Source organism: Oreochromis aureus, linkage group 7, assembly GCF_013358895.1.
Source record: "Oreochromis aureus strain Israel breed Guangdong linkage group 7, ZZ_aureus, whole genome shotgun sequence".
NCBI lineage: Eukaryota > Metazoa > Chordata > Actinopteri > Cichliformes > Cichlidae > Oreochromis > Oreochromis aureus.
In genome coordinates, this window is record NC_052948.1 from 38,661,420 (window position 1) to 38,805,284 (window position 143,865).

General features: G+C 40.3%; 7 protein-coding genes across 9 annotated transcripts in view; 4 read left to right on the forward strand and 3 right to left on the reverse strand.

Moving 5' to 3' along the window:
• Window positions 1-1,019: 1,019 nt before the first annotated feature.
• On the forward strand, window positions 1,020-91,526 carry LOC116324958 (bromodomain-containing protein 4). 3 transcript variants are annotated; one of them, XM_031745753.2, is made up of 17 exons: window positions 1,020-1,122; window positions 11,794-11,845; window positions 24,454-24,534; window positions 31,460-31,581; window positions 41,984-42,098; window positions 42,909-42,930; window positions 43,792-43,917; window positions 44,829-45,659; window positions 52,237-52,322; window positions 80,328-80,546; window positions 80,670-81,032; window positions 83,009-83,107; window positions 83,218-83,319; window positions 83,506-84,967; window positions 85,967-86,145; window positions 86,926-86,964; window positions 88,768-91,526. In XM_031745753.2, the coding sequence occupies exons 1-17, from the start codon at window positions 1,079-1,081 to the stop codon at window positions 88,900-88,902; spliced, it is 4,077 nt and encodes a 1,358-aa protein (XP_031601613.1). In that variant the 5' UTR covers window positions 1,020-1,078; the 3' UTR covers window positions 88,903-91,526. The 3 variants fall into 3 exon arrangements, with proteins under 3 accessions (XP_031601613.1, XP_031601615.1, XP_031601616.1); XM_031745755.2 differs by having other exon boundaries at window positions 86,926-86,952; XM_031745756.2 differs by lacking the exon at window positions 86,926-86,964 and having other exon boundaries at window positions 1,023-1,122.
• Window positions 91,527-93,314: 1,788 nt separating this feature from the next.
• On the forward strand, window positions 93,315-101,392 carry LOC116324975 (thymic stromal cotransporter homolog). The gene is made up of 7 exons (XM_031745774.2): window positions 93,315-93,881; window positions 94,830-95,000; window positions 95,491-95,709; window positions 96,156-96,327; window positions 98,209-98,292; window positions 100,061-100,217; window positions 100,298-101,392. Exons 1-7 carry the CDS (start codon window positions 93,411-93,413, stop codon window positions 100,344-100,346), a joined length of 1,323 nt encoding a protein of 440 aa, XP_031601634.1. The 5' UTR covers window positions 93,315-93,410; the 3' UTR covers window positions 100,347-101,392.
• Window positions 101,393-106,617: 5,225 nt separating this feature from the next.
• On the reverse strand, window positions 106,618-121,625 carry snx30 (sorting nexin family member 30). The gene is made up of 9 exons (XM_031745761.2): window positions 121,245-121,625; window positions 118,065-118,280; window positions 116,368-116,478; window positions 116,093-116,251; window positions 115,526-115,715; window positions 113,922-114,121; window positions 111,955-112,044; window positions 111,487-111,639; window positions 106,618-110,421 (listed from the first exon to the last, which is right to left on the reverse strand). Exons 1-9 carry the CDS (start codon window positions 121,377-121,379, stop codon window positions 110,344-110,346), a joined length of 1,332 nt encoding a protein of 443 aa, XP_031601621.1. The 5' UTR covers window positions 121,380-121,625; the 3' UTR covers window positions 106,618-110,343.
• A 747-nt stretch (window positions 121,626-122,372) lies between these two features.
• Window positions 122,373-125,636, forward strand: LOC116324979 (SOSS complex subunit C). The gene is made up of 4 exons (XM_031745779.2): window positions 122,373-122,707; window positions 123,151-123,247; window positions 124,293-124,380; window positions 125,203-125,636. Exons 1-4 carry the CDS (start codon window positions 122,683-122,685, stop codon window positions 125,299-125,301), a joined length of 309 nt encoding a protein of 102 aa, XP_031601639.1. The 5' UTR covers window positions 122,373-122,682; the 3' UTR covers window positions 125,302-125,636.
• Window positions 125,637-125,718: 82 nt separating this feature from the next.
• Window positions 125,719-129,307, reverse strand: LOC116324978. The gene is made up of 6 exons (XM_031745778.2): window positions 128,996-129,307; window positions 127,788-128,097; window positions 126,963-127,401; window positions 126,701-126,880; window positions 126,396-126,587; window positions 125,719-126,314 (listed from the first exon to the last, which is right to left on the reverse strand). Exons 2-6 carry the CDS (start codon window positions 128,088-128,090, stop codon window positions 126,007-126,009), a joined length of 1,422 nt encoding a protein of 473 aa, XP_031601638.1. The 5' UTR covers window positions 128,091-128,097; window positions 128,996-129,307; the 3' UTR covers window positions 125,719-126,006.
• Window positions 129,308-129,756: 449 nt separating this feature from the next.
• Window positions 129,757-141,497, forward strand: LOC116324969 (sorting nexin-18-like). Its single transcript, XM_031745768.2, has 4 exons — window positions 129,757-131,341; window positions 131,667-131,960; window positions 132,239-132,621; window positions 137,758-141,497. The coding sequence occupies exons 1-4, from the start codon at window positions 130,620-130,622 to the stop codon at window positions 137,982-137,984; spliced, it is 1,626 nt and encodes a 541-aa protein (XP_031601628.1). The 5' UTR covers window positions 129,757-130,619; the 3' UTR covers window positions 137,985-141,497.
• LOC116324953 (chondroitin sulfate proteoglycan 4-like) overlaps window positions 138,054-143,865 on the reverse strand; it is a 23,332-nt gene continuing 17,520 nt past the window's right edge. Inside the window, exon 22 of the mRNA XM_039615396.1 lies at window positions 138,054-143,738. Within this exon, the coding sequence (XP_039471330.1) occupies window positions 142,605-143,738 (1,134 nt within the window). The 3' untranslated portion in view covers window positions 138,054-142,604. The remainder of the gene's footprint in view (window positions 143,739-143,865) is intronic.

Below are 143,865 nucleotides of genomic sequence, written 5' to 3' on the forward strand. Positions count from 1 at the left end.
CATTTCTTGAACATGACAATGTGTTCACTGTCCACAGTCACCAAACCTCCATCAAACAGAGCACCGTGAATGTGATGGAACAGGAGATTCACATAATGGATGTACAAATCTGCTGCAACTGTGTGATGCTGTCACATTAATATGGACCAAAATCTCTGACGAATGGTTCCATCACCCTGTTAAATCAACGGCAGGAAGAATTAAGCCAGGTCTGAAAGCAAACCAGTACTAGCTAAGTGTAACTAATGAAATGGCCAGTCAGTGTAAGACAGTGTGTTCCCAGGCTCTCACTCTAAACTCCATATGATCCTAAAAAAAACAGCTGTCGTGTTTGAATCAGTGATATAACACAGCTCAGTCCTGTCACTCCTATCCCTTCAGATATCTTCCATTTCTGAAATTTTTTTTCACATTGACCAAACAGTGTCTTTTACTATCCTACCTGTCTCTTTAAAGAAAACCCTCGTCATCCTCAGAGGGGAAAGGTTGTTTGCAAGAGGTAGTTAGTGAAAACAGGTTGGCCACTCCTTTCATTATCCTTTAACTCCCTAAAGCCATTGTTTCTCTCTCTTTCTCTCTGCTGCCTCTTTGCCACCCTCTCTTCCCTATCCCTGGCTATATCTCTATACAACAGTCCTTGCTTTCTTTCATCACTCCCTCCTATAACATATCTTTTGACTCAATTCTCTTTCTCGCTCTTTCTGTCTATATGTCCTTCTCGCTCTCTCACTCACACACATACACGCACATGCTTGCACCCGTTGCCTCCTGCTAGCAGAGCGGGGTGATGCAGGAGCGGCGGCAGCAGCTGCTCTGACACATCCTGGCGTATAAAGAACACACACCGAAAAGGCAGAAGGAAAGAAGGAGGAGGAAGAGGAGGAGGAGGAGGAGAGGAGAGGAGGAGGAGGTGGAGAAGATACAGAGGCAAAGAGGGAGGAGGACGAGGAGGTGAGGAGGAAGAGAGAGGAGGAGGAGGACATAACTCTGTCAAAAGGACACTAGAGGACAGGAGTAGGAGAAGAGGACGAGGAAGGAGAGAGAGGAAAAGGGAGCGCAAGAAGCGGGTGTTGCAGCCATGTCAGACACACCTTTGCAGCGGAACGGCACAGCAAATGCCCCGTAAGTAAACCACGTTCATCTTTATGTTTCTATCTCCCTCCATCACTCCTCTCCTTCCCCGCATCCCTCCTCTGCTCTTCCCTCCATCTGACAGCCGGGGTTGTCATGGGAACGGGGGCTCCGTCATGGTGAGGCTGCTGCTCAGTCATGACTGGAGAGGAGACACGCGGCACACCGTGTACACTCCTCCCTCTCTTCATCTCACTCTGCCTCTCTTTTCTTCACTTGCCCTCGCACTCCCACCGCAGATATCTCACCTCAAAGCACATCAGCCATTTAATGCTGAGCTCTGTTTTCCTCTCTGTGTTGCTGTCTTTTCTTTGTGTCTTCAGCCTGTCTTTGTAGAAAATCAGCTTTGCACTCCTTTTTGCTCATTTTCCTCCATCCCCTTCTGGTCTGTGGTGCATGATATATATATATATAGAGAGAGAGAGTGTGTGTGTGTGTGTGTGTGTGTGTGTGTGTGTGTGTGTGTGTGTGTGTGTGTGTGTGTGTGTGTGTGTGTGTGTGTGTGTGTGTGTCTGTGTGTGTAGTGTGTTAAGTTGTAGCATTGTCAATGTGGAGGCTGCAGGCTCGGTCCAGCTTTTCTGTGTCAGCGCAGTCCGCCATGCTGCAGACCCCTTCTTCCTGTGTGTAATTTTTGTGTCTATGTGTGCGTGTGTACATTTGTATAGCTTTTTTGTTTGTTCTTTTACTCATGAGAAATAAATCAGTGCAAAGGCAGAAAGAAAATGAAATTTTAAAAAGCCACTTGGGGAAATTTAATTGTCAGTTATTTTATAGACACAGCATGAAAGTCAGCCTGAAATGAAGCAAGTAGTCATGAAACCACACAGCCAAGAAAAACTAGGAAATATGTGTTGAGAATTGTGTTTGGGATTAAAAACAATCTCTGTTGCACAATGCTTTACTCGTTCTGAGAAAGATCATTTAGATGATTCTTACATATTTAAAGATAAAGAGTCTTTTGTAATGAAGAATGCTGTTCCAAACAAAACCCTTTATATCAGGAAATGACCTTACATGAGTTGAGAAGACAGCTACAGTTTTGTAATGTGTTTGTAAAGCGAGCCTGTTGCTTTAAGAGAAAATAATATCATGGGTGGTTTGCAGTGTGTTTGCAGATTTGGTGTTGGTGCATTAGCACTGTCTCCAAATTTATATTACAATTTGGGTAATAAAAATTAGGAGGAAAGACAGTAGTTTGCAGTCATGAAATCATAAATATAGTCAGCAAACTGTCCAGATTCTTGACTGGAACATCGGACAAAGACAGACAGTCTAAAGTTTTTAAAACAGGACTAATATTTGGTATCCATATCCACAAAACAGATACTTATTTAATTAAAATTAAACTCCCTACCAATACAGGAGAACATGTGATTATATACCTAAGTTAGTTCACACAATAATCTACCAAATTTAATATACTTATGCTGTAGCTGCGGCCTTTCAAACCAATTTCCCCGGGCATAGAGTCTCAAAGCCTGGCATAGATGGGCATAGCTTCCAGGTAAAGGAAAACCGATGTGTAATTGTGTAAAAGTTTATGAGAGAATTGCCCTCAGCTCCCTTAGTCTGTGACCTCAAATACTTTCCTACTAAATGTAACATTTTGTAAATCATGGTCCCCATTTCATTTAGAAAGGGGAATAAGGTAGGTGCTCTAGGGTGGACCTGCTTTGTGATTGATACGTCAGTACCAAATGACAATCTACAGACCTAAAAATGAAGCAAACACTCAAGTGCTAAAAGCCAAGCACACGTCATTTAAACAGCAATTTAACTAAAGATGGTATATTTTTTTATAATTCATTCACTCTGTGCTGCTTTGACTTCCTCACTATTAATTTTGCTTAGTGTGTGGCGCAGATGTCTCGGTATTGTATGAATCATGGCATTAAAACATATTAACTTGCATCTTTTTCTTCCTTACAACACTGCTGAACCTTCCCCTTGAACTATGATAAGCTTAAGATGCTCATCATACTTAAAATGTAAAAAAAAAAAAAAGAAAAACCTGTGATATAATGGATGGTCAGTTGATATTAAATTACAATATATCAGTGTGGTTAGCGGTCAGTCTGTGGCCTCACATGTAATGTGATCTCAAATGTGGTTTTGTTTCTGTTAATAATGATAGATGTTAGAAGATGTGAGTTCATCAGTTCATCAGATTGCCTTTTCAATATCCATTTTGGGGTCTTTTTTTCTGGCTATGATGTGTCCTTGTGCAGGGTTTGTTTTGTATGTTGAAAAAAACCCTCCAGAACTATCAGAAAAGCAAATGAGTGAACAGTGATTTGGTTTGAGTGGCATCCAACTTGACTTACTGCAGCTAACTACAGGCTTAGAGCCTCAATCTGCAATCGTCAGACACTTTGACTGACAGGTTCCAGTGTCTTTTTTTCCTTTCCTCCTTCATAGCCACACCCATGATCAGGAAAGGCCAGGAAGGTGCAGCAAGGCTTTAAGCAGACATGCTTTGCTGGTGCATCAATAGTTAATGTTATAATTGGAAAAATGAGGCAGTGCTATTGTGATTCAGCCAGTTTATCACACCCTATCTGTGCTTTCCTCTGTGCTGTGGGCTCAGTTTAATCACCATGTACCCTGTGCTCTCCCTGGGTTGTCCACTGATTCAGCAGAAAGACGAGGTAGTAGTTGTGGTCATGTACATTGCAGACGCCACAGTGGCAGATGGCCCACTCTCTGCTGCTTTTTATTGCATATACTGGCAAGTCTTAAAGGGAAGGTGTATAAATATGGATGGGATAAACTGATTTCAATTTAATGGAAGTACATCAAGATAAAGAAACACTAATATTTTAACAGTCACTTGTCCTACTGTTCAGGGTTTTGATTTCCACTTAAAATGCATTGGAATCATGTTTATATTTGGACAGTTTATTGATGCAGACTGTAAAATGAAATTAAACAATCAGATCATTAGAAATAATCAGCAGATGAGATATTAATGAGTTTCTGCCAAAAGGTCTGTGTGAATGATTTAAAGATGAGTTATATATATCAAAAAAAAATGAAACAGTAGCTTCACAAGTGAAATAAAAGGTGAAAGGAAAACATTTTTAGAGCCCAGTTGAGCCCACTCTACTGAATCTGCTCTCCTCAGAGTCTCAAATGTCTTGTTGATGTGCAGGGATAAAAGCAACTCTAGTGGTCTGACTTTATCCTTTGACACTATTGATCAGCATGTGTTAATCATGAGGCTGAGGCACTGGGTGGGTATATCTGGTGCAGTCATCATTAGTCCCCCTCTCACACTGTAGCTCTGGAGAGCTACTTTCTGTGACCTGTTTTATTTCTCTTGTAACTGCTTCTTTACATCAGATTGTTAAATGCTTTTATTTAATGGTTCATTTTATGACATTGTCCTTTACATCACTTTTAAACCTAGAATTAAACCTAAACTAAAGTTTTTAATTCTAAAAATATTGTCTGGCCTGCGTAAAGTCCTGGATGAGATTGGCTAACTGCGATTCTTGTTTCTGCCCCAGCCACCTTGGTCCCTCAGATCATTTGAAATCTGGGTTCGGTCTCTCCCTACATTAAAACAGCTGTTAGAATAGAGAAACTGTCACTTGGATTTGCAGGTCAGAACTCTGGTTGGATCCTGTTTTTATCAGTTGAGAAACATCAAGAAATTGCTCCTATTATATCAAAATCTGAGATTTTTATTCACGCTTTTATTTCTTCTCGACATGATTGTTGTAACAGAATCTTGACCCGAATCAATAAAACCTCCATGGATCATCTGCAGATTGTACAAAACTCTGCTGCAAGGCTCTTGACTAGATCCTCCAAGTGCTCCCACATCACACTTCTGTTGATCTCTCTGTGCTGGCTCACTATTCAATTCAGAATTGAATATAAAGTTCTGGTTTTCCTCCCTTCAGGGTTCTGCATGGTGAATCACCTACCTACAGTATATAATGACCTTTTACAACCACACGCCCTCAGCAGGACTCTCGGGTTTTATGATCAGAGCCTGTTATCTATCCCAAAATCCAGACTAAAACCTCAGTTGTGCCCCTTCGATCTATAATTTGCCATCAAATCTATGATCTGTGAGCCACCAAACCCTCATCTTTTAAATTATCATTTGTGTTGCATTTTACTTTGTTTATGTCTGGTTTCAAGTGGTTTCAGTACCTTGTCTGTAGAGGCACTATATAAATAAATTTACGTCTTAACTTAATATATACAGTAATATATTTTGACTATATTGCACCAAATGTGTACTTTACTTGCCCTTAAAAATGTAAACGATCCAGCCTTTTTCCTTCCAGTGCATCAAAAATCACCTAAAGCCAGAACACAAAACAGTTGTTTTTACAATTAACATGCTTTCGTTTTACTCACAGATTTGCTCTTAAAAATAAAAAGTGCCCGAGGATGAGACGTGCAGATTACAGCTAGACATTCGGAAAAAGAAGGAGCCAAAAGAACATGCTGAGGTTGTGAGTTTCTCAAGGCCAAGACCTCTGGCTTCCCATCTGCATCTCAACTATATAGCAGCTTTTATGGATCCATGCAGTGCCTAATATAGTATGCACTGACATCCATGTGCACTCCCCTCTCTCAATGTAAATTGTCAGTAAATTCAGATAGAAATAAGAAGTTTGCTTCATTATAATCTCACTTTGCAGTTGACTAGAAACGTTTTAGATTATCTGATATATACACTATTCAGCTTTGAACTCAGTGTGATCGAGGTGAGTTATTCTAATATGCCTGTGGGTAATACACAAGGTTATGCTTCCTTAAACAGTGTATAGGTACCCTGATCTGCAATAGCATGGCTACTAAACTGCTTTGGTTTTATGTTTTGTGTGGTTTTTTGACATACTTGAAATAAAATCTTATTCTAAGTGTGGAAAGTAGCTGTTAACAGTTAACGGTAACGGTAAAGAAAAGCTGAAGAAGCTGACTCACATGAGACTGTGGCAGACTAAATACAGACAGCTGGTTGTTGAGATGAGCAAGTAGTAAAGTAAATATGTGTGATGAAATACTGAAAGCCAGTGTCTTACGAAAGTGCATGCTTCAGAGGCTTTTCTACCCTAAACTGCCCTTCATGAATGCTGATCATTACATTTAAAAAGGACTTTATAACTGAAACTGCAGAATTTTAAAATGAATGAGGAAAAGGTGAAATGGAGTTTGAAAAAAAAACCCATAAATTTGTGCATTTTAAATGCAGACAGGCAGACAGACTGTGTGACACACAAACCGTGCTTGGCTTCTCTAAGTGATGTATAAAATATGAATGAGATCAAGGTCTGGCAATACCGTAGCTAGAAATATGTCTGTTTGGGTTGCTTTTACTCCCTCCACATCCTCTTTCTCTTCCAATCTCTCAAACTCACATACAATAACTAATAGTTTATAGTCTGTAGCTGATTTGTGCCTTTAGTTATTTGGGGGGAAACTGAAGTGTGGGAGTACTGAGCTCAGGAGAGGCAGGCAAAAGTCCCATTAGCATTGCACACACAGATGCAATTTTCTGTCTTACTTTCCTTGTCCATATTTGCTCATTCCCTTTTCCACCTACTCTTACTTTGCATGTTGTTACATTTGTGCACGTGTGTGTGTATCTGTGTGTGTGTGGGTCTCACTGCTTCTGGTTCCACATCTGGAGGCCATTACGTCTGGGCTGGAATTGGGGGGGTAGGCGGGGCTGGGCTAGCTGTGCAGTGAGGTCATCGCGTCCTCGTTGCGATGCAGAAGAACAATGATGCTGTTGTCTCCGTCAACGACAAACCAGCGTGTCTGACGCCAGAACGAATGGGCTGGAGGAGGAGGGAAGGTGGACAAGGAGAGAGTTAAAAGTACAGTAGGGGAAAAACAAGAAAAGAAAGAAAAGTACGATGTATTATTAGTAAGGAAGAATGATTTGTAATGTCAGTGCCAGCAGCCAATATGAGGTAACTGGTTAAACTAAAGCGCTCAGACATGCCAGACTTGAGCTCTGACTACAGTCATAAATCATTTATTTTCAAGATCCCAAATAGTTCAAGGTTATATGGGATATGATTTATGTTAAGGATGTGGCAATGCGTTCTAATGAAGATGACTTTCAAGGTGTAGCAGAATGATATATTAAGGATTTGGCCCAAAAGAATATGTGACCAAAAGAGTTATACAAAAGTTAATCATGAAGTAGCATCAAGTACAGGACAAATCTGATTTAAAAACAATTTTACTGCATAAAAGAGCCACTTTCCAACAATGTATTTGCTTCATAGTTGTCCTCTGAGACATTCAGTGAGGTGATTTTTGTCTTTTTTTGTTCATTCTTACCGGATGATGTACATAAAGATGATTAAACATTACTTACTATGAATATTTCAGTAAGACTGAATAAGTAAAACCTGAAGCATAAACTAAATACTAAAACATTTTATCATTTTATCACTGTGACAAAAGACATGCAAAGCTAAATGAATGCGTCAGCGGTCCTGAATCCCACTAGCCTACAGTATCTGCACCAGAGTTGACTGTGTGCTCTTTTTATGCAATAACACTATAATAACACATTCACCATTTCTGGTTGATTTTCCCAGAGTATCTTCAGTGTGTAAATATTAAAACTATACACACTCACTCAAGGGACAGCTGCAATTTTTTTTTCATCCACATTCTTGTCTTTGAGTAATGCAGTGGCTGTTGTGTCCTTGTGTGTCTGAATGCAAGCTTGTGTGTGTGCGTGCGTGTGTGTGTTACATGCTTCTGTATTCCCTAAAGAGTTATCCCGGACTGCTGCTGCTGTTTCTCCTTATAAGGATGTCTGCTTGTGGAAGGAGGGATGAAGAAAAAAGGAGAAAGAAGAGAAAGGGCACATTTGATGGAGAAGAAAGAGAAAGTGAACAAGTGAACAGATGGAAGGAAGGACAGGTGGGATACGAGGAGGAATGAGAGCACTGGGGGGAAAAGTGATAAAGGTAGGGAGGATAAGATGAAGAGAGGGTATTAAAGGAATCGGAAGGAAGCAAAGAAGCTGAAAAAATGGAAGAAAAAATGAGTAAGAAGAAAAAAGAGAAAGAGAGCAGGAATGCAGCAAAGGAAAGAAAGAATGAGCAGAAAAGGTAAGACAGGAAGATTAAAAAGGTCTCAGAGGTGTGAAAAGAAGAATATGTGAAACTCAGGTGAACCTAGTGAGTTGAGGATGAGGAGAAGCGAGAACTGGGCCACAGGTAACAGTGACCCATTTTTAAAAAAAATCTCTGCCTTATCTGTATGTGTGTGTCTTTCAATGATGTGTTTTTGCAGTTTATCTTAACAAAGATGTTCCACTGATGTTCATCTCCACACCCAGCCCATGGAGTGACACAATTATCTCCCTTTTTTTATCCTTTTTTTTCGCCCTTCGTCTGATCCTCTAATGTAGGCAGCTTCTGTTGATGTTGCTTTGATTTGCACTAAAATAAATGGATCACCAGAGAGGCCAGAAAATGGAACCTGCCAAGTCAGCTTCTTCGATGATAGCGGGATAATCATGTGTAGTCTAAAATTTAGAACTGTGCAGGTTTGGGCTTTTTTATTTCTCTTCTAAAACTCACGTCATACAACATGTGTTTTCACGTAACCATCACATCAGAGCCCAGCGATAGCAACAGCAATAGCTGTTGGGTGACTTGTAATTTCAAAGAATTGCATCAATTTGCCATTCCCTGTGAACAGTTTGACGCTGAATCACCACTTTTTAAAAATCTATTTTCGCAACATGGTGGAAAAATTGTTTTGAAATGAAAGATGTCATCACCTGGACCTCTTCCTGGACTTCCTAGCAAAGTTGAGCTTCTCTGCCAGAACTTATTTATTATCAATATGTCGGTTAGAACAAAAGAAAACATTTTAATCTGCTGAGCTAAAAAGCTGCTGCATTAGCAACATTTAGGTTGAAGGTTTGACCTCCTGAGACTCTGTGTCCTCATGGAGACATTACATGTTGTCTTTTCAGCACCTTTTGCTTCAGTCTTCTCAATACTGTTTTATACTTTATAGAGCCTGAATGATATATTATCTTTATGACTAATACAGATATTTGGTGATTTGGTGGCTTTTTATATATAAATATTGCCAATATTTTTTTCTCTCAGACCCATGAAGGGCAAGATTACTCAACAATTCTTATGTGTAGTTATTCATTGACTCCTTTAGGCTCTACTTGACTCTGCTCAGAGAGCTGACTGTTCCTTTTGTGATGTTCCAAACACATGTGTTGCCAGCGGGGAAGTTGTGCGCTTTTGTAGACAAACTTTGAGATTTTAACACTCATAACATTGTTGAATGATGTTTCTCCCATCTCTTGTTTACTATTTTCATTTTCATTTATCGGCCATTATAAATACCAGTACTGATAGATTGGCAAATGGCTAATATCAGCTGAAAATATCAGTCATCATTGGTATGTCAGGCAGACTATAATATTTTGCATCTCCATATGAGAGCATACTTTTTTTAAAAGAGAGACATTAAACTAATTTCTAACAAAGTAACGACTTCCTGTTCAAAGAGGAAGTTTAGATCATTTACTAACCAGGTCAAACTAATCACAAATAGATAGTACAAAGTAAAAATGGATCCCAAACGATAGCTTGAGTGACAGGAGGTTAAATTGCTTACACTGAAATGTTGAAAGACACAAATACACATTAATTTTACTTTTTCAGTACAATAATAAGATCAATATTTCCATAGCACATGGAAACAATGTCTGCTCTGGCCATCGCTGGACAGTTTATGCTGTTGAACTGTGCACCCAGGGGATCAAAATATCCGCTGGGTGCTGTCCGTAAAGGGTGACAACTAGATCACTTTTATCTCCTACTCCACTATTACAAGATAACACTATTTCAAGTAAAGTCACGAAAATTTTACTTCTGTTTCTCTTTTCAAGAAAGAAAATACTTCAGAACAAAATACAAAAATAAATGAAGACAAAAAAGTATAAAAAGATTAGTTTTCAGCTGCTTTCAAAGAGAATAACACATCCACAGATGTCCTCTTTAATTTTCAGCCTTGTATGCTAAGCAGGTTCTGATCACATGACACCAGGGACCTGTTGGCAATGTATGGATGTATAAATTCACTGATGTATGCATTAGTTTATCCATGCAGAGGTCTAAAAGTCAAAACCAGAATCTTTAAATGGACTCTGATGTGGACTCTTCACTGCAACTGAATTAGTAACAGTGAGTGAGTACATACATGGCTTAGTCAGTGTTCTTCAGCAAATGTTCCGAGGAAGCTTTGTTAGGACAAACGAACAATGAATTACAATAATTCAGAAGTGATGAAACAAAGGCATGATTAAAAAATTCCAATTCGGATCTTGACACTCAACTTGGAACTCAACTTGACCATATTTCTCAAGTGATAACAGCAAGAAAAAAACTGAGGTTTTAAACATGTATAACAGACATATCAGAACCAATATAGGCCCTAATAAAGAACCTTGTGGCACACCATAAGTTAAGAGAAGTAGAAGAGAACCTGAGCTTAGAAGTGGACAAAGAAAAGGACTGAGGATATGAGTAAGGATTGTTACTTGTCAGTGGTTTAACACACAGTTTTCTGTGCTCAGAGTTTAGACGTAACCAGAGCATCCTGCAAGTGTTCCAAGGAAGCTTTGACTCAAGTTGTGAGTCAAAGGAAATGAAAAACCACCATAACTAAACTGATTAGCTTCTATGGCACCATTGTGCAGATGTTTTTGATAGAATTAGATTGGTCAAAGAGTCAAAAGTAATAAGTAAAATAATTTACAGGCAATCTGAAATAAAAGGCTAGGTTTTAATGCTTTAATTCCCCTAAAAAAACAGTGGTGATTTCCTTATCTGTATGTTTATCTCCTGCTCCTATGAAGTGATCAGTGATTATGGCAGGAGGTATCACTTTGTTGACTGATCTCAGTAATAAGACGGCTTACATCCAAGTCACCTTTAGGATAAGGAGAAAGGAAAACTGCTGAAAAAAGGGGAAAAAATAGTCCTATAGTTTTCTTTTTTTTTCTTGTCTTGTCTATTCTTGAGCACCTTCGGGGAGTTCATCTTTCAAATTTGACAAATTACTCTTTTCCTTCTGTTTTCCTTACTTCTGCAATTTTGATTCTGCTCTGTTTTTCTCTCTCCCTCGTTCCTTTTTCTCCCCCCTTTTTTTCTCACACAGCTCGACCTCCATACTGCTAGTTCTCTCTCCCTTTCCTTCACCGTCCCTCTCTTAGCTACTCCTCCCAGCTGTTTAATCACACATGGCTCATGCCTAAAGAAGAGAGGGAGGGAGAGAGGGAGGGAGGGGACAAATGGGAGGAGAGACAGAGCGCGCAAAGAAAGAGTGGGTGATAGACAGAGAGCGAGAGACAGCAAATGCAAGCAGTGGGCTGCGTGTGAGGGCACATGGCCGTTGAGTGAGACATCTTTGCTTCCTCTAAGCGCAAGCTCCTTCTCCCGTTGTCTCCTCTCTCTGGTTGGATTATTGCTGAGGAAAGACTTCGTCTGGATACTCCTCCTCCTCTCCCTGTCTCCCTCTCTCTCCTCTACTTTCCTCCTCTCTTCCTACCGCTCACTGAGGGACTGCAGCTCTTCTTCTTCCCAGATCTCACCTCTTGTACTCCTCTCACCCCCCTTTCCCCTGCTTCCCCCTCAGGATGTCGTGTGAGGAGGCTCAACTCCACAAAGAGAGGCTGCAGGCCTTGGCGGTAAGTCACTCTGTTTAAACAGTTTTTTTTTCTTTGCTCGGCTCCTCTCTCTCTCTATGTGTCTTTGACCTTCTGTCTGTCTGTCTGTGAGGTCTGCGGTGGCCGTCAGAAATAATGTTTCACCTCAACCTTATCGCTTTCTTTCATTCACAGTATAAAATTTCACATGGCTGTCTCACACCTCCGGCTTCCAGAAAAGTTTTCCAGTCCTTTCTGCTCTTATAGCCTGCCATACCCCCTAAGTGTATCATTGCCAATTACTTTTTAGTGTCACTGAAATACATACACGGGGCAAGAAATGGTATCCACTTTTATGTCTCTCATTGCTTCCAGCCAAAGTGTACTGAACTTTGACTTATAAAGTTGAATGACATAAAACCAAAGACGGAAAGTCACAGTGATCCAAGGATGAAACCCAAACATGGACTAGAGGTTATCTTATCTAATGTTCAGGCAAATTAATGTCATAAGAGTCAAACTTAAAAGAAGTTGGCTTCATGATCAAACTGAATCTGTACATGTCTGTGTAGATAATCGTTTGCCCACATATTCTGATATGTAGTCATTGCTGTTTCCTTATAGTGAAGTTTTAATGAAGAAAAACTAAATTGGGCACTGCTAGTGATCTTTTCTGATAGAAATCTTGCATCAAGGAGATACATATGAAAATGCTTAACATGTTGGAAGCCCTGCTACATGACATCACAGCCTCCTACACCCGTTTTAATCAAATAAAACAAAGTGATTTTTGTTGCACTAGTTGTAATGTGCAGTATTCCCCTACTAGCTCTCTGTCTTACAACACTGCTTTGTTTGTCTTGTGGTTCCTGTCAGCTGTCATTGACATCCATATCTCCACAACTTGGAGGAGAATCAGCTTTTTAGTCTGGTTTTGAGGTATACTAGCTTCCCAGTTTAGAAGGAGCTCAGCTGTTTCGATAGTTGCCGTTGTGTTTTACCATCAGAAAGGCATCTGTGGAAGTGTTTGGCTCGGGGCTGATGGGACTTTAGAGCAACAGTTACACCGAGGCTCACTGCCTGGGACTAAATTTGGCGCCAGCTAGGAACCACAGCATACCACGCACTCTTAAGACGCTCAGAGGCACAGGAACACACACAAGCATTTATACACACAAGTGTATGTGCGGTGGTTGGGGTGGGGGCACAGCAGCAGCAGCAGATGGAGAAACTATTTTGGCCATGTTTAAACATGGCAGCCATACCAGGCAGCATGCATTTACACCAATGCAGGACTTTTAGAAAGAGAGTGGAAAGTTCTCACAGCTCAAACAAGCAGAAGCAAAGGACTCTGTTTCTTGCATAATCCTTGAACATTTAAAGCTAAAGTGCTGAAAAATCAGTTAATAAATCGCAAAAATGAGTTTTGGTTTTGTGAATGAGGCCATGAAAAACTGCAGAATATTCTGACTGTCGCTGATAATGTAGTTTAACAGGTAGCATTGGAGATCCCACTGTAAATGCCAAGAACTTTGACATATAGTAATGGGCAGCCACTGAAAACAATTAAACCACTTGGGCTACTTTGTCTCATCTAAATGAACATTTGTCTTGTTTCAGCTAAGTGTGTATACACTATATCAAAGACAATAATAGTGCTAATAGCTTTCAGTCCCAACCAGCCACTTAAATAGAGAAGGGTTACTATTACACTAATAGTACTAAGCGCTCTGTAAGCCGAAGACTAAGCCAAGCACCAGAGGTTAAGAGTAAATACAGAAGCTGGACAAAGTTTCCCAGAAGATCTCCTAGGGATAGCGAAGAATTTTACAAAAACCTCTTCTGACTCATTTGAGTGCAAGTGTTTAGTCATGTGGTAGCAGTTTTAGCAAGCATTGTTTGTCTTCAGCAAAGATGTAGAGAGGTGATTTCTGTCTGACTGGCTCTCTAGATAAGCATGAATAAACCCCTGTAGAGCGGTATGTCATGCACACATATACACACACTCGTCGTCTGTGGTCTGCAGCTGACATGCTAATGATTTCATCAATAATTGATACTCATTGTCATCACCATCAGCGTCTGTCCTCATCAATACTTTAGCAGATCTTAAGACAAACGGAAGGCTTCCTCAGAAAATCGGAACAGTCTTTTCTGTGTATGAGCCGTTCACAATGTCATTTTCATTGCTTTATCACATGGTACTGACTTCAAGTTTGAGGCCACTACCATCCATTTAAACTGCATAAAAAATTCACAATCAGGTAGCAGACATCTGTCATTAAAGAATTCATTTACTGTAGAGATTCATTAATAACGCATGGCGCTAATGGATGTGAAAGACGTCTGAATTCATTAGACGATTTACGTCTTCTTTTAGGTATTCTAGGAACACTTTGGTCTTCTTGGCATGTAAACAGTCAGTTTATTTCCTGTTTAGACACAGAATTAATGACACTTAACACCAGCAACTGTTGTCTATTATGTGCTGACATCAAAATTAGTGACTTCTAAAGAGAAAATAAACACTGCTTGGTTTGTTCTTGAGATAATAATATTACTTTGAGCATTAATTGATCAGTAAAACAAAGCTACAGCAAAATTACCAGCATTTAATCTAACAGTTAATTAGCTAAGTGGCTCATTTGTCCATCCCACATGCGAACAAAGATTCCCACAGTCTGATAGTGATTAGGGTCTGTCAGCTGCCAGTGGCAAGTGGTTTCCATGGCTACTAATTGGTTAGATTAGGAAACAGTTGTGATGTCATGTTGTTAAATCCAGGCCTCGGTGTATTATTACTATGTAATTATAGCAGTCAGATGGAGCTCAGCCTGGTCAGGGTTCCCCAAAAAGCTGATGTGAGCGTGCGTGCATGTGTGTTTGTGTGTCTTGGTAAACTCATGTGCTTTTACCAAAGGCTTGCATGTGGTTTCCAGATCAGCCAGTGAATGCCTGGTGCTTCATCATTCTAATTAACTGTTGCCCATGTGGCGTACAAGCCACAAGTATGGAATGGCAAAGCATATGTAAAAGTCTATGAGTCTTTGCCTGCGCTCATTCACGGACTTCTCTGTAGTGTCTGTGATATGTTTACATAGATGACCTCAGCCCTTTGGACTCTTAGCTGCCCCCCCTTCCAAAGCACACACACAAACTCAAATGCACACAAGCCCACAAATCGTCCGGGGCCAAGTCAGAGGGGAATTAAGAAGTGGTACACGAGGATTGAGATGATGGGGATGTGTGTTTTTGGGAAAGAGAGCAAACAAAGCATTGACATCAGCTTGAACCAGAAGCAACACAGAGATTGCTAGAGGACAAGCATTTTGGATTTTTCATTTAAAAAGATAACCTTTAGATCTCTTGTTGCGTCTTTAGTATGGTTCACAGCACTGCAAGTCTAATGTTCCATTATGATCTATAATACTTTGTGGGTTCAACCAGAAATTGATCTTGTCTGCTAAAGTGGCTGATTTTCTCTTAGTTATCTCTAAAAGAGAAAAGTATGCCTGGGGTGAAGTTGAAGGGGATGCTATAGCTAGAGCTTGGCATTAAGATTTGTGACTGTGGCTTGCAGTGGAGGGCTGGGGTAATGGGTTGAGTTAAGTGGGGGGGCTGGGCGGCCTGCAGGCATTTGTTGTTTCAGTTTGTGCATTTCACTTACCTCCAAACTGGCATGTTTTTTTCTATTTAACTTTAGGCTTAGCTCACATTTGTGACTTTCCTTTGTCTTCTTTTTTCACAATATTTATGCAAACTATTATTACATTAGTGGAAACTGTTTGTCCCTGTGTCAATAATTTGCTAACACCAAAAGACATTTCTTAGTAAACCACACATGTCCCTTCAGTGGTGTTCACAGGCTTAAGTACCATTTTAGTGGCATATCTTTAGTTTTGCTGACATGGAAGAGACAAAAATGGTCAAACTAATTAATAATATATCATATAATTTAAGTCTGTTTCCCACATAAAATTGCCCAATATTTTCCCTGAATTTATTTCAAAGGTCTCCAATGAGCCAGCTGGATCCTGGAGAACTGATAGGTGGCTAGAGTAGGTCTGGATTGTAGACTTTGGTAACTTATGGGAGTGGGGGGTGTTCCTGGGGGAAATTCATATTGGAAAGGAAGAGGGGGCGTGGTTTGTTGAGCGGCAGGAGGTCTGGGGCACGGCAGGCGTTACATGCCATCTAAAATTAGCAGCAGCTGCCTTGGACCAACAGGACATTTTGGTATGTCTCTATCTATGTGTGTGTGTGTGTGTTTCAATGAGCGGGGTTGGAGTTCACAGAGACTTGAGACATGAGAGGCTGGAATTCAGCTGCAGTGAGCTCTGCTGGGTTTGAAATAATCCACATTGCATTTGGGCTTAGTAGAATAGTAAACAATCTAGAGTGACAGGGCAGAGAAATACTGCAGAAGTATGGAGGACCATAGATGTCAAAATCACAGCTGTATCACACCTACAGGAGCTCCTCGGCCATGGAAATCCATGCCATGAAGTCCCCAACAGAGTTTTTGTGTTGATATTAATACCAAAGAAGGACAAGAACTCCTTATGTGTGGTAGGGGAGTATGGGTGACTTTTATGCACCTCAGCGCTTAGCAACCTCAGCGTTTAGCAACCTTAGTAACATCACATGGTTTTCACTTTACAATAATCCAACTCACAGTCGATGACGGAGGGAAGAAATTTCACAAACTTCTTGTAATTGTGGCATCCTATTAGAGTAGCATGCTCCAATTTAGTGAGCTCCATAGAAGGGAGCTCACTTTGCCATTCATTTTTAATTTTTATAAATGCATTAATTTTTAATGTTTTTCTTTTGTTTTTTTACTCTGTACTATTGTATTTTGTAGTGTATTATATGCTACTGTGAATATTTCCCTGTTAATTTTTTCCAAATGTATTTATTTCATCATTTTCTTTTTGCATTTCTCAGTTAATTAAAACACAAATGTCAATATATGTCAAAATCAAAAAATAAATAACTTTCACTTTTAATAATATTTTATGGATTTATTTGGTTCGTTCATCAGTTAATGTGCCACTTTCGGTCCTCCAAATAAAGAACAGTCAGACTGACACGCAGCAAAAGTCATTTTAGCAAGTATACCTAACGACAGCCTCATAGGTCTCAAAATACATGCATTGTGGTTTACTATAAGCAGCAGCATTGCTTGATACTCATGTAAAAGCTATCTGGAGAAATTAAAAAAAACTCAAACTCTGCTGTGTTTATATATTTACATCATGTGATTTTAAAGGTAGGGATACTTGGATCACCTCAGAGGTGGACATGATGAATAAAGTCAACACCTGCTGCCATCGCATGACAACAGCATGCAGGATGTTTAAGCAATGTGCTAAATTAGCATTTTTTGGCACAAGCACTAGCTAAGGCCTTACCACGTGAGCATTATGTTAACTCTAGGCATAATAACAAATTAGAAATGTCTGAATTAGTTATTCAATTCATATAGCCACCAGCTTGATAAGTGAAAGGGATACTTTCAAGCTTTAGACTTTCAATTATTTTCTGCAACGCTTGCTAACCCTGACCCACAACGGCGCTTACTTAAAATAGTTTTTGATTAACTGTGACTGATTTTGTTTCTTAACTAATCAATAAATTGTTTCAATGCTAAATTTATGCAAGCACACTTTAGGTTTTAGCTGATGGCTTATAGAACTGTGCAGAGATCTTTTTAGCCAGCATCAGTGCAGAATCAAACCCATGACATTTGAACCACAGGTCCATTTCAGTCTCTGTTCTCTAAGCTGTCAGGTATGACTGTGTGCAGAATGGAAGATGATCTTCACAGTGAGATTTCTGTGCTGGGTGTGTTGGCATGTACAGAATGTGACCCATCTGATCTGTAGCCCACTTCAGTTCACTAAGTCAACATCAGCAGAACTTTAATACTTGGAGTTACATCACTGTTTAATCACATTATAATTATACCCTCCTGACCTAATCATCGATGTGTGAGATGTGCATCGCTAGTGTAGAATGTTGTTTATAAACCAAGCAATTTGCTTTCAAGCCCACGCCTGTCTTGGGAATTGTTAATCAAGCTGTCCAAGAGAACAGATAAGTAAATTGGGTCAACATACAGTGCAGTGTTTTTGTTTTGCATTATAGTTTGTCATGCTACATGGCAGAGATGTGGAAAAAAATTACTCTCAAATACTAATCAATACCAAAAATTGCTATCAGAAAAAAAAGTGTCATCCCAAGTTGACACACAACTTCACACAGCAGCTACAGGGAGCCACACAGCCCCTCCCCTCACTAGCAGCTGAACAGTGATTGACCTTCACAACATTGAAATACCCTCTATGAGAAATTTAGAGAGGTCACTGAAGCTCCTAATTTACCAGCATAGATGTATTAAACAGTTCTAAAGAATGTTAACCTGGCCAGTGTACCTAGTCTTACAATCAGCAATCAACCACATTCATTTTTTGTTAAGTTATCATGTCATATTTAATTTTATATTGATTTTGTGTGTCCTTCTCCCCACTGAAATCCAGACTTCTATCTGTTATTGATGACACACAAAACCTTTTAATTAATTCAATGTATTCCACCTTTTATTTAAACATTGGACTCAGAGTGAAAATGGTAAATGGTAAATAGCCTGTATTTGTATAGCGCTTTACTAGTCCCTAAGGACCCCAAAGCGCTTTACACATTCAGTCATCCACCCATTCACGCACACATTCACACACTGGTGATGGCAAGCTACATTGTAGCCACAGCTGCCCTGGGGCGCACTGACAGAGGAAAACAGTGTGCTGCATGTAGTAATTGAAAAATTTGGGCTTTGTGGAGAAAAGACAGAAAATGTAGGTCCACCTCTATAGTCACATGTTAATAGTGAAGGTTATTCCCCTTAATGAAGTAGCCTGGAAATGAGTCTGTCCCACATCACTTCTAGTTCCTATAGGCCAGCGGTCTCCAACCTTTTTTGTGCCACGCACTGATTTAATGTCAGACAATAGTTTCACGGACCGGCCTTTAAGGTGTCGCAGATAAATACAACAAAATAAAATGATACAACCAAGACAAAAACTGTGGTACTTTGTAAATATAATAATAAATGTGAATTCACTGTGTAATTGTGTAACTTTGTTAGCAATGTCCTCCTGAAATGCGCCAACAACATTGAGAGTAATCCTCTCTGCCCCTTAATGCTCACTGGTCACTATGGTAACGCATAAACATTTCTTTCAAAATAAGACACGCAACTACAACATGGGAAAAGACCCAGGGAAACAAAGTTAATGATAAAAACCCTGAAAACCATAAATTTCACACCCAAGCCTCAACTCTCACTGCTCGGTACCAAACAACTCACGGAGCGGTACCGGTCCGTGGCCCGGGTGTTGGGGACCGCTGCTATAGGCTCCTGCCCCACCCCTGAATCAGTTAAGACAAAATATGTGCGTTTTAAATGTGCCATTCATGCTCCCAGTGCTGACTGCTATTGCCCACACACAGACTCTACTTAGGTACCGGTAGTAAAGTCTATGAGTACACGAATATACATTTAAAATCTAGTAAGTTAAATCCTGGTGTGATTTCTTTGCAGTTCATCTGTGTGTTTGTTCGGGTAAGGATTGTGTAATTTGTCAATTACTCCCTGTCTACCATAGGAAACTCCTATCGAACATTAAGTTCGGTAGGATGTTGACTTCTATGCCTATTAAGTTTTTTTTTTTCTGGTATCAACTGAAGAGGAAAAAAAGAGTAAGAGTTCACTGAGCTGAGCTTAAATTTACAGGAAATGTAACCAGACAACTGACGTTTGACTTCCTCTTCACTGCCAAAATTTTATCCCTTTAGGATGAAAATTCGATCGAGAGCAGTTGGTTGTCTTGTGAGGTTAAACACACCAGCAAATCTCTGACAAATTAGAGTAAACTGTACACTGGAGATTAATCATTTAAGTTATTGAACACAAATGTCTTCACCCTTTAGACTGTGACAAAAATGATACACTCTGCATACAAGCTGCTCTGTAGGCCAAATAGGGCCAAACACTGTGAGTCAGAGTGTGGGAAGTCATGAGTGTGTCACCAAGAATGTCAACATATTTTTCTGAAGAGGAGGATGTGACCTCTCGGAGAGAGTACAGTGAACAGAGCGGGGCTCGGGGTCATTATTCCTGCCAGTTCAACTCCACAAGGCAAAAAAACTTATTTCACTTTTATTAAGCCCTCATATTCTATTGAAGACATTCATACAGACTTATCTATTCAAAATTACTAAAAGTTATTCCACCAAATTTGGTAATTCGAGTGCCATTTTTAACATTACACAAAAGCAATTACTTCATTGTCAAGAAAACTCTGCAGGTCTCTCAAAAATGTTCACTTTGGACTATTTAGCAACCAACCACTATTTTAAAGTATTATATTCAGTAGCCAGTTCTACAGTTTACATGACAGCAGAGCTTTTCTGTGGAAAGGGATGCCCTATAGATTTTATTTCTGGGATATGATGATGAAAACCAAATGGCACCCAAACCATCTTTGATCTGGCGATGTCAACCATCATCTGTGCTTATGCATTCCTATATAGTCAATGATTGTCAGACGTACAAAGCACACACACTGGCTGAGTGCTGTTTATTTAGAGAGTACATTAGTGTGGGCTTTTCTCTGTCTACGTATTCAAGCCCGTGAGTCTATTTGCTTTTGTGTCTTTCATGTGGGCGTGTATTTGCGTGCGTGCGTGTTTTGCCCATTCCCTGACCACATGTCCTCGACAGTCCCTGACATCTGGTGACCATACCTCCGCTTACGCTCTCTGACTGTACTTCGCCAACCATGGGAACCATGCCGCTGTGTAGGCTGCTCCTGTATGTGTGTGTCTGTGTGTGCGACAGAGGGAGAGAAATGACTTCAGATTTGGTGTAAATATTTTCACAGCCTGTGTGCAGTTTAATAATATGTTCTGATAGTTTGCTATAGTCATATAGCAGTTTTGCACCTTTCTTTTCAAAGGGTTTCTTGTTTTCCTTTGTTTCTAAAAAGAGCAGGTCCAAATGCAGCTTTTATGTGCTCCTTCTTGGGTCCATTTGGTAATTTCCTGGCACCAAATGAATATGTTCGCACCACAGTTGGAAAAGCGGCACACCTGAGGTTGTGGGTTTGCTGAATAGACAGTGCAGGGTAATTTTGGTGCACACTTTGGCACAAAATTGCATTTGCTCCTGCTCAAACTACCTCTTATCCTATCACAAACACAGACGCCGGGTTTTAATAGCTTTAGTTGGCAGGCACATACACAGAGAGATCCAGACTCACTCAAGTGTGGTCTATTTTCCATTTCTTAGACATTATTTTCATCTGCTAAATATTACCAAGGAAAATTTGTTATATAATACCATCGAGTTCAGTTAAATGTTGCTATAAATGTTGTGTTTGATAAGTGAGCATCCTTCAGATGCGCTCTCCTCCCCAAAACAATCCCACACGTCATTAGTTCAAGCTGTTATTATGGCCTCTAATTATGTTTTATAGCATAAATTAACCCGTGAATAATTGCATTTAAAATTTGCACCAGTATGAGCATGCTCAGATCGAGCAACCCAGTAATTTAAGAAAATTGAGCTACCTGTCATTTTGCAAAATTACATATTGTTGCACAAAGTATGAACTTTTCCTAATTCTAACCAGTTTGGTTGAATACACCAAAAAGCAAATGAAAATAAAAAGTCAAAGGCTTGTGTGCTTATAACTAGAGCAGACTTCTTCTTCTTTTTGACACACACTGAAAACATTCCTCGATAACATCTCAAAAACAGATGTCTGATAAATTATGTAGAAGACTTGGTGATACCCCTTCAAGGATCAAGGTGGTTTGTGTGCTTTAGTCTACCCATGAGTGTAGCTATGTTGTCAGAGGCAAGTGGCACCTGGTAGGGTCTCACAAGGCAAGGGACTTCTAGGGAAAAATGGATACAAGGGTCAAATCTCTTAGCTGACTCAGGTGGCCAGGTCTTCATTCATGGGGCTCAGCTCAAATGAGACACATATGATTGGATGGGATAGGCCACTAAAGGGACTTTGGTTTTTGTTAAAGTGCTTATACGGCCTAGAGGCTAATCTTGCTGTTGGGGAATGTTTTCTGGCTGTCATTTGCACTGACAGAGTCCATAAGACATGATCTTCTTTGAGTCTCTGGTGGTGGACTTTAAGGTGGCCCTCTAGGGAACAGCATGCCTGGTCACAGTGGAGTTTTGTTACTAGATTTCTGTGCTGATTACAGTAACAAACACCATGTTCGAGTGTAAAGGCGTTCATAAGTACACCTGGCAGCATGCTGGAGGTCTATGATCGATGATTAGAAATTTTATCAGATCTGCAAAAAGACCAGTCAGCTGTCAGCTGGTCAATACCTGGTGGTGAGTTGGATCAGGTGGCAGGGAGGCCTCTGCGCTTAAACGTTATGTTTAGGCAGCCCTCAGTAACACATTGTGCACAACAAGGAGACGCAGGTAGAATCTGCCAGAAACAGTTTTATATTATTCCCTGGCATGATTTACCAGAACAATTTCATTTGAGTACTTCTGTTTGGAAAATTTGTGTTTGTGCCCAAAGTATTTGTTTGTGTGCCCTGTACAGGAAAAATAAAGCCCGGGATCTCATTTCCACCCACGTTAGAAACTCTTATGCAGAGAAAATGCTGGAGAGGTGCTGATTTTGATGCAGCACAGTCAAAGGGTCTTTAAAGTAACAGAATTTTAAGTTTTTACATGCTGAAACATCAGAAGCAACAGCAACCACATCCCCCAACCTTTTCATTTACCTATTTTGTTTCTATATTGACTCTTTTATTTCTATTTTCACCTGTTTCCTGATAACATTTATTGAATTCTCCTCTGCTCTATTTTTATTCCATTGTGTTCAGCTCCGTATTCCCTTCTCCTCTTTATTCTATTCTGCATCAGTCTTCACTTACTTTGTCTGAGAAATGGTCCAAGGTTCATTCATATTTGGGGGGTTTCCCCTTATGGCTATATTTAGTCAACAGGAAACGTCCCAGAAATCCTCAGTCTACTCCCACAGAGTAGTGAGTGGGAGAGATGAAGCCACATACACATCCACATTGTCTCATGCTCGTCATCCCCAAGCAGGCTTATACTGGGACCTGCTTTGTTTGTACATTTCCATGCATTCATGTGCATGCTTTAATCGTTCTAGTTTTTGGTGTGTATTTTCTTTGTTTTCAGCTTAAAACCTTCCACTCACCATGCATCCACCTCCTCTCCCACCCATTATTTATCCTTTATCTCAACATAAAGGAATGTTCTTCCCACCCCAAGTTCAATGACAGTGCCACGTGGCGTCATCAAGGCCAAATCTCTCCTCTTTATATAGCTTGTGAGCACTAACTCCTCTCAAACCTCAATAAGCTTTCACCTCCAACCTCTCTAATACTTTCCTTCCTTCCTGTGTATGCCCCCTGGACCATATTTCTACCCAGGTCTTCTTAACCAGACATTTAATTGCACATATGTACAGTATGCGGACAGCACACAGTGCAGTGGAATTTTTTTTCAGAAAAAACAATTATTATGAATAAAATCTGGCTTTATTGGAGCATCCGTGACAGTACTCGACCAGTAAACTCTACCACACCTTATCATTATTAAATTGAGATTGACAGTGTATCACATTTCAGTCTCTGCACACGTCTAAACTGAATTTGTTTGAACGTTAATCTCTCCATTAAACTTGTCCCAAAGGGATCTTTGTCTTGCAGATTGCAATGCACCATTAAAATCTAAACACATTTAATCAATAAAACAATTGTATTCTTATGCCCAGGCGCTGCTGAAAGCTGTCTCTGAAGGCATTATGTTTTCCAGTTGTTGATCCATTTATCCCTCAGATCTCACATCTCTTTTGGAAACTTGGCACGAACATTGCCTCGAAGTCCAAGATATGTTTGTTTGAATTTTGTGGCCAAAAGGTCCAAATTTCACAAAAGATGTTTTAGAACATAAGTCAAAAATTCAGACACCATCCATCCATCCATCTTCCTGATCGCTTATCCAATTCAGGGTCATGAGGGGGATGGAGTCTATCTCATTGTTTTAGGGTTTAAGGACAGGTTGCCAGTCTATCACAGGACTAACACATAGAGGCAGACAAAATTTATAGATTTTTGTAAAATGTATAAAAGGACAGGATCAGAAATGAGTATATCAGAGGGACAGCTCAGGTTGAGCAATTTGGAGACAAAGTTAGAGAGGAGAGTCAGAGATGGTTTGGACATGTGGCGAGGAGGGAGAGTGGATATACTGGACAAAGGATGTTGAATGTGGAGTTGCCGGGCAGGAGTAAAAGAGGAAGACAACAGAGAAGCTGTAGTGAATGAGGACAAGCAGAGGGTTGGTGTCTATAGGAAGAGGTTAGAGATAGGAGATGGAGGAAAATGATCTACTGTGGGAACCCTTAAAGAAAGCAGCTGAAAGAGGAAGAGGAAGTTAAGCATCAGCTCTACTGTGACATCATTACTTTCATTTTTTTCAGGCAATATTAAATGCTACAAACTCAAGACTCAACTTTACAACAGTAACACACAGGCTCTTTGATTTTTAACTCTTACATTTCTTTGTCTCCCAGGAGAAACGGAAGCGGCAAACTGAAATTGAAGACAAAAGAAGCCAGCTTGATGACCTGCTGCTGCAGCTGCAACATGTCAAGGTATGTCGTATTTTTATGATACATATGTTGGGTAAGTGCATGATAAGTGTTATTTACAGTTCAAGCAAGAATTAAATTCCCTGCTGTTCTTATACTAGATCAATAAAACATCATCGCCTGTCTATGTGCACAAGGAAATATAATCCTGGACATGCTCAGTAGCTGTTTATCCATCTTCGCATTCTAAACATAATTCAGTTATAACACTTATAGTACCACTGTAAGGGCTAAGTTTGAAAATTATAAATTTATTAACATTTTTCAAGATTTTTAAAGACAACGGACAGAGAAATACCAACATTCACTCAGTTGAACTTGGATGTTTGACAAAAGTCCTGGATTGTGATGTATTTACAGACTTTTCTGCTTACTCGTGTTACACAGAGCTATTCATTACTTGAATGCACTCTCTGTCTACAGCTGAGCTAAAACGGCATGAGCTTCTGCATGTGAGAGATACATTTTTGACTGAGGTACTGGTTGATTAAAATTAGGTCAGCGTATAGATGAAGGGAAGGTGGAGAGTGCAGATTAGGGTTAGTAGATCACAGGGGAATGACGTGAGTCATGATGCTTTTATGAGTTATTGCTCTATCCTCTTTCTTCATCTAGATATAACCTCGACCCTTGAGAGATAGATCGACTTTGACAGCTTCCTTAACTGTTTTGTCTCCTTTAAGCAAGCTGCTTTTCCGCATGCAAGTGTGTTTAATTACTCATGAGCATGTGTGAGTGTGTTTGTCAGTTTTTGGCTGAGATGTTAGTGATTCCATCTCAGTATCTCCTGGTGTGCAGGCCTATTAGAACAAGAGTTTCCTTTGGCTAAGCAGGCCCTGGCCTGGCTGTTTTCTTCTTTCCAGAAAAACACTCAAATCCAAACACACAAATATATCCCCTCATAGTTAATGCCAGCCACTACCGGTAAGCCAAGATTTTTGTTTCAAGTAAACACAGATTTGATGTCCAAATAAAACGTAGGGCAGGGGATGCAAGCTGCTGACAGATTATGAGTTTATAAAATGAGCAGCTTCCAGGCATCTGTAATTTATGTGGACTTCTTCTTTCAACCACTACAGAATTAGTTATTTGGCCTTGTACACAAAATTCAGCCAACCAAACCTCTGTCAGGTGGAGACACAACAGACTGAGGCATCCCATAATTTTCGAGCTGTGACACACGATGTGAAGCTGTTTAAACTATATGTCACTGGACTTTTATTGTAAGTGTCGTCACTGTGTTTATAAAATGTGTGCATGAGCAACACAAGTCAAATATGGTGCTGCTCTGGTGATGTATAATTGGTTTAACTTCAAAAGACAATATTAGGAAAATCCCACAGCCGTAGCTGCTGCAGAGTTGCAGGGTGGTTAAGAGAATAGCTGTGGGTACTCATTAAACTACATAAATATCTATGGGAACCAGTTTTAATATTTGCAATAAAAATGCATTCCATTCGCTAACTAGAGTCATTAAACACTCTTGGCATGAATGAATCCTTTATCAAATAAGTCTGATTCCACATACCAGTGTTTTCCACTATTTAACACCCACTTATGGGAACATGGGCAAAACAAAAACATTGATTCAAGACATGTGCACTTTCATTAAAGCGTGCAGTGCAGTTCAGCCACTTATTGGGGTTTACACTAACTCATATATTTGGTTTTGAGGCCTCTCAAGAGTCCAGTTTTCCAGTTAGGGCTCATCTGCAAAGAGTGTGTATCTTTCTAAGCATATGCATATTTTATACGTAACATTTTTTAGCGTGTGTGTTTGCTTTGAAAGTGCTGATGAATCAGTGCTTCTTTCTAATGTCTGTTTTCTTATTGGACGCGATCTGGGTTATTCTTCACTGAAAGTAATAATCATAACAAATTACACATGACACAAACTGCTGACATTTCAGACTACTGCAATGACTGCCATTTAGACTAATAGCCACTGTTGTTTTATCAGTGCTGCACCGATGTGCTTCAGTGCTACACTTACCAACTTTTCAGTGGTACTTCAGCTAAGTTTCAATTAGCCTTCTTGCAAATGACAAAACTTAACTTTGAAAACATCCATGTTGATGCCACCGACTGGTTTCTGCACTGCTGCTTTGAAGCCTCAGATTTTGGCATCCATTCTTGGTTTTGTGAACTCTGAGAATTAAGGAAATGAATCCGTGTTCAGCAGCAGTGAAAGCTTGGTTTACATTTCTAACAGTCAAACTTAATCACCGATGGAGTTGGACTCCACCAAAGTGCCTTTTGTCCCCAGTTCTGTTTGTAATTTGTATGGACAGAATTTCTAGGCACAGCTAAGTGTTGAAGGGTGTTCTCAGGTGGTCTCGGGAGTTCGACTCTGCTTTTTGCTGATGATGTGATTTTGTTGGCTTTATCAAGCAATAACCTCCAGCTTACATTGGAGTAGTTTGCAGTCAACAGCTACTTGGATTAAAGTTGGTACCTCCAAGTCTGAAGTTCTTAGCCAAGAAAAGGTAAAGTGCCCACTCAAGTTTACATCCAAAGTGGCGGCATTTAAGTGACTTAAACGTGTTCACAGGTGAAGGGACAGTCTAGTGGGACACTGACAGTGCAACTGATGTGGCATCTGCAGTGATGTAGACACTAATACAATAAGCATAACTTCAAGTCAATGGTTTGATTGCGCATTTTACCTTACAAGTCTTATGGATGAACTCACATTTGGAGCCAGCCTTAAATGGCTGTGATAAGTTTGGATTAATTCAAAAGTCATCACAACTCAACTATCCTTCTTATGCTCCCTAGAGATAAATGAAAAACCAAGAGAGGTCAGAATGGATCTTAATCTGAATATGTTTGCTCTATCTGCAAAATCAAGCCGCCACTGATCTCTAATGATCTGTGTACTTTTCTTTCATATAACACCACTAGGCTTGAACTCCAGATGTAATCAGCATCTGGTCACACAGTTCCATTTAATGGCCATTACCTCTAAGTGCCACGCTGCCAGGCAGCATGAAGCAGGCTTTGTTGAGCAATCTCTGGAGACCCAGTGGCTTGGGAGAGGAAACGGGAACTAGAGCCCAGAGATTTGATAAGGACCTCCTGGCTGCATGGTTCAAGCCTCTCAATGGAGGTGGTGATATGAGTCTGGAACTTTGTAAACATCGTCATGACTTCAGAGCAAAGTTTAACCTTGGCCATGAATTCTCTTTTTGAAGCGGTGTCTCCAACTGGGCGTTACATATTTTGATAAATTGGTTATTTCACTTTCTGATGACAAGCACAGACATTCATAACAGCCTGAAACCTTCCCTTTAATAGCCGAGTTCAGAGTGGTTGTGTGTCAGAGCTCAACAGGAAATGGAAAGTCTGTTAAACAGCATGAGAGAGAAGCAAAGAGCCGTCTGGTTCTCAGGGGAAAACAAGTTATTCACCAATGCTTTTTGATAGCCGAAATGCTAAAGAAAGCTGTTATATACAGTATATATTATGGTATTGATAAAACTCCACAGTGTTGGTAAGAGGTCAGGCACAAGCATGCTCCTCTGAATAAGTGATAGTTTCTAAATCATATAGAGAATACCGCTGTGATCTCGTGGAATGTGGAATTTGCTTAATGAACTTGAAACTAGCTGTTTACTTTAGAAGTTCACTGATGTTTGTGATGGAAAACTGCAGTGCAAGAAAATCAAACATGGATGGGAAAATTTAGCACAACATAGTTTTTAAATTGTTCAGTTTAACTGATAACCAGGTTGTGCAACTGCCTTTCAAAATATTTCTGTCATACACTCACCAGACACAGTGGAACTTGCTAGCACCTCATGAACCACTTTTTTTCCTTCAGAACTCTTTATTGCATACATTTAACAAGGTGCTGGAAACACTGAGATTGAGATCTGGTGACTGTGGAGGCTATTTGAGTACAGTGAACTCATTGTCATGTTCAAGAAACCTGTTTTAGATGATTTGAGCTAAAAGGATGGATGAAGTCAGCAGCAACACTCAGGTATGCTATGGTGTTTAAAAGATGCTCAGTTGGTACTAAAGTTAAATTTAGTTTAATTCAATTGTTTTATATAGCGCCAAATAACAACAAAGGCTGATTCGAGCCGCTTAAAGCCAAAAGTGTTCTAATAAAAATACCTCCACACTGCCACACAGCAGCCTTAATTGTTGATACAAGGCAGGATGGATCCATGGTTTCATGACCCCACCACCTGAATGTTGCAGCCAAGATCATGAGACCAGGCAACATTTTTCCAATCATCTGTTGTTCAATTTTAGTGAGCCAGTGAAATTGTAGCCTGTTCTGATCTTAAAGATGGTGCACACGGTGCAGTCTTCTGCTGTCCATCCCCTTCAAAATTCTGCATGTTGTGCTTTCAGAGATGCTCTGCATATGCAATTTGGCCATTATCATTTGACATTTGCCATCGACGAGGCATCTTAACGCAGAGAAGAGGGGGCTTTTTTTCTTTATTGGACCATGTTCTATAAACCCCGAGATCTTTGTGTGAGAAAATCCCAGCAGATCAGCAGTTTCTGGAATACTCAGGCCAGCCTGTATGGCTCCAACAAACATGTCACTTTCAAAGTCACTTAAATCACCTTTTTCCCCATTCTGATGCTCAGTTTGAAACTCTGCAGGTCATAGTGACCATGATTACACATGCTTACATGCACTGACTTGCCACCATGTGAGTTTCTAAATATTTAATTAGGACTTAATCAGTGTATATGTGAGATCAGCTCGATTTAGTGGCTGTGCAGCATTCAACTACTTGTACACAAGTAGTGTGTGTGTTTGTGTGTGTGTGTGTGTGTGTGTGTGTGTGTGTGTGTGTGTGTGTGTGTGTGTGTGTGTGTGTGTGTGTGTGTGTGTGTGTGTGTGTGCGTGCGCACGGTGGGGGGAGTCACACGGGTAATTTTCAGCTCTATGACCTCCAGCCAAGCAACAGTTTGACAGTAAACAGCTAAAAGGTGAATCAGAGTGTTCCCGCTCCACTCTGTTGTGGTAACAAAGCAAAGCTCCAGACAGAAACGGAGACATTAATGGCGTAAACAGAGCTCTGGCATTATCTATAAAACATTAAAGAAATCCAGAGCCGCCTGTGTGATGAGAAGATTGGCACCCTGGTTGATTTTCTGTGTTTAATACTGCAAGAGTCAGACAAACAAACCTGGTGTTTAATGTAGGGTCTAATCTATATTGTTTATCCATGAAACGTAAACACAGGGCTAAAGGGACCACATGCAGTATATGGAATTTTTGTGTGCCCAGATATGTCTCTGGGACAAATCTGGAGACAGAAATGCCATCGAGACGCAATAAAATACCATAAAACACAGAACAATGTTGTTGGTTTTGTTATTATAAGGCATAGCGAAACAAGAATTGTTTCTTTAGCTTAATAGTATCTTACAAATCATTTAAACAGAAACAGCGAGACAGCAGAAAATCTGCTTCATATTTTATCCCTGTTTAGTCTAATTGGAGAAATGTTTGTGCACCAAAATACCATCTGTCTCTTCACACAGCAGTAAAATGATCAAAGGATAAATTTTCACTAAACTGCTTCTTTAGTAAAACTTAATAGAAAAGCATCATCCTCACAGTGAATGTACTTAAATTTCTTTCCTTTTTTGGAATTCGAGAAAAAATAAATTTGTTATAGTTCACAGAAAAAAACACTCTTAGTTGAAGAAAACAACCTTGTCTATGCATGATGATATTTAGCCAACAAAGCGCTTTTATAACGCATGTTCCTAACAAAATAACTTTGTTTACATCACGGAGAATGGTTGCTGTATCTCTCTTGGGCTTGTGGGATTCGCCTTTAACAAAGAGTAGTTTCCTACGAGTAGCAGCTGAGTTCAGAGTTTCTGTGTTACATAAAAACTCCTACATGTTTGGTTATTTGTTCTAGCTGTGCTCGGCAGTGATTAGAGGAATCTAGCCCCCGTAACGGTGCTCCAGTGGCAGTTAACAGCATGTTTCACAAAAATACACTATCGCAAAGATGCTGATGTAGTGTTTGATGTAGTCTGCTGATCTCCACAATCTGAACAGGTCAACAACCTTTTCTGCTCTAAACATTCTCATTTGGTCATTTGAGAAGACTCTAAGCACCATTAGACCAACTGTATCCAGATAGTAAAGTAAAGTAGGAGTGTACCATAAAGGCATTATCAGTTAACAGGCTTCTAATGTGGCTGCCATTTATTAGAGCTAACAGTTACTCACTGGATTGATTTGACAGACAAATAATCACAACCATTTTGTCAATTATTAATTGATTCATTGCCACTTTGTAGCTTTTTTCTAGCATTAATTACTGATCTCACTGGAGTTTAACTGGTCAAATAAAGCACTCTGGCATGCTTTATTACATTTTATTTCTTACATTTCTTTCTTGTTAGTTCTAGAGTCTAGTGAAAAAAATGCATCTCTGCTTCTAGTTTTTAAACCTTTGCATCTCTATTTCCCACCAACCTTAGTTTATATGCTAAGCCAACCAGCTGTGGAGTCATGGCATCGTGATCTTCTGATCAAACAGGAAAATAGGTTAATCTATTCCAAAAGCAGTGGTTGAACTTGTGTGAACTTATGACACAACAACTGAGATTGATTGTTACATATTGGCAGCCTGTCTGTTCTTATAAATTAGATGGGGATTATCTGCAAACCTTAAGTCTGAGAGTTATTGCACCCTGGTGGGTCATTGCTGGGTCTCCTTCCACCAGTGGTCACCCAGAGGTTGAGAGTATCATATGCTCAGCCCTGTGGACAGCCACTTGCAATTAGTTGCAGACAGCAAAACAAAATTCAATACAATTACCAGTCAAACACTGATTTGTTTCTAGTCACAAGAAGTTTGCCATTCTATCTGTACTCTAGAGTGACTGAGCCATTGCATGAACTGAAACCAGCATGTCTTTGTGTCCTCAGTCCAAAGCTATGCGTGAGCGGTGGCTCCTCCAGGGCATGGGAGTGGAAGAAGAGGAGGCACGGCGGAAACAGCTGGAACAAGATGAAGAGCAAGGAAAGAGGCTGGAAGACATGATACACAGGTACAACACATGCAGTAATGAGGCTTGGGTTTAGTTTGCACTTAGTGGACATTTTGGCAGTGCTGCTGATTATCTTCTGTTGTGGTTAGAGTACAGTGCAGGACATAATACATTTGAAGTGTGATTAAACAAAAGGCAGAGCTGATATTAAACAGATGTAAGCAGCAGATTAGATTAATAATAACAAAAGTTGTCACATCCGTTTTTTAATACTAAGCTTCTGTTTTTCTTGTTGGCACTCTGCAGCCTTGGCCAATTTGACATATTTCCAAGAATATAAGTTTTATTATCCCTTTTGCTTCTAGTCTTATATGTAGTCATCAAATAAGGGCTATTTTTTACATCTAATTCACAGAGAACACACTAGACATGCAAAAAAAAAAAAAACAGCTGCATATTCAGGGACAGAGGAGGAAGAGAGTGAGATACATTTAAAGAATCAAAATAGAGTGATGTAACTCTTTTTGTGCTTCCTGTCTCTGTGACTCCGGGAGGAGCTTCCTGATTCCCATCAAGTATTGCTGTGAGATAGTCACTTATTCCCCAGTGAAGTTGGGGGCATGAGATCATGAAAAAAGTGCCAGCCAGTTCTTGCTATTGTGATTCTGGGTGTGAGATTGGGGTTGGGCTGCAGCTTGTCTCTCCTGAGACAGACAGAAAACAGCAGAAAGCAGAGGCTTTGTCTGATTTCTAGTACTGCTTAACAGTATTGATGTAGAAGCTAGTGTGCAATGACATGAAACTGCACAAAATAAATGAGTGAGGTCTTTTCATTCTGGATACAAAATAAAAATGTAAAAAAATATGTCCACATGAGATGGCCTTAACATAATGTTGATATCCCCATATTTGGCAGGACCTGAAAACATTAGCCTAATTATAATAATGTATGCATGCTCAATGGTACAGAAGTCTTAGTGGGAGGAAAATATGGTTTTCTCCTCTTTTATTAGGGAAGAGAAACAGGAAGAAGCATGAAGCAGTGGAAACTGTTAATGTTGTATTTGGGGGGGGAAAGAAGAGGAAAAAAATATTCACCAAATATTCTGCCAACAAAAACTAGCATGGATTCATAAAGAGTAAAGCTTAGCAGCATAGCAGGATAATGGCCTGTAAAAACAAATCAGTTAAAATGCAGTGGAGAGTCGTTGTCTCGTAGCTCGTGTATATGAGTGAGTGAGATCAGAGCACGCTCTGAAAATCAGGCTTGAGCAAAGGCTCTGGGTGAATTTGGCATCAGTGAGTGAGGCACACTCCACCACCTCATTTATCAAATCTCTGTATGAAAGAGACTCTGTTAGCTACCGTAGGTTATCAGTGCTGCCAAAATAACATCAACATGAAGCGTTGTCACGAACTCCAGGATAACATTTGCTCTTCTATAAACAGAACAGCCGTGAATGGTCACAGAGACAGCTTTGTAGGCCACAGTACAGTTGTGATTGTGAAGCTGCCTCACGTGAATCACTTCATTCAGCTGCAGCTGAATAGAGTTGCTGTCTGATTTATTTTTTTTAATATTGTAGTTGTGGTTTTAATTAGTTACAAAAGCAATTAAACTGTAAAGATTATTGTCTGCAGTCTGGTTTCACTCTCCTACAGTCCAGCCTGTTGAGCTAAATCAACTCCAGCTTTATTTATCTCTGCAACATGAAAACGAAGTGTTGCACAGCAATCACAAGTGACAGTCAAACTCTCTAGACAACTGTGTGGCATTGGAGATTTTTTGAATTCTGCATTCTCAAATCCTAAAAATACACACTGAGTTAGAACAACCGCAGTTTGCTCCAATAACAGCAACAGTGGGCCAGAAAGTCCTGAAGGCCATACTTTTCTTGATTCCCAGAAAGTTTTGGAGTAAATGTAGAAGTTGATCAATGCCTTGTTGTCTTGCATACTAATCCTTTGTTTCACAAGGTAGACAGAGAGAGAGAGACAGACAGACAGACAGACAGACAGACAGACAGACAGACAGACAGACAGACAGACAGACAGACAGACGTGAATCAGGGTCTCAGATGGCTGCTGAAAACTGCTTTAAGAGGAGCTCAGCTGTTTGGCATTAAAGTCTCAAGGCTTTCAGAAAACAAGCTTTTCCAGTGGGTAAAATAAAGCCACAGTGCTTGTGTGTGGGTGTTTGAGGAGTGTCTTTATAGTCACACAAATCCTAAACCTGAAACCCGGTAATGAAAACATTGTACACAAATAAACATGAAAAAATAAATGTACGGCCACCTGAATGAGAGGCAGATGATGCATCAGAGGAAATTACTTCATAAGTATAATCGAATGGAACTCCCACACAGTCGTGCTTACTACTGAAATATTTATTAAATTATAACGTTTCAGTCTGCCAGGCCTAGATTAGGTAGAGTGATACCATATTAGCATTCTCTTTTATACACACACGCACACACACACACACACACACACACGCAGGAGCTAATCAATTATCACATTATCCAATCAGAAAAGCAGATGACTCAGTGATTCAATAAACACTTTAGCAGTAAAGGAGACGGCGTATACAATTAAACATCAACGGTAACTTTTGTGGCAGTCACACTAATAACACAAGCTTCAGTGGACACTTTAAAGACCGAACGAGACAAAGACACAGCAGTTGCTCTTTTAGAGATGCTTGTCTTTCATGCAGCGGAGAACACGTAAAGAAAAAAGAAATATAGAAAGAAGAGGAACAGCTGCTTGCTGAGCATTAAATGCAATACAATAAGTGTTATTGGGTAGTCCAAAAGAACAGACAAACCTAATGTAAACACGTCACTAAATAAGAATTTGGTTAACATTAGGAAAGTATCAGCACTGACTGGGGGGGCAGTGGTATCTTTGTGCAGGCCATTTCATCCACATACAGTACTTGGACAGCATAGACAGGAGGAAGGAGAAGGAGAAGACGTTAACTTTGCAGAGCCCGGAGAACACACAGACACAAGGAGACAGAATGAGAGAGAGTGGAGGCAGCAGTGGTAGTTTTACAGATATCCCTATCATTACATGGACAGGCTAAGTAAACACAGAGAGGAATACAGCACTGTGACCTGAGCTGTACCCACACTGTGCTGCTTTTGGATCATTGCTTGTTTCATGTTGCACAGACAGCATTGTGCGGATGTCGCTGTCACTGTTGGGGAAAAGTGTGGTTTTGTTTTTTGTATACAGCTTGTCCTCCTACATATTAAACATGGAGAAATATGGTTTTATCTTTTTTAGAAATCAGAAAATAGGTTCACTAAAGGAATGCAGGTTTTGAATTCAAAGGTAGGCCAGCGCAGTCTTTATTTAAACATGTAGAGCGCGTACGTGTGCACAATCTCACATTTCTATTTGTGCACTCGCTAGGACCATTTTCCCTAATTTTCCCGGTGAATCTGCAGTGACCTCCACTGCTCAGCGGATCAATAATGTTTCATCTTACCTTGACTAACTATCAATAGATTACCAGACCAGAAAATCTGCAAGTGCAAAAGAGGCAAATGGGGACACGTGAGGTCCAGCAGGCAGTCTGGCTATAGCAAAATATACTTATTGCAACAAGCCCAGTGAAATGCCCTGTGTTGTGTTACATAACGCTCCAAGAATATTTGTCTTTTGCCTCACAGTGGCAGTATGAGAGCAGTTTTTAACTGTGTTTCAGTTCAGATCATTCCACTGCAGTTTCAGCTTGTAGAGTTCACCATATCACACATTTTCCTCAGCTGTAAAACCAGACGAGACAGAAACCATTTTAGCTTGAGCTAAATGTGACTGCTGTGAAAACAAAGTCTTTCCTCACCAAAACTAAATTAAAGGCCAAAATTAGTCCCTCGGTGTTACATATTTGAGACAAGACCGCAAGGTAGAATCAGCTAGAATAGAATAGTTAGTAAATGCCTTAAATTTTGTGGGTGGGACACCAAAAAGCAAAGATTGAATTGTGTTTATTGTGTGCTACATTGATTTTCTCTTCCACGGATGTTACATTGCAGGTTTCAACTTAAATACTTTATAAGTTAAATTTGAGCTAAAACAGTTAACTCCCATTTGATATGGGAGAAATTATTTTAGTTTGGTAGACAAGCAACAATACTTTATACCCTCTGCTTCTCAGGTGTAGTGATTTTTTTGTAGCTGGACTATCAGCATCTATAAAACAATTCATTAAAGGTCCACATTTAACTCACTAAAAAGCATCGCAAGAAGTCATAGACTTTATTAAAACTGTCTAAGTTCCTTAAAATCATCGACCTTTTTACTGTTATTTAATACATATACATCTAAAATATAGTGTCTTCAAAGTTATAAACAAACCCCTTTCAATTTGCGTCAAGCTGGGAGAGACAATGTATTTTGTGTTAAATCTACATCATAGGTACATTGTAATTTATGCCTAAATTATGCTTCTGCTGTGAATCTGAGTTTGCGGTGTAGCCCGCTTAAGTAACCATTGTCATTGCCAGGTCTGCATTTCCAACACATAAGTATAAATCCACTGTAAAAAGCCTGCACTTTACACGTCAATTTGCGCTCCTGTCCGTTTCACTTCCTGTCAGCTGTCAGTTTTCCTTCCTTTGCACTCTCATTAGTTAAATTCGTCTAACCTATGATCATTTATCCAATCAGCCTCCCCAGTTTATACGCCCTGATGTTTCAGTCTGTCAGTTGGCAGATCATCTGTTTTCCAGCAGCTTCTAGTGTCTCCATTGTTCACAGTACAGTAGATCTCACCATGTGTTCATGCTTCCTGCATGTATGAAATTAAAGATTTTGATTATTTTCCCTCATATTATTGTGGCTCATATGCTTTGCATTTATGTCCATATGTCTTTCCTTTTCTTGCTCTCTGTAGCACAATCTGTGACTTTAAGCAAGTGGGCAGATTAAGACTTCTGCAGCATAATGCATCTTTAACTTTGTGTGTGAGTTTTAGCACGGGACAGTTAATCATTCAAGCAGAAAGGATCAAAGAGCTGCATGAGTTACAGCTGCCCTGTGTGGGTGTGTGAATGCAGGCTATAAAGTGATCATAACCAAAGAGTAAAAATAAGAGATTACAGAGCTGGAAATGGGTCGTGTGCAGCTTGCATCTTCGCCAAGTGATTTGATTCAACAGAACAACACTCACGAGGGAAACATGACAAAGTCAGGGTCTGAATATAGATTTCTGGGCCTGTGTGTGCATGGCACAACTTTAAAGAGTGATTTCACTCTTTGACTACATAATGTGTAGGAGTAATGGTTTTGTGAGTTAGCAAATTTGAAATGGAAAGCAGGCATTTCTTTTGGAGTAGGGAGAAGAAGACGAGAGTCTTCCATCCAACTAACGTATTTATGTGGCTAACTTATGTGTTGTGCTAAATGTTTTTGTTTGTTTGCATTTGAATTTCAAGGCTAGTGATACTAATTGGTGCTGAGTCAGTTTACCAGCCTGCACACTTAGGATGCACACAAATACAGAATTAAAAGAACACTGACAAACAATTATATCTCATTAAAACCTTAGAGCACACTATAAACCAGTTATTATAGGCAGCACAGTGGCTCAGTGGTTAACACCATTTCATCACATCAAGAAGGGCCTCCATTTGAACCAAGAAACCAAGTTAGGAGCTTTCTGTGTGGAGTTTGCAAGTTCTCTGGTTTCTCCTACCCCTGAAAACCATGCTGTTTTAACCCTGCGTATGTGCAGCCTACCCTCCTGTATTTATACCTTCAACCTCCTCGCTGCTCTAAATATTGAAAAGCTATAAACTGAAGTACAGCTTCACTTATAAATACACGATGTGGTTGGAGCTTCTTCCTCTCTCGTCCTCTCAGTGTGTCATTGCTTTGTCTGTTCCTGTATCTCTGACAGCCTGCGTGCACATGAATGCATGCTCTCACACACGCACACACTGAAACAGATGTCGGCTCTTCCTCCTCTTGTGTGATGTGGAAAGCAGTTGCTGCTGCCCACCCAGGCGTATCCATGGCAACTGGACTGTGGTTGGCTGACAAGGCGGGGACAGTGACATCACTGGTCTCATTCAAGGAGTGCCACAGAGATAATAATACTGCTGACTTCTTTTGTAGAAGAAGTGTAGCAGGAGAGTTAAAGTCATGAGCCTGGTTCTCTGTCTTTCCCACCTTAAAACAACTAGCCTTCCAGCTATAAGCACTTCATTTTACTTTTTTAATTTTGTTTTTCTGATTTTCACAAGTCTAAATTTATTTGATGGATATTATTAATACTAATATGTTAAATATCATGGTGTTTTACTAATAATTAACAAGTAACGGACTTCATATAGAGTCTGGGATTAGGTACAACAGCTGCAGTTCTTCCTCACTGAAAAACTACCAACCAGTTTAACAATCCTCAAACCCCAAACTAAAGTTTACAGAGTTGTATTGTTGGCATGTTAAAAGTTTCCCCACTAGAGGGTGCCAGACACCCACATCACTAATGCCAGTGTCACCCTGTCTTTACTTTTTTGCCCGCATTGCTAGAGATCATGCATTTGCAAAGAATAGACTAGTTGTGTAAAGGGTGTTTGCACAAATGTCCTGACATTGATTTGAACCAAAGATTTCACATTTGGTGTCACCTCTTCATAAGATTTGTGGCCATTGACATTCCGTCCAGTCCTTTTGTAATTTGGCAAACCTCATCCTCCCTTGCTTTCTTGCCTTTAAAATGGCGACTTGACAGCCACCCTTCCATTGAGACCATTTCTAATGAGGCCTCAGTGAACAGTAGATGATTTAGCTGAAGGTCTGGATGCATCTCTTGGGTCCTGTATCAAGATTTTGATATATTTTCTTCCTATTTCTTAAGGAAATTACTTTCAGATGCAACTCATCTAATGTAGATTTTTAGCCCTGTCATTTCTTCATCTGTCCTCCTCTTTTCCAGTTTCCTCAGGTTTTTTTAAGCACACATTGCACATCATCCTAAATAACGTATATATATATATATATATATATATATGCTTTCCGCTAATGGCTCTTTTTGGGAATCACCTTGTTAATACAGAAAATACTATTTTCTATCTGTCGAACTGTGTTATCTTTGCCATTTTCCATAGATTCAACATAAAAAAGTGAATAAATTATGGTTGTTTTTTTGTTTTGTTTTGTTTTTTACAAACAAAGTGCCTAAGGATATAATTTAAAAGTGAATAAAGCAAGAACTTTGAAAGACCTTCAGAAAGCCTGAAGAACTATTGCTCAAGACCAGTTTAAAGATTTTTAAGAAAGCCTGATTTCTTGGAAATAAAATATAAAGAAATGAGACTTTTGCACTATACCGTACACTACCTGACATTGTTAAATGTAGCAGGATGAGAAAACTGTGTCCAATCTCCTGGCAAAAATCTTGCTTCTCTTCCATTTTGCCAAGACCTCTTGCAGCTCAGAGGAAGCTGAAGTAAAATCCTTTTCCCACTAGAAAGGAAATGAGCTCTGGGGGGGGCTGGAAAGAGCAGTCACATGAGTGCCAATAGCTTGTAGAGACATCTCCTGTGGTTAGATAATATGTACTGTAGGTAAAAGCAAAAGATTTGGGAATCTTGAATTTCCTGTGTACCATTGTACAGTTTATGTGTGAGTGATCTAAACACCACAGTACTCTGTTAGACTCTAGGGAATTGCACTGAAGACTTTTAGTACTAACAGGAGGGAAAAGTGGGAAGGCAAATGCTAAAAGTAAAGATGGCTGTTCGACGCATCTTTTAAACCAATATTTTATCTTCAATTTACAGCAGTGTTTTTTCTTGGGTATTTTGACTTCCAGATGCCAGTTTAGTTGTGACGTTTGACAGGATAACATCTGGAAGTTTGATAATCTGACACCTATGTGGGAGTGCATGGTAATGAGTCACAATTATTCAGTGTATTTGAGCAAACAATGAACAGTGCGACTTCATCACAAATCACAGTAAGTTCAGTTTATTTAGTAGCCATATTTATACAAGCAGCTCTGGCCTCTTGACTGCTAATTAGACGTGCCACTAATTACATTTCTCCAGTTTGTACAATTTTCAGTTCCATCAGGTGTCAGCAATATAAAAACAGTTTGACAGATGTTAAAGTAAATTGCTTTACTTCAATTCAGTCATTCTGAAAAATATAAAAGTTTGATTAAAAATGTTTTAGTAGGTTAGAATTGCAGAAAAAAAACGTGTGAATATAATCAGGGACACTGTAACAATTTACAATAAGGTAGTTGTTTCTTTGCATTCATATAAGTAACATATTAGCTCCTTATTAAGCAAGCATTAATGCCTTATTCTGCATCATGACTTATACCTCTAGTCATGAGAAAGATCTTACTTTGAACGGGGAACAGATTCTGTATTAGAAATACCTCATTTAGAGTTATTTGGAGTTAGCTTTGTTACATAAGAAAAGATCATATTTAGTTAGTGCTACTAAGACTAATGTTGTGGTACTAACAGACTGTAAAGTTGTTACCTGTTTATAAAGCCGTTTTCTGTTTGGAAATAGGAGTCATTCAGAAAAAAGTTGGTTTAAAGAAGTGGCTTGCAGTGACTTTTACGGAAACATAATCCCACATACCAGATTTTAAAAATCAAATCTAATTGCTTTAAAGGGATGGTGGCCCTGTTGCACCAAAGCCCAGTGTAAGAAAAAATGTTATTATTTTGAACTGTGAGTCATGCTAAGCAACTCAAATGGACGCTAAGAAAAAAAATATGGAGTTAGAAAAAAGCTCAAAGGTCACTTATAATAATGAACTTTTGTTGGCCTTTTTCTATTTTTTCCACATTGTGACCTTGTAATATCACACATTGTTCTTTCATAAACAGATAAACCTGATTGTATGACATATTCACATGATCATTTTTAGACATTCATGCTAAGATTAGTGTGCCTCTTAAAAAAATAATAATTACACATTGTGGTGCAGTCCTTGCCTCTAAGTTCAGTGTTGAGTAATTGTTTCTCCTACCATCAAGGCTAGAGTTAAAGATAGAGGTTCGCTATATTTATAAATAACTGACTGCGGTCATTTCTTCCAAAAATGAAGATGGGAGAAAATGCTCACAAGTTATTTAAAACTTAATAAGCTAAATAAATCAAAAAAAAGCACCAAATGTTCCACTTCATCGTGAGTCAGATATGCTGTATTATGATCATCGGTACACACTGATAAGATGCTGGGGCTTTACTGAATAGAGAGTGGTTTTACAACAGCTGCCTTGTATTTTGCCATATTTGTTACCTGTTATTTTGGCATGCCCAGACCCCTGAACTGTATTATTTCAAACAACACTGACTCACCGCAAAATGTGGTAATTAACGGCACAGTTACATAAGGCTAATTATTTTGCTAAGAAACTAGTCTTCACAGGAAAGCAACATTTCACATAGAAGTACTAAAAAACAGATTTTTGCAATCTGCATATTTACCATATCAATAAAAAAGGTTTATGAGCTCATATGAATGAAGTGTCTTTGAGCCTCACAGTAAGTCTTTGTACTGCCGCAGTGCTCTTCAGTTAGCTGAAGGTGAACCTGAGTAGAAACGCTGACAGACAGTGATGTATAGACTGTGTTTTTCCTTTTTTTTTTAAAAAAAAAAATTCTTTCAGGTTTTCAAGTGACTATTGAGAATACGATGAAAGATTTTCATAGCAAATCCTCCAAAATATCTAATCAGATATATGTGGTCTACTCATTCTAACAATCAGTGCACTTGTTTCTGTAAACTCCTTCAGATAAGATAAAAGTGTTCATGGTCGAAGGTGCAAACGAGACGACTGACCTCTACTAATTCTTGACTACTCCGGGAGAATTGTTGCTAGCATTGTTATGAGCCCTAATGTGTCTTTTACATGATGTCACACACATTGACTCACAAATTCCTGATGTCCCAGAGGATTGTATCCTGAAGTAAGGAAGCTTGGTCCTCCTCCCTTACTGCTTCCTAGTATTGTTGTTACATCCATCTCTTAAATGTCCATGCTAGCATTATGTGTGTACTTCCATGTGAACATTTTAGGTGCAATTTAAAGGATGGTAGTAATGACTTAACAGTCCTTAACAGCCATTTCTTTAAAAGAAGGCATAATTAACTGAATGCATTTGCAGTGATGTTCTTAAGCCCTCTGAATAGCAAAAGCAGAAACATGTTGTTATCATAGCAACAGAGAGAAATGGTTCATAAACCTGCTGAAGGAGGATGTGGAGTTTTTCCTGTCGTACAAAGCTTTTAACCAGATGATAGCATGTTTTTCTTTGCAAGTTCTTTAAAACCTACCTTATCTACCTGGTTGTTTCTTGTGTTAAGCATCTGGATGATATGCTGATGAAAATTGTGAACCTGACAATGAGCCACAGTTAACTTTTCCAACATCTTAATGGTTTTGGATTTGTTTCTTGTGTTTTTGTGCGTTTATAGGCTCGAGTCTGAAATCGGTGCACTCGAAAGTGAAGAGTCTCAGATTTCAGCCAAGGAGCAAGTTCTTCGAGAACGCCTGAAGGAGACAGAGCGCTCGATAGAAGACCTGCAGAAGGTATAAAAACATGAAGTGCTTCAGGCATTGTTGAATCAATACAGACTTACTATACCCCAGCCCTGCTCGGGTTGTGCAAGTCTTCTTTTAGTAGTTCAACAGCTCATTTTAATTTACCAGCTGTGCTTTAGGTCATGGTAAATGGTATTCTGAATAAACTAACAAGTAAACAAATTGCATTAAAAGTGCTCAAAAAAGATGGTCGTGCAATGTGCGATCAAAAAGTTTTTTGACTCTGATGATAAACAAGAAATGTGAATGATCCCTTTTGCAATTCTGCATCGCTTCCAGTACTACTGCTATTTGACCACTGCAACATGCCCATCTTCAGTTTCACATTGATTCTCAAAAATGCACTGTAATCAAACATTAGCTTTTGTTTCAAGCTGATCTGGTTTTCATGTTGACAATAGTCAGTTATAATTAGAGCTGCAGCTATGACCCAAGCACCTAACACCAGTCTTCAGTGGAGGAGTCCATAGTTTCTGAGACTGAAAGTGGCACACTGGGTTATGAGTCCTTTTTTTCCCACACTCATAGGGTTGTGCACTGTAGATTTATCCCCCAGGGTCAGTTTCTCAGTGGAAACTTCTATTTCCTGCACATTTTTAGGCCACATCAATGCAGTCCTCGCTCAGTAGTCATTCTATTTACCACATTTAGCTCCTTAGAGTTTGTTCTCATCCCCAAACTTGTTGGACTCAAGTAGCACTGAAAGTAGTAAACACAAAAATACAGAATTGACTGCTGGTGCACACTTTCCCCCAAAAAACAAAGTTCAAACTTTTTTTTGTCTTTTCTCTCTTTCAGAGTCTGATGTCCCAGGATGAAGGTATGGGCAATGACACCCATGCGAACCTACAAACATAGACATGTTAACTGAAACTGCACAGAGTGAGGTGTGTGTGTGATGTGTGCGTTTGCGTGTGTGGATAATAGTCTCGCTGAGGCAGGAGAGATGCAAGCCAGAGCTCGCTCCTGAACCCCCAAACACACACTAGCAGAAACTACATAGACACTGGCATGAAAAAGCACTCAAAGAGCGTGCGGCTCAGCGAGACTATTGAAGCTCTCACACACACACACACACACACACACACACACACACACACACACACACACACACAAGGCCATGACTCTGCAGCCTGCAGTCGCTGGCTTTATCCTCATCCCATTCACCAGCAAGCCCTGTAAGCCCCAAAAGCTTTGTTCCTGCTGTCACACACACACATAGACACACAAGAATACACACAAAGCAGTAACATATACACAAATAAAGACACACATACACACTTCTGCTGCATAAGCAACGAACCTCAGGGGTACTAGAGTTGCTGCGGACACAGAAACAGAGCTGAGGAGAGTTAGATGGTGTGTGTATGGGTGGGTGGATGTGTTGAATAGAGGCGGGCAGGGTCACACATGGGTGTGGTTAGTTACCCTGTTGTGAGGCCGGACTGTTTGTGTGTTTTTTGTATCAGGGTGGACTCCACATCATTGAGGTGTGTGTATGCGTGAATACCCGGTGTGTGTTTGTGAGTATTGGCATGTAGCTAATGTGTGTGTGTGTGTGTGTGTGTGTGTGTGTGTGTGTGTGTGTGTGTGTGTGTGTGTGTGTGTGTGTGTGTGTGTGACTCACAGCCTCACAGCTTCATCTCATTGTCATTTCCCCTCCTGTGCTCCTGCTCACTAGATGCCACTGGCTGCATGTCTGCTCCTCTCTCGGACTGCATGGACCCCGATCCCAACCACCTCGCCCTGGCCACACAGCACCAGACTGGCCCACCTGCCCTGGGTGAGAACGCCAGACCAAGACCTGGTAAGACTAAGGGAGGAGAGGAGGGTATGGGAGGGGGAGGGGGAGGGGGGTGGAGAAGAGAAGAGAGAGTGAGGGAGGGAGGAAGGGAGGACAGGACAGTTCTGGGCCTCAGCCAAGTTGGATTATAACCTGCATAAACTCACATGGAGTCTGAAGAGGCACCGATACGTTTTCTTTAAACTAATCAAATCTCATAAACTTTTTTAAGTTAACTTAACCACATGTATGGAAGCACATGGGCTTCGGTGCTTTTCATGATTGTTTGTATTAGAAAACATGAAAATTTAATTATAATAATGTAATGGATTATGTATTAGTAGGTGCTAACACAAAGTCAGCTTTGTATCGGTTGTGGAAGCCACATTATTCTTTACACAGGGAAGATACTGAGAGCATAGGGAAACTATTAACATAGCTTTTTACTTATTACCTTTTTAAAAAAAAAAAAAAAAAGTAGGGGGAAACATAAGTTGCACTACTTTGCTTCACAATGCTAGTGATTTCGAGGTAAGGAAAGATCCACAAAATAAAAGCTCAGCTTCAACTGTGGGAAATGTGTAGTATAAAAAGTATTAAGCTTCAATTTATATATCTGTAGAATGCCAAACCATTTGCTCAGGCTTTGATCGAGATATTTTTCATCTTTTATAGTTTGATTAATTTTTGAGAATAAAATAAAATCGTGGTTATGTGTTTTTTACTAATTGCACATTTAGCAGTAAACAGAAAACACTATGTCCTTGTCCTCACGCCTCACTTCATCCACTTTTTTCCCTCCCATCACCCCCCCTTCCCTTTCCTTACTCCAATCCCAAACCCCTCCACTGGTCCCCCACCCCTTCACTCTTCCTTCCTTGTTCCCCACTCCCTTTTTGCATCAAATCTTCCCTTCTCCCTTCCCTCCTTAACAGCCATGTTTGCCATGGAGATCAACGTGCAGCACGACCCACGGACTGGTGAGCAGCGCATCCTCTCGGCCAACCGTGTGAACCCGTTGGATGCAGCTTCACGTGGGGTCAAAGTCTACGACGATGGCAGAAAAGTGGTCTATGAGGTCACTTCCTCTGGGGGCGTGTCCACCACCACTGTAGAGAATGGCTGGAGCTCTGAACAGGTTGACCAGCTGATCCAGAGAGCTGCCAGACCTGTAGTACGAGGTGGGGATGGCGGGAGGAGTCAGGTGACAGTGACTCCAGCTGCCCCACAGACATATGTTTCTCCAGCAGATGTTGATGATCTGTCCCCCCCCTCCTGTGCCCCGCCATCCATCCCTTCTAGCCCACCAGCCCAGGTTACCCTCCAGAGGGAAACCCGTCTGGGCATGATGCCCCCCTCCTCTCCTGCCGTCATGACCCAACCAACATCCTCAGGCCAGCCGGGCACTGAGCTCACTTCCCCGCCCCAGGCCAGCGTGGAGCACCCAGTCACCATGGTGTTCCTCGGCTACCAGGACGTTGAAGACATGAGCGAGAGCAGACAACTGTTGGGATTCGATGGCGCTGTGAAGGCTGAGGTTGTTCTCATCGATGAAGATGATGAGAAATCACTGAGAGAGAAAACAGTCACCGACATCTCCGTCATCGACGGCACAGCAGCAGACCTCGTGTCGGGCCGACCAGTCACGTCTGAAGCTGTCAGCACCGAACTGTCTTCTGATGGCCGTGAGCCTGACAGTACCTCCTCGCCCCCTGCAAATCCAGAAGCCAACACGGTCCCCCCACCCGGCCTCACCCCTGCTACAGGTACAGACAAGAGGAAACGCTGCCAGTGCTGCATCCTCATGTGACTGAATCTTCTCCCTTCTTCCACCCTTTTATTATTACCCTCTTCTCCTCTGTCTTTGGATGATTACTAACAGAAGCCCTGCCTTCCTCCTCCTCCACCTCTGGACTCTGATCAGCTGGCACACACATACACGCATACACGCTCTTGTCTGACTGTTGACTTTTTACTCAGTTGCATTACCACCTCTACATCTCTTCTCTTTCATTATCCTCTCTGTCAACACGGAGGCTCTTTCTTTCCATCTGCCGTCTCCTCAGACAACTCAGAATATTTCGGAAATTCATGCAGGAAGCAAGCTGCTGTATTGCTGCTATAGTTGTGGTGAAATCAGACAGAGAGATGGACAAAATTGATACCGGTTGAAAAACAGCTTAAAGAGGGTCATACAAAGCCAATCTCCGTGGTCAGTAAGACTTTATGGACAATCAGCTCACATTGCTATGCTCTCTAACCAAACAGTATGTCTGGCTCTAAGGACAATCAAACAGCTCATCGCCTTTATTAAGCCATTTCTTAAAATATTAAAAAAGACAAACACAGCCTCAGTTATATTTTTTTTACTTCTTTATTCACTCACAACCCTCCTGCTGTTGTTTTAACACATAAGACACATAAACAACCACACACGCGACATACAAACTCAAACAACCAACTCCTTTCCTTGCGCAGTCTCTCACTGATGAGGATGGAGAGGTGGGTACTCGTTGCCTTGGTTTCTTTATGTGCCTCTTTCATTCTACCACATTGATAGTCCTAACAGAGATTAGAAGTAATTAGATATTAATTTCTTTTTTAATTAGCTACCTAATATTTTTTTTTTCTTTTTTGAAACTTAAAGGACTCTGAATTGTTGGGACAATGTTTTCCTCCAATGGGAAACCGAGTCTTTGATGCTGTAGTTAATTTCTCTCTCTTTCTCTCATCCATCTGTCTCCATCTTTCTCTCTCTCTCGCTCGTTCTCTGGTATTTCCTCCATTGACTTCAGCTATTCCACTGCTGAGGTAATTTCCTCTGATTCTGGCACTTCCTAACTCAACAGCCAATGAGAAGCTGTGGAACACCTTTTGGCAGCCATTAGGATCCGCACAGTCAATTTTCCAGTGTGTCAAAACACTACAGAGCACAGGAAGCTAAGGGCAGCTTAACAAACACTCTGGCAGTGAGGGAACATGTATTTATACCTATAGAAACAACCACTAACAGCCTGGGCACAAACATGTGAATAATGAATATTAACGAGCACTACCACTACTAAATTACAACTATAATAGCTGTGCTCAAATGAGCTTTTAGACAGTGATCATGTGCAAAATGGACATTTTTTTGTCCATTAAATTCACTTCATTGTGCAGAACTCCACCAGAGATCCATTATACTCTTTCGAGTGCAAAGAGACTGAAAACACTGCCAGCTGTTGCTATAGTCGTCACCCAGGCCCTCGTTTACAAGGGTGCTACAAATCATCAAGGCCTGGTTGTCATTATAACATAGTATATGTTACACTGCATTGGCTTGTTTTCAGAAAAATCTCTCAAAAGCAGCAATTGTGCTCATTCAGTTGAATGATAATGGATGCTCTGGAAAGACTTTACTTCATTTCAAGTGTCTTTCATGTTGGGTAGAACAGGGAGGATGGTGGTGCTCAATATAGATCTTTTGAAAAGATTTTTGGAGAGTTAATGATTACACTTTGCCATTGTACCCTGCAGGGAGACAAATGAATGAGGTCACCGAAGCTATAGGGACCAGATAAGAGGCACGTGATTGAAGGAAATGACTGCGCTTTTTCGGCCATGTTGGAAGGCTCTTATGACCCAGATAATTAGATTTAGGGGTGATTTGTGGCTCAGGTGTGCCCCTTGATACATCATGAATATAACTAAATCTAAAACACTGAACAGAACCTAAACTATTTAACTAAAGGGAATAAATTGGACACAGGATGCTCAAGAATCATTTTTTTAAGTGCACTATTTTTCTTTCTTCTTTTATTTTTTTGCTTTACTGATCCTGATTCTACTAAAGAACATAATGTTTTTTTCACACTGTGTACCAACTCTGATTATCACAAATAAGAAAAAAAAAATAGTATTTAACAAAAACTAGCATATTTCCATAATTGCTTATTTTCTTATGTGGCTCTGTGCACAGCCATACATCCTTTTAATAAACATGCTTCAGTGTGATTGGCCACTGCTGGTGTCAGTCAGTCCAGCTGGCTGTATGATTGGCTCGTCTCGTTTCCAGTGTAGATACAGAATGTAAATATGCTCTATATTCTATTTAGTGATGATTTTATTTTCCACATCTATATAGAGATCTAGAGATAATTATAGTTATTATGGTACTAGGCATTGTTAGAATGTCCTGTGATACCATATGACTGTATGAGTGCACACACGAGAGCTTTGTATAATTTTATTCTCTCACTTCACTGCTGTGTGTATTATTAACACCACCCATTTTATGACCACCACAAGCTTTTTTTGCCAAAAATAAAATAGCCAGATGTGCTACACATAATTCTTTTATTTATCTTCACTGAACAAGTATGAAGGCTGGAGACATTTGCCTGTTCAGATTTACTGAAACATGAACAATTACCTATAGCTATTTGTTTTCGAATAGTGAGGACACTATGCAGAGAAGGGTTTTCTGGAAAGTATAATGTCAGTTTCACTAAAGTGTGAAGGCGATAGAAAGTAAAGCAGAGCAAAGAAAAGAAAGAAACACCTATAAATGAAAATACAAATCCCAAAATAGCAAGACGGATCTTGATATCAGAACCTGACTGATCCAGTTTGCTTGTTTGGGAGTGTGCCTGTGTTTTTGATGTAATGCAAAGAGGTATACAGTATATGAACAACAAATTTGTTGAGTTTACCAGCCCCACTGCCACGCCTGCAGTACTCCTCTGACTCTGTAGGGGTCTCTGTTTTCCTGTCCACCTGCCCTCACGATTGTATGCACTGTTAAAACAAAAAGGAGCCATTTTCTATTGTTCACACTTCTCTCTCTCTCTCTCTCTCTTTCTCCTTTCTCTGGTTATGACTTCACACTGTACTCCAGTCTTCACTCTCACTCTCTCGCTCTCTCTTTTCTGATGTCTGTATCTTCTCTCTATCTTTGGTCAATAAAGCTGAGTTTCTCCAGTGCCCCCCTGCTGTCTCTCGCTTGTTGTTCTTTCCATCTATCACTAACATTCACTTTTTTACTGGCTGCTGACAATGAGAGCACAAGCTGTCCTTACTGCACCCAGCTGTTATAATACCCACTGCCACTAACAAGCACGCACATTGTGTTTTCAATGGTCACCAAAGACACTCTGGACTTCTACAAAGACACTTTACAGACCAGTATATATATCTCAGTTGTGATGGGTTTTTAATAGCATCCCTTTAAACTGTACTGAATATAAATGCATTTAAAATGCAGTTGGTCAGTGTGAAGGAGAGGAAGGTGTATGGTTGTCTACAATGTATACATAACATTTTAAAAACAGTTTCAATAAGTTACAAATTAGAGTCACTGTGTTGATGCACATTATCATTACTGAGAGGGCCCCCAGAATAATTACATAGTATTAGTTACAAATATTTTATACACAACTATTACAAAATACAACAAAATCTTGAAAATTGGCATTAACTGAATGCACAAAATGCATCATTTACAACATTTTTTTTAATGTGAAGTGGTTTAAATTTTGAAGTGGCCTAACTGAGACACTGTAACATGGTGTCAGTCTGTTCCTACAAAAGATATCAGCATATTAATATAAGATGCTGTGCAAGTTTTTTATGGACTTCTTTTACAGTATGACTTATCACTGTTTATGAAAATCTGCTCTAGTAGTGCTGCAACAGTCCTACTGGGAGAGATACTGGGAGTATGTGTTATCTAATAAAATGATATGATTCAAAAGAAAAGGCTGATAAGACAAGTGTTAAGAAAGCATTCAGATTCCGTGAGTAAAAGTACTAATTTTACACTGTAAAAATACTACATTACAGGTAAAACTATAAATGGGACAGTGTATTTATAGTTTCAAGAGAAAGAAAAACACTGGTATATATTTAGCATCTCAGTTCTACAACAGTCGGTGTAGGTTGGAGCTAATTATTATTCATTTCATTTACTAGTGCTCTTAATATGTGCTTTCAAGTCACACTAATCAATCTTTTTTTTAATTGAAAAGAAATAACACTACTGACAAACATCCATCATCAGGTACAATACTTGATTTGGGGTAGTTCAGTCTATAGCAAAACATGATATTTTGCAAGCTGAGCACAGCTACATTCCACCATTGGGCACAACCTCAGGAAGGTAAGTATTTGAGAAGGTAGATAAGAAGGAATGTAGGAAGGAGGGCAGAATGACTGACAGGCGAATTTACTTTTAGGAAAGTAGAAAGAAACAGGGGGCAGGCAGTTACAAGGAAGTACAAGTACACTAAACAGTACACTAATAAACAGAATCACTTGTCCACTCATCTGATTTTATTGACAACTCACAACTTCACAGCAGTGAAAAAAGACTGAGGTAAAGAAAAAGAACCTGTCACACTATGAATTTTGCACTACAGAAACATGGACAAATAGTGCTCATAAAGCACACTCTTCTGTAGGACTAACAGTACATTAGCAAACATTAAACCCCTAAAAATGAGTTTTAGAGATTCCTTTTACACAGCAGTTGTGCTGTATCATCTTTCCTAATAGTTTGTGTTTATATTGGTTTGCAAATCTTTTCCATAAGATATAATTCAGGGTGATAAATGATTCTGTTAGGGAAGTCGTGACAACCAGTATCTGGAAATAGCAATCAGGTTGCATACACACTCTCAGTACACAGGATGGGTGTGTATTGTGTGATAATCAACAGTAATTGACTTATCTTTAGCCAATGGCAGCCTAGTGCCTTTAACAGAAACCAGGACTGCTGATAATTATTGCACACACAGGCATACTCACACACAACAGGATAATAATACATGTGCCAAGAGCTACTCCACTATACGAGCATGCATCATTGAGATGAAGGAGATTTGGCCAGCTTCAAGCCCCCTTATTCACCTGCACAGAAGATCCTCTTATATCACCTGAACAGAAGTTCAGTAACGCTAAAGCACAAGAAAGAGAGTAATGATGGAAATTAAAAAGGTGGAACTAAGAGTGCACATGGCATAAAATCATTAAAAAAAACAGCAAAAATGGAAACAAATTCAAAAGAGAAATCATACGACAGATGCGACTAATGTACAACGTAGTCATCCTGAGTTTTAACAGAGTGCCAAGTCTTATTTCCTTTTATACTACAAGGTTTATTACAGGTGTACCACTACTGGTGCTGATGCTACTAATTCTGCTACTGCTACCACTGCATGCCACCTTTACTAACACCACTTTCATTAATTTCACAGCTGTCCTTGCTATTGGTGAGTCTTGTTCTTTTTAGTTTTTCTTTGCCAGAATGTAGTTGTGGGATGCAAAGTGATATCAGATTAATAAGCAAAAGCACTCACTGAAGTGTAAGGTAGTTTCATGGTGTAGCAGAGTTTAGTATTGAATACTTTCATCTATAATGCTTTAGAAATGACATTATATTTTACAAATATTAACAGTAATATGTGCAAAAGCTAAACTATCTAAAAAGCAGCATTAATAGAATGTTAATCAATCAACTTGTAATCAAACCTTAAAATACTCTAAAGTTAAGTCTTTTATTTTAGAACAACAGTAAAATTGCTGCTGCTAAATGCTAACTACTGTAGCTTTAGCAGTGGCAAAATTAACATAGTTGTGACAGGCATAGTAGTAGCAGGAGTTTAGCCAGTACTATCAATGACTGTCCTGTAGAAGCCCAGTAGAAGTAGTTTCAGAATGAATCTATTTTGACAGATCCATGCTAATATTTTTTCTCCTACAGCAGTGTTGCTTCTTCATTTGCAGTGAGCATGGGTGCAAGATATGAAATCAGATGTAGTCCCAATGAGGTAGAGGGTCAATAAATGGGCAAAGAACCTGATCAAGGGAAACTACAGCCACAGCGTGTGATGAAGCATAAAGATTTACTGTCAGCGTAATGCTAGTGCAGATTAGAGAATTTTTAAAAATTAACAACAGACCACAAAGGCATATGCAGAGGCATATGAATTCGCCCCATACATATTCCCAAAGGAATAGGTTAGATGCTTTATCTAAAAACTTTAACAGTATCAGTATAGATCTGCATGTAGAATAATAGGCTAAAAGAGGGTTATTTATTTACTGCACAAGAAATATAAAGATGGTATTCAGTAAGTGAAACGCTCATAGTTTATACAGACTGATATGTTCTCAATAAGTCAAACCTGGGATCAATCCTGTGTTTTGTGTTTGGAAGTGTCATTAGTTTTGGTTTCTAAGCATGTAATAATTGTGTTCATTTTGATCTGATTATAGATCCACAATGCAGGTCTTCCAGAGGTGAAAATTAATCTAAAATTTGGTACCAATAACTTCCTGTTTGTTTGTTTGTTTGTTTTCCAGTCTACAATCAGACACCTGGAGTTACTTTGACAACAGCAAACGGATGCCAATCTCCAACTGCAAACACAAATCTTCACACTGCTATGGTGAGTAACATGCATACAGGAGTCAAGCAAGTTTAATTTAAAAGGTCATATTACATCTAGAAAAAGTGCAAGTGTTACCTCACAGTATTATTCACATAATGTGTTCAAACATTAGTCAGAAACCTTGGTTTGATATATAAAGAGGAAAGAGGACTACCCCAGATAGTTCTCTGCCATGAAGCCGTTTATGATGTGGTTCTAGAGGGGACTACTTGTCCACTTTTGTTGAAGGGTCAGGAATATAAGCTTCCAAGTAAGAATTTTCATAATGTACTTCGGATTATTCTCTCAACTGAGAATGCTCCTAAACCAGTATTATAATCTCTCACTGGAAAATGCCTCATTGGAAATAATTAAAAATAAATTAGTTTAAATGACTCACATCCAGGCTTTAATATTGCTATATTCAGAGTAACGGTGAAATATTAGTATGCATATAAACATAGTCACTGATGTTAGACATATTCTCAATACCAGTACCAGACATAATACTTCTTATGCAGTTTGGTAACTTTCAAGCATATGGGTCTATATTAAAACGACCCAGTACAGTTGGTATTGTGCATAACTGATATAGGATTTGTAACATTTTTCAGTACATAAGCAGTACTCAGATCATCAATTTCAAGTTAAAGTGGCAATATTTAACTTTTGTTGGACTGTTAGAATGAATCTTTGGGAAAAAGAAGATTTTGGAAATTCCTGCAAAAATATTAAACGTGCGCTTGTAACAAACTAGTTTAAAGAAAGCAGAATAGAGTGAAATAGTATATGACAATAAAATAAAACATGATAAAATAAAGTGACCCGGTACGGTTAAGAAAAATAAGGAAAAATAAACAATAAGGAGCTCAATTAAGTAGAAAACATAAATCTCCAAAAGTTGATTCTGTTCATCTGGACGTAGCGTTTTCAGTGGGAGAAACGTTTCGTCACTCATCCAAGTGACTTCTTCAGTCTCACCTGACTGCAGGTTTCCCCAATCTTATAAACAGTGTAAAGCGCTTTGGGGTCCACAGGGACTAAGTAAAGCGCTATACAAATACAGGTCATTTACCAACATAGTGTACGCTGTTCAGTCCCAGGAGGATTGCCAGGATTTATACATCGGGGAAACCAAACAACCTCTGGCGAAGCGGATAGCACAACACAGAAGAGCTACCTCGTCAACTGAGACTGAAGAAGTCACTTGGATGAGTGACGAAACGTTTCTCCCACTGAAAACCCTACGTCCAGATGAACAGAATCAACTTTTGGAGATTTACTTACCTGGATGATTGAGAATGCATCAAGATGTAGAAAACATAAAGTTAAAAAAGAAAGACCTTCGCTAAGTGGAAGTCTATAATAGAATGCATCGTAAAAGGCTAAATGTAATGTCGTTATGTGAAAAAGAAGGCTTTCACAAAGCTTTCTAAAGTAAGTGCACCCGATGATTGGAGAATTAACTTTACCACCAATAACTTGAAGTAATTCTAAATGAGCTAAAACAGGTTAAAATCTGGACCATGACTGGCCCATTCCATTCTTTTCTTTTTCAGCCATTCTCCTGTAGATTGGCTGCTGTGCTTGGGATCATTGTCCTGTTGGATAAACCAATGCAGACATGCTTTATTTGTGGAACAGACAGCTTCACGTTACTCTAGTCAATTTCAGTCAACTCATGGTCTGCAAGGTGCCCTCGTCCTATGGCTGCAAAACAAGCCCAAATCATCACCCATGCACTACCGTGTTTGACAGTTGATCTGAGGTGTTTGTGTTGCACTTGTCATGCAACTGCACTTGTCCCTAACCATCGTGAACCCTCACGTTAACTTTTATCGAGTACAAAAAAGCTAGCACTCATCCTCCAGCCTCACTGTGTTTATATTATACTAACCATAGCTGTGTAGCTAGCCACCAGTGTTGGGAAGGTTACTTTTAAAATGTATTCCACTACAGATTACAGAATACATGCCCCAAAATGTATTTTGTAACGTGTTACGTTACTCAATAAGAGTAACGTATTCTGAATACTATGGATTACTTAATATATTATCAAGTGTTTTACAACTACATGAATGTACTATTGCTGTGTGATTTATTACTATTACTGAAGGATACTCGCCATACCAACATCAACTAGATTTTTAAATCTTAATATAAAATGAGTAACAGAAGGGTGGACATTAGGTAAGGCTGCACTTTTTGCAGCGATCTCGTATAGAAAACTATTATAAAACAGGTCCGCGGCTCCGAACCGTAGTAAAGGGACCTCTGGCTAATACGTCGGGTTCCCTGTCGGGCTCGTAGCCGAAAACTAGCTTTACTTTGTTGTCTGGGTCAACTTTGCTAGTGAGAGACAGAGAGAGGCGTTGAAAGGCTGCTCCAATGGAACTTATTATTTTGGAGAAAAACATAACCACAGAGTACAGTCGAGTCTTAAAAGCTTACTTACAACTGGGCTACACTACTCATGAGGCTACATTTTTTAGGGCTATGCCTGTAACACTCTGCCTATTGCCTTCATATTAAATAATTTTTTGAACAATAATTTTAAAAAATATTTCGTCACGTCATTATGCGGGCCGCAAGTAGAGGTGACATGGGCCGCGAGATTGAGACACAGGCATTAGAGCCTCTTAATGTGTGTTTTGTTTGGGTTTCCACCAGCGTGGAATTACCAAAAATAGAGAGGGGACAGCCTAACATATGAAACAGGAAAAGAGCACCATGTAATCCATTTATTTCAACAAAGTAACTGTATTCTGAATACCACCTTTTTAAACGGTAACTGTAACGGAATACAGTACTTATATTTTGTATTTTAAATACGTAACGCCGGTACATGTATTCCGTTACTCCCCAACACTGCTAGCCACCATGTAGCACATCATTATACCTGCTTGCCCAACTGCTGTTTAGTTTTCTGTCTTCATTTGGAAGTGATAGCAGAGCTGTATGTTTCAATTTTTCTGAAATCCCTCAGTCAGATTGTTACATTGTTACACCTGTGTAAAGCAGCTGTACTGATCATTTTATTAAAGATGAAAGAATTTAGACAATTTATAACTCTCAGTGATGCTGCAGTGTTCATTTGACTTTGGGACCACAAGCGGAGTTTGGACCTGGAAACGGCTAATGACGTCAGACTTAAAGATGGGATAACCCTCTTAAGTCCTAGCGTTAAGGGTGCACTTACTTTCTCACAGGACTACAATCATTCAAATGGCTCTGCATTAAATTACACCAAAGGTTAAAATGAGTAAAAATGTAAATTAAATTTAAAAAATATGAATAAAATATAACTAAAATTATGAAATAAAAACCAGTAAAAACTTTAGCTCAGTAGATGACATGGCATAAAACTAGACTAGACCATTCACTGGTATAAATATAACTAGACTATTCTAGAATGTAAGTATTTCAGTAAATATTCTAACTTCAGAATCCTTTAGAGTTCTAGAGCAGTGGTTCTCAAACTGTGTTACGTGTACCACTAGTGGTACTTGGGCTCTCTCTGGTGGTACGCGGGAAATTTCCATTTTTTTAAGATTAAATAATATACCATTGTGGAGGTATGCAAAGGCTCTTCTGGGAGCCGGAGTCAACCAGAAAACGTCTCCCTGAGCGTGAGTCCTCTATGAAGAGCAGCCCTTGCTTATCGCCAACAGTTGCAGCCGCTACAGAGACCTGGCGGGCTCATTTCCCTGGGCCTTAAAACTGCAAATGCATCATTGAGATGAAGGAGATTTGGCCAGCTTCAAGCCAGGAGAATGTGATCCACTTCTTCTGTGAGTGAGCGGTAATCTTTCACGGCCAGCAGCGGGGAGTTGGAGAGACCAGCTCGCACCGGCATCTGTCGGAAGAAGACGTAAGTGAAGAGGAATCCACTGTCATCCATTCCTAGCAAGGGCAGCGTGCTCTCCATGAGCTCGAGAGCGGTACCATCACACGACCCAAGAGAGAGGAGTTTCTTGACCCACTCTGCATCGGAGAGGGAGTAGCACTGCAACAGCAGCAGCGCCTTGAGAGCGGTGTATTTCCCTCGGGTGGGGGGATCCAGGAGAAGGGTCATCACACGGCAGGTGGACAGCGGACCAACAAGGCCACCACATGATGGTATTTCGTGTCGTTGGCTGAAACGCTACGAAGAGCAAACTGAGCTTCGATGTGCACGAATCAAGAAGGAGGCTTGTGAAGCCAAAAATCCGGCAGCTTAACCGCCAAAGCAAAAATTAAAACATACAGCTCTGCTATCACTTCTGACATAAATGAAGACAGAAAACAAAACAGCAGTGGTGTTTGTAGGGTTACTGAAGTTGGGCTATCTGGTATATAATGATGTGCTGCGTGGTGGCTGGCTACACAGCTATGGTTAGCATCATATAAACATAGTGAAGCTGGAGGATGAACGCTAACGTTTTTCCACTCCATAAAGGTTAACGTGAGGGTTCCTGATGGTTAGGGACAAATTGCATGTAATTGCATGGCAGGATGCTGTAAACGGACCAAACTTCAGTCAGGAGAACAACTGAGATAACCCAGCCACAATACGAGGTTAATCATTCATAAACTGCTGCATGCGGGACGTAATTACATCTTAAGGCTTTAAAAACCGAGCTTTAAAACGTGCTGCCGATGAATAGTGGTAATAAAAACCCAGAGAGGCCGACAGTGATCACTGACTTTTTTTCAGGGGCTTGTTCAGATTAAATAGAACAAGATACAAAGCATTAAAACATGTTAAAAACACAACATCCTTAATAAAGGCAGAGTAGTTTGGACCGGGAGGCAAGGTTCATCAGGTCATCACTTAAAGATTGGATATCCCACCTGCTGTAAATGTTTTAATGCAGTACAGGTGTTATTTTTATCATTATGTCACATCCTGTTTATGACAGTTAAAATAAATAACATTCATATAAGAAATAAAATTGTCTCGTGTAAACTGTATGTGGTTTTAAATAGGCCTATACTACTGTACTTTAATGTTGGTCATAAGGGTGGTACTTCAAGACCCATATATTTTATGAGGTGGTACTCATTGTGAAAAGTTTGAGAACCACTGTTCTACACTGTTCCAAGTTGTTGTTCCTCAGAAAATGCCACACGAGCACATTTGAGAGGGAGGTGTTTGGAGGGTTATCAGAGCAGGAGGTGTAGGGGCTGAGAGGTGGGGTACAGAGACAGGGGAGAGAGTGGGGCCTGGCCGGGCTGCAGTCAGATTGTTTTGCGGCTGAATAAATGAATGAATGAAAGGCAGCACGGTGGTAACCTGATCCGCGCGGGTCGGCCTCATTGTGCTTGGCTGGAGCTCGCGCTGGCTGGTCGCTCTCCGATTGTCTCTGGAACGGGACAGAAAACACTCCCAGGACCTCGCGAGCCCTACATTATTCAGCGCGCGTGCCTAAAAAAAAAAAAAAAAAAAAAAAAGGTAGAGCTAGGGAGAGTGAGAGAGAGAAAAGGGGCACGCGGAGAAGGGGGGAGAGAAAAAAAGAGGAGGAGACCGCTAGTTGGAAAAGCTGGCGCGTAAAAGGAGCTCAGTCCCATCTCAGTCAGAAGCCAATGTTACCGTTATTACCGCCCCTGGGAGCACGTGAACAACCGTTAGACTACTTCTCTTGTTCGTTTGTTTTATTTAACGTCCCACCGGCGGTTGGTGCCGCAGTTTGAACTGAGGTGAACACTGAAGAAGAAGAAAACGTAGGAAGAAAAGAAGAAGTAGCGGTTAGTCCGTTTCCTCCGCCGGTAAAAACCAAAAACTAATCCCGGTTATTATCCGCTAATTGGCCGGTCTTAAGGAGCTCCGGAAATCAGCGATTTGCTGCACATCAATCTCCACTCAGGTAGATTAAATTATAACATAAGTAGTTCCTAAAACATAGCGGAAATGTGTCTGAGCATAAGTTTATGCTGGGAACTCATTCAGTGAAAGTAAAACGGTTGCTTTGGGTGAATGGCGTGTGTGTCAGCTTGGGGGGTCCTCTGGGGTTTGTTAGCATGCTGAAGGTGTTGTCAGCTGTGCATGTGTGTATGTATGTGCTTCTGGTTAATAGAAATAGAGCCTGTAATTACACTGATTATCTTTAGAGTGGGAGGACACAGGATACTGCACTCTCCTCTACTGAGAGAAAAAGAGAGGGACAAGCAAAGGAGGTCAGTGGACCAGACTGCTTGCTGCAGTAGTCTGTACAGCATGTCTATCTCTCTTTCTCTTTGTGCACCTCCTCCTCCTCCTCTGCATCACTTTAACCTAGATATAGGAATGACCTTAACCTGGTTTCCATCCCCCATCCAGCATACTGAATGACTGGGCAAAACCAGAGGGACGTTTTATTAATGCTGCTTTCAGTATTTGTTTTTTTTTTTCTATGTTCCATTATTGTAGCTTCTCTTTTCTTGTATCTTAATGGCTCATTTTTCAAGGACTTCTTCAGTTAGGTCACCTTGACCCTGAGCTGGAGGAGCAGCTAAGAAAATTGATGGATGTGCAGTTAAATAAAGGTCCTGCTATTGTGAAAAACATCTTGGTCAATTTGCAGTATACACAGTTTCTGCCACGCCCCTGCCCAAACAAAAAAACATAGGGGTTGCATTTTTGAAGACTAAGTATGTTATGTTAACATTTTATTGTAAAAGTGAGGTAGTTACAGACTAATAGGGGATTATAGTAATAAGGGAAGCTAGAGAAAGAGCTGCCAAATGAAGCCAGACTTCATTTGTTTGCTGGAGATTTTTTTTTCATTCTTTTCTTTGCTCATAGCTGTTGCCAAGCAACTTGAAATTCTTTACTTTGAAAATCTTCTTGCTCACTGGTGAATAGACATTGCTAAGCTGGATTTCTTATTTTTGTTATCAAATCAATCAATGACTTGACTTGATCCTGGAAATGTTCAATTATCGCCATGCCGTTTTCTGTTTTCAATAGAAGCATATATTTCTGCTGTTGCAGCTGAAAGTAAATAAACAACTTAACTTGACCCTGTTTTCTCATCACTTTCAGTTTTGCTGATTGATTTTGATCTCATTGATTGATTTTACTTCATGGTAGAGTTTCCTTGAGTACAGCTTGCTGGTACAATGCCAAAGGCACGATGGAGGCTTTGAACATTCTTCCCGTCTTCTTGTAAAGAGATTTCTTTCCCCCCATTTGACAGCATGTATTTACTTTTCACTTGGTTTACGCAGCAGTTTCAGTAATACAGGCAAACACAGCCAACTGGGAAGAGGAAGTAAAGAGGCCAAGACATCACCAAAGCAGTATGATCATGGAATTTTAACCCAACCAGGAGGGAAATCTTTGGGGTTGATGCACAGACACATTGGTTTTTTAAAGTCCTGTTATGAAGCTGTTGTCATCTTGGATAATACTCCTTTCTGACTTTAATGGCTATAATTTATTAAATTAACTTTTTTTAATGTTTTGTACAATATGGCCTGAAAGTAGCAAATGATGAGCACATAAAGTCACCAGGAACTATTACATTAGGAAAAACTGGCAAAAAATTGCGGTGTGTGCAAAACTTTTGCAACTGTATGCAATCAACTTGCAATCTTGCTGCCTTTGAAATGGTTGCTTCAAAGACAAGGACCAGGTCTATCAAGCCAGAATCTCATAGATTTGAAACTGAAATTTAGAAATTCCTCCACAAATATAGATGTAGTTGGTGCAGGTTGATGATTTAACTCCAGAAGGACAGAGATGCACTGTAACTTTGTTTTTATTTAGGAATATAACCAGAATATGACCACTGGCAAACAGCTGAGTTGAGTCCAGTCCCCTGATGCAAAGAAATGAGTTGCGGAGGAGTTGGGTTTAGTCTGTCAGTACAGACTGACCGAGGTTGAGTGCAGTATTTGCAGCAAATATTTGCAAACCTTTGCCAAACTGTCTGAGAGTGATTGCAGTCAGTCTGAGTCAGATCTCGATTGTTTGGATACAGGTTGCCTCCCACCAGTCAACTTGTGCAAGTGCCTTCCAATAAAAATTGTTCCCCAGAGGTTGAGGATGTTGCACACTCAAACTTAGGCAACCAGTTGGTTAATTCAGCTACATATATTCACTCTCTGACAACAAGTTTAATGAAATCATCAGGCAACCAGTAATTATTCCTAGTAGTGAGGATGTTGCCACCCTATTTTTACGCTAGCATTGCCAAACTTAAAGTGATTACTGAGGTAACAGAGTTTTCCCATACTTCTGCACAACTGGAAGTCTTTTTGGATCCAGAGGCACTTTTATTATAGTATTTAGACCAGGGGTGGGCAATCTCAGTCCACGAGGGCCGGTGTCCCTGCAGGTTTTAGATGTGTCCTCGAACCAACACAGCTGATTTAAATGGCTAAATTAGCTCCTCAACATGTCCTGAAGTTCTCCAGAGGCCTGGTAACGAACTAATCATGTGATTCAGGTGTGTTGACCCAAGGTGAGATCTAAAACCTGCAGGGACACTGGCCCTCGTGGACTGAGATTGCCCACCCCTGATTTAGAGGCTTATTTTTTGGGAGGGTTGGGGGATTTTTGATGATGATATATTTTTTCAAAGTTTACCTGGCATGTCCCACTTCAAAATCTAAAAGAAATGCACACCTTCACATCTCCTGCAGTTGCTCTCTGGTCTAAGAGTCAGGCCCATCCCATAGCCAGAGAACCACTGCTTTATAGTAGTATAGTCATAAATAAATGTAATAATCAAAAACCATAACTGATTTAAATTTGACCACTTTGCATAACAAAATATTCTCTTTGTGAAGCATAAAATTGCACCCAGCACACCTGTATAAAATATAATGATGTCATAAATGACATCACAAGGTCACTTTACTTTCCAAAAAGCTGGGTCTCCTGATGGCCTATAACTCTCACATAGAGTGACAAACCATCCCTTTTGCTGCAGAACTGCATCTTTGTAAAATAGACAAATAGCTCAATCAAGCCCATTGTGAGATTTTGGCCCTTGTCTATTGAGTAAAGTTCAAAGTTTAGAGGTAAACAGGGTTATGGTAGAGATTCAAGTCTGTTTTATCACCCAGACTCCATTTAGAATAGCTGTTCATGCGTGTTGACTATTTTGTTGGGTCATCATTTGAAATCGCTAGCTGGTTCTGGAACACACAGCAAACTGCCAATTCAGGCAGACTGTTTGCCAATACCTCTGTTAGGCCCAGTGACAGAAAAAATCACAGCCAGCTCTCCAATTCGATTCTATAGTTGATGACAGGATGTATCTACCACATACTGAATGTCCCATTGAGACAGTCAGTGGCTATTAAAAAAGCACATTTTCCATCCACACCCCTCTCAGCACTATGGATAGTGCAAGGACATTGACAGGAACAACAAAGTTATCAGTGATGTCTACCTCAAATCTCCCCTACTTCCAGGAAAGACACACACACGCACACAATCACAGGTTACGTAACAGCTGTGTGTTTGATAATGCTGAGGCTTGCTGAGCCAAGAGTACACAGGAGGTGGAAATAGAAATGGGGTCCTGCAGGAGGGATGGGATGAGAGAGGCCAACAGGTTGACAGAGGATAATAGATATGGAGAGGGATAAAGGATGGAGAGGTTTGTGATGGTGTTAGTTGGAACACTGGATGGAAAACGAGTGAAGAAAACACGAGAAAGGAGGTGGAGGATGCTGTTAAGAAGCCTGTCTAACCTCAAAGTTCTCGAAGTGTTGTTGACATTAACTGGCCAATGGTCTTTTACCGTCTGATTTGTTGATGGGCCTTCAGTAGCTGTTTCCGAAGATGAAGTCCAAATAATACAGTGAGTAGTGCTCAACGGATACAACACATTGTGGCAATACAGTAGACTGTGACCTCTTTGTACACAAATATTGAGTGTATTATCAGCTGACAATGACTGGATGACATGAATAGGAAAGACAACATGTGGCTTGGGTGTTTGTGATGGAAAGCATGTCATGTGAAAGCTCCTCAGGCCAGTTAATGGACTGAGCCTTGAAAATTATTTTTATTTTCCCAGCATATAAACAAAGCCTCTTCATTTCTGTGCATGTCTGAAGTAGTTGGAATTCTAAGTAGTTCTTTGGGGTGTGAATAACATTCTGTTGCTATTTTTGTTTAGCTCATAGGACTTGATGACAGCTAAAAGTGACTAAGGGACACAGTGGTGTCTTTGTGATTCTGTTTTGTTTTTAAAAAAAAAAAATCTTTTCACCAAGTAATGCACAATAAGTCACCTTGACACTGTATGAAGAGAGCAGATTTGAAGAGCTGAAAGGCCAAGGTGCTTTTGTCAGTTTGGATGTAGGTTTTCAAAGTAGAATGGTCATTTTTTATTTAAAGTGTATGCAAATGAAATCAATTGCAGGTGCTGTCAAGAGTTTCCACAGCTTTGATTATATATACAGTGAAATTTAGCAACACATAGCAAAGTAATGCAACAGAGCATATGGGTGATACCAACCCTTAAAAACCCACCCGCTTTTTCTAAAACTGTGGGCATAGGTCCCAAAAATATTTGGATTCACCAAATCTATAAAGAACTATTTGAAAAAAACAAAAGAACTGCCCTTTGGGGAAGGTGATTGAGAATAGTCCTTCCACCTACTCTAAAGAGTCTGGTAACTTATTTGAAAGAAATCTATGCATTTTTCTGTTATTTCATACCATTTCACAAACAATACTTAATTATGCATCAATGACTGCAACCCAAATTATGCCTCAGTCACATGAGAGTAAAAATAGGATGGCAACTAGAAAAAAATCAGTGGTTACCCTGGGATGATATTTAATTTAGTGAGCATTTGCAAGTAGCTGGAAGTAGTTGTCATGTGGAAGTAGTGGTCCCCCAGAGGTTGAACATACAACACCTCTGACAGCACTCCCTGTCAGACATATTAACATGGGGTTGTAAATAATTGCAGTCTAATTTATAAGCACAGTCACAGGTTGGCAACGCATTGCAATCAATCTCAGTCAGAATGTGTATTGAAGAGCGCAACTTGTCTGCGACACGTCTCTTTTAAGTAGGGAACTTGACTCAGTTGTTTGCTAACTGGTTGTCTACTGGTTATATTACTATACAAAAGCCAGGCTGCTGAGTGCCAATGTTTTTTTGCAGTCAAATCGCCACACCGAAGCAACTACTTCACTTTAAGTGAAAGCAATTAATGTGAATTTAATTGGAAGGATTAAGGGGATTTTTTAAAAAATCCTTTATGAAGGACAAAAAATTCTGATTTGGACTTTTCAAAATGTGGAAATAGTGTTTCTTTAGTTGGATAAACAGTCAATTAAACTGCTGTTATAAACAGTTTAATTTAACTATTAACTGTTGTTTGCATCATTTTAATTGTCTAGATCCAGGTAATACACTAATGTATCCAGTAGTGAATAAAAAAAAGTTTGAATCCAGCTTCTAAAACAGTCCAAAAGGTCATTTTTTTGCCACATTCCAGCTTGGAAAAAATGTCATCCAGTGTATTGCTATTTGTGCTCGAGGGAGGAAGAGAGCTAGAGGGATGCAGGAAATACAACAATACAATCCAGCTATGTAATGGCTGCCAGTACACAAACTCCAGTACCCGCTATTGTCCACAACATCCACCAAGTATTGTTGTACTGAGCAATAGAAGCCATTCATTTAACACAAAGCAAGATCAAGCCACCTGCTATCACAAATGCTGTTTACAACAACACACAAACATAGACAATGAAAGTGCATTACAAAAATGCAGAGGACGCAGCACAAGAGAACTGCTCTTAGACATAACACTTTTATAATGACATGGTCAGGAAACAGAGAGCTGAATTGCCTGTAGATGGAATAGTTTGGCTCAAAACTGAAGCAGAAGAATAATCAGTGTTGCATGGAAGTCAGGAGGGATGTTGACCACTATTGCCAGGGCTACATGTTAGTACAAAAAAGCTTATCATACTTCAGCTTTAGACTGGAGTATCAGAATCCCATGTAGGCTTTAAATTTTACAGGCTGTGTGTTGTGAAGTTGAGCCAGAAAGGTAGAAGCTGATGTCCAGCCATCTGGTTACTAACAACAAGAACGCCTTATTTTTCCTTTGGGTTCAGCCAGGCAGAGTTGCAATCAGTTGCACAGGATTCGCAGTTGCTGATGCTGTAATTTTTACAATTTCTCTCTGAGATCTGTGAAATAGTTTCAGGGATGTTTGTGCGTAATGACTGATTCTGTTGTACAGTCCTGGGGGGGGAGTTTCCTGTAAAGGTTACCCAAGGTTATGGTATTTGGAAGCAAAACTCGGGTCACTTACGGTTAACATTTCATTGATGCGCATTTCAGGAATGTACTGGGAGTGAGCCAGCTGAGACATTTTTGCAGTGTTACAGCAAACAGCCACAATATTAGCACCAGCTGTCCACTCAAGATCGGACTTGTCAGGAAATGGACACTCGATCTCTGGTGATGTTCCGTGGTGTCTGACACCTGGATCCTCTAGGTCCTTGTTCTTGACTTCCTGCAGATGCTTGATTACACTGGGACATGGGGAGTTTGGAGGTCAGCTGTGTCTTTCAGCCCTCGTGCATTTTTATGTCACTTTTGCACATCATTAATTTTCTGTTCTCTCCTATCACTCATCACTCAGTTTCTTTCTATACTTCATAACAGCTTTAAAACAAAGCTGCCATTTGTCAAACCACCAGGTCTTCTCCACACACACACGTGGTACACATGTACCAAACAGAAATCATTTATATTGTGTTTGCTGCATAATATTAATAATAATAATACACTTTAGATATATAGCAATTTTAAAATCTGTCTTTACAAAGTGCTTCAGTGGAACAACAAAATAAAACAAACTATTGAGACCAACTAAAGGAAGTTTACAGGAATTGAAAAGTTTAAATGTAATTTAGTAAATGTAATAAAATTAATTTAATTTAATAAATCTTAAGCAAAAATGGAAACACTTATCCATAAAAGTCTGTTTTGAGATGCAGATGACTCCACCCACCTGATTTCCTTGGCCAGACCATTTTAGGGACTCAGGGCACTGACTGTAAACGCTCTCCCTCCTCTAGTTTTCAGCCGCGGTGCTGGAATGTTTAAAAAAAAAAAAAACTTTTCTTGAGGACCTAAAGGTACATACTGGTGCATAATCTCTAATATAAATATCCTTATTTGAATCATGTTAAAATCTAAATGAGTGCTGCTACATCTTGACGTATTCTCTTCCCAGTGCTTTGAATTTACATTTTTCCTTTAAAAAACTAAAATTAACATGGATGGAAAAACCAGCATTCAGATAAATGGATAACGCAGTGACTGTCAGGCACAGACATGTTTGCTGTCACTTGCTGTTTTCGTCCTTTGCGAATCCTCCTTCCTTCTAAATACTTGAGGCTAATGAGGTAGCTTCCGGAAATAGACTGGTGATTAACACACTGCTCCTTCCCAGTGTGAGGCAGAGCAGAAGTAGTTAATGCTATAAGCTAACAGCAGGAAACCGTTCACTCTCTTAGGGCGACAGTGTTAAAATGCTCTGTCTCATGGTTAGGAACAAGCCTGCATGTGCTACTCTGGCTGGGCAGCTATGGATATGTGACATATAAATAAAGAGATGGGAATGCTTTATCTAAATTGATCAACTCACACAGAGGAAGCGTGCACTGATGATGGATAATGAGGTTAGACTCAAATCTTGATAAATTTCCCTTGATCTAGTGTCGTTACATAATTTATTGTAGCTTTATAGTTTTAGTATTGACACCAACTTTGTTTGGAGGCTCTTACTGTTGACTGGGTGGTCACTTAATCATCAAATGTTCATTTTGTCTGTTTTTAAGACAGCTTTAGAGATGCCGTCATGAAGCCAACTAAAAACCTAGCTTTGTAATTTGTGTTTTGGTTGGTGTATCAAACAGTCTTTGTGTGTGTGTGGTGCTGTAAGTCTTCTTTTACTCTTTGACCCAAACAATGCTAAATTTGAACTGATGTGTTGATCTAATCTTTAGCCTCCATTGATGTCAAACATGTGACACTCATAGCTGTGCTAATTTGATTAGTTGCGGACTGATTGACTGTAGTCTTGCATTAAAAACTGGCAACAAAAGCAATGGCACGCATCTGTAATTTATATCTTGATGGGAAACAAATTTTAATTCAGCAACCGATCCAGCAATTTGTGGTTGAACTGCTAAAAGCCACTTTGCATTTATTGTACACCACTTCCTAATGGCTTCTTTTGACTCTGCATAAAATCCACAAAAAAATTGGCATGCTAGCTTCTCTGACCACATATCTTAATTTTATTGCAAACCTTTGCCCATTTGCCTGTTAGCTTCGCTGTGTGGTCTCTGCACCGAGGATACTGTGGGACAAAATAGTAAGGTGGGCTAAATCATGCTGGGAAAGGATTAGAATTATATGCTTGGTGGCTTTTTCTTCACACACACATGCACACAATCACATCCTTGAAACAATCAATCTCAGCCATCCATGTGTCTCCTGCTCCAGTGAAGGTTTGCTCCTTCGTGTCTGTTCTTACTTTATATTTCCCATCATCTAGGTTTTTATTCTCATGATCTGATACTATACAGTCTATATGTGTCTGCCCACTGTATCTTGGAGGTTACTTATTCTATAAAAAATAGTTTGCCATTGTCCAACTAATTTTTGTGTTCACTTTGTGGATGTGTGCAATGTGATGAAACAAAGAGAATGATAATTGAGAGTACGCACTGCGGCCTGCTGGATTAACAGCAGGGGAGAGCTGGACTGTTACATAACCAGTGGAGGAGGAGGCTATCCGTGAACGATACACAGTAGTGGAGCTCAGCAGTAAACTAAGTTCCACAGTAAACTCTGAAAATAAGCAGCTAAAAAATATTCCTATTACATGCATATATATATGGTTACATATTACATGGGTCTGACTGTTAAACACAGATAAATACATACGATCACACACTGGGTATATCATCCTAATGTCATATATATATTAACCCTAGTTTAAGATGTCTGGTCCATTTCAGTGATTGGTTACTGATCAAATCAACCTATTACACCTAATTTCATGTCTGTGTCTCGGTTCCTGCTGGTAGAAATTAGTGCCTACATTAATTTAATCTGCAATTTGTGTCATATGATTAATGACTTTGCATATAGTAGATAAACAGTATGCTGATCTAATTATTGTAATTATCCCCACTTAAGGTTTTTTGGGTGATGCTGTGGTAATGCTTGATTTAACTTTTATGGACATATTCTGTTTTTAAAGTTGGTCCTTGGCTATTTTATTAAAAAAAATGAAAAGCTGTGGTTAAAATATTTTTGTCACAGGTGTTTCATTTTGGTGGAACACCAAATCTGCATGGCTGGGCACCAGCTCATTATTCCTAATTGTTTCAGGCAGACATTTTCCCAAATTTTAAATCTCTCCTGGGAATCCTATGATAGGTTTTGTTGACAGTGTTGCTGTTTAGGGTAATCAGCATGACTTGACTTTACAAAAGGGGGTTTTGAAAAGTACATATTCTACCCCAGCAACTGACTCACTGTACCTCTACTGTCACATAATACATACTGTGCATATTGCACCAGTTCACTGGGCAAGTAGCCCAGTACTGTTTGTTTTGCTTTCACAGTATGAAATATTATTAAACACACAGAGATCTATATTAAAGCAATGGAGTCATGGTCTTTAAAAGACATACTGTTAGTAATATTGGGACAGCTGCATAGTGTTACTGTGTTCAGACTGCTTTTTCTTCCAGTTACCTCTGTGCTTGTGCTGTGAGTGTTAATCTGGCTGTCTGTCCTATGCTTGGAGAGCCTGTGTAAACGACTGGTCACACTCTCTGACTACAGACCTTTCTGCTTAAGAGCCCTCATCGGTGAGCATGAAAGTGTGTGTGTGTCTGTGTGTGTGTCTGTGTAGCATTAGTATTCAGCCTGGAAAATCTCACTGAATCTCCTGTCAGGCCCTTTGTTGTTGCTCCATGAAGGGGTCTCGGGGGTTCTGGGTTTGAGTGTGAGTTGTGTCAAGAGAGGTATTTAAAGGAATACGAGTGATACGACTCCAGACATGCATTGCATTTCTGTGGACCACTCAAGCTTTGAAAAGGGACCTTAACATGATTTCTGTCTGGTTGTTGTTTCAGGCTCTCTGGCAGTGGGTAGGTGAATATTATTTTGCAGTGCTGCAATAAGCTGTCATTCTGTGTGTATGTCCGTGGCTTATGTCTGTAGCTTAGTAGAGCTAAATAATAGACAGACTTGTTATGTTAGTCCTAATAGAACAGGATGGGCGCTGCTTTATTTCTGCTGTGCTGCTTGGCTGTGAATGGTTTAATGTGGGGGTTGCATGGACTGCAAATGAAAGCTGTTACATCCATCAGTCAGTATCCACAGTAACCCCCACCCACTGGCCCCACAGGCCAGTAGATCAAAGTTTTACTAAGCCTTTTATTTATAATATATATTGGTAGACTTATATTTTCTATTAATAGCGTAAATAAATAAATGATGAGTTTTAAGAAAGACATAATTTTTTTACTGACCAACAGAAATTGAAAGTAACTCCAAAAACCTTCCAGTCCTCCAGGAGTCTTTGGGAAAACAGCTTTCTGACATAACCTCTGTAAACACATTTGTGTCACCCTATTTAGGCCAGATTGAATAAAACATATCATAAATTTTGGTCATGCTGTGTTTCATAGTGCAGGATTATCCAGGCTTTGCTCACTGGCTTGTGACTGACAAGTTGAGAATTTTCACAGTCAGACCTGCGTCTCTCTCATCACAATTTGTTTCAAAACATCAAGCAACAGCGAAATCACTGATCTTAAGGTTTTTGGGAGCGAATGAATGACTGGCAGCCTGGATGCTGTCAGGCGGTCAGCCTGCAGTTGACTTAAGGATTGGAACAAACTGACATGATGTTTCAGGCAGCTGGTGCCTGTCGGTGTGCATATTCTCCTTGTGCCTGCCTCTGTTCTCTCCAGGTACTCTGGTTCCTCCCAGTTGGGTTAATTGGTGATTCTAAATAAGTTGTAGTTGTGAATGTGTGCGTGAGTAGTCGTCTGTCTTTATGTGTTATATCTGTGACAGCTGGGATAGGCTCCAGCCCCACCGCAACCTGAATTGGATAAGTGGAGGAAAATGGATGGATGTATAGATGGAATGAATGACAAACTAAGCAGGCAGCTTATTTGCATTCTGACTGCTTTTATTTTAACTTGTTCTTTATTCTGTAGCTTTGTCGCTGTGTTAAAACAAACCAGCGCTTTTCTTCACATTTAAGCTTCCTGAGCAGGTGGCTGTCACAGTGTTGGCTCTTTGCTGCTTGTTCTGTGTTTGTCAGAGAGCAGAGGCAGTAGCTAGATGACAGCCCCATCTTTAATGCTGTCAACCTTTTTGAGAAAAAACAGAGGCTGCTTGAGCTTAGTCTTCATTTGTGTTTTTAGTGCCACAAAGACCAGTAGTTTATGGAAGAAAAGAAAGAAGAAAACAAAGTAGTTATTTAAGAGGGTTTGCTTCAGCCAGTTTATTTCACAGGTGAAACAGCAACTGAACAATCCACTTGTCCAACAAAAGTGTGTTACTTGGACATATTATCATGTTTTAATCATTTATTTATTTCAGCAACTGGACAAAAACAATTGGATAATCAGCTTGTTGTCTTTCGAGTTATTTAAATTGACCCAACTGACCACAGCATCGCTAGTAGTCTGCATTTGTGTGTCTGTTTTTGTGCAGGTGGTTTGTATTTTTGGATGTATTTCCTGTGTTGAGTGCCATTTCCATGGATACAATTTACCACAGCTTCCTGGTTTCCTGTTGAGATGACCCTGTGAGCAGTGATAGGCTTATATCCAATCAGTTGTTTCCTTTAGTTTGCAGGATCTTTTTGTTTGACTTTTAGAAGATTGATGTGTTCACCGCCCATCTTTTATGTTGTTGGTGTGGTCTTCATTTAGCAGGACTGTTTTGAGATTGAAGGATGGCAACATTTCACTGGAGGCTCTAGCTTTACTCAGTATTAGCCAGGACCCCTCTGACAGGGGCTACTTTTGATAGGATGTTGTAGCCTGGAGAATTTGCTTTGACAGACATTCTATCAATTAGACTGCACAACAGATGACTGACACATTTCTCCTCAACCAGATGTTATGAAGCCTGTCTTTTTTTGGAAATAGATAATATTTCCTAAATCTTCATGAAAATAGTTTTTAGGTCATTTAGAAAATAGATTGGTTCATTTTCATGGTTTAACCCTCTTTAAACTTCCTATAAATGTGTAAAAGCAATACTTTTACAAATTCCAAAGGAGAATGGAACATTTTAATTTCCAGCCATGTCTTTATTTGTCTCAGGAGGAGACACAAATCTTTTTAGGGTTGCATCGAGAAGGGCATCTGGCAATCTGTCAATTCACACATGCAGTGCTACCCGCTGTGGTGACCACTTATGAATAAGGGAGCAGCAGAAAGTAGCTCTGTCCTTATTTGTTATATAAAACAGAATTGGTAACAATACTAAGGAGTTTTAATCTGATGTTCATTTTAGCTGGGATAATGCAGAAAATACAAACTTACTGTTTGCAGATCTAAATGAATTATAACTATACATTGAATGCAAATTTGTTGTTATTAAGAGTTAAACTATCCATAGAGAAACACAACTGTTCTTGCTCCTGGCTGCAAATATGCTTTAGTTGGGCATTTTAACATGGCAGTCTATGAGGACTGACTCACTTTTGGAGCCACTGGCATAACTGCAATTTGAAGCTTGACTTCATTTTACAGTCCCAGAGGTTGCTGCTTGCCTGCAGGCTTTGTGGTCTCTCGTGACCTGTAAAAAAATACGTCACTCATTGAGAACTTCCCTCAAGGAATCCAGATTTCGCAGCAGTTGGGCTCCCATGTTGAACTTTGTCAAATTAACCCTTCGCATATTAGGAACCGTTTTGGGGGTTTGTTGTTTTGGGGGTACAATATGTGAAAGAGTTACTTGTAACTTTATGCAGAAGTATTATGGTGGGGATAGAGCTGTGTCTTTCTGCCATGCTGTAACAGTTAAATGTGTCATTCGCTGTGTTTTTAATCAATCATGATCAACTTCCATGACATAAGATTGCTCCGGGCATCAGTAGTGTTGACCCAGTTGCATGGATTCACACATAGACATACACACATGACTAAACAATCACAGACTGAGTCTTCCTCAGTCTGTGACTCTCTTTGTTTTCTCATCTTTCACAGTTCCTCTAATACATCCAGTACTAAGTTTCAGAAATTAGCTTCTCCCTAAATTACTAGCACTAGCATACAGAAATGACCATCACAAGTTTCTTTGTTCATTACACCCCGCCCTGAAATTTATCTCCCCGGTGCATATGTGATAATTGGGTTAGTGTCCCACTTTTCTGTGACCAGTTTCCCTTCATCATATGGCCCAGAGTTATTTTGAGCCTGGGAACTCACTGACGGCTTCTGATTTGTCAGTTCAAACAGGGGCACTTAAAAGGGGCAGGAGTGGCACAGCTCACATTTAATTTAAGATTTAAGTCGTTTTTCATTGTGGTCAGGACTGAATTCACAGTGAGGCTATCTCCTGTCACGCTCAAGTACAACTTTTTCTGGGCTTTCTTTACCTTAGATTAGAATAACCTCTCTTACCTCTGTTTTCCACATATTCATACTGATTTCTTTCAGTTTTAATAAGATCTGAAAAAACATACTCGTTAATACTAAAATTAAAAGGTGTGAAAGATGACATTTCACTCCTGATAGTCAAAGAAAACAAGATTAGTGAGTGTGCTTTATGCCTCTTCAGGTGTATCGCATCTGGCTGCGCTTCTTTTCAGTACAGTATCGCAAGTTACCAGTAAAAAGGAGGAATATAGTTAAACAAATTTATTTATCCCAAAGGTTGGGAAATTAGTATTAGAAGCACACAAAGTTTTAAATAAACCTATAACAAAAACAAAAAAGCTTACATAGGGTGGAATAGCTGATTAAAATAAATACAATATATAGGGATAAAACTGCTTATTGAATTAAAAATTAACCAATGTAGAGCACAATTAGATAGAAAATAAAATGTTTACAATTTCCACAAATATTCATATAAATGTCATGTAATTAAGACATTTCTAAGCAAAATAAAATTCGATATTATTGTATGACGTAGGAAAGATTTCCTGTGTCTATCCATGTGGCGGTGGAGCCGAAAAAGGGAATCTTCTTATCTTCAGTTACTGGTATTTAGTTGATTGTAGCACCATCCTCCTTTGTTTTAGGAGCCACTAACACAATCAGAGTAATTGTAAACTGCAAAAACTTTTGTAAACTGGACAAAAGTCTTTCCACTTCAGCTGCGTCCTTATGTAGTGTTTGTGAGCAGAGAAAGTGAACCATGACCAAGATCAGCTCTAATTTCTAGGAGCCTGATCCTATGACCCAGCAAACACACAGAGTCGACACGCAAACAGCATTAGAGTGACGCTTGAATACAAAGACTGATTCATATAATTAGATAGTTAATGCTGGTATTTGCCATTTGTGCCTGTGTTTTATCTTTAACAAGGGGGACAAGCCCATCAAACAACATGAACACTAACTTGCAGGTTTAGATTTCTCCAGTGAAAGCACTAATAGTAAAATACTTTGAGGCGACATGGTTAAATTAATTTTATTAAAAGTTGAGTACAGACAGTGAATCAGTCAAACCTTAATATGAGCCTGAGTCAACAGTCCTATGCTATGATGACAGAAGAAAATATCATTACTCTCTTATCAGCCCCTCCTATTTTCTTCAGTCATCATCTCCTCATCATTGCCTGCTTCTCGCTGTCGGCTCCATTCCGACAAGAGTTATAGGTTAACGGGAAAGTAGGCAAGCAGCATGCACTGGGGAAAGAGAGAGTTTGTGCAGGAAGGGAGGAGGCACAGGATGGATGTTTTGTTGCCTGTGCTTATATGAGGGCTTGCACAGAAGGGGTCTTTGTGCATCAGCATGTGCATGCGGGGAAAGACATACACATGCACACAGTTAGCCCATGACATCACAGCTTACCGTTGCAGCCCGGCAGGAATGTGATTGAGAAAGGAGAAGCTTTGTGGAGGAGAGGAAAAGAGATGGGAGGGGAGGAAAAGGAGGAGAAGAAGAGGAGGAAAAGGCTTGGCTAGGGAAAAGTCCGGCACTCCCACTATCGGGAACGAGACGGGCCAGGGCTTGACAGAGCTAAATAGGAAAGCGGATAAAGCTTAAGGAAAGAAGATCTACGGATGTTATACAGTGCAGCTTTTAAACATTACACCATGGAAGTACAGATATCTCTGAAATAGATTAATCCAGTTGTACTTGAAGACACCATTAGGTGAGTAGTAACTAGTAATTTTTGTTTGACAAATTCATTTTTATGACATTTCTTTACAATAAGTTATTTAGTTCATTAGATTGTAGTTTTATTTGGGAGAGACATGGTAAAATATTCTGTTCACGTTTTCTTAGTTTTCCTCAAACATGTTCAAATATATTTGAAATAAAGAAAAATCCTGTGAATTGTCAGCTAGAGCAGGCAGCTGTGAACTTGAATATTGTAACAGAGAAGAAGGGAAAGTGATAGAAGAGGGAGAGAAATCCAATCCAAGGCACACACCCTGACAGATTTTTGTAAGTTATGTATGCCAAAGTTGAAATTTGTGTGTCCAGATGTTTGAACGTCATGTTAAACTGCGCACTTTGGGCTGTTTAACCCCAGCTGTGTATCCCCCTCACTCAGTCCACCTGGCTGGCTGCTGTCATTGCCAACCTATTACTCATCGTGGATTAGTTAAACCACTGATTTATGCCATGAAATTTGAAATTGTCTAGCGTGAATAGTGATTAAACAATGAAGATGTGGTGAATAGCACTGTTTGGCCTGGGTCCCCAATCCAGGGTGTTTGGGTATGAGAACACAGGGCTAAACCAGCACCAGGCTCTGGTTACCACTCAGGATCATATTCAGTCAGGAAACAGATACGACAACACTGGCTGTACTGGGTTACAGCGAAGTGTAGTGTGAGTGTTTGTGTGACTGCATCATCATACTTTCACTTCATGTTTGCCATGTGTTTGGGCGGATTTGCGTGCTCTAGCCAAAGACCATGACGTGATATCATAGTTATGGAAAATGCGTGTGTGTGTGTACAGCCTATAAGTCATGAAGTATGTGTCCATGTAGTATTTGGGTAAATTCTCATCTTATTGAGTGTGTTCCCGACTACCACCACCCAACATCTCCAGCATGCAGCTTAGTATGCAGAGTATGTGTGTATTTGTGATTTTTGGGTATCACAGCCAGAGCCTAAGCATTTCCAGATGTGATAGCTGGAGACAGGCAGAGAAGGAGACAGCATTGAGACAGAACATGCGACTCTAGCTAATATGGAGTCATAATTGTATTCCACTGAATTCCCACCCAATATAAAATCATAACACACCCAATTTAATTCAATACGTTATAGTAAGATGGGTGCAGGACTATTTAGACTGCTAATATCATGTTTTACACTCATGTTACTCTTACAGCCAAAACAATGCTATTTATCCTTCATGTATATTTGACTGCTTTTGGGAACGTAACAGCTATTTGGCACATGTCTGAAGTTTTCAAACATTCAAGCACATTATGAGCTGTGTCTTTTTTCCATAGACAGATGGTTTCTTTTCACACTCAGAAACAGATGCATGCAGACAGCTTGCTCCTTTAGCCAGACAGGGAAGGTGTACAGTGTCCCTCATCACAGGTATTAGAGCCCGAGCCTTGAGGACAGCCAGCTATGCCTGGAATGTCAGTTCACCTCTATTGGAGTCAGGAACACACAAACACATACACACATGCACACCTGCTATACAAATACACACACTTGAAAGAACGCACTCTTGCATGCATGCACCGATGCACAGCTACAGTCACATACACACTCCTTTTGTGTGTGTGCAGCAGAATAGCACTGCATATGAAACATTCCTGTACTGTAGTACTGTTTTCCCGGGGCAGTAACAGGATATCCTTCCCTCGGTACTGTCCTGCCTGCTGGACACGGACTCCTACACACACATTCCTGCACATAAAACACACACACACACATATAAATGTGTGTAATATTTGCAGCAGGTCAAATAAGTAGACAGAGGAGCTTATCTGGGCATGAGTGTGTGTAAAAAGAAGGGACATCTGGTCCTCACATGATCCTGAATATAATTAACTGGGTGAAAAATCTTTTGACTTGTTGAAGGCAGAGTATGAATGTATGAGAGATGAGAGATGGAGAAAGGGAAAAAAGAGCCTTGAATTCCTTTTGCTGAAATGATCAAGTAGTAGCAGAGGCATTATAAGTAGAAGACTCGGCACTCTGAGAATCATTAATTCAAATCTATTCCACAACAGCAAAAATGGTGGTAGAAAAATAACTTCCAGGGTTACAAAAAAGGTCTTTAACTAATTTGGGAGGAAAGTCAAACAACTTTTTGTGTAGTTTTTATTAGATTTGAGTTATGATTTGTTCAATTTTTATGAAATTAAAATTAAATGAGGTAAAGCTTCAAAATAGTTGCCCAAATACATGCCTTGAGGCATTTCATCATGTCTGTGAAATTTAGAGACTTGCCTGTAGTAAAAGTAATAAGACAGCCTGCGATTAGTTTTATGATAGTTTAACCAATCACTGTACAGAGAAAGTAATTATAAAATTGGTCTTAGTCAAAACTAAAGCGCTTTTTTGAAGTGGTGTTTTTGTTAGCTGTCCAAATGTCTCTAGAGACTGTATCAGTCTCGCTCACTGTATCAGTACATTTCTTTTGTCTGCAGGATTGAGTAAATATTTTTTGAGTCCATGAATTCTTTTGCATAACTTTTTATTTCCCTGATCTCCCTCCTTGAGAATTTGATTCTGTAAATAATTAACTTTAAAGCCCAGCTGCTGAATTGCAACACAAGGCGGAGGCTCATTCCTTATCGTTGATATGAGCAAGAGTTAAGAGTTGCACACATTTCTCATTAGCAGACATAGTGCTGAAGATATTGGGTGTTGTGAGGTTGTTGTTAAGTACTGTGCTGTGTGGGTTGCATACATACACCTTCACAAATACACGAGGAAATGCTTTTTTTCTGGCAGGCAGCAGGAAGTCAGAGTGGGAAGAAAAGTTATTATACTTTTGGATAATTATTCTTTATATTTGACTCTACAAATCTTCGAAATTAGATACTTACTTGGGATGGCATGACCTTGGCCTCAGTGACATGTGAAGAAGTCCTTTTTGTATCATGATATAGCCTTCATTGCAAACCTTAAATAAATATCTCTAAATTTCCCGGAGAAACCCACCCGAGGGATTAACAAAGTTTTATCTAATCTAATCTAATCTAAAATTCTAAACATGACTCAGAGTGATGCTGAAAAACATAGTTCATGCAATAAAGTCTTCTAGGCTGGACTCATTAATATCAGGCTGTTCTAAAAGTTGCCTAAAAAGACCCCAGTTAATCCCAAACTCCATTGTGAGCACTAGAGACAAGAAAGAGTCCCATATTAGCTACTCTTTTAAAAGTAGAATTGGAAGCGGAGCCTTCAAGTATCAGGCCCCTCTTCTGTGGAATCAGCTCCCAGTTTGGATTTGAGAAATAGGCACTCTCTACTGTTAAGAGCTTGCTCTCCTGGATCACGTGACTCTGGAGAATCCCCTAGTTATGCTGCACTGAGCATTTCTTCTTCACTCACCTCGTTTCACTCCCCACATGTTTCCATACCACTGCAGCATGTCATTAATGTTGGTCTCCTCTCTCCCTTAGCCTGTGTAATTTCCTGTCCCCATATGCTCTCTTTTTCTTTTCTGTTTCCTCTAACCACACCATCGGTCACAGTGGATGGCTGCCCCTGTCTGGACCTGGTTCTGCTGGAGCTTTCTTCCTGTTAAAAGGGAGTTTTTCCTTCCCACAGTTGCAAATTGCTTGCTCACAGGGGGTCACTTGAGTGTTGGGCTTTTTCCCAGAATACTGTAGGTTCTTACAATATAAAGCGCTGTGAGTTGACTGTTGTTGTGAAATGGCTCGAATTGTATTTTTGAATTATTTTTTACTTCATTTTGACTTTTTGTTTTTAATTTAGTTCAGTTTCATTTTCATTCCCAAGTTGGTTGGTTTGTTTGTTGCAGTTTAGTTTGTTTTTGAAAATGTTTAGTTTCAGTTTTGTTTTTGTTGGTTTCAGCCTTTTGGTTTCAGCCTTTTAAATTATTATTGTATAAAAGGCGTAACAGATGGGCAGGATTTAGGAAAACCATTACAAGAATTACTATAAAAACACAGAACCTTTTCAAAGCAGTTGACTTACTGTCTTGTAGACATCCATAGTCTCAATAAACATGTCCATCAAAGCTTCATCAGGGGCGCTGTGATAATAGATTTTTACCAAACTAACAAACACTAAAGCTAAGGGGATTTTCTATATATTTTTCTTTAATTTTCCAATTTTTGTTTTTGTTTTGTCTTGTATTTTATCAAAAGTCAAGTTTTTTCATATACAGTTTTAATTTTTAGTTTAGTTTTAATTAAATGTAAAAACTTTGGTTGGAAGATGTTAATATATTGCCAAACCTGTTCTTGATTGCCATATCACAACAAGTTATTAGCAGATTTCTGTTAACATTTGTAAAGACAGTAATTTCCCAGAGGATAAATGTTAATAAACTCCATGCTCTCCTCCCTTTTCCTCTAACACCAGCATGAGGCTGACATTTGTGGTTTCTGGTAAAATCCCCCAACTATTGGATGGCTTGTTATAAATTCTGTAAGCTGCTCTTTGAGCCTCATTTTCTCATAAAAATATTATTCATTTTAATGCCTTAAAACCTACAAAACAAAGTAAATCTCCGTTAATTTTAGGTGTCTTGTGTACTAATTAGCCAACATTAGCATGTTAAACCCAGTCACTGAAATCCTGATTGAACTGGTATTTTAAGCATGCTGATGTTAGTAATTAGGACAAAACAACACTGTCCCTGAGGACTCAAAAATCCATTAGACAGTGTTTTTGTTTTTTGAGGTCTATTGTTGTTTTACATTAGATTTTACACAGGCTTACATCTAATAGACTTAATCTGGACATTTGGTTTTGTACCATTAGAGGATGTGTTAATAGATAGATAAAGAGAGAGAGTAATAAAGCAAAAAGGTTACCAAGATGCCCTCAGACAACATTTTTATTAAAAGGGAAGTGGAAGAGACCACTAAAGAAAAGATGAGTAGGGAGGTGAAGGGAATGTTCCTTCACAACGCTTTTTAAATAGAGCTGGTCAAATCCTCCAAGAGACCTCACTGACCACTGTTTCAACATTTGAGCAATCCCAGAGAGCAGAGAGGAAGGAAAAAGCTCAAAAGGGGCAGTGAAGAGGAAGTGTAGATCAAGAAACTGAAAGGGAGCAAAAAGAGGGAGTGGTACGTGAGGAAAAGAAAGTGATCCAGGCTTAATTTTCATGTTGACAATAAATCCAGCTGAATTATGCCACTGATTGTCCAAAACCACGTCCTGTGGATAGTTAAAGAAGGAATGTTCCCAAATGGTACAATATGACAGTCTGGTCTGAGGCCTGAGGTGGAAGTGAAGAAAAAGCTGCTCACCTTATGCCAGAGCTGTGTCAAATGATTACTATTTATTTGTTGTTTATGATTTATTAAAAATGAAAAATATCCTCCTCATAAAATCCCAGTGCTCAGGATGACCTCATGAACTGTTTGATATGTATGACAAAATGTTGGAAACACCCAAATTTTCAGATTTGTAATCCTGGTGACATATTTTCTACTAGTACTTCTACTCGTATGTGAAGTTGACAGCTACTTTTCTCTCTAGTAACCTGTTGGTTAATGGTTAATTTATCAGCAGACTAGTTTGCTAAAGTTATCCTCATTAAATCCCCTCACACAGACTGAAATATTAAAAAAAGAGGGGTCAACAACTCCTCATTAAGCTCCTGTTAGAGGTACGCACATGCTTAAGGATGAATTATAATGGCTACAAGGCAGTAAAGAAGGAAACCAACATTTTTAGACAGTAATGTCCAGGAAAAGAGAAGGTCAATAAAGGCTGAACTGTGTAAATTTAGCCTCTTATTAATGGTTTATCTGGAATGTGAAGGATGATTCATTAAACCAGGTTGAGGATCTGATCTGTGCATACTAATGCTTCAATCAATATGGGCCTTACAAGACTCTCAGCTACTGCCTGTATCATTCTTCCTTGAATGACTACAAGTGATATGTAAGTTTAAAAAGTGTATTTATAGAATGAAATGTAATATAATATTTAAAAAAAGCTCTTATGATTGATGGAACATCACCATTTTGCCTTATCTGGTGATATGTACTTCATAATGTTGTGACATACTTTCAAATCATGGTATAATAAGTATGACGTAACCCTGTTAGCTGACCTGAGGTCACCTGTGTATTTTTATAATGGTGTGCAGTACATATTAAATTCCATTAGATGATATGTAGCAGTTGTCTATCAGTCAGACAATTAGTTGGAGCTGGTCCGACCAGCACCACATTAGGAAAATCTTTTGGGTTTGGACGACATTCATTCCTCTCAAAATAGCTACTGACAACATGGCCCTGAGCCTGGCGCTTAATCTGAAACACTTAAGTGCAGCTCATCCTAGAAAAGACTAGTGAATGTGTGTAAAGGTGCATCTCCAGCCTGAAATGTCTTCAAAGCTGACATAGCAAACAGAACGCCTGAGTGCTTTGACTGTTGTAGCAGTCTTCTGTCATACAGAGCAACTGTGTGTAGTTTGTCGCCCCTTAGTGGTGGGAACCAGTCAGAACACAGTGTTCTGCTGCAATGCAGACCAAAAAAGTTCATGAGTGAATTAATGTGTCTGAATGATAGTGGTTAGAAGCGGCTGACCTTTCAAAATAATATGTAAAGTTATTAAATGTCCACATTGTCTTTATTAAACCGACTATCAGTCAGCTTCAGCCGGCAGAGCTTCTGAAACACCAATGTTTCTTTGTTGACAGAAATCATGGCAAGCAGAGGATGTCAGTGACTCAGTCCCGAGAGAGCGAACCCTGAAAACTGTCAGTTTCCAGGAGTCAGTCAGCGTTATCACTGACAGGCCTGCAGCCATGGAACTGGAGAGCCAGCAGATCCAGCACGACTGTCTCAGCAGTCCCAGTAACAGAGCCCACAGTCCAGTTGGAATGAAAGTAGAGACTCCTGACAGTGAGGTAGTGCAGGTATGCAGATCAAAACAAGAGTTAACTAAAAGGTTTTAACTTCTTGTTTTATTATTTGAAATTGGCGGCACATTCTGTCACAGTATTTTTCAGTAATTTGAAATATGACTGTTGTTTCCACAGGAGATCTGCTACCTGGACCAGGTGTTAGATGCAGCCTCAGAAACACCCACAAATGGGAACTCCTCTCTGTCACTTCACACCAAATCCATCAGCATAGATGGAACTTCTCCTTCTGTGTGTGTGTCACCCTCCTCCCCTGTCAATCACCACGCGATCGTTGTGGAGGGACAAAAACAAACCACGTTTCTCCACCAGGACGAGTCTGCCGTTAAAACCAACGGGCACGTGCAGGGAGACGAGTCTGGGGGCAGCAGGGCAAAGTTTGAGCTGCGAGCATTTCAGGAAGAGAAACGCCCGGCAAAGCTGTTCACCCCTGGAGAGGAGCAGCAGGTCAGGGTGACGAGGAGACGTCCCTCAGAGGAGGTAAAAGGCTGCTGGATAATGTATCAGACTGTAACAAATACACTATTCAGAAACACAGCCACAGGAGACCACAGTTTGCTTTATCAAATCAAGTCTTATGAAATAAAAATGATGTAAAACAAGCAAAAATGAGTTACTTGGGGTAGGTTTACCCCATTCACTAGCATGCTTTTGTTCATAATGATAAATAATCATTCTAACACGAAAAACAATAAAATGAATGAAAGGATTAGTACTTAATGCAAAACATGTGCTTGGTTTCAGTTGCTCTATTTTAATACCAGAGGCCTACTCTTAGAGACCAGTGTTCCTTCATTATTACTATACAAAATATAAAACACCTGGAAACATTTTTTTTATTATTATATTTTTGCTAAAATGTACAACCTACATAAGTAGAAAGGTCATGACTGAGATTACTGTAATGTTACTGCCACATAAGACTTCATATTGAATTGTGAAATACAGGCTTGAAGGAAGGAATTTTGAAATTGAAAGTGTGTGGCAACTGTCAGTGACTCATGATGTGACATCAAAGCCCAAAAAGACATATGTGGTAACATATATAGGAAACAATGGTAATCCCCTGAAATTCTTTCAACAGAAGGGACTCAAAATGCTGTTTTTGATCCTAATTGTAATATTAAAGCGTCATACTAAGACTAGGGTCCAAAATTTAACCTCCCAGAGGCCTCAGGAGAAGCCTGAAAACTGCGGTACCCTCCCACAATAGTTACACTCACTCATACACTAAAAGATTTGGCAAAGACTGGGGATTTTGCAAGGTTACTATTTGCAAGGAGTACAACTTAATTCCTTGAGAAATTGTTCCCGTCATGCTGCAGATTTCCAAGGAAGAAAAACTGCTGAGTAATGGAACAGATGCAGAGAGAACTTTAGTGGTTTGTTCTGAAAAAAAGACAGCTCTGACTGACATTTATGAGCCCCTTACACTGAATGATCGAAACACAACTTTAGTAAAACTGCTGTGTTTTTAGTCAAAGGAGTTTGCAAAGAAAAGCGTCTGGACTTCTTTAAGTTGCTTGAAGACGTTTCACCTCTCATCCGAGAAGCTTCTTCAGTTCTAAGGTCAAATGGCCGAGAGTCCCAGATTTAAACCCAGTGGGAGTATCCCCAATGAGGACAAAGGACCCCTGGTGATCCTCTAATCACATGCGCCAAGGTGTGAAAGCGGGTGTGGGACCTAATCAGCCAGGGTTTCGGGTGAGCCCATTGTGAAACCTGGCCCCACCTTGTCATGTGAATTCCTGAGGTCAGATGGCCCAGGATGTGAGTGGGTGTTAAGGCGTCTGGGGAGGGAACTCAAAACTGGATTATAGATGGCAGACAGTTGGTGTCGTAAACCACCGCCTCTGTTCAAAGATGGTCGCTCACAGTGGACATAGAGTTCCCTCCCCAGACGCCTTAACGCCCACTCACATCCTGGGCCATCTGACCTCAGGAATTCACATGACAAGGTGGGGCCAGGTTTCACAATGGGCTCACCCGAAACCCTGGCTGATTAGGTCCCACACCCGCTTTCACACCTTGGCGCATGTGATTAGAGGATCACCAGGGGGTCCTTTGTCCCTCATTGGGGGGATACTCCCACTGGGTTTAAATCTGGGACTCTCGGCCATTTGACCTTAGAACTGAAGAAGCTTCTCGGATGAGAGGTGAAACGTCTTCAAGCAACTTAAAGAAGTCCAGACGCTTTTCTTTGCAAACTCCTTTGACTACGATGACCTGGATGACTGAGAACCTTCACAGACATATTGCTGTGTTTTTACCGCAACGCTCTTGTGTGACACTGACGTCGCTTGAAAAGCTGTTAGCATTACTTGTAAGATGGCATCAACCAGTATACAATACACAATAAAAGCTTTCTTTGTTTCCTTGTTGGTGCATTAGTTTGTTGGAAATTCTCTTTGTACATTTTCACACTCTTCTTCCCCTGGTTTGTTTTTCCATGTTAGGTTCAGGAATTGGAGCGTGAGCGTCAGGAGCTGATCAGAGACCAGGCAGTGAAGAAAAACCCTTCGATTGCCCAGCGCTGGTGGAACCCTCCTCAGGAGGTAGACCCCCATTTAATCTGTTTTTTTCCTCTTTTTTAAAAATGTAAACTGTGTTGTCTTAATGACAAATTGATTGATTTTTTTCATATTGTTGTTTCAAATCATTCAAGATCCCTTTGGAAGAACAGCTAGAGGCTGATAAGCTTGAGTCTCTCAGGAAGTACCAGGAGAGGAAACAGCAGCGACAGAATCACACTTATGCATACACACAGGTAAGACACACAAACACATGCGCAAAACAAAGGAGCTCAAGCTCACACACTTAAACGTTTTCTTTGATGGTGAGGAGGCATGATAAATTTGGACTGTAATAGATCAAATAAAGATGTCTTAAGCCTTGTTGTTATGTGGTTTTCTAATTGTCTCTTTTGTATTCTGCACTGTCATCTGTGTTGCAGCCTCATGTGTCAGGCCCTCCCACTGTGGTAACCCTTGACTCAGAGCTAACCAGGAAGGAGGACATCGTGGAGGAGCAGATCAACTTCTCTTCTGCCAGGAAGCAGTTTCTGCAAGGGGACGCTACCAAGAAGGACGTAGCTCCTCAAATATACTCTGCCAAACCCTTCTCGAAATCCACAGCCAGGGGCAGCCACGGGAGCAGTGACTTTGTTGCAGAAACTGGGGAGACACACGTGACCTGGTCTGATGAAAGAACTAAAGATGAATTCACATGTGTGCGAGCTGTGATGACAGTCCTACCTGAGGAAGAGGAAGCAAAAGGTCATTTCCATCCAGCTTTTCACCCAGAGGAGTCTGACTCAGGACTGGACGAGTTATCGGTCCGCTCTCAGGACACTACTATATTTAGCTTGGATAATGTTTCCGACAGCGGGGCTTCGCTACCCCCTACGCCATTGCCACTTACCCCTGTGTCACCACCTACCCCTCAGCCAACTACTCCAGTCAACGGGCAGACGAGTGGCAGTCCAACAGAAGATGAGCTGGAGTACCACGCTGGGGTTCTTGTTCAAAATGCCATCCAAAATGCCCTAGCAGCTGAAAACGGAGAAGACTGGCAGCAAGCTGACTTGAATTCTTCACAGCTGAGTACCCCTGCATCTCCATGCTCTGTATCCACAAGCAGCCCAGTGCCAGTTTCTTCCTCCCCTGTGTCTTCTGGTGGAGCCCCCAGTTTCCAGTCACCTGTGTCCTCCAGTCCTGCGCCATCCAACCCATCCCCACAGCCAGACAGGCAGCCAGTGGTGAGAGTTGTTTCCCAAGAGAAGCCATCAGAATCACAAGAGGCTCAGAAGCAACAGCAGTCCCCAAGTCCAGCACAATCACAGCTCCAAACGCCTTCTCCTCCACCGTCTCAGCCTGTCTCTCCACCACAGAGGCCCAGAGACGGAGGTCCCAGGATCAAAATCCAGTCCTCCTACACCAGAGCGCTTGCTTCATCAGCTCCAGCCCCAGCTCCTGCGCCTGTGGCTGCTCCTGCCACAACAGGTCCTGTCTCCAGGCCAACCCCTGTATACCGTCCCCCGTCTCCTCCAAGCCCAGAGAAGCCAGAGTTCAGCTACTTCAGTAAATACTCAGAGGCAGCTGAACTGCGTAGCACGGCGGCAGCAGCACGAGGGCCAGAGGTGGAGGCGGCTAGCGGCCCGTTCCGCCTGCGCTCCAAGAAGCAGCGAACTCTGTCCATGATTGAAGAGGAGATCCGAGCAGCTCAGCAGAGAGAGGAAGAACTGAAGAAGCAGAGGGAGGCGCAGCCTACCGGTGTTGTCCGGCCCAGCAGCACTTCCAGCAGTAGTCATGGACCTGTGAGGACGGGGATGCGGCACGCCACTATTTCCCCCGCAGATAAGATGAAGAGCAACAGTTTGCCAACTAGACTCACATTGACAGCACGGACAGCGCCAGGTCAGTTAGTACTGCAGGTCCTCACAAGGGTCATACAGTTATCATGTTAACCTGCTTATTAGTTTATTTTAAATGCCAGAATCAACCCATCAACTTCAACATTACTCAGTTGGAAAGCTAATGGGTAAATATTAGCATGTAAATTTGCTGTTTATGAATTGCTGTGACTAAAAGAGAGAGGTTTTTTTAGCGTTTCCATAAGAGTTTTGTTAAGTTAAAAAAGTACCAAGATTTTAAAATATTTAATTAATGTTCAGGTAATTGTAGCTGGTTTTTGCAGACCAACATCTATGTCGTATTTTTTTGAGGACTGCATGCATACCCATAATCCAAGGTGCTCTCACATGTGCTGAAACCCATTATTTTCAATGGCTTGCACCACACAACAATAATATGTTGCAGACAACAGAAGGGAGCCGTGTAGCCAGCAGCAGAAGGAAAAGTTCATATTGTATCTCTGAACTGAATTATTCTATAGTGGGAAAGGAGGGAAAGCCCTATGTTAGAAACGGTCTAAAAAAGGGCTGGCTGTGCCTCATGAGCTAGAAAAGGTCATCTTCTTATTGGAAGTTGGTCAGATCCCTGACTGCTCCAGTCTGTGTGTCAAAGTATCCTTAAGCATGATACTGAAGATTAAGATGCTCTTTAATGCGTCCATCCGAGTATCTATGTGTGTGAATGTTAGATAGAAAGCACTTAGGTATAGAAAAAGTGCTTGTGTGAATGGGTGTGAATGAGGCATGTTGTATAAAGCTAGATTTTGAGTGCTCGAGTAGAAAAGTGCTATATAAGAATCAGTCACTCCAACCGTCCACAAAATGACTGCTTGCATGCTCTTTCCTCAGTCATAGCAGGCAGAGCACAGGTTTTCTGTGTCTTATGTATATCTAAGAACAATAGCTTTGGCTCCAAACGATGAAAACGTAACAATAATTAAAAAGAAAAGAACTAAAAAAATGTTTAAATAACCCATAGTATGGATTTTTTTCTGGTTTGCAGGAAAAATTGAGAAAGTTCGACCTGCGCCACCTGTCTCCCCCTCGACCTCTGAAGGAGCCCTGTCTGATGCTGGCAGTGAGGACTCTGGAGGATCACGACCCAAAAACTTCATGCAGACTCTTATGGAAGACTACGAAACACACAAAGTGAAGAGGAGAGAGAAATTGGAGGACAACAGTGTAAGTATTTCAACCCAGGGAAAGATAAATGACTAGACACAGAGTAAGAGAAACAGACTGAGGCTCTTTTCATTGCAAAATCAAAAGATTTCTGTTGCAGAAAACCTGTAATACAAAGCACAACAAACTAATGTAGTAGTTGTGAGCATCAGTTATTATAAATCCCCTGATCTCTGTGAAAGTGTCAAGAGATGACCCAGTTTGTCACATAATACGTATTTGTTCAGCCGGGCTTTGGTTAAATCACCTCCCCTAAATGTCAACGCCCATGACCTGGTATGAGCACATACTGTACATCACCAAAGGGAAATTCCCAGCCTGGAAGAGAAGAGAGTCAATTAGTCAGAGTGAAAGTAAGAGGGGCTTTCTGTCCTGACCCCATGTTTTTGTCTTTTTTTGTTTTGAATTAAATGTAATTCGACACCAGAATGCTCATGTATTCAAAATGGGGTCTCACAAAAAGGTGAAAGGTTTGGCACGCAAACAGAAAGAAATTGTTGGAAATCTTGCGTAATCAGAAATGACAGACCCAAGTTTCACTTTTCAGTTCATGAGCACTTCACGCTCAATTTCACATTCACACACAGCAGATCCAGTTTCATTACAGCTGCTGTAAGATCACATACTTCATGTCACTTCACTGAATTTATTCCACACAAACATCTCTGCTGTGCAGTTGTTAGCTGCTGATGTTGTTGCTAATTGTCCTGTTGTTTATCCATGATGACATCACATGTGTTGACTTCATGTACTGTTGCTTCTCTCCTGCTGCTCGATCAGTATGCCCGTTTGTTGCTGGCTAACGAGGTAACCACTGAGGTACCTGAGGAATCTCTTCCCTCCTGTAACTGCCTTTACTGACAGACCTGGGTCAGACCATACACATTACATTCCACATTACACAACAGAGTCCAAGTAGATGGCAAAAATCAGCTGTATGCAGTGCTGTGCAAAAGTTTCAGGTACTAAAAGTGAATTAAGGATGGATTTAGATCCACTTCCATAAAGCTTTCTTCGGGGTACAATAAAAAGAAATCTGGTTAATATTTAGGGTTAGGACCCTTTCCATTTACAGCATCATGGCCTCCCTGGATTCAGACTAAGCTATTTCTGAGTCAGTGTCGATACCAGGGTGAGCTTGAATAGTCAGTTTTGTTTAGGAAGAGTATTTGGACTAAGTGGCCCATTGGAGCCATAATAAGAGCTGGATGGATTCTCTAAAGACTCAGGAAAAGTGCTTCAGTGCTTCTTCTATTACCCCGTTAGCTGAGAATATACTGGATTATCCTCTATGAAAGAAAAGAAGTTACAACTATGAATGTGGTTTTCATTTAATACCATAACCTGCTGTTATGTTTTGAACATCCTCAAACTCCCAGCTGAGAAATGAACATGCTCGTGTAATAAAATCTTTATATTTAAAAAAAAGAGCTCTATTAAAATAATCAGAGTCAGTTTAAATTTGCATTACTTGTGTGTGTCTCGCTGGATCGTTGGGATCATAATTTATTAATTGTACTTTGGGTCCCTCATTACATTCACTTATTAATAATAAGAATCTAAATGTGTTAATTACCTAAAACCTTTGCACAGAATTGTAGCGTATATCAGTATCACCTGAAGAAACTGCCTATTCACAGTGATTTTGACTTCCAAAGGTCCAGTTACAGAGTCAGAATGAAAAGAGTTCCACTTCCACTTTGTTGTTTTCATCTTCTAATTGTCCTTCAGTCAGTCTTTTAGAAATGAAACCAGTGCTGAAAATGTAGATGGTAGATTGGAAACCATAGACAAGGCACTTTCTGAACAAAACCCACATGTGTTTTTATGTCTGCTCCCAGGTCTGGTTGTACTCTCATTTCCTTGTTCTGCTCTGTGGTGTTGGTGCTGGTGCTGCATGTGCTTCTCCGTGGATTTGGTGTGAACCTTTAATCCACACATTCTAAACTGTGTACATGCTGTATACAGTGTCGATTTAAAAAGTTTATTTCAATATTTAAAACAGAGGGAGCCATTTTAATGGTGCCATATAGCTGTATATAATAAATATGGTTGTAAATGATATTCAGATATGTGTAATCGTGTTAACAGATACGGTACTTGGGTGTCCTTCAATCTGACACTATGTAATTGGCTTGAGCTTTGAGATGCTCATGTCCATACTTTTCTATCATCATGACTGCTGTCAGCCCTCTGCCACTACCCACAATCCACTTCACCTACACCCTGTCCTGAGCTACCCTGGATTCCAGTTGAAAAAGAAATCTTTTCTCCTTGTCCTTGTCTGTCTGCTTGAAGGTGATTGTGAGTATCGGCATGGGTGTGGGAGAGGAATAACGACTGGACATGTTTAATGTGGTGTTCAAGCATGAATTTTCCCTGAAATGGAGTAAAGTTACTTTTGTTGTTGCTGTCAAACACTGCAGGTGCTCTTTATTTTGGTCATTTAATTAAAGTGATTAGATGTGTGCGCCCTCAGTGTTTGACATACACTGCATGTCATGTTAAAGTCACTGTGGTGTGCGGGTTTTGGGGGTGTTTTTTGTTTGTTTTTTATGCTTTGTAACAATTACATCACTCCCGGTTGCGCTTGCATCTGATTGGTTGCTTTGTAATCATCAGGTTCTGGAGGCCACTCGTGTGACCAGGAGGAAAAGCGACATGGCACTGAAGTGGGAAGCCGGCATCTATGCCAATGAGGATGGCAAGGAAGAAGAAGAAGAGGAGGAAGAAGAGGAGGAGGAGGAGGAGGAGTAAAAAGCTCCCTTCAGAGACAAATACCAGGCCAATTGGAGAGAATGAAGGAAGAGAAAGACTGAAGGAAAAGTGACAAAGCAGGAAGGAAAACTATTTATTTTATTAAGAGTATCTGAAGATCACATGACCCCAGCAGTCAGTGGGGCTTTTTGGACCTGAAAACTAAAGGTATATTAGCATGTTAAGTGGCTGAGGATGTGGGAGATATGTGAAGGTGGTGAGCAATGAAAGAGACACTTCAAATGTGTTTAATGGTGGTTTTAGAGCAACGTTTAGTGTTTTTAATAGCTGGTAGATGCTAAATGACTGAAATATTCTTAGGATTTTTCACCTTTATGCTATTATTCAAATAAGATCTAAAGCTTTTATTTTGACTGGTTGCCTGAGACTCTCTGATGGTGGTTTCATCTGCACATGCTTTATAATAACCGCAGTCATCTTCTGAAAGTGTGGAAAGCTTTTAATCAAGTGGACAATATAAAAGATAGGCAGATGCAGCTATTCAAAGAAAAGAAAGTTCTGAGAGGAAGTAGACAAGGAGAGGCCAGATCACCCTCTTATTTTTTGTAATTTCAGAAATACTTTTACCTGGTTTTACTGCTGGAAAGCTGGTGTGTTTTCCAGGAACCGAACCAAAAGGTGCCCCAAGGCATCACTTTCAGAGCCCATAATGGCACAGTGCAGATATGACACAAGTTTGACATGCTTGCCAGGAGCTTTTGCCTTCTTGTCAATCAACTTTACTGAATTTTGAGGGGTCAGCATCCTTTTTTTGTGAAATGCTAGTCAGGAAATTTGCAAAACTAGCAAATCTAAACTTGCCTTAGACCACCTGCTTGTCGGTGCACGGTATGTATTGTATCCTGTATTACTACACCGTCAGTAGACCTTAGAGAAAATAAGCAACGACCTTAGATAGAAAGTTTGCCTGTAATCGCTTCTTTTCCAGTGCAAAAAGAACGAAACATGAGGGGGAGGGGGGGATCTACCTGCTGGTAGTGCTTGCACCATTTGAGTGAATGTGTGTGTTAATTAAAGGGCTGGGTCAGGGGTTTTATATTAAAAAAAAAAAACTTATTTTACCTTTGTTGGCTACGTCGCTTTGTTGACCTGTGCTTTCTGATGATGTAAGCAGTTGTTTCATGTATTATACTGAGGTAGGACTGTGTATTTGACCTATGAACGTCTGTATCTACTTGCTAGCCGAGGATAAAGTTTGATGAAAAAAATAATCAAAAAAGGTTTTTATAAGAAGTTGTTATACCAAAACAGAATGTTATTTAGAGAAAACCCGCCAGCCTGAGCTCTTCACGTCATTTTTAAGGCGTAGAAGTGTGCGAATGGATTCACACTCCTTTTCTAACCTGAAACAAGCACATCTGAAAAAAAAAGTGCAGTGGCAAAAAGAAGGCAATAAAGGTCTTTCGAGATGCTGAACAGACCTGTGCTGTAAGTTGGGCTTGTAAAGGGTTTTTTTTGTTTTTTTTACTAACTGTATTGTGACTGAATTTTGCAGAATAACATTGATTTTCTGTTTTGAAGCATTGAAATCATACAAAGTGACGAGGAAAAACAGGATTCAGCTTCAAGAGTAAATACACTTTAACACAACCACACTTCTCCCTGGAGTATAACAGACTGTCTTTAATTTAAAATGAAAAGTAGAAATGTGTCAAACTGGCTGTGGAAACGGTATTTCTGAACCACTTTTGATTGTATTCCTCTGTCGTAGCCTGTGAGATTTGTTTCTGCGTCCAGATGAGGAGAAAAAAAGCGTTTTTGTAAACCAAAAGTCACAGTTTTGACCTGTCCAAGTGTCCTTCAGCAAGGCAGCAACTTCTCTCTTTGCTTCCAAACACACTGAATGTATGCTGAGCTAAACCACAGATGTATTTGCTGGACATCTACTAACCTATCAAGTCAAGCCACCCTTTGCAACTTGTTCCACTCGGCTGTCTTGTGATATGCTTTGACAAGAAAGCGTGGCACAAACGCCATAAACCAAAAGTGAAAACCAAGGACTCCTGACTCTGCGGTGTCCACTTCCATCAAACCCGAAACAAATAATATTAAAACCCACACATATGTTCCACAGAATCATCCAAGTTCTCCTTTCAGGGTCTTCTGTGGTGCAGCAGAGGTGCAGTGTCTTTAACGCTGGTATGAGATTATTTTTGACTTAAAGGCTAAAAGACAACAGGACGGAAAAGGTTTTCATCCATGTGGGAACCAATCAAAGTTCTCAGTAGAGTCGCTTTTGAAACGTACACACAGAGGAATTATTGAATGGTGTGATTTATTATTATTATTATTATTATAATTATAATTATTATTATTATGCTTTTGATGTTTGAATTTATGGTGCAGAGATGATTTTATTTATCATTTTAAATGCTGGTAGCTTGTTTTCGGCCTACAGAGCTTCTCCAGTGTGGGACTCACTGTTTGTGTGTGTGATAAAGCAATCTTATTAATACAATATAAACACAGTATAACCCCTGTTTCTATGTTAACCACTTGTATGCTCATACTCTGCTTTGTTATTTTATAGCACATGTAAGGCTCACAGTTACACACCCACTATACATATTATGAATATTTTCTCATTAAAAACAAAACCTGTACATGTGGGCTTCCTGAGTGGTTCATTTGCATGTGTTTTCAGTGTTAATACTGGAGTTGGAGGTGGGGGGATCATTTCATTGTCCATATACATACACTAACCAAAGGGACACTTCATTAAGTACACTTTGCTGTGACCCTATTCTCTGAATGTGGCAGCAGAGATTGAGACTCGTCACACCAGGCAACAGTTTTTCTAATCTTCTTGTCCACGCGTTCTGACTGATGTCCCACCAGGATAAGGCTCAGAGGAATACCCAGGATGCGCTTAAGAGGAAGAAGTTGGCTTGGAAACGCCCCCACTGAAGAGCTGGATGAGGCAGTAGTTAGAGGGACATCTAGGCTTCACGTTAGAGACTGCTGCACCCGTGATCTGGATAAGCAGTTGGAAATGGACGGATGGATATTGTCCCGTTTTGGTCTACAACAGAATTTCAATCTCCGTTTCCTGTTCTAAGCTGACAGGAGTGGCACCTGGTGTGATCTGCTCCTGTAGCCCATCTGCTTCTGTGGTTAACTGAATTACTGTTGCCCTCCTATCAGCTCAAAACAGTCTGGGCATTCTCTGACATCAACAGGGCATTTTCATCCAGAGAACTGCCACTTACTGGATGTTTTCTCTTTTTTGGATCATTCTCTGTAAACAGACAATCAGTTTGTGAAATATTCAGACCAGTCCATCTGACATCAACAACCACGCTGTGTTTAAAGTCACTTAGATCATATCTTCCTAACTCTGATGCTCAGTTTGAATTTATGTCTTTTTGACTGTGTCTACTTGCCTAAATGCTTTGAGATGCCTCCATATGATTGGATGATAAAGGAGCCGTTGAACAGGTACCCACTGACTTGGCCAGGGAGTATACATAGAGTACACTTTACACTACAAACATTTTGAAGGAGGTATGATGTTTTCATGACTGGCACGTATCAGTCTGTCTTATTATTGGACCCGAACTGAACAAGCAAACTGTTCCTTGACATCTGTTTGTGTTCTATTTGTGAGCTGTAAGCAGCAGCTTTTGAAAGTACCTTGTGGTTAGTGCATTGTTGAGTTTGTGGGAACCCCATTGTGAATGCACTTTTTTCAGTTCAAATTATTTCTATCAACATGCAACAGAGACCACTCTAGCAGAAATCTATCCAAAAAGACTGCAGTCACTGCTGTTTATTGGAAGGAAATTAAATGTTTCCTGTTTCAGGCTTCTCCTGCTAGAGGATTACCTGCTTTCTGGTTCACCTTGAAGTGAGCTGGCAGTAATGTTTGTATATGTGTTGTTGTATGCATGTGATATCTACGATGCCTACAGTGCTTCATAGAAATTTACAGGAACTGGCCATTTGATTTCGCTTTGCAATACCTGTGTAATTACATGGATGGTGCATGCTCTGTTTTTTTTTTTTTCTTTAAAGCATTTTTCACATTTTAAAGTCACACGACTGGTAATTTATTTAAAAGTGTAAATAAAATGAAAGTATAACAGCTGAGATGGATTAACTGCCTTCAGTGTGTTCATATCTAATGTCATATTTTAGATTGCGGTGCAGATGTGTTTCAGTTTTATATCTCACACCTAGATAAATGCAACGAGAGAGGATTTTTGTGGGGATATAATAGGGAGCACAGAGAAATGGTCATGATGAAAATGTAAACAGTGGCCCAGAGCCTGATGAAAGAAGGTGGTTTCCTAAAATCTGACACAGAGTGCACTGAAGCCAGCTGATCAGCAGCAGGGGAAGAGGAAGTGGGCGTGTTTCCTCGGTCAGGCTGCTTATTTTGAAGCACACGCGCACCCTTCACTTATTACTGACGGAAGAAGTCCTAGAGGACGGTCATCTTTAGTTTTTTTTTTTTTTTTTTTTACAAAGTTACAACAATCCAGATTATGGTGGTACCGAACTGTCAAGCAGCCTTCGCGATGCTTCGGCAGATCGAGCCGATCATCGTGCTCGAGCAGCTGGGCAGCACTCTCTTTGATACCGCGCTGCAGATGGTGGTCAGGGACCGCTGTGTCAACGCTACCGACCCGGGCCACTCCAGCGAGGACGCCCAGCAGAAAGCCATGACCGACTTCTACATGATCAACAACCTCATCATCCAGCTGACTCCCATCTTACCTGCGCTGTTCCTGGCCAGACTGAGCGACAGGGGCCGGAGGAAAGCCCCCATCGTGTCGCCCCTCACCGGCTACCTGTTGTCCAGGCTCATCCTGCTCCTGGTGGTCGTTCTAAAATTGCCGCTGCAGGTGATGTTCGCGGCGGGGACTCTCCTCGGGCTCTCCGGCGGGTTCACCGCATATTGGCCCGGTGTAATGACTCTAGCTTCGCTCGGCTCCACGGCGGCCGACCGCTCCAAGGTGAGTTACAGGCGTGCTGCAGCTGCAAAGCCGTGGAAGGAGCGCCGAGAGAAGCCTCAAAATAACTTACTTCAGTCACAAAACTTTGTGTTTGACCGTAAGACTGATGATAGAAGAAATATAAACGAATAAGATGGGCAATTAAAGAAGACTTTCTTTCTTGCTTTTTTCATTTTTCTTTCTTTTTTTAATTTTTTTTTTTACCAGATTTTTCAGTCTTTCGTTGTTATTTTTTTTCCAGGGATTTCCCTTATTCAAAAATGGCCTTTAGGTTTTATTGCTCGTGTGAACACAATTGGTCGATATAGGAGTTTCCGTTACCTCTTTTAACTAAAATCTATGCAACGCAGATGTTGTACCTAAAACAAACAAAATAAAACTCAGTTAACTTCAAAAAGTAAGATTAAACTTTTAACATAAAGCCATAAACACTTCCCCCCCCTCTTAGTCTTACAGTACTGTGCTGCAGGAAACACGTTATATGCACGCAGGCAGTCAAAAAGAAAATTACATTTAATTACCAAATCACCCAGGGGTTAGCTCCCTCTTCTGTGGAGCCAGCTCCCAGTCTAGATTCCCTCTCTAATTTAAAGATTACCTTTAAGACGTTCCTTTTTGATAAAGCATGGTGATAGTTCTAGATCAGGTGACCCTGAATCCTTCCTTAGTTATGCTGCAATAGGCCTAGAAAGCTGGGAGCTTCCCATGATGCACTGTTTCATCTTCACTCCCTGTGTTAGTACACCAATCTGCATGTAGTCATTAGTTATCATTACTACTCTTGCTCTCTTCCACAGTGTTTCTTTGTCCTGTTTCCCTCCCTTAACCCCCAAACCCGTTGTGACGGATGGCTTTTACTCCCTGATTCTGCCGAATTGAACTGAAAATAGAAAAAGGTTTACTTAAACTGATTTATATTAAAAGAAATAACCCTGTGCTCCCTTGCAGGTGTTGATGAGGGTGGAGTTCATGTATGGGTTAGCAGGCGTGGTGGGCAGCCTCGTTTCTGGCCATCTGTTCCACCTGTACAGCTCCAGTTTGGGACATGGGACCATCCTGCTTATCATCAGCACACTGCTGCATCTGCTCTGCCTCTTACACTCCATATTCCTGCTGCAGGTGAGTGTGTGCATGTGAGAGGGTTCAGACTCTATTAGAGCAGCTTTGCATGATTCACAGTCTATTTTATAATGGCCCTTCATCCACTTTGATTCTAGCTCCTCCCACTTTAAGGTAACTTCTTTCTGATTAGCTGCCCCTTCAAAACAAAAGGGCTCTGAACGCCAGGTATAGATAACCACATTCAGAGGATCTGATCCTACTGACATCATACAGAGCCAAAAGTAGAAAAAAACGATTTTTTTCTTTTTGGTGACCTCACCATGACCTAATGACCTAATGGTACATTTATGACATAAAATAAAGAACAGCAAACTAAATTGTCGATCCTTAAACATATGTGTACCGCTGTAATAATAATGTAATCTGTAATCATGTGTCTTATAACTGGAACCATCTTTATTCATGTTCTGCCTTCAGTTTTAGCCACGCGTGCTCGCTCTACCACCTCGCCGAGCTCATATACCATGCATGTCTGTCTTTATTAAAGGTGAAAGGCGTAAGCAATGGAGAGCCGAAGGAGGACCGCCACCTCCTGTTACACGCCTCCACTAACGCTCCAGTTGTTGAGGCTCCTGTTGAGATAAACAGGGTGAACGTGGCTCTGCTGTTCGTGGCTGCTATTCTGTATGACTTTGCAGTGGGCGGAGCCATTGAAGTACTGGGCGCCTTTGTGCTGAAAGCACCACTCAGCTGGAACGCCACTCTAGTAAGTTTTTTACCTCCTTTTTTGTGATTTGATGCAAAAAAAGATGAGATAAAAGTAACACTGCTAGTTTTAACTTTATTTTAAGCAGATGGGACAAATTTGAATATTGGTGTCTAAGCTTAACCATTGGTTGGCTTGTGATTGGTATATTGTTAGCCAATGAGCACACCCTTGTTCAGCCTCCTCTCTGACTGTAATTATGACTATAATCTTCTGAACAAACTGAGGGAGCTGAGGCCTGTTTTCCCACAAATGGCTATGCAGCCAGGAGTGTTTCTGCAACCATAGGAGTCGCCCCCTGCTGGTCAATAAAAATAAAGCACATTTAAGGCACTTAGGCATAAATGCCATCTGTTCTTGTTGCACAGTCTGTTTATTATCGCCTCTCTATCTCTGAACATCTCTCCCTTTTTTTTTTTTACTCATTTCTTTTCCTCTTTCTTCAGGTGGGGTACGGGAATGCAGCAGGCTGTGTGATCTTCCTCAGCAGTTACTTAGGTGTCATCGGGTTTCGACGCTGCTGCAGCGACACCTCGCTGATTCTGATCGGCATGGTGTCCTTCGCTGTCGGGATTTACTTCATGTCCTTTGTAACGACGACCCTCACTTTCTACCTTGGTAAGAACAAACATCTTACACGGATTTTATATTAAGTTTGTGGTGGATTAGCAGCTAATAGAGACACTTCATCCAGAAGATTCGAGGCGGGTTTAGAGCTCATGCCACGCCCACAGCCCACATCCTTTACTTCAGTTTCTCTTATGATCTTTAAACAGATTAAATAGGCCCCCAGTTTAGCGCCCCTGGTTGAACAGGCTCAATGCAATCCTACCCTAGGACCGTTTGCTGTGTGTTTTACCCCACTTTCCAGTAAAATCTTCTCAGTTAAGTCAAATAAAGATGAAAAGCTGCCCTAAAATAATGTGTTTTTAAGTGAGAAAATTAAAAAAAATGAGACGCTGAAAGCAACATGGGCCCAGTTATGTGACTGGTCCTAACCTGTTCTTCATGTGACACTTGGTATTTTCTAAAAAACAGGTCAGGTTTAGTTCCCAGAAGAGCTGCATGTTCAGATTCCATTCGTCACTTTTATTTTTACTTTGCCAAGTGGTTCACACAACAAACAGCAAATGGGAAAAAAATGGGTGTTTAAGCTTTGATGGATTAGAAAGTTTGACTCAGCAAGCAAACGAAGTTTGTGCTAAAATTCAAGCTGTTTATTTGAGTTTACGTCAGACCTAAAACATCACCATGAATCATAAAAAATTAGGAACCAAAACAAGGAACTAGAAGTGATTATAAGCCATAAACACTTTTTTCCCCTTAGTCTTAGAGTGCTGTGCTACAGGAAGCATGTTATATGCACACAGGCAGTCAACAAGAACATTACATTTAATTACCAAATCACTCAGAGGTTAGTTTCAACCAATTCAGTTTGATAAGGTTTATTTAACCCTTTCATGCATGAATTATGACAACCTCAATCAGGATTTTTTTCTAAAGTATTTTTATTCATCTTTAGGCATGAAAAAAAGATTTTTGAACTTCATTTTTTAAAACATGTACTTTGCAAATAAAAAGTAAAAAAAGTTTTTTTTACATATCCCCTTGACAGGGTATAGAGTCACACATCAGTGTCCAATGTGGTGGTTGATGTGCAAATATACCATCAACACTGAGACAAATACAAGAAAACAGCCTTTGAATAGCTGTCCACTGTAGTGACCACTATACGCAAGAGGGTTAAATGATCTGGATTCTTACTGAAGGCTAAGTAAAACATTCAATACTTGATGTCTACACCCAGCAAACAGCTAACTCAGCTAAAGCTCGCGAATAAACATGTGGAAATGTAAAAAGTGACATTTCTCAGCAGTTGTGGTCTGGTCTATTTTCTGGCTATAAACAAATGAGATACCGTGTGTTAATTATTGTTTAGGGGAGGGAGGAGGGGGGATTGGCACCACTAGGATTCTTTTTATTTGGTATTTATCATACTGAACTTCTGAACTTGGACAATATATATCTGTGTGTCTGTGTGTGTACATAGACTAAAAATAGACTAAAAATCCTTAGTTTCAGTATTTCTTAGTCAGGTAAAAACTGGGGATGTTTACAAAACAGTGAGTTGACTGCTTTAAAAAGTTGTATTTTTATTCTTTTATTCTGCTGATTTTTCTAAATCTTGCCTCTGACATATGCTTTGTATGTTCATATCTCAATAACTATATCTCAGTGACAAGACCACCAGCTGGCAGTTATTCAGCAGGGAGATATTTGGTTGGTCAATGCTGCCTGTGAAGGCGTGACCTGTTTCCCTCAAAGGATTTAGCCTCTGAATTGGGACGTTGTTTTAAAGGAAGGACTGCCGGATTAAAAATTAAACTTGTTTAAACACCAGATGCGACCATTCTTAGTAGCTGCATAGCTGTGGTTGGGTTTGGCGGGTTTGAAGAATTCTTTAGGAAACAAAATGTTAATAATGAACTTTTTCTGCAGCTCGTGCACTCACCCTGTTTGCTCTCATCCCGATGACCACAATCAGATCTCTGCTCTCACAGCAGGTCCCAGCTTCTTCATGTGGTGAGTACGCAGGAAAGATTTTTGAGCACTCAACACGCGCTTTGTATTTCATCTTAATCTGACTTTTAAAAAGTGAGAATATTGGAGGCTGTCATTTGAGCACGTGAATAAATGTATAATATTGGTGCCTGAACACGATGGATGAAAACCCAGTGTGGTCATTCATAATAAACTGGACAAATATTTACTGACTGCAGTATAAAAATCAAAGAGTAGGGTGGAGGGATCTGTGGTTGCATTAAAGCAACGACGACAACATGACTTTTCCTGCAAGTTGTGTTTGCTGTCGGGGGGGGGGGGTTGACTCACCAGTCCTGTTTACTTTTAATGCTTGTGAGAAAATACTGTGTCAGCAAAATACTGTCGTTATAGGCTGCTGTGCCACCAGTTTCATGACTCTTAAACAGGTTTGTCAACTCTGATGCATTTAGTTCATGTCACATGCGTTACACTACCCCATGAAAGAGCAAGGCCCAAAGAACTTACTTAATGAAAAGACCATGTATGATTTAAACAGCTTTAAATCATACATGTAGCTGTCACATTTTTCTACTTTTCAGCATAAGCAAGAAGATTTTATAAACCAGATGTTAACAGAAGCTGTTGGTTGTTCCAGCTGTTTTTGTTTGCAGCTTTATAGGATTCAGATGTGCCCGCAGGTGGGACAGTGCTGAGGACTTCATTTATTATTCAGTCATAATGTAATCACAGCACTCAGAAAGAGGATTGTTCCACATAGCTGTCAGACATGGTTTCTTTTTTTTCTTTTTTCTTTTTTTAAATTTAGTACATAGTCACATGATCCTCCACTTGGTGAGAGTGGTAAGGAAGAACTTCCTTTTAACAGGAAGAGACTCAGGGAGGGGCAGCCATCTGCCATGACCGGTTGAGGGATGGGGGCATCATCCCTCAGTTAGTGGAGAATAGAAGGATTGCTTTGTGAATCATGTGAAGCCTCGCAGCAAAGCCTAATTTTAAAACTATAGTCTCCTGAAGCCAAACTGGGAGCTGGTTCCATAGGAGAGGGGCCTGATACCTGAGGGCTATGCCTCCCATTTTACTTTTACTAACTCTAGGAACCACAAGTGCAGCCTGAGGGTGAAGTGCCCTTCTTCAATAATATGATACCGTGAGGTTTTATTATATTTTTTAAACATCTTAATAAAGGAAGACCTCAGGTGAAAGGGCCTGATTGGTGGAACGCCAGTAGAAACGATTCATTGACTCTGTTTTATTCCCTGATGAAAACCCGTGTGATGAAACACGTTGGAGTTTTTAGGTTAAACATAATCTTCCCTATAAAACTGAAGACATTTTAATTTTATTTTGAAAAGCAGTTGCCTTCGAGTTTTTTGATATTTGAGCCTTAATAAAGCTACCACCATTTTAAGTCTTGTGTTTCAGTGTGCGTGTGCTGAGCTTGAGCGAGTTTTGGACACATGTGAGAGGATCCGTGCATAAGCAAATCCTCCATGTGATCCCCTTAAGGCTGGTTCACGATAAACAATGACCTGCAAGAGCCTGCTCTGCAATTAGCCAGAGAAACAAGCTCCTCCCTCTCTGTCACACATGAACACAAACACAGTTTCCAGGTGATTACAGGATCAGATCAATTTACTGCCAGGGCTTTTTCTCCCGTCATCTGCTTGAAACGTCAGAAATGCAAACACACACACACACACACGGAGCAGCAATATCTTGTATAGATTAAACAAACAGCAAACTCTTCTCTCTTCATTCCCTTTGTCTTCCATCCCCTTCCCCTCAGGCATGACCCTCACCCTCCTGCAGCTCGCTCTGAAGTTTGCCAGCCTGGCGTACATCCCCGCTTTCACCAAGATCTATCAGGGAACCCTGGACTGGTTCCCAGGCTTTGTGTTCACACTAGCCAGTATTTTCACAGTACTGGGAATGATACCCATCAGGTATGTGTGCAGATCACTTCAGACTAACGTGCCGCCCTTCAGAGTCACTTTGTCTCATCTCCTCTCTCTACTCCCTCCAGTATAATCGGCTGCAGATCACCTCAGAGGCAGCAGTATGAGAAGATTTAGAGCAGCTGAACCAGCAACATCATCACCAGCAGCAGCAGCAGCGAGTGAGCACTGGTGCAAGGCAGAAGGGAACTGAGACTTGAAACTACTTCCTGTGCTGTTAAAGCAGAAAAAGCATTTCCTACCCTACAGGCTTCCTCAGTTATAAAAGAGGGCAAACAGTAGGTTTTACATCTATTTCAGCATTTTACAGCCCAAATTTAAAAGGCCTGTGTGGATGGGCGACACACACTGACTGGATGCTGTCTTACCAGTTTGACAGCGAGTTACAAACTGTTGAAGTTGAGACAGACACAAGCAGACGTCATCAATCAGTCCTCTTTGTGACGACTGCCTCACAAAGACAGAAGCTGCCACGGTGATTTCCACATAGTTTAGGATTTGTCACGGACTGCGTTGGCTGCTTCTGTCAGCAAACTCCTGTTACTCACACTCCGTTTTCAGCCATGGGTCATGTTTTAAACAACTTCGTTAGGAGTTTTGTATCCTGGAGTTTTCTCAGGCTTACAGGAACAGAAAGTTTGACGGAAGTTGGTCTCTGTTATAAATTCATCTGTTTTTATTTAACTGCCTACTGTTTTTGTAGATTCATAAACTAGAAGCTAGAAGTAGAAGTGTGGTTATAAAATCAGGGTTTTTTTTGGCTGTTACTGTTTCTGTTTCCATATTTAAAGACTTTGCAGTTGTTACTGTACTTGCACAGTAATGTGCACAAACTTAATGGGAGTGCTGCTCTGATGCCTGCTTAGCTGCATTTTCGGGTTTAGCTCAATGCTACACGAAGTGAATCCAGTTTGAGTCACAGACGGTGTAAACGGTGGACATGGCCACTGTGATGTCTCAAGGTGAAGCCTCGAGGCTCGAGAAACTGCACAGTCATTGGCTAACAGCTTCTGACTGAGTCTAATAAAGAGGATCGACATTTTCTCACATCACCTGTACAAACCCTAACCCTGCGATGCCACGTGTATTATTTCTCAAACAGGAGCCCCCTGCTGGCTATTAAACGACAATACAGGTTTCATCAGACGCAGAAGCCACGCCCATCTTTTTGTACTGTTTATGGTTTGTCTCCTGTTCATATCACTTTAACTCCTCTAGAGGTCACTGTTTCTGAGGTGTGACTTAAACCTGCTGCAAGGCTATGCTGCGTTTTACGGAAGCTCGTCTTTGCCAAAAACAATTTCTGGCATCCAGAAATGGAAAATTAGGGTTATTATCTCCAAAATTTTGGTTTACAAAATAAAAAATAGAGTTATTAAGTCAAAATTTTGAGATAACTTGAAATATCAAATGAGCTCTGCCAATCAGGCAGTTTTTTTCAGTGGCAGAAACAAGCCCCAATGAAACATACCAAACTTTTTCTGTTTTTTTAAACAGTGTTGTATTAAACTCCCTGTTATAATAGCTAAGCATTACACCAGTGGCAATAGATCAATTGCTTTTTAAATCGGCAGGGCTTGCATACACATCACTACAGATTGGGCAACAAGCCCAACAAAGTTGAAAGAAAAGCATACTTCATAAGTCTGATGCACACTGTTACACATTATAAGACTGAAACACGACGTTCAATCTGTAAACCATAGCACAACATTGCCCAATTTTCTTTAGATTGAACAGATATTTGCTGCTCAGAGGATATTAGTCATTTTTCAAATATCAAATATTTTACCACCCATCTGCGCCCAGTGACAAACAAATGTAAATTATTAACAAAACAGTCACTTCTTCATTTCTTTGCTGCCAGAAACACAAAGACACAGAAACAAGTTTCACAGGAAGCTAATGCTGCGTATTTGACAGATTAATCCCACTGATGCAGTTTGAAAGGAAACAAAAGGGAAAATATGTTGTGCCTGATACATTCAGAGCAACGTTAGCAAACGATCACAAGTGCGTGGACAAGTGTTCTGTGGACAGATTCTCCCCCACTCATGACTCGTGTATCATCACCATCAGTCAGCTGCTCACAAATGTGAGCAAATTTGGAAAAAGCTTTAGATTTGGTGTCATTTGACGTTCTCACACACTGACTACTGGCAGTCTAAGGGATCTTTTTTTTGACATAACTTTTTGTTTGCTTTTATATATTTTATACATATTGACCCACTAATGCATTTGATTGTGCTTTATATTCATGTGTCTGAATCTGAAGGTACTGGTACAGTTCTGTGCATGAATTTATGTAGAAATTTAAAGCCAAATTTTAGCTATTAGTAGACATGTTTGTATAGCTGAAGTAGTGCTTATAGTACTGATTGAAGGAAACCAAATGAAGCTTTTTTTTTTAATAGTTATTTTGCATTTGCACGTTATTGCACTTTTATTTGTTGACGGTGCATAAAAGGGGGCTTCTGCTGAATTTCTTAGTTTAAATGAAATGATTAAACATAAAGAGCAACTTATGTAATGATAAGACTAAATGGCACTCCAGAAGAAGCGAAAGTTGTGATGATAAGAGAACTCAAAGACTTGGAGCAATATAAATAATCAGGAATCTGCTATGGAATCTATTGGAAAAGTGACGACTGGATAATGAACAATGGGTATGGAAAGTGTTTCTGGCCTTATGGCTCAAAAAACAATGGGAAAAACAACAACAAAAACACATAAATGACAAGTTTGGACACAGATTATAGGTTTCCATTCAGAGATATTGAAGAGGAAGACTTTGATTATGAGAAGGACTGTCAAGGAGGTTATTTTGCCACACACGCTGAGAAGATGAACTTCAAAATGTTTAACTATGCAGAGCACAACATGCATGACCCTGAAACTAACATTGACCCAGATAATCACTTCTACAATAACAATAATAGTACTTGTGAGTACTATACAGATGACCAATTTAATATGAATATTAAAATGGCAAATGCATTGTCAGTCATACATTTCAATAGTAGAAGCCTGTATAAAAATTTCTCTAAAATTATGGAATGTTTAAGTAAGTTAAAAAGTTTAATATAATTGCAATATCAGAAACATGGCTCGATAATGAGAAAGTTAGTGAAATGGGACTGGAAGGATACGAATTATTTACAATGAACAGGGTGAATAAAAAGGAGGCGGTGTTGCTTTATATGTAGATAAAGTTTTGAAATGTAGTCTGATTGAATGTATGTCAAGCACCATAGACGCACGTATTGGAATGTGTTACTATTGAAATCCATGTTGAAAAAGCTAGCAATATAATTATAAGTTGCATCTATAGGACACCAGGATCATGCCTTGACACATTCAATGAAAAAACTTGCTGCTATGTTTAGCAACCTAAATGATAAAAAGTGCAAATAATTTGTGGTGATTTTAATATAGATTTGCTAAACCCAAACGGACATCAGAAAACAACAGATTTCATCAGTACAATGTATAGTAACTGCCTTTTCCCTGTAATTATAAAACCAAGTAGAATAACAATTGATACAGCTACATTGATAGATAATATATTCACAAATAAAATTGACCATGAAATAGTAGGTGGACTTCTTATAACTGATATAAGCGATCATCTTCCTGTTTTTGCAATTTTTCAAAATTATTTTGGGATTAAAACTAAAAAAAAGAATCAAACATTTGATATGATACGACATAGAACAACAAGAGCCATCGCTGCCCTCCAGGTGGACTTAAAGGAACACAATTGGAATGAGGTTTTTGCAAATGAAGATTCAAGTAGTGCATATGATGCATTCCTATCAACTGTAATTTCACTATATGAAAAACATTGTCCTTTAATGAAAATCACTAGAAAGCATCACAGATCAAATAAGCCATGGATCACAAAGGGGATAGAAGATGCATGTAAAATGAAAAATAATCTATATAAGAGATTCATAAAACTGAGGACAAAAGATGCTGAAATAAAGTACAAGTTATATAAAAATAGATTAGTAAATATTATAAGAACAAGTAAGAAAGAATATTACCAAACATTATTGGAGCAAAATAGAAGTAACACACAAGAAACATGGAGGATATTAAATAGCATAATCAAAAAGGGCTCAAAAATAAGAATTATCCAGATTATTTTAAAAAGATAAAGATATTGTGCTTGATAAAACTAAAGACATTGTAAATGAATTTAATGATTTCTTTGTAAATGTTGGCTTTAATTTAGCAAAAGAAATTCCAGAGTCAAGAAATAATAATGACCTAAATAAACATATTACTCAGAATGTGTCCTCCATGTTTATTGGTGCTGTAACTCATAGAGAAATAATTAACATTGTGAAGACATTCAAAAATAAAAAGTCCACTGACTGTTTTGGTATTGACATGATATTAGTTAAAAGTATTATAGAATATATAGTGCAACCTTTCGCATACATTTGTAATCTGTCCTTTCGAACTGGTGTGTTTCCCTCACAAATGAAAATAGCAAAAGTTATTCCAATCCATAAAAACGGAGAGAGATGTCAGTTTACCAATTACAGGCCAATATCACTACTCCCACAGTTCTCAAAAATTTTAGAAAAGTTATTTGTTAATAGACTTGATAAATATATAGAGAAGCATAATCTCCTAAGTGATAACCAATATGGCTTTAGAGTGAAAAGGTCCACTTCGATGGCAGTGATGGAACTTGTAGAAGGGATATCTAATGCAATAGATAATAAGGAATATACCGTTGGTGTTTTTATAGACTTAAAAAGGCGTTTGATACAATTGATCATTCTATATTAATGAATAAACTAGAGAGATATGGTATAAGAGGATAGCATATAAGTGGATGAAAAGTTACCTGGATGACAGATATCAATATGTTGAAATCAATAATGTAAAATCTAATCAGTTGAAGGTAACTTGTGGTGTTCCTCAGGGCTCTGTGCTGGGCCCTAAATTATTCATATTATATATAAATGACATATGTAGTGTTTCCAAACTGTTAAAATGTGTATTGTTTGCTGATGATACCACTCTGTATTGCTCAGGTAAAGACCTAGAACAGCTTCTGACTACAGCGGAAAAGGAGTTAAATATATTAAAAACTGGTTTGATGTAAATAAGTTATCATTAAATATAAAAAAAAAAAACTGATTATTTTTGGCACTAGACAAATGAAAAATGTATCTAAAATCAGGGTTAATGGAATTGAAATTGAAAGAGTGTTCGAAAATAAATTTCTTGGAGTGCTAATTGATGATAAGCTGAGCTGGAAGTCTCATATAAATCATGTGACAACAAAATGTCAAAACCATTGCTATTCTCTACAAAACAAAGCATGTCCTGAACAAAAATCATTATACACACTTTATTGTTCTCTGTTGCTTCCATATATGACTTATTGTCTGGAGATATGGGGTAATGCATATAAAACAAATACTCTTCCTATTTTCAAGTTACAAAAAGAGCTATAAGAATTATAAATCAATCAAACTATATAGAACCAACTAACATTTTGTTTATTAATCTAAATACCCTAAAATTTTATGATTTAGTCGAATATAAAATGGCACAGATAATGTATAAAGCACAAAATAACTTGCTTTGCTGCAGTATTCAGAAGCTGTTTAAAGTCAGAGCGAGTCAATATGACTTAAGGGGAACAGATGTCTTTAAAACAAACAAGATAAGGACAAACATAAAGCAAAGATGTGTTTCTGTTAGAGGAGTTAACCTGTGGAATAGTTATGACAATGATTTAAAAAGGTGTAGTTCATTTTCCTTGTTTAAAAACATGTTTAAAAATAGAGTATTAGAAAAATATATTAATCAAGAATGAAAAGAGCAAAAATAATAATTCTGAAACTCTTGATTGTTTTGCTTTGATGTAATTATCTAAGGTGGAAAAAAAATTTTTGTTTGTTTGTTTTTGCTTTGCTTTCTTTTATTCTTTGCTTCGAGCCCTGTGTACAGGAGCTGCATGCAAAAGATTTTTTGTTAAAAGGGTTGGCATAATAAGCAAATGCTTCAGCCAATACCCTTTGATTAGCCTTGTCTCATGATTTTTTTGCTTTTTGGTAATCTTTATTTTGTATTCTGTATGCTAATCAATAAAAAAAAATCAATCAATAAAAAAAAAAAAAAAAAAAAAATCAATCAATATGTTGGTGTTCGAGCTGCAATGACACTAAATAAAATCTTTTTGTTAAATAAACATTAAGGCTTGTTGTGATGTTTTTAAATTGTCTGTATGAAAGAATATTTAAATATTCAGAAACACATATCCTTGCTAAATCTCTTCATCCAGAGCATAACTGCAGTATATTTAGTATGTATACATATATATATAAAAATATATAAAAAGTTACAGAAGCAGAAAAATACCAAATGCATTCATTCCTTTTATTATTGGTCCAATATATCAGAAAAACCCCCAATTTGTGTTAAAGATAAATTGCATCAAAAACAACATCAATGTACAAGCTTATTTATAATTACAACAAAATTGTTATTAACATCCAAATGTACAATAAGGGCTCTGAACGTAAACGGCACACAATGAGGAGGAACAGAGGTTAAAAAAAGAACAACAAAACCATAACAGACAAAAAAGTCATCTGAGTTTTAGACTGACTTGGTCGCTTTTATTCATCATGTGCTGAAAATCAGATCTCTTCATGTGCGAATCCACGCTGCCGGGATGATGAGAGGAAGAGAGAGGCATTGGGGGCGGAGGATGTTTGGCCTGGAAATATTTGAAAGAAAACTCTCCCCTCCAACAGGCTCATAACAGACGTCCCTGTTTGAGGGATTTCACCTGAATCAGCTTCATATACAGCGTTTTTTTGAATGTGTCTCAACTGAATTTAGACCAGTTTGTTGTCATTTTTTTGGCAAATTAAATTAGAAAGAAAAATATTTTTTTCCCCAGCAGAAGTTTCTGCCAGGGCCTTGAGCTACATATTTAGTGCAAAACAATTCAGCAGGCACATGTAGTATAATAATAATGATAATAATAACAATAATAATAATAATAATAATTATAATGATAATAATGATAATAATAGGGTACTGGCTAATAGAGAACACTGATCACACTAAACAGAGAGCTATTGTTGGAGGTTTAATGTGCATCAAAAGTAAAACGGTTTTGGTTGTGGCAGGTTTACACTGTTCGTGCACATCTCTATTCCCTTTTAAATCTTTATGCACTCATAAACCCAAAGATGCGCTCCAGTTTCATATATGTGTGTCTCACATGTCAATTACTTCATTTACACCAAAGCGCGCTCTACAGATGCACCAGTGCCTAATGATAAGAGATCAAGTAACAACAACTCACAATCCTCAGCGGATATCAATGTTATACCCTAAACAGAACAGGAAATGGGGTTTTTTAAGCTGTATTATATATATTTTTTGTATTATTCATGCTACATTTCATCTAGTTACTTCTCAAACTGCACTCGGGCTTCAGTGAGTTTTAGCTACAAGCAAACATCAAGAAGAAACACATAAGTCATCTCATTTAATGTTTTTAAACCAATCTGGGGTTTTCTTTAGTATAAACAGATGTATGATCCCTTTAATAGATAAAAGCTGGCACCTGATCTGTTTGTATGTGTACAATCAAGGCAGGAGCAGCTACAAATACTGCTCAATAGCACTACTAGTGGACTACTACTAGAACTTAACAGTCAAACTCTAAGGTTTGAGCTATTCAAATGCAATGGGGTTATTATAGGGCAACAGTAAGGGTAAGAATGATCGTAGTAAATCTTTGGATTTTCCCTTTTAGCCCTGGTGCATCCATAGGCCGCTCCACTGCATCTGCCTCCATCCTTAAAGATAATTTTTCTTCACATTGTTGACTTCTGCTAGTTACAGAGTAGCTGCTTCACTGTTTTAAAGCTTAAGGGTAAAATGTGAAAGGCAAAAATAGATAAGGACATTAAAAAAAGAGAGAGCAAACTAAAACTAGTTCAGCACTTGCATTTGGTTGGATGGAGGGGCAGGCTCAGTAATGTGACGGCTACTTTACTTGACTGTAACAAAACCTGAAAGCAGCTCTAGTCTGGAAATCCTGTCAGTGAAGGAGAAACTCTTAACCAACAGGAGGCCAAAACGTGGTGACTGTGGAAATGTCACATGACTGAGTCTGCCTGGGTGTCATTGGTCAGGTTTTAGCTACTTTCAGAGTAAAAGGAAAGCAGAATAAGCAAGATACATCTACTGTCTGTGCTTCAAACCCTTTCTTCTGGGTTGGCAGTAAATAAGAAAGTTTTAAATAATATGACTGCAGTGAGGGGATTTTTCCCATTCAGGAGTTGGAAAATAATAAAGAAGTGTGATGTGCTGCAGGGCTCCACCTCATTATCCCATGAGTCACAGCTGAGCAGATGAGGTCACATCCTCAGACTGCTAACAGAGCTGCACCGCAGAGGGTTTCCACGCTGTTCAGTACCTCAGTCTCAGCCCGTTTGGTTAAAACAGGCAACCTAAGAATTTAAAGTAATGTGTTGCATCACTCAGGGTGTAGATTTTTTGTTTGGTTTTGTTGCAATGTCTCACTCTTAACATGACACAGCAGGGATTTTTCCACTAGCCTCAGAGGTTTTAGTTCCTCTGTAAGCCAGCAGCATGACCACACTGACACCTTATATTCAGGATTCATGGCTTTCTTATTTTCCATAAAGAATGGTGATGCATGCTTCAATGCAGGGTTTTATCACTTAGGCAAAGAACTGCAAGGAAAGAATTAATAAGTTAATAAAAAAAAATAAATCCAATGGTAAAACATTTATGTCTTTAACAAGTTACAGAGCACCACTGGAGTCTTCACCTTATTATTATTATTATGAACCAAATGCACCGTTAACATCGCCAACTGAGGTAAGTCTTTGCTTAAAGAAGAAGAAGAAGGGTATAAATGGGAATGGTGAGAGAAAGACGATATCAAGAGAACCCAAAAGAGGTAGCTCACTGCTTCACTTCCCCCTCATTTCAAAAGCGTGGGAGAAAACTATTAACAGCTTGGCCACAAGGTGGAGCCGCTGTTCTCTTTAAAACTCCACCTTCCACAAAGTGACCTCTCAGACAAACCTCAGCGTTCAGCTCAGACACCTATAGAAGCTTGTTGCCATCACTTAAAAAAAACAAACAAAAATCTTTTTTGCTACTCATAACTTAAAAGTCTGAGTTATAATCTCAAAATTTCGAGTTATTTTCTCTTAAGTTTGAGTTAGTGAGACCAGAGATTATAGCCCGAAATGTTGATTTATGGATGGCAAGAACTTGTTTTCTTCTATAGGCACCTTCATCGTCATCGCTGAAGACTGTTTATCTCCATTTATCTGTGAGGGTGTGTAGCAACAAAAAACAAATAAATAACCGAGATATACTAAAGTGTCCCTTTGGGAAAACATGCACAGGTCCCACTTGAACATTTATCACATACCACCTGATTTTTGTGGATTATTTTTAGTAATAGGTGCAGGAACGACAGGGGTGAAGTTTGTGACCTTTGGTAAAAGTTTAGATTAAAAAAACAAAAACAAAACATGTGTGGTGCTTTGAGTACAAGAGAGTAAATTTGTGTTCATTCACTGTTGTATTTCCCAGAGGCTTTTACAACCTGGCAGGACAAAAAAAAAAAAAAAAAAAAAAACATCTTGAGGATGTTTTGAACATATCTGAAACAAACCTAAGATACTTCATAGACCCACACAGCAGCAATACCTTCATGAACAGTTTTCTCAGTATGAAAATGGGAGAGCGTTGAGTAAGAGACTGCGGTTAAATAAACACAAAGTAGCATTGGCAACCGACTGTTAACTCGAAATATGAAGTAGAAAAAGTCAAAAAAAGAAACAAAAACAAAAACTATACATAGTAGGTTTCTCCTCTTTTCCTAGCTGTCCTCGAATGCACCGTGTGTTTCCTCCTTAGCGGCCCAAAATCTTAGAGGGAGACGACTCCCCTCATACAATCATCTCACAGGAGAACAGGGGCCCCGAGTCCAGCAGGTAAACCTGCTGCCCTGTTGGTCTTTTTCCGTGGCATGAACGAGAGAGTGTGTGTGGAGAGACGGAGAGAAAGAGATAGAGATGTTTCAGTTCGTCTCACTCGTTTTGTCTTCAGTCTGTTTGTCCTGGAGGACAGTTATGAGCGACTCCCACGCTGCCTGGCACTGCACAGGGCGGAGATGGACCAAGAGTCGGCCGACGTGGGGAAAGAATGAGGTAAAAGGGAAAGATTGGAATTATTTAGAGGAATTCTGAAAGATTTATGTTTGTAAAAGTCATGTTTTCACAGTGTGGGCTCAGAAATCTGTACAGTGATTCCACACATCTGCCACAGAGGCTGCTGAGGATCTACCAGATAATACAGGAGTCAGATGGCTGTACCACTCACACATGAGTGCAAAACATTCAGTCTCTACAGGCTAATGAGGGAATGCACTTGAACAGTTTCAGAGAAATTTCAGGGAGGATAAGGATAACAAACTAAATACAGAAGTCTAACATTTTTATGCAAAAATAAACATACACAAGATCATGAGATCATGAGAAGAACAAATAAACAGCCTTTGTAATAAAAGTACATGAAAGAAACAAGATGAGAATTTGTAGTCCATCTTCTTGAGATCATTGTTAGGAAGCCCTTCACACCTTTCCTAGGCCTCATGGCATCTACAGTTGTAGTCAAGAAAACGGGGTAGGAGGTAATTATGTGGACTATCTGACTGCATGCCTGCTCACCCTAAACATGTGCGTCTTCCATGTAGAGAAAACCAAAAACAAGGCGAGAGTTGTGTGATCAACTGGTGTAATCAGTGCAACGACGCCGACCAAGTTAATTTATAGTAATACTCAGTTGTGCTCGCATCATTAAATAATATTTCTCTAGTCTACATAAACTTTTTTTTTTAAACTCAAATAATAAGAAACTGAAAAAATGAACCTGTTTTTTAAATCTTAAATTAAGTGCAAACTCTGTATGCATGAATAGATAGGATCACTTTGGAGAGAGGTTAGTGTTTTTCTTCTTGTCATCTGTTGACCCTTTTTTCCCCCCCGACTGCTGCACTTCATTTAGCATCTCCCTAACTGCTCCACTGTTTTCGGTCTTTATGCCACCATAAAACTGGAAACACTGGTATGAGTGGGAGTGTCTCCGGTGACCTTTAAGAACAGCTCGTGTGTTGCCTGAGGCTAAAAGCTGGAGTGTTTTTACAGAAATTACACAGGCGTACCTTTTCATAATAGGTGACGTTTTTGTCGGCCATGCCGGTGAGAAGCTGCTTGAAGTCTTGTCTCTTGTTGCTCTGCCAGCGCTCCCAGTCTGCCTTCAGGTCAGCGTTGAAACACTCCATTTTGTCCTGGCATTTCTCTACCTCCGCTGGTATCTGGTATAACACAGACAACATCAGCTGCAGGAGCCTTACATAATACCGGAGTACTTTACAGGACAAGGAGTGTTGGTGGGGATGGGGTGTGTATTAAATCCTGTGATCTTGGTATAGGCAGAAGACAAAAAATAAATAACTTCATTTACCATCCGACAAATCTAGTCAGAATTTTCTGGTCATCTGAAGAATGATCTCTCAACTTGTAATTTATTAAGTTTTCAATTCTAAGAATACCAGTGAAAAGTAAAGACACTCCCAGAAGTAACAAATGCAGAAACGGCAGATTCAGATGAAAGGAAGGGGAAGGCTCACGGGTGTTCTGTCCTCTTGTTTGCGCAATACGGCTGCTTCTAGACGGCCTTCGTACTCCGCTTGGCTCTGGTCTCGCTTCCTCAAAACATTCTGTAAACAGACAGAGAAGGTCATACGTTTTATTTTGCACCCTTACACTCACTGTCCACTGTCCAAAGTATTTTATAAGAAAGACAACATGCGAAAACTGTTAAACTGAGACAGAGATGCTGAATCAGGAGCTTGGCGAGGACAGGACATGACACATGCAGAATCTCAAACCATACTTCCTCTATTCAGGTTCAAAGGTGACGAAACCAGTCGGTGCTCGACTGTGTGCAGGCTGAAGGACTCGCACTTTACGCTGTTCTGGGTAAATTTCTGCCCCCGTGTATTTTCCTTATGTTCTCCGCTATAAATAAATGAAACTAATCCATGGTTAAACATTATACATTTTCAAGCTTGTGCCTGCGAACCGAGCTGAACTGCCTTTTCCACTCTTTTCCATCCAAAACCTATAAATGTGTTTACAGTGGAAAACTTCAGTAGAACTTTCCTCTGCTGATTTTAGCTCACTAAACCAGACATCTTTTTGTTTCTTTTTAATTTGGAAAGAAACAGGCAAAATATTTTAATTTCACATAACATTTTGCTTTTTTGTCACTTTTTTATCCTTGATAGTTTTGCACATTTGGTTTTTGTAGTTTTGCCTCTCTCTGCCTGCAGAGCCGAGATGTGGTTGAAGTGTAGATGTTCTGCTTTAATTCTGGTTTAACAAAATAACTGTTGAGGAATTATTGCTATGTTTATCCACAGACGCCACATTTCCACAGGCTCAAAACTAACTGGACAAGCTAACATCATTTTATGAGGATTGTTATGAAACCCTTTTGCAGTCAATGAACACCCAAAGCGTAGAACCCATTGACATCCCAAAAAGCTGTGTTTTCCTTCCAGGCCTTTATTTTATCCTCCAGTGGGTCTTTCTGCCTTCAGTAGCTGAAAAGCATGCTCTGGGGTCAGGTTGACTTTTAAAAATATTCCCTTTCTTTACCCTGAGAAACTCCTGGGTTGTTTTGCTTTGCGTCATTATCAGTTTGCACTGTTAAACACTGTCTGCTCAGTTTTGCCCCATTTTGCTGAGTGTACGGCCCTGTATGACTCCCAGTTCACCCTGCTCTTCTATCAGCAGTCAGATCATCAATAAACATTAGTGCCCTGGTTTCACAGGCAGCCATAACATCACTTCTGCCATGTTTGACAGATGTTGTTGTAAGGATCCAGGTCAGGAGCCGTTTTTGTTTCTCTTCCCATCATTCCATCATTCTGGTAAAAGGTTCATCTATCCAAAGAATTTTTGTCGGCTCTGTTAGATGGAGTTTTTTTGGCCAATACTAATCTGGTCCTCGTGCTCCAGAGTGTAACCAGTGGTTTGCGTCTTGTTGTAAACCCTCTGTATTTACACTCATGAAGGCATCTCTTGATTTTAGACCTCGACAGTGATGTACGCACCATCTCAAAAGTGTTCTCGGCTTGGTTAGATGTTGTGATGGGGGTTTTCTTGACCATGGAAATAATTCTGTCATCATTGACTTTAGTTGTTTTCTGTGCTCTTTCGGATCTTTTGGTTTTGATGAGCTGGCCAAGGCTTTCATTCTTTTCAAGCAAGTCAAGCAACTTTCTCGCTTTGTCTTTTCAGCCTAACAATCGCTTTTTTCACTTGCATCTCTCTTTGGACTTCATACTCATCTTTTATCTGTCATCAAATAACAAGAGAACAGGCCTCATCTGGCCATGAACATTATCATCAGCACATTAATTACTATGAGTTAGTGTAAAATGTCAGAAAATTCTAAACAGTTAACGCTAAATTTTTGTTTAACCTACACCCAGGGACTAATTAGCAGAAATTAGAACACTTTATTTTGTTCCCTTTTCTTGACACATCAAACAGACGTTACACGTTTTTAGCGCCACCAACTCCCTACCTTCATTGACTCGATGTAGAGAATGTATTCTCTGAGCACGGGTAGGAAGTCCTGGCTCATGTTCTCACTCATGTCCTCCAGCGCGCCGCAGCACGTCGTCACACAGCCAGCCACGCCCTCCAGAGGACGCTGCAGCTCCTCCTCTGACCCCGCCCAACTGGCATAGACTGTACCATACTCGCGTAGCTCAGTTAGGTACTCTAGTTAAGAGATGGGGTGAAAGAGTTGGTTAGGTCAGATCTGACTTCTTAAAATCAGAGTTATTGCAGAGTACTAGATGACATGTTGCTGCCTGGGAAATAAATCACAGCAAAGCCACAAGCATAATTTTTTTGTTTTGTTGTTTTACACTCCATCCCCTCACAGGTCTTTATTATTTACAGTCACCAGAATTTCCATCTTATCTCCTCTAACAAGGCCGCCGCGGACAGCCACTGGTCTACAACTTGAACAGATGGTGCCGAGCAGCACTTCACGTGGCTGGTGGCAGTTATTTACACAGTCACTTTTCATGCATGAGTTAGGCCTGCAGTTATCAACCACAAGGCCCAAAGGTCTGTGGGTTCCTCTTCAAACAAACACACTCCACAGTCAATACTGCATATCAACTCATCCTAAAACTCATTGCTTACCGGTACAGACTCGATGATCACACATGAAATTCAAACAGCCGATTCTACAAAATGCTCCCAGCAAAATGGCCAAGAAACATAATATAAAGAGCAAGCACCAATGCACTATATGCACTCGTTGCTTGTTGGTGCCTAAAATAGACATTTGGAAGAAGTAGCCTCGATGAAGTTCATCTGTAACCACAAGCACAAATAGCTCCTCTATAGTCACTGAGGCTACACTGCAAAGAGCACAGCACCATATGAATTTGGCTGCTTCCTGCATGTGCCTAAAATACACGAATGGGTAAGCAATGCTAGAGAATTTAACTCTTTATCAGACATAGTGCTTTATACATCTAAGAGTCAGCATGAAGTTTAATACATTTGGTAAAATAAAAACATCCGATACAAACGAAAGCTTCTCTTTTGGTTTTTCACTTCTTCTTTTTTTTTTTATGATTCAGCATAATTATTTCTCTTTTTGCGGGTTTAATTTAGAATGGAAAAAAATAGATAAACTGTTCACCATACGTAACAACAAAGGTGTCATGGGCTTTTGATGATGACATGAGCCTCCTACGCCTCCTACATGAGGTATTTCAGGCATGTCCGCCTAAGACAGGGGTGTCGGACTCCAGGCCTCGAGGGCCGGTGTCCTGCAGGTTTTAGATCTCACCCTGGGTCAACACACCTGAATAAAATGATTAGCTCATTACCTGGCCTCTGCAGAACTTCAAGACATGTTGAGGAGGTCATTTAGCCATTTAAATCAGCTATGTTGGATCAAGGACACATCTAAAACCTGAGAGACACCGGCCCTCGAGGCCTGGAGTTCGACACATGTGGCCTAAGAGAAGACCACGGGCCACCCAGGACACTCCGAATAGGTTATTTCTCCCTGGCTAGCCTACAAACACCTCAGATTCTCTCCATAAAATAGATGAAGAAGGAAGAATTATCATGCTTAAATATATTTCCTCAGCCCCTTACCTGACTGCTCTTTGAGGATCCTCTGAGCGATCCGGTCGATGGTTCCCAGTTTCTGGTTAAAGGTGTCCAGGTATTCTCCCAGGGCGCAGAACTCAGGAGGTCGCACTCGCAGCTTGTAGCCTCCAGCCACGCTCTTCACAGACTCACCCACTTTGGTCAGCAGGGCCAGACCCTGACGTTTGTTGAGGTCCTGCGAGCAACAGCATGATATTGATATAAATAGGCAGCCACATAAGTTTAAAAAGGTTAGACAGTAAAGAAAATATGATGGTAATCGTGTCTTCTCTCCTCTTCTCAGTGGAGATCGAGTATTGGTCGCGACTAAGACCACTTGAGGGTCTTTCATCTTAAAGAGAGCAATAGAGACTTTGCTTAAAGACATTTTAAACAAGGAAATAAGAGGTCTGTATTTTGTTGGTTTTATATTTTTCTGAAAGCTTACAGCTGAGGTTAAGCTTTTTGAATTTTGGTTTATCACGCAACAGCACTCATGATTTTCCTTTCTTTTTGACCTATATTCATATTAGTGGGACTGCTTTTCTTCATGGGTTACTGCAGCCGTCTCACCTTGGCAGACAGGAAAGCATTTAGATGAGGGTTGAAGGAGAGGACGGGGTGGTCTGCAACTCGTTTGAGGAACTTGTCCAGGGCCTTCATCCTCGTCTCCACAAACTCCTCGGAAAAACGATCGACCACGCCCTTCATCACAAACTTCTCCGGCAACGGCTGGAGATGGGAGGACGACGGCAGAGCGGGGACGAGAAGGGAGTGCAAAAGAGAGCGTTAGAGGTTTCTAATTGGCAAGCGGCACAGCTGGTTGCAACAAAGCTCGTGTAACCTACTGGGATGAGGTGGGTCGGCTGGCTGTCCTCCAGCTTGGTCCTCAGCCAGTCAAAGTCCTGATAGCGCCGCCGAACAGAGTACTCTGGCAGGTCAAACTCTATCCGTGATGTCTGAGGAAGAACACACACACAAACATTTCTAAATTAAATTCTTCATATAAAAAAGGAAGAAAGAGCTAGAAAAATCCAGCATGTGACAAGGTGGTAAAATCAAACAGGTCCATGAACGCAGCCTTTTGTGGCCGAGTGAACTTTACACCGTTTGTGAGTTACTTTGTAAGAGTTTAACTTAATTTAGAAAAAAAGAAATGGGAAAATCATTTAGTATTCACAGCAGGCAGTGCATGCGTACACACACAAAAATGCACTTCCTGTCTCTCTGAACATCAAGGGTCAAAGGTTGCTTGGACATGTCTCCCCACTGAATCGGTTTGTGTCATTAAGCACTGAAGAAGAAAAAACAAAACCCAAAAACAAACAGAGGATCCACCTGCTAAACACGAGTTACAGAATCTCCCTTGCGGAATATCATTTTCCAGGAAAGGTTAATGTATCCGACACATGATCCAACCCGTTTTATCAGGATACAAGCAAATTCAGGTCTAACTGGTTCATTCCATCTCAAATAAACTATCTGAACATTTTCTGCTCAACCACCTCTGATTTACACGAAAACTTTATAGTTTTAAAATGTGGACATACATACATTGTGAAATTTTAGCTTCATATATCAAATATTTTTCTAGATTTTTATTTTCACTTTCAGGCTCACCCTCCTTCTCACGAAATCCGCAAAATAAATTGCACAAGGCAATCTGTCACATAATTGTCCCTTTGTTTCACTGTGGGTTCAGAATTTGGTGTCCATTCCTTTCTAACAATGGACAATGCAATAACAACAGCTTTAAAAACAAAAACCCATATACACATAAGTGTAGTTTTAACAGATTATCCCATGTTTTCTGCTCCAGCATCCATTTCTCCCTTTGTCTGGAGGTGGCAACGTTCTCTTGTCTGCTTCTGCTCCTGTGACAAAAGGTGGCAACTATAACTAATGTAGACTTGTACATCACAGTATTTTTAAAAAAAACATCAGTGTGTCTGTGGCTTTTAACTGGAGGTTAACAACAGCAAGCAGAAATTAAGAGATGTGAAAACTGAATTTAGAAAAAAGGGGGTTCAGTGAATAAACAGACAAACTACAGCCACTGCAATATATTAGACTCTATGAGCTGCCACCATGTAACCTTTCACAGCTTCATCAAGAAAAGCCTGTTTCATATCTACACATCTTAAGTTGTTAAAGTGCTCTGTGGACAAAGCCCATACAAATGTGTCAAGTGTATTTTCCTCTGTTTACATCCTTGTTAGGTAGTTTGCCTACCTGTGCTGCTGCACTGCTACACAATCATAAAAACAATGCACTGCAAGTCAATAAAACCACAGGGTATCTTTAACGTACACCTTCCTCACTGGTATGTTTTTCTAATTAAATATTCATTTAGTGCTTTAACACTACAGGACAGGATTTTTCAGAACCTCCAGCAGCTGCATTAAAGCTCTGCGCCATCATTAAATGCAGATGGAAGAAAAAAAAATACAAGAAAACCACCAAATAAAAGTTTAATTAAGCAATTATTTTCTATAAAATAAAACAGAGTTTGTTCACGTTATCATGACACCAGCTGGTAGCAGACCTTGGTGGAGACTCTGTAAGTGATGTAGGTCTCCATGGTGGAGACGTGCTTCTTTGGGTCGTCGACAGTGACGAAAAGGTCGTGGGTTTCTGTGTCGGCGTAGGGGTCCCGGGTGTCTGGGTCCAAGTCATCGTCCAGGTGCAGCCTGTTGAAGAGCACGGACGCAGAAGCCGGACTCGGCGTCTCGACCGGCGTGCCGTTGGTCAGCCCCACTTCCTGCATGCGAATAGATAAAGACAACATCATGACGCCAAAATACAGATGCTGCACTCTGCAAACAAAGAGTAAAACACAGATCCTGATGCTGCCACTGCAGTTTTTTTCCCTCTCTGTCAATGGCGCTCTTGTTAGGCCCGTATAAACACCCTACATCTCCTACACCATCCTAACTGAATGATGGATAATGGGAGGGAAACAAACAGCTCTGGCATGAAAGACTGAGAATTTTTTATCTCATCTTCAAGTAAATATATAAAAGTCACTACTTTCCAAGGGCCTTACTCAAGAAATAATAGTTTAGAAGACTAACTAATAGGTGGTTTTTGTTAGCAGGAAACAACATAACAAAAACAGTTTTATTATGGACCGCTGGAACAAGGACTTTGTAGACTTACACGTCCATCAGAAAAAAGAATTAAAAGGCCATAAAATGTAAATAAGTTGGCAACTTATTTGCATTTTTGCAGTTTAAAAGGGAAAGTCAGCAGTCTGACTTCAGTCTACCTGTTCAATAATAATAATATTTTACTCAGTGAGGCATATTCAGACTTTCATTTGACAAACATCTTTACATATGAAACATCTTTTACAAGCTTGACCTGTAACATTTGATTTTCTGTGAACTTCTGCTGACAAATCTCAGCGGTTGTCAGAGTCTTCTATGGGATCACATGAGAAAAGGAACTACCTTCGTTGTGTGAGAGGCTCATGTTCAACCACAATTACCTTTTCTTTAAAAAAAAAAAAAAAAAGAAAAAGAAAGATGGTCCGTACACAAATTTCTACTTCAATCGCTGTCAAAAGAAGTGCTTCCTCTCAGTTTGTCCACAGTTTCTTCACACCGCTTGCACTCATTGCTGTGCACACAGGAAACACACGCACACACACACACACACACAGGGCGCTGACGCTGTAAATTCTCTTTTTTTTTAAACACTTTGGTGCTAACCTGCTTTGGTAATCACAGTTGGGATAATTGCATTGGGCTGATGTTAATAAGCAACAGGAGAGTCCAGTATGCACTGACAGTGAGGAGGAGAATAAGAAAACTGTATGTGTCTAACAGACACGGCAGACCTGACAGATGTTTGTGACAACCAGTCCTGGCATTGTGGCCAATCAGCAGATATTTAGAGCACAGGTGTTACTAAATACATCAAGTGCCACGACAGCATGCCAGTGAGTCACCAAGCACCGAATGGAATTTAACCCTCACCATCCTCAATGTAATATTTCCATCTGAGCCTTTTTTGTTATCACTAAATAATACCAGCTGCTCCTTAAGGACGTGTTTGCATATTTTAAACACTTACGGTCATGCCTAAACTTGCCAACTTAAAAAAATAATAAATGTTTAAGTTAACACAAACTACCCGTGCCTGTTTTTGCAAGTTAAAGCTGCAGTAAGTAGGACCTATCACTGTGCTGCTGTGATCGGTTGTTTTGCTGTCCCAATGCTTGTAATTGTGCCACTTGTGAACTTGCTAAATTTGCTCATGCAATGGCTTTTTCCAACCATTTTCCTACTATCTCTCAGACCTTAAAGTGACTTTGCTTTGTCCCAGACCTCAAAATAATCAAATGAACATCAAAATCAGTATAAAAGAAAATGTGCACTTCAATTTTTATGCGACTCATCCAATCTAGCACCACTTTTATACCGCTCCCTAAAGACCAACATCGGTACACACCTATTAGATAAATCTGTTGCATACATACACACACCGACAGATGCAATCATAAAAGAAAGCCTCCATCTGTCATTATCTTTTTATACATATGATGTGTTATTGCACACCTGCTCATCCTCAAATTTTTTTGCCGTGGATGTTTGTGTATTTTTCAAGATTGGGCATCCATCTGCCCCACGGACTTTGGGATCAAACCTTTGACTCACCACGTTTGCGGATGTCCACTCTACCTCTCCAGCCACAGTTGCCTAAATCTAATAAATTCTACTTCCTTTGCACTTTTTTTGCTCTTTGCACTGTTCACCTGATCCAGTCTGAAACAGCCTGTGATCGTCCAAAGTCTTCCATCATTGACCAGAGTTTATGAAGCCTGAAAACAGACAGCAAGGGAGATGCGGGAGTCCAGTTCCCTTTAGATTAGTTCCCTCTCGGACCACTTGAGCTGCAGTATGCTTAGAGGGTTATTGTGGTGTTTGTTTCCTACAGCATCTTTAAGGAACTAAAAGCACCCCCAGGCATGCAATTTTGGTGTTTAACATTATACACCGGATCCTAAGAAAAATAAGATCTCTTATCTAAATAGAATGATACTAGACCTGCTCTGAAGTCTGTGGCATTTCCACAGAATTTTGCTAAAATGAGTGGACAAATGGTTTGACAGGAACCAGACCCATTTGGCCTGGGTAATCATGTACAAGGAAAAGCCACAACCATAATGATGCCAAGAAGCTTCATACTGGAAGTATTACAGCATCTCCTGTAGCCAATAATTAACCGCAGTATCAAAGTGGTTGCTACAGTTGTTACTACAGTAAACACAGCAGCAGCAGCAGAAGCAGGGAGAATAAAAGCCATGTGATATGCTTGGATGGCCCATCTTTGTTTACTCAGCTCACTGGGATTGAGATGGATGCCATGCCCACGTACACGCATAATCCATCTTAAATAGTGAAAACACAACACTCGCGCTTTTACTTGTGAGTTTGTGTCGATTAATTTGGGCCAGATATCCAAACTAGGTGAATTTGCTGTTTCAGCACTGATTTAGTGGCAGACTCAGAGGGTTCAGTCATGTGCTCTAAAACCTCAAATGCAAACAGAAATGAGTGTTTTCCACAGTCTCCTTTTTAAACTTCCATCGGTTTTCTACTACTTATTAACAGGGGGGGATGATAAACACTGGCGTCAGCCGTAAAACAGTTTAATCAAAGAGGGGTTTTGTTTGGGTAAGCGTCCTCTTTCCATCCCCCACCGTCGGTGCAGATCCTACCTTATCCCTTCCACCGCTGACGGTGACATCTGGCCCGGGGGAGAGCGGTTCCTCGGCGGCGGACAGCGGGTGGAGGATCTCCGTGATGGGCTTTTGCCCCGAGCTGGCCAGGCCTTTCGGAGCGCTGATACTCATTGCGTGGAAGGCGGGAAGACGTGGCCGGGTATCTGAGGAGGTAACGGCTGTCCGTTTCTCCGCGGCCGTTATGGTTCTGGAGACAAAAAAAGAGGCTTTTTTCCCCCTCCTCTGTTCAGGGTCTCTTCAGCTGAGATGTTTCACTGGCTGCTTGACCACAACTGTCAGCTGACTCCTACTGCGCAGTTCCGGAAGTTAAACGAGAAGAACCTGGATGTAAACATGTCAGTCACGTGACAAATGACGAGCGAATCGCTGAAGATCGTCTACTAAGAAGATGTACGAACAGATTTACAATCAGATTTCTATTTTACAGAAATACATCAAGAAAAAAACTGCTTATAGTTTATAAATAACCCGGGAAAAAAACACAAGAAGCTAAATCAAAATTTTAAATTTTATTATATCATAATTGCAGGTTATTCAGATTTCAGGTTATGTCAAATTTTTAAGTTATATGCCTCGCAATTTTGAGAACAAATAGCTAAAAATGTATTTACTTATTTATTCTAAAACATGCTGAGAAGTGGACTTTTCATGGAGCCGATTGCAGTCTTTTTCAAGTTGTTTGAAAGTCATCTTAACCTTGAAATTCAGTTTTTAAGGTTAAGATGGTTTTACTGGTATAAAAATCACTCTTTTTTTTTAAATGAGTAAAATGTGTTATTAAATTTATTTTTTTTATCACTGTTTATATTAATGATTTTATTTTGTCTTGTATTTATTTTGTTTTACTTTTTTAAAATGTCTCTATCTTCTCTATCTTTCTTTGGTGTAATTAGAAAAACCAGCCATCACTGACCAACCTCTTGGTCAGTCATGTGTGTTCTTTCCATTCAGTTCAGCTCTTTGATGTTATTTATTTACTTTTATACATGGTGTTATTTTTGTAAAATTGTAAATGAGGACCAAGTTTTGTTGTTGTTGTTGTTTTTTCCTGAATAAAAGACAGAGTGGGTCCTCTTTCATTTACAATCTTTTGTAATTGTGAAACCGGTACACGCGTTTAAGAAACAAAAATGCGGTGAAGCACGGGCACACAGTCGAGAGTTTGATCGTTGTTTTAAGCTTTCAGGTACTGTTACAGAAACACTTGCTGAGGTGTCCATCACCAAGTCCTCCTGTGTGATCTATTCGGTCTAACTTTAACTTACATTAATCACCGCTGAGGACTTTTACCGATGTCCAGTTTCCAGTAGCGTCGAAACAGTCGCAGCGGGAAGGAAACACCAAGCATTTGACCGTTAATATAACCTGTTTGGGGTTTTTTGGTATCCACTATTGACCTCTCTGGCTCTCTGAGATGACTACTAATCCTCCAGGACAAGGTAATTCATTTGTTTTGGGTCATTTATGTTCTTTTTAAACTGCTGCTGAATACAGGGAAGTAGCTACCAGCTCTGGGTGCCCTGAAACAGTCCCCTCATCCCAAATGAGGGAGGGTAGGGCAAGAACCTCCACCATCACAAGAATCATTTTTATTGTGTTTTCTAGTAAATCTAGTTATAAGTAAGACCCTAAAAACTTGCACTGAACCCTACCGCTGCTCTAAGCTTAGTGTTAACTGGTAAATAATCGTAAACACTGTTTAGCTAAATCTTTTTGTGCGTTTATTCATAATTAAATTTTATATTTTTTTGTATTCATAATAATTTCATAATTTTATTTACTTTATTTTAATTTAATTGTAATTACCCAAAAAAGTGGCAATTTTTAGTTGTCCCTTACTCTTTTTCCTTTTCTTTTTTTTGGGGGGGGGGGGATAATACAGCCTTCCCAAACAAGACCCGGGTGGCTATATTGGCAGAGCTGGAAAAGGAAAGGAGGCGACTGATGCAGAGTCAGTCCATGAATACTCCTGGAGCCAGGTAGGTAGTATAGCATAGTCCAAGTGACAGAAGGACTTTATACTATTTTTTTTGGGGGGGGGGGGGCCCTGATCTGATGTCCTCGTGTTGTCATTGTTCCTACAACATCATAATTACTGTTGCTCTTGGACTATCAACTACAACAGTAATGCAAGAACACGAAAGAAGTCGTCCAAGGACAGGACACACATGCAAGTTATGAAGGTAACTTGGTTCTGTGAATTCCCAGAATCAAGTTGGATACGTCTCCTTGCACTGCATGCAGGTTGAGATCTTATGTAAACAAAGTCACATGCGTGACATGTAGGCTACCTCCATGTGTTTGCTATAAATACCATGTTATAGCCTACATCCAGTCTCTAGGCAGCTTTTTGACCCGAGATGTTCTGAGTGACCAACATGACTGTCAGTTTCCTGGGAATTCACAGAATCATAGTTACCTCTTTCAGTTTAATTCCTACCTCTCTGCCAGTAGCATTAAACAAGGTGGATGGCTTGTACCTGCAGTGCAATAAGGAACAACAGCTGGACACTGCTGTACAGATTTCCCCTGGTGAAACATGTTTCATTGCCATCCAAGATGTGGAGACACTCCTGACAAATGTAGCAAATAACATCTGAGGGAACAGCTGCGCTGGCCACTTTATACTCTTATTTTATTGTAAACTGTCCAGTGGGAAAGTCGATTTTTTGGGACATAGCTTTTCCCCTGTTCTTTCAGTTATAACATATAAAGAGATGCTCCGAGTGTGTAAAGCTGTGTGCTGCTTCAATTAGAGTCATCAAATCCTGAAGCCTAAACTTTAATGCCCTCATTATTATGACAGGGTGCCAGTTGCCCTTTTCTTCTCTAATGTTATGACTTCAAAACAACATGACTGGACATTTGCAGTGATGTTCCTGGAACAATAATTATGATGATGTTAGAACACCAACATATAACCTGTCATTAGTCAGGCTTAAAGGGCCGAGTTCAGGCAGAACAGAAAAGACTTTGGTAAATTTCACATGCTTCCATGCCATCTTTTTCCCTCCAACACTGTAGCATCTCGCTGGCCCGGCCCAGTGTTAAGGACTTCAGGGACAACGCAGAACAGCAGCACATCGCTGCGCAGCAGAAAGCTGCCTTGCAGGTAAGACACCAGAAACGCTACTAGAAGCACAACCACGTTCAATAATAATTAAATAAACCAACCCCGTGAACCCTGTGGTTTTCCCTCCTCATTATGTATCTTACACTGATTACAACCGATCCTACACAGCATAGATTAGAAGAGCCTTTTGAAAGGAGCCCGACCAATACTGGATTTTTCTTTTTTTGGTGGTGATGGTGCCGGCAGGTGGGGTGGGGGGGCAGTGAGGTCATTGATGTTCCAGTCATTTATTTTACAAGTTTACTGCTTGACTCCACATCACTGTGTCCTCAGCTGTGATTACAGTCTGTTTTGGTGCTGAGAGTGTCAGAGCTAATCTGCTGGACAAACAAATGCCAGATCCCACATCTGTGATCTGAAATCCCAAATATTTTTACTAAGTGCTGGTGAATTAATCATTGGTTCAGGCATGCTGTCTTGAAGCTCCATGAGAGATCTGAGGGCAGCATTTCTTGTAAATTACAGTTGAAACCAGCTGAGTATCACTTAGCAGTGTAGATTAGAGGCTTCAAGGCAACTGTATTTAAAAATGAGCTGCATTTAATCCTCCTTCTATATCATTAACAGTGGGAAATAACTATGATTTGATCAGGCTGTCAATATAAATTCAACCTCAACAAGCTAACTGATGAAAAAGAATAATTGAAAGCACAGATTCTTAATGTCATGCTGGTGTGATTGCATGTTTGGGTGGCCCTCTGCTGTCTTAAGCCTGTAGTTGGCTTTATTAAGCAGTAAATATGTTGTTCAGGAAGTTCTCCTACAGCTACAACACCAACACCTTTATTTCTTTTCTTGCAGCATGCGCATGCACATTCTTCAGGCTTCTTCATCACTCAGGACTCCTCATTTGGAAACCTCATCCTCCCAGTTCTTCCACGCCTGGAGCCCGAGTCATGACGTTTTACCCCCAATCTACCCTCCGGTGTGAGAGGCGCAGCTTTGGAACAACCCGGGTGCACACCAGAGCCACGTCTCTCATCTTGGACAGCTGTTTGTGATGTCGTAAATGACCTCAGGGGAGTGTTAAATGACCTCTTTTATATTTTCATGACTAAGAAAGCTGGCTGCTGATTTTAGAAAACCTGCACAAAGGATCAGAAGACTGTTCTACATGGCCGTGAAACATTGCAGTAAAGGTTATATTTCAGCTGCTTTCATTCTGCTGTGGATAATAAAAATGTTGCATACATTAAAGACGATAACAGGAGTGCTTCTGGACTCCAGTACACTCACTGATGTTCTTTGAGGGTGAAAGATATCAATTTAATAAATGGAGGAAAAAAAATATTTTTAGTGGTTTATTGTAAAACAGCCATAAGAAACACATTTTTTAGAAACTGATGAATTCTGAGCAGCTGAATCTGCCGTGAAAAACAAGTGTTAGTTTCACGCTTCTGTTGCATAACCACACAAGAAAAAAATCCACTAGACAGGAAGCACCCATGATGGCTGGAATACAATCGACATATGATTTGAAGTCAATTATGTTAAAAATCCTAAGGTGGTCTTTTTCTCTGATTTTTTTTCTCTATACATAAAGTATGCAGAGGTTTTATAGGCCTGTGCCTCAGTCAGGCAGAGCGGGCACCATACATGAAACTGTTACTTTGACACAATGGGCAATAGTTCTCCTTTCGATTTCATTGTTTTGATCTTGGCCTTAATGGTGTCGTCCATCGCCTGTCGGCAGCGGTGGGCGTAGTGTGCCAGCGTCTCCTCCTTCTCATCCCACGGTGCCAGTGCGTGAAAAACCTCTGGAGCAGCCAGGCTGAGCTCTGCTATGGCCGCCGTGCGAGAGATTGTGTTACGGTCCACACCGATGCGGTCAAACGCCACCTTCATGGAGACGCTGCGGCGAAACTCCTGGAGGGCAGCCATGTAGCGTGCTATCACACCCACCACGTTTTTCACTACCAATAAAAACAAAAGCAATGTTTAGTACAGTGAGTACGCTGTGACACATTTATCAGAGTGTGTCTATGTGTCCTTACTCCTGACTCGAGTGTTTTCTCCATCCCGGCTCCTCTTGCTCTTTGGGGTCCGATGGCGCTCCAGAGGTTGAAGCTCCACTTCCTCAAATGAGTCGAACAGCGTTGGCGAATCAAACCTGCATACATCATCAGAGGACGCCATGTGTGAGCTTTCAGGTTCCACCTGAGTGGAACAACGAGGCCACCTCTTCTCTAGAAGAAAGAAACAGAAGGATGAGGACTGAAGATTTTAAGAAACCAACTAATTCTAGTTCAGTGGACATGATTTTTGTGTAAAGTTACAAACGGCAGATTTGTGAGCTTACCGGGGCGCAGTTTGTCCTGCAGGAAGTCGCAGATGAGTTCAGCTTTCTTTGTGAGTTCATGTTGCAGCAGCTCCTTGTCCTGCTTCAAATTGGAGATCATCTCTGTCATTTGTTGGTTTCGGCTGCGTTCCGCAACGAGTAACGCTCGCAGCTTCTCCAGCTCACTCTCGTCTTCTTCAGCTTTACAGTCACAGAAAAAAATACAAACAAACACACGTTAAGTTTTGTTCCCCTGAAGGCATAAAAACATGCGAGCTGGTACCTGTGTTCTTCTCTGTAGTCTCTGTGCAGCTGCCTCCTCCTAGTACCTCCATCTCTGGGTCCATTGATCCCTCACACCCCACATGTCGTCCATGCTGGGGCTGACAGCAAGATGAAAGAGCCTTTTTTGGCCACAGTGTTTGTGTGATTTGAGAGTATGTGTTTGGTGCCTGATAAGTCTGTAAAACACAGACTGGGTGTGTCTCTGCGAGCCCAGTGTCATCGTCTTCTGGTGGGGCGGATTCCTGTTTGACCTTCTTTGCAGCGATGGCTCCTCCCTGGGCCCCGCCTCTTTTCCTAGATGGCCGAGGCTCATAGTCGCCATCCTCATCTGTGGCTGATGAATCGCATGCAGCAATGTCAAAAAGCCGACTGCTGAACTCCTCGCCCCCTGATGCCGCTTCACTATAGGAGAGGTCACATGATGTTCTCGCTGCAATCTGAACATTTAGAAAGAGGTGATGTCCAACTTTACAACCTTATAATCCAGTACATAATTGTCTGTGGACTGTAACTTAAAGATGGCTTGTAGCCACATAGCTTCCAAGTTCCAAAAAGCAAATCCACCGTGAAAGTGATTTAAGAGTGCATTATTTCACTGCAAGAGTGCATCTTTCACCAAAAATTCAATACAAATGTAAGGCTGCAGGGATTTTCCAGTCTTGTCTGGGTTTAATCATATGTTGACAGACAAAGCATTAAAGGCTCATGAACCCACATGCTGATTTTACACTGGCCCTAAGCTCATGTGAATTTGTCAGTAACCCAATTCTTGGCACATTTGTGTCATTTCAGACAATACCAGCACCTCACATCTTTACCTCACCTTACTGTTTGGACGACCTCCAGCAAACCTCTCCTGGGCTTGTCTGGTATTGGGTGAGCCACCACAAGTGTTTGCATTTTCACCAAGAGGCCAGTGGTAGGCGTGTCCGGCCCCACAGCCCCACACAGCAATGGAGATGCTGCCACCGTGCAGACCAGATTCAGCTGTCAGCACATTGCTGTAGGAGCCACGGGTGACGTGCTGCAGGCTGGGGAGGAGGTTGCAGATGGTGCCGTGGCTGTGAGCCCAGCGGACGAGTTTACGCAGACTGTCAGAGGTGGTTTGAACCAGGCTGGACATCATAGGAAGTCTGAAAGAGAGCAAGAACACGGTGTTAGAAACACTTTAATATTATTTACTTGTATCTGTTGCTAATATCACTGGCATCATAGATAACGACTGCTTCCTTCAGTTGCTTTCCTCTTTCTTTCCTTTGCTGCTGATGCCACACGTTTTTTAAAAATTACTCTAGAAAATTCACATTTTCAGCCGGTGCAAGTCTTGATTTGATCTTGATTTTCAGCCATGTGTGACCTAAACTGAGTCCTACGAACAGCTTCAACTCTACAGCCTCCTCATATTAGAGGATTGAGATTTATGTTTCAGTTTTCTGCTTGACTTTTTTCAATTTTAGGGTTTTGTATGATGTTTCATGTCCTTGTATAAATTAAACTGGTGGTTTTTGTTGTTGTTGTTTAGATATTAGTTTTTAATGGGTTTAATTTCACTTCAGCAGAAACCTGATACTGATTTTTAATGCATGTTTACCACAAATGACCACATCTAATCTGTTAATGTTTTTCCCCTTTTCTCCTCTTTAAATTACCCTCAAAGAGGACTTGTTGCTTTGCAAGTCCTATCGTCCAACTGCTGTATACTACACCTTGTAACATGCAGCTGTTGCAATACTAAATCCCCTGATTCAGTTTACCATGGTACAGATTACAGTGACATATTTATGAAAGCAAAATTTTCCAATTCATAAAAATAAATCTTGCCAGTTACATGATGCCTAATTGTAGCTACAGCAAATGAACTATAAAAATTGGTGTCCTTCAGTTTCTTGTTAAAAACAACTTATATTTTATTTAAACTGGCATAAATCATCAATTTATCTTCCTCTCGATCAAATCTGTCCACGGACAAATCCTAATTTAACAGACACAGGAAAACAGAGCACCTACAGCACATACACGTCTCATAATTACCTTTAAAAAAATCTAAATTAAACCAGGTCCATGCAGTTTTCACATAATCTAACTGTCCTCTTTTATTCCGCAGCTGCCTGCAATAAGCCAAAGACTCTCGGGTCTTATGTGTTGACGCGAAACATGCTTGATAAAAAATAATAATAAAAAAAAAATGTCCAGCTTTTGTTTAATTATTATCTTCTTTGTCTGGCAGGTTTAATATGGCCAAAGTTGAATGAAAGGGTTGGTTTACTGCCAGCAAGTGGACGGGAGGATGAACTGTGCTCTGCTTTCAGTGGACGATGAAACAGTGACCTCTAGTGGGCAGAGGGAGAAAAGGATAAAAATAAAGTACTACAATATATATCCTGCACATGCCTATTATTTTTATTTTATTTTTGTTTTGATATAATTAATTTATGCTGAGTAAATTATAAGAAGATAAGAAATAAAATATCCCATTCACCCCTATAGATTGTAAGAAGTGTTAAAAAGCAACCAAAAAAAAAAAAATTTAATATTTGTTGGGTTGAAACATGTTTTTATGTATTTATATATATATGTTTATTTTTCTCCCTGAACCCAAATAAAAAGCTGTTCCACAGCAGCATAAGCAGCCAAACTACTTGTGCTATAACAAAAAAGTCTTCTCAGATTACAAATCAAGCGAACAGAAACTTTCAGGATGTCAAATTGATCTAAACACATCGTTCCTGCCCGGTGAAGCTGAAACATCCAGGAACTTGTTGCAGACTTTACTTTAGAACACAAACAATATTTTATTTTTAACTTTTTATGAAAGTCCAAATTAACTTTTAATGTTTAAAATGTGTATTTTTAGCATCCTGAAGAGTGACTAGCGAATTTCTCTAATTAACATAAGGCTTATTAGCCTGAGGCCAGTTCAAAGACTACGATGACGTCATAGCCCATAAAGCAGGTTAACTGGGGGAGTTAATCTAACATACGCTGCTTGATGTGGATTTTTCCGTGTCTGAATCAATGAGTTTATAAAAGCTGGAAGTTTTTTTGGTTTTTTAAAGTTCTTGGTCTGACTTCACAGACTTGACTGAACTTGTTCCTGGCTCCACCCTCCGTTAGTCAGCCAGTGTAACTACGTGTTAGTGCTGGTGCCTTTAACTTACAAGCATCTTGGAGAGAGGAGGGGAAAAAGAGGACTTTCCCCCCGGCTTTTATCTTGGGGAAAGAAACAGCTATCCTGCCGTCGCAAGTTTGTTGGCTTTAAACTTGAATAGCCGGTGTCTTTCCGTAAGGGAGAAAAAAAGGACAGGTTTTGAATGCGTTTTCGGACTTGGATTAAGTTGTGCATGGAAACTAATGATATTTGAACCCGCGGAAAGGAGAGAGAGGAGGTGGGTGTCGGATACAGGACTACTTTTGCGTGTCCGTCTTCTTGTTCTTTTGCGCGTGGATAATAGATACAAGCGTGCTTAACTTGGTCAAAGGTGGAAAGGTTTGTTTTAATCATAAAACTTCCTAAATCTGATTAAAGCTGCACAGATCCTAAAGGTTTAATCCTGCTGGAAGACATAACATTTTCGAGGAAGCTTTGCAGTGAGAATCAGAACCAGAAATTTAAATATATATATATATATAAATATATTGCAGCAGTATTGAAATTATGGCGCTGAAGGCCAAAGTGTTGTACGATTTCCACTCTGAAAATCCAGGAGAGATCTCCATAGCAGAGAATGAGGTGGTGACTCTGTTCAGCGAGGAGGAGCTGGAGGGTTGGCTGGAGGGGGAGAACAGCAGGGGGGAGGCTGGCCTCTTCCCTGCCTCTTATGTAGAGATCATCAGAGACCACATCACCTCCAACAACAATGGCTTCTCCTTGACCCAAACCAAAGTCCAGACCTCCTACACATCCTCCCAGCCTCATAGAGGATTTGGGGCTGATAGCAGCAGCTTCCACACTAGCCAGGACAGCGATGACGACTGGGATGACGAGTGGGACGACAGCTCTCCTGTGGCCAATGTCCCTCAGGGTCTCGGCAGCAGCCCTCCTTTGCACCCGGTTGCCACCTCCCTGCCGGGCCGTGGGAGCTCCCAGCAGCAGCAGGCCAAAAGTTCAGCCACAGTGGGGAGGAACCTGAACAGGTTCTCCACCTTTGTCAAGTCCGGAGGGGAGGCCTTCCTGCTCGGGGAGGCGTCAGCTTTTGTGAAAGATGGAGACAGGATCTGTGTGGTGATGGGGAAGCATGGACCAGAGTGGCAGGAGGACCCCTACCCGTTCACGTGCACCATTGACGACCCCACCAAGCAAACAAAGTTCAAAGGGATGAAGAGCTACATGTCATATGGCCTTACTCCAACGCACACCAATGTCCAAGTCAACCGCAGGTATGTATCGTCTTCCTTTTTCTCCACTTTTCAGCTTTTTACTGCGGTTTACGAAATGTTAAAAACAGAGCTGTGGATTTTTGCCATCTGGAGCCTTCTCCTGTTTCCTCTCCGAGGTTCCCTCAACAGCTTTCACATTGTTTCCATGTCCCTGTGTCTGTCAGTTGAACTACACTTGAATTCCCTCAGGGCTTGTTGGGAAAAGGTTCCTGCACTTCCCCTCCTTTTATCTTTTTCACTCCATCTCACTACATGTTCCTGGCATTTACCTTACCTCGCTTATTCAACCAGTCCCAATTTCTCCCCTCTCCACTCCTCCCTGCAGGTATAAACACTTTGACTGGCTCTACGGTCGGCTCGTGGAGCGGTTCCCTGTCATCTCAGTGCCCCACCTGCCAGAGAAGCAGGCCACGGGCCGCTTCGAGGAGGACTTCCTCTCCAAGAGGAGGAAGGGTCTGATCTGGTGGATGAACCACATGACAAGCCATCCTGTGCTGGCGCACTGTGACGTTTTCCAGCATTTCCTGACTTGTGGGGCGGATGAGAAGGCATGGAAGCAGGGAAAGAGGAAGGCAGAGAGGGACGAGCTGGTCGGGGCCAATTTCTTCCTCACGATCAGGTAGGAGTCTGAGAATTGGTAATGTCTTTATTAAGTTGCACATAGCATTTTGGGAAATGACAAAGTTTTTTGTCAGGTTCTTTTTAATAGTGTTAAGTTTAACTGAAAGATAAACTTAACACTAATATTATAAACTATATTCTTTGCTCTGTTTTAACAACTTGGTGTTGAAGGCCTTGAAAAATATGGTGTGCCAGATAGTGAGCAAAAGATAAGCAGTAGAAAAAAATAGCCTCAAGATTTAAAATGACAGTCTTCCCCTTTCTTTTCTCCGTCAGCCCCCCGGCTGTACCCCTGGACCTGCAGGAAGTCGAGAGCAAGATTGAAGGCTTCAAAACATTCACCAAGAAGATGGACGAGAACATTGTAGTCGTGAACACCAGCATCAACGAGTTCGGCCGTAAACAAATATCGGGGTTCAAAAAGGAGTACCAGAAGGTCGGACAGTCCTTCAAACTCCTGGCCCAGGCTTTCGAGCTGGACCAGCAGGTCTACTCAGTGGGCTTGAACAAGGCCATTTCCTACACGGGAGAGGCTTACGAGGCAATAGGAGAGTATTTTGCTGATCAACCGCGGCAGGACCTGGACCTCATTTCTGACCTGCTGGACATCTACAAAGGACACCTGGCCAACTTCCCTGACATCATCCATGTGCAGAAAGGTGGGAGAGTGTCTTTGTCTTCATGTTGGTAAAAAAAATTCAGCTCTGCAGTCTTAGAGCACAAATGTAAAGGAAAGATGTTGAGTTTTTATGCAGAGCTAACGTTTTAATACTGCCTAAATATGTAAAAATACTTTCTAGGGAAAATAAACTCTAATTAGTAACAAACCAATTATGCAAAATCAAACAACGCCAACAAACTTGGAGGAAAGAAAACAGACTCGGCACCAAGCATGTAGGGAAGCTTTCAACTTGCGTTTAAAGAAAAAAATAAAAATGAATTACTTATGCATCTAAATGCTTCTAGCCTGTCTGTTAATCATGCGGACATACAAAGACCCAGATTCTGACTGTATCCCAACCAAGGGAAACATCTGTTTTCATTTAGTGAAGAGCACTGTCAGTCTGCATCGAAAACCAAAACCCGTGGTCCATTGTATCACTCGGGGTACTGTGCGAGGGCCTGTATTTGCTCATTTTGAAAACACACACACACATTTACAAAGCAGGAGTTGGCTTATTAGTTCCCTGCAGGTTGGGAGGAGGGAGTTTCTCCTGGCACGCAGAGTCCAGACGTTTGCCAGACCGAGAGACACTGTTTCTATAGTCCGCTGAACTCTGTTCTCCAGATACAATCCCAGCTCCCAACTGTGGAACGAGCCTGAATTGCAATAGTCCGTGTGACTGACAGGACTTCACCTCCTTTCCTGTTGACAAATAACAAGCACATTGTTTTATGTCTTGCAAAGCCCATTTACTTACTAACTCACTGTTTTTTTCCTGTTATTTAAGTTTTTCATGCCAAAGTTTCTCTCCAAAGAGCATCATTGGTTCAGGGTATTTTATATTAAATGGGAAACCAAATAAAAACCAGTGAAACCAGTAAAACACATTTTACCTAAACTATAACCAAATTTACTAAAATCTCGGAAAGAATTTAAAGATTTCAGGGGATCTCCCACAAAATAGCGACATAATTCTGGGACACCGGCGTGGTTTTCATCACTGAAAACACTGACTGGTAACATTTTTTTGTCCATTTCATACAAAGGGTTGATTCTGTTCATTCTTTGGTCAGTAGTTTCAAGTGGACTTACAGAACTCAGCAGTGACCGCCCACTTTTTTAAGACCTCTAGTTTCAGTAGTGAATTTCTCATTCATTTTGTCCACTGATGTTTCAGAAAATCATTACATTTTACATACATTTAAGCCTTCGAGTGAGCCAGCCAGCTACAAGCCAGATCATAACCATGAAATCATTTGATTTGGATCAAAAATATAAAGCAAAATGAAAGTCTAATCAAGTTTCTTCAGTTTTGTGCTCACTAATTGACCTGATGTGTATGGGTTTATTTCAGTGGTAACAGAAACCTCTATGGTTTTCCTACCCTTGATGTCAGTAACAAGGTATATTCCACAGCAGCACTTAGCATGAAGCCCTGCCCACCTCCTGCTCTAAACATTCTATTTGTGAAAAACAGGCAATGAGATCAACATTGACTTGTAGTGACAGCAGTGCTAAAATGACTTATTTTAGACAATGGATCCAGTATAATAAAGCTTATTTAAAGTATGAGTCATGCAGAGGTGTTCCAGTAGAATATTAGATCCTCTTCTAGTTTTCAGCAATCTAAAATGAGATTCTCTCCTGCTGTAATCTAAATTATAACACTCATTATAACACATGCAAAGGAAGTGACTAACACAACTATAAAATAGACCCTGCATGCAAAGGAACTTGTAAGCCTTTACAATAAGCACTCTCAGACTTTTGTAATCATCTCTGCTGGTGTTATAAAAGGTCAGTATCCCCTAAATAACATCCTTGAACCACTGACCATGCCGCAGAGTCGAAACTGCATCTGGAGTTGTGAAATAACTTAGGTTCACATAAGATGACTGGCTTAGTTCACACGACATCTGATTTGATAAAGAAAATAGGCAAGAAAGAAAACAGGACTCCAGAGGTTTTTCGTTTTCAGACACATCAGGTTTCACTCTTTTCTCAGCAGCAGCAGCTCCACATAATTTCCATCAGTCTCATATTGTCTCATATACACTTTCTCCAGTAATGGCTAAATTAGAAAACATATAAAATGGCAGCTGTAACACCTCATGTTTGACTGCTTTGTTGAACTACATGTGTCACTTACGGTGACAGTCATCTATGCCAGCTCAGTCTTTCAAGTCTAAAGGCTACATCTGATTTGAATGAGTGGGAATTCCTGGGCCTCTTGTATTCTGTTGCCCCGGGACTACAGGAATCCAAAATGGAGCGGTCTCAGGATTACATTCCCCTCCTCCTCTTTTTTGTTCCCCCCTTTTTCCTCTTTCCTTCTGTTGGTTAAAGAAAAATAGGAAGAAGAAGAAGAGGCGAGGTGAATGTATGAGGGGGTACAGAGAGTTACAGAGCTTTACAAGATTTCCTACCAGCATAACAGTACAAGAGTTCAAATTATAGCTCAGTAATCCCCTTGGCAGGGAGGAGAGCAAAGTCCGAGTTTTTTTTTTCACTGTGGTGGCAAAGTTGTGCTTCTGATCTTTGTGAGATAGAGAGAAGGAGAGATCTAGAAGGAGAAACTAGGTCGGCAAGTTCAAGATCAGCTTCCTCGCAATTTCCTCTACATTCATGTGAGTTAGTCCTTCACTCTGAGATCCCTTTTTGTTGGTCATGTCTGTCTGGACTTTACAGCCTCCCCCCCCCCCCAAAGCTTGAGTCACTCTAAACACTGTGAGTCATAAGTGGGTGATGGGTATCTTCAAAGAAACCTGGAAAAAGTTTGCAACAATCAGCACATTTCTGCAGGTTTCTCAACATGTCATGATTTTATCTGCTTCAGTTATGACCTCATGAATTCTGTATTGCACGAGTTCCTTTTGTAGAATTGTGTTTTAATTATTTGTGTAGAAAAAATCCCAGACTTCCTTGATTTGACTATTGAGTTTGACTTCCTCTTTCCTGTGTAGAGAACGTAGCCACCCTGATGTCATCCACTGCTTTGTGGACATTTATTTTGAAGTCTCAATTTTCTAATTTTGGCAAAAAAACAACTTAATGTTGTCTCGGGGGAAAAACTGAACTCCTACGAGTGTCTTTCTTTTTTTTATATCTGAGCACAACCCCCCCCCCATCAACCCACACAAGCTAAAGAGAGCACAACCATGTAGCAGGCTGTGAAGATGAATGGTTCTGTTGTTAATCCTTAAGTCCTGAGAATTGGTCAATGGGGTGTAAAAGGGTATTTTATATATGTGCCAAGTGTTTTCAGTTTGTGAAAGGTCTGGACTGCAGGAAGGCCAGTTGAGTGCTCTTCTAATGCAAAGCAATATTGCTGTAATGCATGCACAGTATGTAGTTTAGCTTTGCCTTGCTGATATATGCAAGGCCTAGCTTGAAACAGACTGGATTGTGTGGATAGGACTAAATGTTGCTGTAAAGCTGTATATACCTTTCAGCATTAATGCTGCTTTTCCAGATGTGCATGCTGCCAATTCCACACACGCTAATGCATCCTCCATACCGTCAGAGATACAGGCTTTTTAAATGAACATTAATAAGAAGCGTCCAGAGACGATGGCAGCGTTTTTCGATCATACTCAAATAAAGTTTTAACCTGTCTAATTTCAAGATCATTAGTGTCCTGAGCCCATGTGGTGATTTACATGACAGTGCCATGGTCTTGGCTCGTCTGATCCAACGTTTGTGAGTTTTTAGACTTTTAAATTTTGCACATTTAAACTTTGCACTTGGTTCTTGTTTAAGCTGTTTAATGTCTTCCCTCCCTTAGTGTATTTAACGATTTTATAAGTTCTTAGTTGCTTTAGAGTACTTTTTCTTCCCTCAGTGCTCCATCTTTTTGTGTCAAGTCTCCCATACATTCATTCATATTTTCCACTTTTAGATATCTCACTTCCTGCTTTATTTCGAAAGTTAGTTTTTTCCTTGTGCTTTGCTTTTAGTTCCCTTGTCTTGGCTCTGCGATTTAGTTCAGATGTCATCTTCTCCCCAGCTGTCTGCACTTCCTCTAATCACCCTTCTGTTTATGTATAGTTGCTGTCTCCCCTTGTCCTTTGTCAGAGTGTCCCCTTGGCCCAGTGTGTTTCTTAGTATATATTTTTTTTAATGTTTTTAAATCCCCCCAAAACCGGTCACGACAGACCGGTTACCCTCACTGAACCTGGTTCTGCCTGAGTTGAGGTTTTTCCTGTTAAAAGGGAGTTTTTCCTTCCCTGTGTCACCAAAGTGCTTGGTCAGCACAGGGTCATGTGATTGTTGGGATTGTTAGACAGACAGAGAGGCCGGTTTAAAATTGGCAACCACGTTGGCGTCAGACTCTGGGCTATTAAGATTAACAAATGTATTGCAACAGTGTTTTGCCTGCACCTACCATTATAGGAAATTGTCTCATGAAAAAAAACCATTGCACATTATGATGTCAAAAAGGACATCATACCATTAATGGTATGGTACTTAATGGGTCCCTGGAAGCTCCATTTCTAGTGATCTGATAAATGGAGATAACAGTTTACGTGTAGGCCAAAAGCTAAAACCTAAAAAACCAAAAATATCTGTGTATGTGTGACTAAGATAACAGTCTAACTTAGACTGTTATCTTATCAGTTATCTGTCACTGAAGTGTTCTTCTTTATCTGTGTAAAGAAAGAAAACCTGTTTCTGAGGTGATGTATTTTTAAGATAGAAGACTATCAAAACAGAGTGGCACGGTGGTTAGCACTGTTGCTGCACAGCAAGAAGGTTCTGAGTTCAATTCCACCATCAGGCCGGTGTGGAGTTTGCATGTTCTCCAGTTAGTGGGATTTGCCAGTTAGTGGGGATTGCCCACAGGAGTGAATGTGAGTGCGAATAGTTGTTTGTCTCTGTGTGTTGGCCCTGCAACAGACTGGCGACCTGTCCAGGGTGTACCCCGCCTCTCGCCCTATGACAGCTGGGATAGGCTCCCGCGACCCTGAAAAGGATAAGCAGAATGGATGGCTGTAGAATTTTATTTCAAAAATAAACGAGTTTTAGTCACAGTGTTGTCATCATCACAGAATATTTTTGAATACTTTATTTTTATTGTAAAAAATCCAAAGTTTTTTTTTTAACTTTAGAACTCTCCAATATATTTTCCCAGGTGCGCTGACCAAGGTGAAAGACTGCCCGAAGAAGGAAGGTGAGCTCCACGACCGCTGCAACATCATTTCTTTCGCCACGCTGGCAGAAATCCAGCACTTCCACCGCACACGTGTACGGGACTTCCGCTCGCAGATGCAGTACCACCTCCGCCAGCAGATCAGCTTCTTCCAGAAGATCACAGCCAAGCTTGAGGACGCACTGCAGAGATATGACGATGACCAGTAGCACAACAGGCAGACAAGGAAGAGAACAGACTACAAAGGCCTCAAAGAAATGGGTGGGGGGTGGGGGGTGTCATCCTCTCATAATCGAGAGCATCTTATTGTCCTTTAAAAGAAAAATCTTTATTGTGATAATCCCTCGCTGTCTGGATTGGAAGAAAAATACAGGCCACATGACAACTTCTCGTATTATCTGAAGCTCTGATGAATGTACCATTACCAAGGATTTTGCTGACGCTCCAGACACATGTTGCATCTCAGCAGGATTGCAGCAGATATTTAAAACAGCTGCTCTCAATATGACTGGAGCTGCATTTGAGTCACAGTTTCAGGGTCACGTGACCGTCTCCACTGCCTCTTCATGGGAGCACTCGGTCGGGGAAGAACAATCAACAACAGTCCAAACAAAGACGGGAAAAATAACAAAATCACTTGAACTGGATGTTTTAGTGCCTGAAAGATATAAATGTACTGATTTGTTTTAACTTGAATGACCTGCTCAGTATTGTTTTAACAAGACAGTGTACGAAAGGAAAGAGGGCACTGTCTACTTTCCAGAATCGGTTTCAAGTCTGGATTTTCATCACAACTTGAAATCTGAGCTACCTGTGATGTCTGACTTCTTTCACATCACCCTCACCTTGTTTGCATTTGAAACGTTTTGTGGTTGAACATTTTCTCTTAAATGTTTTAATGGTAAAGCGGTACCGCAGTAATCTTAACTTCCAGATGTTTTATGAAAATCTGATGCTACATCTGTCTCTCACCCAGTCGAGGGTAAGGTTAAAAGCTCTTTCAAATGCCAGCTATTTCTGGCATGGAAAGACTAAACCGAGAGCATGCAGGCAGTAATTGTGATTATAGCATATTTTGCGTGCTTTAGAGTGAAAGCTTTTTGTTTGAGAAACATGGCAGTCCTTGTGAAACTGATCAACGTGTACATCTCAGACATGCGTCACTAACAGACCAATTCTTTTAATGCTATTTGGGGTTGGAATTGTTCAAATACTAGACATAACAGCTTTTCAACTCCGTTCTAACACGCCACCAAAATATGATCACAATGCCTCACGTGTACTGATATAACGAACTCGATTCACCCAGAAGCTCCTTGGATTTAATCAGCATGGAGTTGCAGGCTGAGCTCCCTGAGAGACAGTTAGGATTTGTTTGATATTACTTATATTTTCCTTAAAAATGCAAAAAACTAAGAGATACAGTTCAGTGGAGTTTGTTACAGGGTTTTAAAGTATCAGCCATTGTCAGTCTGAGTTGTGATATCAGGTGTGACTTCATTCCTTTCCTGTGATTTTACTTTACAAAGTTTATGATGGGACAAACCACCACCTGGTTGTTTTTTAGCTGTTCACTTGGATCGCTAGCGAAAGTGAAAGTGATATACTTTAAATATAACATGATGGGAGAGAATAAAAAAATAAATAAAAGCAGAATTTATTTCAGGTATGACTCTGTATTGTTGATTATTGGCATTTTTGCAGAATATAGGCCCATTTTCTGCATATTTTAGGGTGTTTGTTTTGATGAATATTAACATATTTGTGATGATCACAGACTATTTGGACAAAAAGTATTGTGCCACACTTCTTAATCTTTAATCTTTTTAGTGCCACAGGTGTATAAAATCAGTTACCTAGCCTTTGCAATCATTTGTGAAAGAATAAGCTCGCTGAATTCAAGCGGTGTAATAACATGCCACAGTTTCAAAAAAATATTCCACAATCAGCTTTAACCCCTGAAAAAAATGACAGTCGAAAATCAGAGAAAAGCCTATGGAACATCACTTTAAATGCGCTTACTCAGTGTTATTATTCTAGTGCTATACTTTGAATTCAGTTTAAATTACATAGTCCCAAATCACAACAGCAGTCACCTCAAGACACTTTATATTGTAAAGTTAGGATCCTACAGTAATACAGAGACAACCCAAACAATCAAATGACCCCCTATGAACGAGCACCTGGCAAACAAATACAGTTTGATGGTTATAGAAAAAAAAAGCCAGAAGAGTACAGCCCACATTAACATTAAAACAGTAATCCATTACTTTACGTATTTACTCCCTGAAAAAGTTTAGCTGCACTTCTCTTTGCACTTTTGCTTTAATCACCCAAGATACATGTGACATGCACATGACTGCATATCCACACTAATGACCGTGCTAAGGAGTGGACATAAATGAAATGTTGGCACTTTACTGTCACATTCTTGCCCATTTATGGAACAGGTTCATACCGAATCTGTCCTCCCATCATCACGCACATTACCTGACAGCTGTTGCACAAGCAGGCATGAAAGAGCATGTTTGATTTGTTTTTTTGTTTCTGTTCACCGATTATGCAAGAAAAAAACCCCATAACTCAATTGGCATAATTGTTTGATGAGTGCACTGAATTTCCTGCATTACAGACCACATCTAATGTGATTACAGTGATGTTACCCTTCCTAGAGAAAAGTGTCTCATCTCTTGTTTTCTCTGGTGGAGGGGCCACTTCACTCCTTGCTATCTGACACCAGAGTTCAAAGACTGCAGATCAGGTTACTCCAACTGCAGGCCCTTCATTATTTAGACTGGCCTCTTTTTCCCTCCGCTCAGCCTTCATTTTACTTTTAAATTGTGCTTTGTTTAGAATGTGTTCAGACTTAGTTGCAAAAAACCCCAACAAAAAACAGCAAAAACAAGACCTCTCTGGGGTACTGCTCTCTAAATACTGCCTGATTGATTGAGTTTTAAAGCTCAGAGAAGAGGGTGGTGGAGCGGTAAAACAGAAAATTTGATTCACACCAGATTTTATGCACGTGACCAGATTAAGAATCTACATGGAATTCTACAGTGCAATGTATTCAGAATTTTTGGTGTATGTTATAACGCTTGTCACGTCCATGCCCAGCCACAGATACACATGTAGAGAAACAAGTTTTCTGTACTCATTCATGTTGTTTACAACAAATCCTGGCCCTGGATTCTGAACATCACAGTAGGGTGTGACTGAGAGTATTAAGGCCACATTAAGGAAAAAGTAATAATTTTGCAACAGCTGCTTTTTTTTTTCAACTTTATTCTCAAAATGTGGCTGTAATACTCCTTTATAGCAGGAACTCATCAGAACCAGGTAAAGTTTTTCCAATCTTCTATTGTCCAATTTTGTTGACCCTCTGTCACCTCAGGTTCTGTCACCTCTGTCAGAGTGGCACCCAGTGTGGTCTTCTGCAGCTGCTGCCCATCTTTTCTTCAGAAATGCTCCTCTGCATACCTTGGTTATAGCGAATGGTTCTTTTAGTTACCACTGGCTTCTGCTCAGAGCAGACTGGCATAAACATTATTTTTCCCCCACAGAGATGCCTGCTGGATATTTTCTCTTTTTAGCAATCTGCTGATGCTCTGCTGACCATGTCTACATAACTAAATCCAGTGATTTATCGTACTGTAATTTACTGATAACATATTTGCATTAATGAGCAGTTGAATTTGTGTAACTAATAAAGTGAGTCAGCTGTCTGCTGGGGTTTCATTCGATTAAATACTCTGGTATTATTTGTGCATCTTTACTGTCATAGACTCTTGATGTTGGCCATTAAAAAGGAAATAAAAGGAAAAAGAAATGCCAAAAAAAAAGGGTAAAGTGTTTAGATTTGGACAAACAGCATTTATTTTATTTAAGAAATATTTTTTTATTAAAAAACTGTCACAGTGCGTGGAAAACAGATGCAGCCATACAAGGGGTCAGAATTGACAGAAATGTTGAAGATAATCAAGTACATCTTACAATGCATCATTATTGATCATAGAAGCAGTTACACAGCAGTAGTAGTAAGAAAAAGGACTCAGGAAAGTGCAGGACAGGGAATATGTGGGACGAGTGTTATAGCTTACAGTACATTTAGTCATATGTACAAACATGATGATCTACTGGCTGACGTAATATGTTTTAAAGAAGCAACACCTGACATCTGTACAGCGTGCAACAGCTGTGGGTGAGTGACTTCCATTACCAGTTATTAATGTGCTAACTCAAATGGCAACTCAAAATATAGCTGCTGTAAATGTGATTCACATTAAATGAAATGAACCCTGGGTCAAGTTTCACTTCCTCGTTCAGTATAAAATGTATTATTGCAACAACTCTTTGTTTCAGGAAAATAAAGATGTAATTTTCTTGAGAAGGAGCTGGGGCGGGTTGTGTTCATTGCTTATAACTAGGAAATCTTTAAAAAAAAAGGAAGAAGAGCGTTTTAAGCAATAGTTAACTCAGAAGAGTACTTCACATCTTAGAAACAAATGCTAAAAGGTGGTAACAAAAGCGCCTTGAGGTAACTGTTGTTGTCATTTGGCGCTATATAAATAAAATTGAATTGAATTAACACCTCGTGGATGAAGTATTATGGGTATTGCAGGACAGTATTAATGGAACAAAGTCATATTTATTAGCAACATAACTTAAATGTGATGGCCATTGAACATTTTTACTGTCGTCTTTCCAGAAAGTACATGTTGGATGTGCCTTAGTTGACCATTGGTGTTCTCTGGAAAGCAGACACATATCTTATATATACAAACACACTACAAACACACCTCTAAGGCACAGTTTTTTCAGCATTACTACCCTCAAACCCAGTACTGGCTCTCTTTTAGAGTCGGAGTCGGGGACCTAGATCTCACAGAGGTCCTGAATCCTGCAGTACGTGGAAGCGGATTGCTAGAAGTTGTATTATCTCTTTCATTACTGTTACAGCCTCTAATATTCCCATCACCACCAGCTAAATCAGCCTCAAATGGCCCCCAGAAGGTCATTCCAGGGGCCAGACTCCTCCGGGGACTTGTGGGTACCCTTGGAGAAGTTGGGCAGCTTGCAGAGCCGAGTGGGGTGACCATAACTGAGGGCATAGCCACACTCCGCTCTGGCCTGCCCAGATACGGGCTGTCCTCAGTGGGTACCGGCACTGCAGCGAGCTCCTGGACAAGACGAAGTCGAGCTTGTTTTTCCTTGCGATGGCGGAACACCAAGATCAAAACTATGAGTATTATAATGAGGAGCAAACAAGCTAGCAGCGGGAGGATAATGAGGAGGGGGTCCGAAGCAGGACGAGGCAGAACCTCGACATGAATCAGCTGGGTGTCAGGAGGGTTCTCTGGACCGTGTTTCTCTGGGATGGAAGGAGTGTGGGGCTGGGGGGCATGGCTGTGACCTCCTCCTGCTCCCTCTATGCTGCTCTTTGACCTCCCTCCATGACTCCCATTCCGTGTGTGGTTCCCCAGTCGGTTATGAGGCCTCAACTTGTGATGTGTCCTGTTGTGGTGCTTGTGTGACAAAATGTGGGGGTGCAAACCCACAGTGACCTCACCGTGTGCCGTAGATCCTCCTCGTCCACCTCCCTGTCCTCCTCCTCCGGCAGTTGTCCTGTTGTGTGCTGGTAGACGGGCTGTTGTGTGTTCGCGACCTATCCTGTCTATTTTATTGAAACCACCAGGACCGTGGCGCATCTGGTGATGAGGTAAGATGGTGAAGTGAAGCTCGCCCTTTGCTGGCTGGACGTTTCCAGACCTCACCAGGAAGCTGAAAGAGTCATTAAGAGGTGTGGCGGGTGCGTGGACTTGAGCTGTTGTGAGCGTGGATTCATTATTGTGGAGCTGGTTGTCGCTGTCACTGAGATTCTCTTCGATGGCAACTCGGCCTTGCACCACATCTCTGAATGTGAATGACTTCAGGACCTCTGACGCTCTGTTAGGATCATATGTTATCTACACAAACACACACACAAAAACACATAGCAGAGGAGAAAGTCAACAGGAAACCAGTCAGACATACGACACACTGTAGTTTTATGACATTGCAGCTGGAGAAAGGGACCGTCTAACCCCGACTCAT

What these genes read in the sequence shown, in the direction of transcription:
- snx30 (XM_031745761.2), bottom strand. Translation starts at nt 121,379, where the DNA reads ATGAGTATCAGCGCTCCGAAAGGCCTGGCCAGCTCGGGGCAAAAGCCC. An exon ending in TCAGCGGTGGAAGGGATAAG is followed by an intron (nt 118,281 to 121,244) that starts GTAGGATCTGCA and finishes ATTCGCATGCAG; the next exon opens with GAAGTGGGGCTGACCAACGG. An exon ending in GATCCTCAAAGAGCAGTCAG is followed by an intron (nt 114,122 to 115,525) that starts GTAAGGGGCTGA and finishes TCTCTTAACTAG; the next exon opens with AGTACCTAACTGAGCTACGC.
- LOC116324958 (XM_031745753.2), top strand. Translation starts at nt 1,079, where the DNA reads ATGTCAGACACACCTTTGCAGCGGAACGGCACAGCAAATGCCCC. An exon ending in AACGGCACAGCAAATGCCCC is followed by an intron (nt 1,123 to 11,793) that starts GTAAGTAAACCA and finishes CTTCCCCCTCAG; the next exon opens with GATGTCGTGTGAGGAGGCTC. An exon ending in TGCAGCTGCAACATGTCAAG is followed by an intron (nt 24,535 to 31,459) that starts GTATGTCGTATT and finishes TTGTGTCCTCAG; the next exon opens with TCCAAAGCTATGCGTGAGCG.
- LOC116324975 (XM_031745774.2), top strand. Translation starts at nt 93,411, where the DNA reads ATGGTGGTACCGAACTGTCAAGCAGCCTTCGCGATGCTTCGGCAGATC. An exon ending in ACTCCATATTCCTGCTGCAG is followed by an intron (nt 95,001 to 95,490) that starts GTGAGTGTGTGC and finishes TCTTTATTAAAG; the next exon opens with GTGAAAGGCGTAAGCAATGG. An exon ending in CTGGGAATGATACCCATCAG is followed by an intron (nt 100,218 to 100,297) that starts GTATGTGTGCAG and finishes TACTCCCTCCAG; the next exon opens with TATAATCGGCTGCAGATCAC.
- LOC116324969 (XM_031745768.2), top strand. Translation starts at nt 130,620, where the DNA reads ATGGCGCTGAAGGCCAAAGTGTTGTACGATTTCCACTCTGAAAATCCA. An exon ending in AATGTCCAAGTCAACCGCAG is followed by an intron (nt 131,342 to 131,666) that starts GTATGTATCGTC and finishes TCCTCCCTGCAG; the next exon opens with GTATAAACACTTTGACTGGC. An exon ending in CATCATCCATGTGCAGAAAG is followed by an intron (nt 132,622 to 137,757) that starts GTGGGAGAGTGT and finishes ATATTTTCCCAG; the next exon opens with GTGCGCTGACCAAGGTGAAA.
- LOC116324979 (XM_031745779.2), top strand. Translation starts at nt 122,683, where the DNA reads ATGACTACTAATCCTCCAGGACAAG. An exon ending in ATGAATACTCCTGGAGCCAG is followed by an intron (nt 123,248 to 124,292) that starts GTAGGTAGTATA and finishes CCAACACTGTAG; the next exon opens with CATCTCGCTGGCCCGGCCCA. An exon ending in AGCAGAAAGCTGCCTTGCAG is followed by an intron (nt 124,381 to 125,202) that starts GTAAGACACCAG and finishes CTTTTCTTGCAG; the next exon opens with CATGCGCATGCACATTCTTC.
- LOC116324978 (XM_031745778.2), bottom strand. Translation starts at nt 128,090, where the DNA reads ATGATGTCCAGCCTGGTTCAAACCACCTCTGACAGTCTGCGTAAACTC. An exon ending in GACTACAGAGAAGAACACAG is followed by an intron (nt 126,881 to 126,962) that starts GTACCAGCTCGC and finishes GTGACTGTAAAG; the next exon opens with CTGAAGAAGACGAGAGTGAG. An exon ending in AGAAAACACTCGAGTCAGGA is followed by an intron (nt 126,315 to 126,395) that starts GTAAGGACACAT and finishes TTTTATTGGTAG; the next exon opens with TGAAAAACGTGGTGGGTGTG.